Source organism: Chlorocebus sabaeus, chromosome 15 (assembly GCF_047675955.1).
Source record: "Chlorocebus sabaeus isolate Y175 chromosome 15, mChlSab1.0.hap1, whole genome shotgun sequence".
NCBI lineage: Eukaryota > Metazoa > Chordata > Mammalia > Primates > Cercopithecidae > Chlorocebus > Chlorocebus sabaeus.
The window spans coordinates 42,699,929-42,844,107 of record NC_132918.1 but is presented as its reverse complement, the minus strand read 5'-3'; the positions used below and the strand labels follow the sequence as shown (position 1 = coordinate 42,844,107).

Sequence of the window (144,179 nt, the reverse complement as noted above, 5' to 3'; positions counted from 1 at the left end):
AAATTCAACCTGAAGACAAAGGATGAGGAAAATTGGAACCATCAGTTCATTGGGAGATGTTCTGTTTACAGTTTTTGCTAATTCTATGCTGGGCAACGGTCCCTCTCAGTGGTCCTCAAACTTCAGGAGCAGTCTATGTGTATTAAAATATTGGATCTAGCTTTACAATATCTGATATCCATTGATTGTTTCCATGATTTACATGATTTTGTTAGTAGTGAAAAGCTATTTTTTGTGCCTGCCTATCCTCCAGTCTTTTTTTTTCTCCAAGAGCTGTGCAAACTTGAATATATTACATGAGTCTTTAATGGATTAAATATACATAACAAGCAAAGAGGCACTGAAGACTACAGTTACTCTGAACCTCTTAACCTTCCCATTCCACTTCTTCAGAGGTTTATGAATGAATAATTTTAATTAATTAAATACTCAATCAGTGAGCCTCCGAACAATCAATTCTGACTAATTTTTCTTCTACTAAGTCAAAATTTTAAAAATCCCATCATCATTATAGGAAAGGGCTGCGTGAGGAAGTATTAAAGACCAAGGAAGGGGAAATGGGCTTCTTTCCTCTGAATTCCTTCTTGCCCTCTCTTAGTCTATACATGTATAATATCTCAAATAGGCCAAATTAAACCATTAATATTGAACGGCACACCTTCTGTCACAGATAGGAGTACTTTTACTTCATGTATCTTTGATTCTCTTTTTTAATATTTAATGGGCTTTTTGTTTCAGGCAACACAGAAAAAAAAGGAAAAAATGAAGAAAAATATTTAGAAAGAACACAGTGTAGTTAGAAATGTTTGTCTTGTAACAGGCATAACCTCAGTAACACAGAATAGGTCAGCCAAATATTTTTGGCCTAAGAGTTTTATGGCATTTCAAGATCCTTTCCAGGAGAGTTGTGGTTTGGACTGTTGAGCTACATTACAGCACCCTTCTTGTACTGTGGGTAAAACCCAGCAGTTGAGCAGTGCAGCATAAACAGTTGGTTATTTTTATATTCAAAATATGCTCCAAATAACTTTAATTCACAACTAGTCAATGACATTTCATAAAATCAAGTATATTTTGAAAATATTGCACATTAATATTGATTTCCAGCTGCACAATCTTCAAATACCAACAGTAAATAAAAGAAACAATAATTCTTCATAAAACAATCATCCGTACAATGAGAAATCCTTTTTTAACAATGAAATTCTTATTTAGATGCATAGAAAAGTAGCATGCCTTATGAAATATGATACTACATCCTCCCAAGCCAGGTCAGTTCATAAAACCCTTCTCTTCTTCTTTTTTTTTTTTTTTTTTTTTTTTTGAGACGGAATCTTGCTCTGTCACCCAGGCTGGAGTGCAATGGCGTGATTTCCGCTCGCTGCATTCTCCGCCTCCCAGGTTCAAACTATTTTCCTCCCTCAGCCTCCTGAGTAGCTGGGATTATAGGTGCGTGCCACCAAGCCTGGCTAATTTTTGTATTTTTAGTAGAGGGCTCACGCCTGTTATCCCAGAACTTTGGGAGGCCAAGGCAGGTGGATCAAGAGGTCAGGAGTTCAAGACCAGCCTGACCAACATAATGAAACCCCATCTCTACTAAAACCCCTCTCTTCTTATAGGCACTTCTGTTCAAATATATACACATTTCTGTGCCTTTATTCTACAAGGAAATTATTTTAAATCATGAATTATTGAACAATATACTTGCACTTTATGCAAACAGTTTTTACTAGAGAAACAATATTTATAGTTATACTATACAAAAATTATTTTTTTCCAATTCCCAGTCATGTTTTACCTTTTTGAATTTCATTACTTTAATATTTGTCATTTCTGTGGCCTAAAATGCCTAGAATCATTTAAGATTTAATGAAGAGCTATTTACTTCCTAAATCTTCTTCCCCTGAGTAATGAAATAATTACCCTCCCATATCATAGAAACATGAAACGTGAATCTCAAATTGAGCTACTGTGAGAAGGGTTAGTGATGCTGCATAGGTGATCACCATGGTAACATTTGGAAATGGCAGTAATGTCAAGCCAAGAATGTGGTATTTCTATTCCCACAAGAGCCCAACTAGGGACTGGAGATGAACTCTTGCATGGACTCAGAAAAATGACTGAAAGCTAACATTTACCAAGTCTCCCACTGGAGTGCACACATCAACATTTTATATCATTCTCAGAGGAAGATGATTTGAAAATACAACAACAACATATTCTCAATAGTTTTAATTAAAATTGCACTGTAACATTATATCACTATGATGTGTATGCATGTGTGTGTTTGTGTGTGTGTGTGTGAACTTGACGTACATTCAAATGAGGCTTATCCCTAAGGAAAAATGTGATAATACTAAGAAGAGAATCCACCAAAGCTTTATTCACATAACAAAGATAATTAAATAATTAGATATTCTCTAAAATACTAGAATGAGTTAATTCACTTTTAACATCATGGATTCAGGAAGGTGATTCTATAAACCCTAAGGAGAAAATGATTTACTTGGAATTGAAGAGGAATAATTAGTGTTAGTCTGTCCCTGGTATGTGTGTGTATGTGTGTGTGTGTGTGTGTGCATGTGTGTGTAGTGTGTATAAAATACATCCTATTTTAATTTCAGGATACATAAGAAACACCAGCTTGGATTGAATTTGGAAAATATAAGCTAATGTAAATTAAAAACTAATATAAAATATGTATGCAGAATTTAGCATTATAATATTCAAGTGCATATAGTAACTTAAATTAGAATTACTTAAAATGCTTCCAAGAGAAAGAGTTCATATAATAAGTACATAATTACTAATTGTAATTAGCATACTAAATGTTTGTATGCAACTAAGTAAGTGCTTGTAAAGTACTTGAAAACAGTTTGTCACATAAGTAAACAATGTCCTTGTAATCTTGCCTGTTTTATTTAAAAATATAAATTAACAAATATTTGAACAATATATAATAATTTATATTTTTATAATATAATAGCATACACAAATATTTAAAAATTGTTAACAAATATAATAAACATTTTCTACAGATATTGAAAGGTAAACTTCAGCCCATTTCACTAACTCATTATTCATTCAATCAGTTGGTCAATCAGCAAATAATTATTGAGTGCCTGTCAAGTGCCATGCTAGGCTTTGCAAATATAAAGAATGAAGTCCTCCTGGAGCCTACAGTCCACTGATGAAAGCAATAATCAAATATTCACACAAATAAATGTAAAACGCAAGTTCCTATCAAAAAGAAACAAATGGTGGTCCATAAACCACTACAATAGGAAAATATGGTCCTATGGGGAGATGACAGAACAGACTTCCCTAAGAAAGTGAAAACTGAACTGCCATTTGAATAGGCTTCAAATGGCAAAGGAAATATAGGAGTGTGATATTTTATATATTCCATGTTGTGGAGCTAAATTTCTGGCCCTTGTGATGATTTATGGGACTTTTTCTACTTGTGAGGCTGAACAGTTGCCTATATTTTTTAATGACTTGAACTTCATAAATTACTTTGTGATTTTTTTAAAAATATTCTCTTCCCATTTATTTACCTGAGCCAATATTCTTTTGTGAACTTAGTTGAAATGCATAGAGAACACTAGCAATATTCCATCCTGTTGGCTATTCCACAAGTATTTATTAATTGCCTACTGCTGTAGGTTAAATTATGTGTCCCCTGCAAAAGATGTCCTAATACCCAGTGTTCCACTCAGTAACACTCAGAAAGTGATCTTATTTAAAAGTAGGTCATTGCCAATATAATTAGTCAAGATGAGATCATACTGGGGTAGGTGGGCCTCTAATTAATATGACTGTTGTCCTTTACAGAAGACAGCTATGTGAAGAAAGAAAGATGCACAGGGAGAACATCATGTGACAACAGAGGCAAAGACTGGAAGTTATGCAGCTGCAAGCCAAGGAACACCAAAAATTGCTAGCAAACCACCAGAAGCTAGGAGGATGCAAGGTTCGAATTCCTCAAGTCCCAGAAGGAGCGTGGACCTGCCCACGCCTTGATTTTGGACATCTACCTTCCAGAAATGTCAGACAATAAAATGCAGTTGTTTCAAACCATCCAGTTTGTGATACTTTGTTACAGTAACCTCGGGGAAACGATTACATCTACTACACCGGGCACTATTCTAGTCTCTTGTTTGATTGACACTACAAAAAAAATGCAATGACATGAAAAGTATGGACCTGGTTCAAAGGAGCTTTCAATAGACAGGTCTATAAATTAACTTGAGAATAATGAATAACACATTACTTTTTGGTGAATATGTGGTAGAAATTACAAATAGTTATATAATTTCTTGATTTCTTAATTTTTCTTAAATTTCTTAACAAATTACAAAAACACTTTGGAAATACTTGAAGTTAAATGCATTATAAGGACACCATGGGGCATACATCTTAAAATGTATAAATCTAAATAAGCACGCAAATGATGTCCCAAATATATCTTAGTCTCCCTCATGAAAAATGAGTAGAATTAAAGCAGAATTTCTGACCACATCAACACTAAGAAAATATCACGTACAATTAAAGCAGTCTATACATCACACTACATGGATAGAGATTTAGTCAATTACAAATTCCCCTGCTTCTAGAGACTGAGGTCAAACACATTAGGTTATACGAATAATGGTGTAGTAATTTAATTGCTAATTCCATTTTAACATATTATATTAAAATAATAGACTATAATAGAAATGGTATGGGAGTAGACAAAATAAAGTGTGGTTATTTATAATGTAAATAAAGGCAGTGAGTGGCATACACAGTGGGCCAAATTCAGCTCTTAGATGAACACACAAGGGCCCTATTAACTTTAGAATTAGCCATGTTCATGCGTATGAATTAGATTATTCTCTAAAGTAGTCATTTTTTCTGAACGAACTGTATGATAGAGATTTATATACTTTTATATGAATCGTGTGAAATTTATATTCTGTATAAGTAAAATATATGGATGTGAGGGGGTGTGTTATCCTTCATCATTTTATACTGATTATGTCTAGAATTAGTGAGTTAGTTTATTTCCATGAAATTTGAACTTGACCATGTAATTTGCTCTGGTCAATGGAGGGTTAGGAGGCATGTGAATAGTGTCTGCTTGTTATCCTGTTTGCTTGTTAGATTGCTCTTTCCTGCTGCTAGGAATCTTTCCCCTATGGAGTCAACAAGCCCAGGCTAGCCCTCCAGAAGATGCAAGACCATCTGGAGAGAAAAACTCCAGCATGCTGGACATTCCAGTTGAGGTCTTAGATCATCTAGTCCCAATCAAGCCAGCTCAGACCCAAAGAAATTCCCAGCCAACACACAACAACGTAAGAAATAATATATTTTTATTGTTTTAGCAACTTAGTATTTAGGTAGTTGATTATGCAGCTGAAACTAATACGTACAGCTCCAAAAATCACTGGTTATGATACTAACTGAGTGTCTGGTATGTATGTGGCACTTTTTTCTAAAAACTTTGCGTACTATTTCTAAAGTTTCAACTAAAATATGGTTATTTTTACCTTCATTTTAGCAATAAGGAAATTTGCCTTGTTTCATAGTTAATAAGGTTTTAAGCTTAAGTCTGACATCTCTTCCTATTTTACCATGCTTTCTCTTTAAAAGAATCAACTTAGCCTCTCCATGATGCATTTACTAATATATTAATAGTTTTAAAGAGGTCCCGTAGGTGCTGTGCCAATAATTATCCACAATGATTACCTCATATTCACTTTTCTACTTGTGTCTACTGATTTAAAGAGCAAAAGACTTTCTTTAACCTTAGACAATTTATTTTTGGTCTCCTGGGAGCCCCATGTTTGTAAATAAGAACTTGATTTAAGAAATGAGGGTCTAAGCAAAAATGAGGTGTGTAAAAATGGAGCATTTTGTATAATTCAAAGAACTTTTAGGAGAGTTGGCTGTCTCTGATAATGTATGGTATAAGATAAAGTTAAGAGTTCTTGGTAACTGTTCATCATTAGAATCATAACTGGAATAAGATGACAGATTATTCTAAAGTGGCCAATAAAAATGCTAAACAATTATAGAACACTTATAATTTTGGTTAAGATATGGAATGTAGAAACTAGGTATTTACTTATCACGCAGAAAAAAACTCATTTGTTTTTTTTCTTTTAATTTAGGAGCCACTGTGTCAAAAAGAGCTAACATGTTTTACATATTTGCTATTTACCTAGCACAGTTCTAAGTGTTTTTCATATATCCTCTCATTAATTCTCAAAACAACTCTATGGGTAGGCACTGTGGATTTCTCTATTTTATAGATAAGGTAATAGAAGCAGAGAAAGTTAATTAAATTCACATATTAAAAGGTAGAAGCAGAATATTACTGTTCACCTTATTCAGTTAAATGTATCAAACATTCAAAAAGTTAATGACAAATTATTCTTGCTTTTCCCTTCACACTCATTTACTCCACATTTCTTTATCATACACTTGTTGAGCATCTCATGTATACCCAGCAAGTTTCCTGGTCTTGAAAATTCAGCAGTGAACACAAGATACAAAAGCTCTCTGTTCTCCAGTGGAGCTCACATTCTAGTGAGGTTTGGGGGTGGGGGGCAGAAAAATAAACATAGAGGTAAACATGTGAGGAAAATATCAGAGAGTGGTGAATATTGAGCAGAAAATGAAAACAGGATGATGATAGAAAGTAACTAGTGAGGCTGCTCTGGATTAGGTGGTGCTAAAAGGCCCGTCTGAGGACGGAACTCTCAGTCTAAGATTTGAAAAGAGGAAGGGACCAGCAATAGGAAGATTAAGTAAAAGCGCATTCTAAGCATAGGAGCAGCTAGTGCAAAAGCCCTAACTCAGAAATGATGAGTCTGCGGGAGCGGCTGTCACAAAGTACCACAAACTGGACGGTTTAACAAAACATATTTCTGACCATTCTGGAGGCTGCAAGTCCAAGATCAAGTTGTGCCATCATGGTGTATTCTGAGGGCTGTTAGAGAAAATCTCCTCCTGTCTCTCTTCCTGCTTCTGGTGGTTTGGTGGCAATCTTTAAAATTTCTTGGCTGAAAAAAATATCACTTCAATCTCTGCTTTCATCATTATATGATATTCTTCCTGCCTGCCTGTGTGCAAATTTCCTTTTTTTCTCTTTTTGAAATGGAGTTTCTTGTTGCCCAACCAGGAGTACAACGGCGCGATCTCAGCTCACTGCAACCTCTGCCTCCTGGGTTCAAGCAATTCTCTTGCCTCAGTCTCCCAAGTAGCTGGGACTTTAGGTGCGCGCCACCACACCCAGCTAATTTTTGTATTTTTAGTAGAGACGAGGTTTCACCATGTTGGCCAGGCTGGTCTCGAACTCCTGACCTCAGATGATCTGCCTGCCTTGGCCTGCTAACGTGCTGGGATTACAGGCTTTAGCCACCGCACCCAGCCTTCCTCTTTTTAATAAGGACACCAGTCATACTGGATTAGGGGGCCATCCTGATAACTTCATCTTAACTAACTATTTCTGCGATGATCCTATTTCCAAATAAGATGACATTCTAAGGTGTTGGGAATTAAGACTTCGACATTTGAACTGTGGAGAGCCACAATTCAACTCATAATGGTGTGTTTGAGGACTGGCAAGAAGGCCAGGGACACAAGAGTGGTGTGGGCGAGTCTTCTGCTTTGGCGACTTTATGCTTGCTTAACCAATTATATTTTCAACTACAAGTGCCATAAAATTCATCTCAAATTTTAGCAATAAGACAACTAATTAGCTTGTATGTCTCAAGTACAGAGTTAGAATTCATTTCTATTTAATTTCCTTGAGACCTTCAATGCTAATTTTTCCTCTGTGTATTAGCTTTATCCCCAGGCTGATGTAATAGACTAAGATGGCTTTAACAGAAAGATGGCCTTATATCCACCTATGACAATACGTAGGAGAGAGTGAAGCAATTCATTTTTGGAAGTCATACAGAATAATACAGAAAAATTGTCTCCTCCAATCTCAGTGGCCCCAAATGAGCCTCATGGTCATTTCTGAATCAATCATTGGCAAGAGAGATGTGATGCCATAACTATGCCCATCCAGGTCACATTTGGTAGTTTACTTTAAAAGTAAACAGACTTCCAAGTTAACCCACCTCGGGTTAACCCATCTTGTGATTCATGGTGACATCCTGTCCCTGAGTAAATAATCTTATGAGCTTTCAAGTTGTTGAAGTACTGATTAATGCATAACCTACTGACACTGAAAAGGATGCTAATCTATTTCTGAATCATAAAGTTTGACTGATTGTCTTATACATTGTCTTATATATAGACTGATTGTCTGTATTTTGCAATCTGTGTCCAGTGATTGTAACCTCTGCATTGTACCCACCAGTGTAAAAGTATAACTCCTCCCATAATGGCTAGGCATGTTGGCTCATGCCTGTAATCCCAGCACTTTGGAAGGTTGAGTCAGGAAGATAGCTTGGGGCCAGGAGTTCAAGACCAAGTTTGGCAACCCCCAGTGTAAGACCCCTATCTTTACAAATAATAATATAATAATAACATTAAATTAAATTTTAAAAAGACAAATTCCATGAGAATAGTCTTCCTCCCTTCTAAACTTTCCTGTAAATGCCATCCACCTTTAACAGACTCTGGAACACTCCTAATTTTATCAGTGTGTTTTCCCATGGTCAATCCTCACATTTGGCTTTCAATAAGCCTTTATCAAATAATTTCTGTCTCAATAACCTTAATTTTAGTCAATACCTATAGCCAGCAGTGCCAAGCATCAGGATGCACAGATAAGGAGTAAAGACCTAATTAGAGAGGAAGAAAGGTGTTAAAGGAAAATAAATCTTGGGCCCCCAAAATGACTAAGCTAAAGGGAAAAGTCAAGCTGGGAACTGCTTAGGCCAAACATGTCTCCCATTGTATTCAATGATATCCCTCTGCTCACTGAGATAAATGTATATTTGATTGCCTCCTTTGCAAAGGCTAATCAGAAACTCAAAAGGATGAAACCTTTGGTTCTCATCTATCTGTGACCTGGAAGCCCCCTCCCTGCTTTGAGTTGCCCTGCCTTTCTGGACAGAACCAATGTCTCATGTCTCCCTAAATATATGAAACCAAGCTATGCCTCAACCACTGTCGACAAAAAGAGTCCAACTCTGTAAAATATTTGAAGACATTTATTCTGAGTTAAATATGAGTGACCATGGCCCATGACACAATGCTTAGGAAGTCCTGAGAACATGTGCCCAAGGTGGTCGGGTGCAGCTTGGTTTTATACATTTTAGAGAGGCATGAGACATCAATCAAATACATTTAAGAAATTCATTGGTTTGGTTCAGAAAGGCAGAACAACTCAAAATGGGGTGGGGTGGGTGGGGTGGGGCGGGGGGCTTTCAGACTGTAGGTGAGTTTTAAACATTTTCTGGATGACAATTGGTTGAGTTCGTCTAAAGTCCTGGGATAGATAGAAAGAGAATGTTCAGGTTAAGATAAAGATTGTGGAGACCAAAGTTCTTTTGAAGTCTTATAGTAGCTGCCCTTAGAAATGACCAATGTTTCCTATTCAGATCTTAGTTAATCTCCTTAGGACTGGGGGCATCGGGATCTAGCTATATTAATAGAGATTCTTTATTTTTTATTTTTTTTTTATTTTTATTTTTTGGAACGGAGTCTTGCTCTGTCACCTAGGCTGGAGTGCGGTGGTGCAATCTTGGCTCACTGCAACCTCTGCCTCCCAGGTTCAAGCGATTCTCCTGCCTCAGCCTCCTGAGTAGCTGGGATTACAGGTGAATGCTGCCACACCCGGCTAATTTTTTTGTATTTTAGTAGACACAGGGTTTCACCGTGTTACCCAGGCTGGTCTCGAACTCCTGAGCTCAGGCAATCCATCCGCCTCAGCCCCCCAAAGTGCTGGGGTTATAGTCATGAGTCACAATAGAGATTCTTTACAGATACAAATTTTCCTCCACAAAGAACAGTTTTGCAGGGCCATTTCAAAATACGGCAAAGAAACATGTTTTTGGAGTAAAATATCTTGATTTTTCTTTTTTGTCTCGTAATGTTATGCCAGAGTCAGGTTGGAAAGTAAATCACGATATATAGTGTTAAATAAAACCCATTTGATGAGAATTTATGATTTGTAGGGCATGACTCCTTTGACTGCTTAGATAGGAATCTGGGCAAGATAAAAAAAAAAAAATCATAGTTTAGTCCTCACCACCTTGGGCACATGTCTTCGGGGCCTCCTAAGAATGTGTCACAGGAATGCATTCTCAACCATAGCAAAATAAACTTTCTAAATTAACTGAACCTGTCTCAGATATTTGGAGTTCACAAAAGGAAACCTGATGCTTGACAACCAGCCACATCTATTACATCTGCCAAGCAACATTTTGGTATTACAAGAACGAGAAACTGTATCTGGATGCTCATGCATCTCCCAAAGTTATGACATCTTGTGAGTAGTAACCTTACCCCAGGAATCCTTCATATTTAATATCTTCTTTACAAGATCAGTTGCATTTTTCAACTTAACAAATGTTTCCTGAGATCTACTATCGAAAAGACGGCATGATGGGTACTAGAGATACAAAAATGAATCAGACACAGACCGTGAACTTGAAGAATTCACAATCTAGTTTGGGAGGCTTGTTTACACACAAAATATATACAATGAATAGTACCTATGAAAGAAATGTGCACAGTTTAAATGAAAGTCTAAGAAATGGTCATTGACACAATTTGGGACTTAAGGGAAGTCTTCTTAGAGGAGATGACATCATAGTCATGTCTTAAAGGATAACTAAATGTTGAGTAGGCAAAGAAGGTGGGAATGGGACTGGAGAAAGGCACTTCAAACTGAAGAAGAGCAGGAGCTGTTCATTGGTGAATAGAATTAATGAAGAGCAAATTCAAGGAAAGTAAGAAGCTCAAGATGAGATAAGAGAAAAACACGGGCGGGACAGAGTTGTGTGTCCTGTATACCAAGTTAAGGGTGTGAGCTTTGCCCTCAGGTCATGAGGAGCTATTCAGGTATTAGATAGGAGCAACAATTTAAGATAAACTAATTTAAGATGAAGAATTTAGAGATCAGTTGATTGGAGAAAGTGAGTGGTAGGATCCTAGATACTTCCCACAGTGGAGATTTCTACATTCTTAACTTCTTCCCTTAGGGCCTGCAAAATTAAACTGACAAAAGGCAGATTAAAAGGAGAAAGGGCATTCAAATTTTATTTAAAATTGATGTGCACGGCAATAGACAAAAACCCACAAAGACAGTTAATCCTGGGGGTTTCCCTAGCATTTTAGCCAAGTGCAATAAATTGTAGAGAAGTGACTAAAAAAAGGGAAAGTGAGAAGGGTAAGCTCCAAGGGGTGGTAGATTGTGAGAAATGGGAAATGTATGGTAGATAAGAGATTAGTAAAGTTTTTTATGTAGCCTCATCTCAGTGTCATCTCACATTGTAAGAGTCATCTGCTGTGATTACCAGTAGAATTTCTATTACCAATAGAAACTTCTTTTACTACAGGGAAATTTATGCCCTGCTGTTTAGTCAGAAAGAGGGAGGGCAGAGAGCTCTTTCTGTGTCTGTGTTTTTCAACTGCATTCAGCTCAAACTAATTCTCATGCTAAATTGTTATATTTGGGGGCGGCATATTGTCATCCCCCTCACCAGGCTACTGCCAGTGTCCTTGGTAGATAATGCCATCACTAATGAAATAAGAGAATATATAAAGAGGGACCAAGTTTATGTGGAAAATGATGAATTTATTTTGGGCCATGTTGACCAAATATGCCTGTGGTATCTTCACTAGGTATTGATTGAGAAGAGAAAAATAACTCTGAGCTCAAGGGAGAGATCTAAAGTAGAGGCATCGATTACGAAAAACAAGTTTTTGTTGTTGTTGTTGTTTTGTAGGTAGTGGCTGAAATTATGATATAGTTAAAATCACAAAGGGAGTTTTATTTCCAGTGGCATAAAAAAAAAGCAATGAGGCTAATAAACAAACAAACAAATTGACCTAGAAATGATTTAAAGGGAGAAAAAATAAAACCATTGAAGAGGAAAAAAAAAAAAGAAAGAAAAGAAAAGCCCAGGAAAACCATAATAGCAATACAAATAGGCCAAAATGTGAATGCACTATGTGTCTCGTACTATTCTGAACACTTTGTAGATGTTAACCCATTTAACACTCACGACTTTATGAGGCTGTACTTGTTGTATTATTGGTATCATAATCATCCCCATTTTCTGATGAGGAAACAGAAGCTATACAGGTAGTAGGTAGAAGAGCTAAGACGCAATTCCAGGCAATTTTGCCTCACAGTTCATTCTCTTATTTTTTAAATAACAGCTAATCAGACAGTTAATAAAAAAGGAAATACAAATTTCTAATGAAATTCCCAGTGATTTACTCTCACTAGCAATCAAACAAGTGTACGTTGAAATGAAATAGACTTTTTCATTTTAATATTTGGCACAGCTAGTCTATAATAATATTGCCTAAAGTTTGAAAGACTTCAGTGAAAAATGAATCATTATACACTATTCTTGGGGAACTATCTCATGTAATAATTCACTTCTGAAAATATATGTAGTCTAGAAATATCTGAAATATAAAAATCCTTATTGCAATATTCAGAATAGAAAAAAATTGGAAACAGTCTAAATCTTCAACAGTGGGCAAATTAATAAGTACATGGAATATAATACAATTTTTAAAATGTTGAGTATGTAATACTTTTAGTAACATGGGGAAATATTTCTGAGATAATGATAGGTTAACAAAGTAGATTGCGAAGTTATATATTTATTAAGGTTTAAAAAACAAATTATGGCTGGGTCTGGTTGCTCATGCTTGTAATTCTAGCACTTTGAGAGGGAGAGGCAGGTGGATTGCTTGAGGCCAGGAGTTAGAGATCAGTCTGGGCAACATGGTGAAACCCTGCCTCTAAAAAAGATACAAAAATAAGTAAATAAATTTGGGGTGTGGTGGCACATGCCTATAGTCCCAGCTACCTGGAAGACTGAGGTGGGAGGATCACTTTAGTCCTGGAGCCAGAGGCCTTGTCTCAAAAATATATATCTCTATCTATCTATCTCTCTATCTATCTATCTATCTACACACATACACACACACACACACTGTAGGAGCTAAGATTGGAGATAATTTTCTAAATCCTTGATCCTATTTTATTGTTATTTATTCATAAATATGGAGATCTTTTTGTTTCCTGTCCAGTGTGAAGTACTAGAGTACTACAAAGTACTTGAAGTTTTCTATGTAATGGAGCAGAGTAGAGGAGACTAAGGAAGAGGATACAGTAGCTCCTTACTGACTTAGGGGCATTCCACTGTGACCTTGGGTGGGTAACCGTTAACTGAGCCCTAGACTGGATGGATCACTAAATTGCAAGCCCAGCACAGATCCCTCATCTATCTGCTACTTTGCTTCACAGATTGGGGACATAGAGATGTCTCAACCTCCTGGGTCTTGGGTCACAGGCGTTGCAGGCTCTGTCACAGGTAGAAGCAGTCCCTATTTTTCTATTTCCATTTCTTATATGATATGTTCTCAGAAATAAAATAATATATAAATAAATTAATTAATATTTCAAAAAGGAAGAAACCCAAAGGGATAAAAGATGTCAGAAAGTCATCTAGTCCCTATGAGTGCCCTTTAGGTTGAAGATTGTAAAGTTTGAGAGAACTGAGAATCATACATTTTTTTGTCTAGGAATGGGGTTCTCTGCTGATATAGTCAGGGTTGAACTCATGTGATTTTATTCCACCTTAACCCTAAAACCATCTGACCCATTTTATCAGTCATTAATCCATTAATGGATCAATCCACTAATCTATTTCAAGACCCTTTGGAATTCCTCTCCTATTTACAGAAGGACTTTCCCCTCTAACATACAGACCTGGTCACTTCCCAGGTAATGCTCTCAACTAGTCAAATCCCACAACTCTATAACCTCAAGGAACATTCAAATAGTCTCCTGAGGCTGATCTTCAAAAAAAGCACAGCAGGACTGCTCGGACTCATCACTGGAAGGCTCACAGCCAGCAACCCAACCAATATACACCTGGCACCTCCAGGCACTAAATAAATTCCAAGCCTAGCTCATTAGGGCCTTCTAGCCATCCTTGCTTTCACTGGACACTATAAGCCAGGGAGACTCGAGGCCTCTGGCCAGCCAGAGAATTCCTTAGTCTGGCATTTGAGGGCCAATCATTCTGGGCATGGAGGATGTAGAGCCAAGGAACCATTAGAATTGGTCAGAGGAAGAACTAGGGTATGCATCCAGTGTCTAAACCAGCTTAGGCAATCTCATTTGAACTCCCAAGAGAGGGGATGCCTGGAGGAAGGCTCTTGCTCTAATGTAAGGAGGTAGGAGATTGTTCGGGGTATGCTCACCCATGGGAGTCATCCAAGGCAGAGGTTGCTCACAGTCACATAACAAAAAACCCACATGTTTCTGGCCCTCAGGGACTCTGGCTCCTGTGGAGGGCTTAGACTCTCTGAAGAGAAGTCCCAGGCAAGCGATATTTCCACAATTGTGGCAACTATGCCTTCACCTCAGCACTGAGAGAGTAATGGAACAAACCAACAACACCTGCTGCCAACCTCATTCTGGCTTCTGTAGCCAATGCATTGAAGAGCCAGGTCATCCTTCTGTGCAGGGAGGAACCGTTGTCACTTTCCTTAGTTGCATCTCATTTTCGTAGTAATCTCCTAAAATATATAAGTATTAATTGTAAAATTAATCATTAGGATGCATTTCCTCAAAAGAATATAAGCTCCTGGATGGGCACAAGGGCTCACACCTGTAATCCCAGCACTTTGGGAGGCCAAAGGGAGTGGATCTCTTGAGCCCAGAAGTTCAAGACCAGCCTGGACAACATAGCCAAATCCAGACTCTACAAAAAGTACAAAAATTAGCTGGACATGGTGGTGTGTGCCTGTAGTCTCAGCTATTAGGGAGGCTGAGATGGGGGAATCACCTGAGGCCAGGCAATTTGAGGTTACAGTGAGTTGTGATCATACCACTGCACTCCAGGCTGGGCAATGGAGGCAGAACTTGAGAAAGAAGAAAAGAAGGAAGGAAGGAAGGAAGGAAGGAAGGAAGGAAGGAAGGAAGGAAGGAAGGAAGGAAGGAAGGAAGGGAGGGAGGGAGGGAGGGAGGGAGGGAAGGCAGGCAGGAAGGAAAGAAAGAAGGAAGGAAAGATAAAGAGAGAAAGAGAAGAGAGATGAAAAGAAAGAAAGAGAAAGAAACAGAGAGAGAAAGAGAAGAAAGAAAGAAAGAGAAAGAGAAGAAAGAAAGATGAAAAGAGAAAGAAAGAAAGAAAGAAAGAAAGAAAGAAAGAAAGAAAGAAAGAAAGAAAGAAAGAGAAAGAAAGAAAGAAAGAAAGAAAGAAAGAAAGAAAGAAAGAAAGAAAGAAAGAGGAAGGAAGGAAGGAAAAGAAAAAGAGAGAGAGGTAGGGAGGGACGGAGGGAGGGACGGAGTGAGGGAAGGGAGAGAAGGGAGGGAGGGAGGGCAGGAAAGAAGGGAGGAAGGAAGGGAGGGAGGCAGGGAGGGAGGGAGGGAGGGAGGGAGGGAGGGAAAGAAAAGTATAAGCTCCTTTGGTGGAATGCAATCTCTCTTGCTTTAATTTCAAATATATAAGGACAGAGACAAGGCAAGTCTTTTCTATTTTATTTATTGTTGTATATTAAATACCTAGAACAGTATCTGACATATAAGAATACACAATAAATATTTATAGAATGAATGATTAAAATAAACTATTTTTCAAAAAGGAGTTACTTGGAACGATATCAACAGGTAGGTCCCACATTTACTTTAAAAATATATACAGATGTAAAAATTTAGTCCAATTACGGGAGTACATTTCTAGAGAAAAATGCAGTAACCCTCTGTAATTAATCAAATATCCATCAAAACATGAAGAGGTTAGCTCCTAAGTAAAATAACCAATAGGCTTAAGCAACATTTTTAATATATTCACAAAAGGTTGATGTAATGGGCAGATGAATCATAAGAAATTTGCAGACTAGCGTGAGATTAGGGGATTTTATTAGGTCTAGCAACTTCTATGATTACGGAGGGAAAAGTGTTTCTTATCCCTGTGGGTCTACTGACTCGGCAAGGTTTGGTGGAGTCCTTCAGATGAGTGTCTTTTCAGTCACCATGCTGTCTCCTCTTAGTTCTCACTGTTTTGCTGCAGGCAAACTTCACATGGGGCCTGCATCCCCACTACACTTGTCAGAAATACCTTGTGGCATCATAAACTATCATATGGTAGAACATCTGGTGCTGATTGCAGCCTAGAGAAACATACAGATGTGGTGACCAGCAACTCACATGGCAATTGCTTCAATTATTTAACCACATATGGGTAGAGTGCCTTTTGAGGTTTCCAAAATGCGTTACTTGAACACCTATGTGCATGTAAAGAGGGTAGCCTCATGCATGCTGTGATAACCACTGAAGCATATCACTCTTAGTCACAGAGGAAAAGATATTATCATGTGATATACTCATCTGATTAGTAGTACATGTCAATTACATTGGTGTTTTGCCTGAAAGTCAGGATGAAATTTTATGCTTGCTGTGGAGTGGCAGACATATTTTCCCCTGGGTTACCACAGGAAAAGTGCCAAGAAGTGCATTTTGATTGGTATGCTGTGTTCATTCATGGGCTTGCTTTGCAAAGCTTTTATTTCTTTTAAGTAAACTGATACGTGAAAAATTTTGTAAAAACCAAGACTTTTTAGAAAGTTCATTTGCTGATTTCATGACAGGGTAATAGTAGGTGTTAGAATCAATGCAATCACACTCGGATTTTGCATAAGAACATCTTAGGTGAGTATATTTTTATGCTGCTGTATTATTATGCTTGTCAATGTTTATCTTCAATGACTGCATTTTCAGTTTAACCTTTAATTTAGGAAAAAGATGAGGATGTTAAATCTAAAGAGATTGACAGAGGAGAAAAGAATTGAAGACCGTTAATGACATACAAACTAATGATTGCAACGTTATACGAAACAATGGCAAATTAGCTTGTCAAAAATGAACTTTCTTTAGTTCTCTCCAAAATTACAGTGACCCAGTTCCTAAGATATAGGTTGCAACTTGTCCATTCATTCAGCAAACACTTATTAAACGGTCATTATATGCAAGATACTGGACTCAAAGATGAAGAAAATATACTCTCAAAGAGCATGCAATTGTGTGGAAGTAAGGAGCAAACACATTTACCCAAGAAACTTCAGAAGAATCTCAGTTATTTCACAAAAATTTAGTTTTGTGGTTACTTGGTTACTTGAAAGTTCAGTTAAATAAATCTTACATACGTTAATTCAAATAAAAAGTTCCAAATAAACTTTTATTTACCAATGTTTTATGTACAACAAAGGCCTTTCCTCTGAGTATAAATTTTGTGATCACACTAACATTTTCTTTAAAAGGCTTTCAAGATTAATACTTGAAAATACTTACAAAGAAATCTTAGTACAGAATCATTTTAGATTTTTAATCACCACAGTTTCCTCCACAAAATAATATTGTTAATATACTTTATTAGAAAGCAAAATTTTTAGCATTTCATCTTCACAAAAGCTTTTCAGGTCATTCTAAATAGTTTTCATTTAAAAAAAAAAAAAAGCGTTTTGGGCCGGGCGCGGTGGCTCACGCCTGTAATACCAGAACTTTGGGAGACCCAGACGGGCGGATCACGCGGTCAGGAGATCGAGACCATTCTGGCTAACACGGTGAAACCCTGTCTCTACTAAAAATACAAAAAAATATTAGCCAGGCGTGGTGGCGGGCGCCTGTAGTCCCAGCTACTCGGGAGGCTGAGGCAGGAGAATGGCGTGAACCCAGGAGGCGGAGCTTACAGTGAGCTGAGATCAGGCCACTGCACTCCAGCCTGGGCGACTGAGCGAGACTTTGTCTCAAAAACAAATAAACAAACAAAAAAAAACAAAGAGTTTTGATATATATATTTCCCTTCATGTAATGTTTCATTACATTTTATAATAATCATAAAAGCACAACAGATATACGTAGGTTTGGAAACATACCAACGACTCACACAATTAGTAGAAGCAGCAATACAGGCGAATTATTGGACATAGTCTATTAAAATGCAGAGGCATTGGCTAACATATTTTATGGAGGGAATAGAGAGCATTGAGCCAGACTGCAAATTTTCTAGAATATTCCCCTATAAAATTAAGCACAAGATAGAGTAGAATAAGATTTTTTTTGGAATAATTCTTATATTGGTAGAAGCTAGGGATAACTTCAAAATATCTCCAGTCTTTCTAGAAAGGCTCTGGAATCAAAATCAATACTGAAACAAAAGTGTATCAAGCCATAATGCTAATGGATTTGTCAAATAGCTACAAGATATAATGTTGTACCTTCAACATTTTCAGAGACAGCGTCCATCTAAAAGCAGCACATACATAAATTAGAAGGTAATTTCACACTGCTAGAATGATGTTTTTAAGAAAATGAAATATAACATATCTATTATGGCACTTAAGTCGTGTAATTGGAGAATATTACAATCACAAAAAATAAATTTGTGACTAACTGAATCATGCAATGTGTCTTTACTATGACTGTGTTCCCTAAGACTGTGAGTCTTTCATTGTTCTGGAGGCTTAAGAATCAGGATTCTGTTTCCTTCCTCTGCCTATTTCCACCATATAGAACAATGCCTTATACATGGCAGACTATCAGATAAAATGTCAGGACGAACATACTAGAGACCATTTTCCTGGTGTTAGAGCAAAGTTGTTTCTCAGACATGCAATAAGCCGTAACCTTATCCTGATTTTAATAAAGGTCACAAGAGTCATCATTGGACAGCCACAAACCGCTTACTGCCTTGACCAAATGCCTAAGAAGAAATTAAAGAGTGTGATTCAACAGCAGAGTTCTGTTTAAGACATCAGTAATGTTCAGTGGTTCTCTGACTGAGGTAGTTTTTTTACATTTAAGGAGTCATCTAGGGAAGTCTCATTGATAAGTTGCTGTTCTCTATCTTTTGAAACAAATAAGACACAGATATTTGGTTCATCTATAAAGTACAATCTTTTTTTATTCAGTATTACAGTGGTGTGTTTCTCAAATATTTTCTAAGCTTTCCTCACTTGTGATGACTTTCTTTTAGAAAAAGAAGAGATAAGAAATAGATGAGATGAGATGGTCAATGTGTTTTGTTCAAGAATGCTGGTGCTTCTGCGGTGGCTCATGTGGTTCTGGAAGTGGCTGATCAGTGCTTCATTCAGTTTAAGCTCTCTTGGGTTGTAGGAAGTAGAATGGAGTCTTGGCATTATTTCATCTTTGAGAAAATAGTTCGGTAGTAGAGAGATTCCAGATACCTTTCCTGGCTTTGTGTAACAGTGGAATTGAAGGGGAGATCCCTAAATCTACCTTCTCATTTAGGTTGTCTGAGTTGGGGCCAATTTGTTTCATCTACTATTTCAATATTCTTAAACATTTTCATTTTCAACTCAGCTAGCTACGTTCTCTCTATGGACTCATCATGACCCGAGAAACAGACCTGTTTGATGTGAAAGAGGTTTTAATTAATATGCCTTGTTTTATCACTCGAGGACAGGTCAGGCAAACAAACACCACTCTGTGTCTTAGATAGAAGGATTACTTTAACATGAGGGGCAGTTAACATAAGCTGAAAAGCAACCAGAAACTAGGAACAACAAAAAGTCACTGTAACCTCTAGGGATAGAGGCCAATGGGAAGAAATGTGTTACTAGATCCCCAAAGTGGACTATTTGAATGACTGTTGAAGCTTGAAACAGGGGGCCTCTTTGCCAAGAGGTAAGAGCTGTTCAATAGTACAGAGGTTCAGAGAAGACTTAGTCATTGCAGGGACACCAAAGGAAATAGAAAGAGGGAGATAAATATCTTGACTTCTCTCCAACTACCACTTTTCCATAATCAAGACTATCTTGTAAGTCTTGGAGTCTTGAAAGGAGTGAGGGGCCTCAGAAATGTTTTGTAATGTGATAAAGAAGAGAAGGAAAGGGCAGGTAATGAATTTGAGTATAAATGAACTGATGACTAGCACACTTGCATTTTAGCAGTTTCCAAATAAGATGCAGGACCAAAGAGTATCAAAGGTAATCCACTGGGTTGCAGGAAGAAAATGTGAGACCACCTTTTTTATTTTTATTTTTTTAAAGAGATAGAGTCTCGTCCAGGTGCGGTGGCTCACGCCTGTAATCCCAGCACTCTGAGAGGCTGAGGCGGACAGATCATGAGGTCAACAGATCGAGACCATCTTGGCCAACATGGTGAAACCCCATCTCTACTAAAAATACAAAAAATTAGCTAGGCGTGGTGGTGGGCGCCTGTAATCCCAGCTACTCGGGAGGCTGAGGCAGAAGAATTGCTTGAACCTGAGAGGTGGATGTTGTAGTGAGCAGAGATGGCACTACTGCACTCCAGCTTTGCAACAGGGTGAGACTCTGTCTCAAAAAGAAAAAAAAGAGAGAGAGAGAAACAGAGCCTGCTGCCCAATTGAAGTCCACTGCTGCAATCACAGTGCAGTACAACCTGGAACTCCTGGTTTCAAATGATTCTCCTGTGTAGCTAGGACTATAGGGGTGCACCAGCATGTTTGGCTAATTAAAATTTTTTCTTTTTTTCTTTTTTCTTTTTTTTTTTTTTGTGTGTGTGTGTGTGGAGATGGAGTTTTGATATGTGAGGGCTGAAAACTTCTTTATTATTCATTTTTATCTAATATAAGATAGAAAATTTTATCATTATTTAATATTTATAGTGACCCTGACACTGTCACTGTGTCTGTGTCAGATGGACATATATCCTTTATATAATGTGATAAATGAGCATGAGGAAAATTGAACACCCATGGTAGATTGACGTGGACTGGGAGAGCTTACTTCTTTGTCTCCTTTCAGCATACTGCACCACTCTGCAGTGTGTTTTACCTCCATACATGGATATGAGTTGCAGAAGCTAATGTTGACTCTACTAACCCGCACAAAGTGAATGCTGAATTAAAAAGATTGACAATTATATTAATAACTCAAGCACAGGTAAGCAATACGAAAATGGCAGAACTGTCTCTAGTAACACATCAGGTCTTCGAAAGGTATACATTTGGGATTTAATCAGAATGGCCAAGAAATTGGCTAAAAAATTGAAAATTATAAAAAAGACTATTTGAAATACGGATTTATTTCGATTATTCATAAAAATGAACTTTGCCCTACATGCATATGGTACTTTGAGCATTAACAAATTATGGTATTGTAAATACAGACGATCATAACTCGTACATATTTATTTTATAAAAATTGTAATCCTTACAAAGCATTTTTTTCTTTGTTAAAATTTTGTTTCTGATATTTATATATGCTTTGGCTAATAATTCCTGGTTGAAGAGAGATTGTGAACTGACGTTTACTAGTACTTGTGAAAAGTGGATTTTTTAATCTTATGATAAAGGTTATTTACTCAGAAATTTCATTTTTAAGCAGTACTAAAATTGTAAAGTTTATATGATGAAACTAAAGGCTGAGAATTTACATTAAGATACTTAATTTAAAATAAATCCACACTCATTGTTTTTGAGTAGGGACTCAAGTTTTCAGATTATACCCACATCATGTCTTATATCTTACCAGTTGTCTTTCTATGTTCATTTAAATGTCTTGGAATTATTTATAAGAATTTTATGTATACACTTGGACTCCAAAGTTTAAAGTTATTTCCTGTAGACTGTAACTATCAATCTTAAAGCCTAATGAATTTGCAATGCAAACTTTATTTGTCTTTTTGTCGATGTGAAAAACCTCAGAGTCTAAGGTTTTACCCTGCTTTCAGGCTAAAAAAGTAGCTTGCCATGGTTTTATAGAGACTGGCAGAAGACAAAGAGACTTTTGGTTCACAGAAAAAAGTGTTTAGTAATTATGGCACAGGAGGCAGCACGAAGTTCATGTTCGCATCAGTTCCCACTCACTCCCCAGGTTCCACAGGGGCTATCCAGAGCAGTCCAGGGAGTGGCTGCATCATCAGTGCATTTGTATCACAGATGAACAGCCCCAAGTTGGGAAACATCCATCTTTTATAATGAGCTATAAGCAAAACTGCCTGACCTTTGCTCTAGAGATAGACATTATTTTACCGGACAGCAAACAATCCCTCCCTATGCTCCAGAAAGAAATATATTTCTATCTTCCAAGATAATGCACTCTGCAAACATTCTTGAAAAGAACCCAAAACCAAACTTTGTCCTAATTGGGTGTGAGGGCAAAGGGTATGAGATTAAGTCCGTGTTTCTCCTTTTGTTGAAATAATTCCTACCAGTCACATTGTTGAAATTCAGTATTTAATATTCATCATATACTAATGATAGTAAGGAATATACATAATTTTAAAATAAATATACAAATACATATTCAGGATGCATTACCCCACAGAAAATGTGTTAATAGAAGTGTAAGATCAACAAAATTTGGAGATAGCTGTTATTATAACCAAGTAGGAGGCTGAAAAATGATTCAGAAGAAATGGCTAAAGTACTTATCAATGAGAAGGGCGGTAAGACAGGAAACCTAGACTTTGGAATTAAGTAGGTCTAGATCTCACTTTCAGTCTTCCTGTGTAATAAGACTGGTAAATGAATGTCTCTATGGCCCAGCTACCTTAACTTTAAAAGAAAAACAAATTATTTCTTAAAAAGAAAAACTTGATTTCTTTTTTGCAAAAATTATCTGCAATTACTCTTAAAACATAGAAAAAATTAGTATTTTGAATAACATAAAAATTGTGATTCTAAGCAAAGAGCAAAGGTATTAGAAAAAAATTAATAGTGATTTTAATCTTGATATTAAGTAAATACTCATTTAATTAAAGGAAAGAAAGAATAGAGATCATATATGGTTATGTTTGTGATTTCTAAAAGTAGTGAAAGGGAAATTCTAAAAGTAGCAAAAGAAAAATATAATCACAGAAAACCAAACACCGCATGTTCTCACTCATAGGTGGGAACTGAACAATGAGATCACTTGGACTCAGGAAGGGGAACATTACACACCGGGGCCTATCATGGGGAGGGGGGAGGGGGGAGGGATTGCACTGGGAGTTATACCTGATGTAAATGACGAGTTGATGGGTGCAGCACACCAACATGGCACAAGTATACATATGTAACAAACCTGCACATTATGCACATGTACCCTACAACTTAAAGTATAATAATAATAAATAAATAAATAAATAATTTTTTTAAAAAAAGAAAAATATAATCTTAATAAAATGTGAAGATTTAAGATATTTAAACATAAAAGAAGAAAGATATTTTAGTTAAAATAGTTCATGGCTGGTCAGGCGTGGTGGCTCACACCTGTAATCCCAGCACTTTGGGAGGCTGAGGTGGGCAGATCACAAGGTCAGGAGTTCGAGATCACTCTAGCCAATATGGTGAAACCCCATCTCTACTAAAAATACACAAAAATTAGCCAGGTGTTGTGGTGCATGTCTGTAGTCCCAGCTACTTGGGAGGCTGAGGCAAGAGAATGGCTTGAACCCGGGAGGCAGAGGTTGTGGTGAGCAGAGATCGCGCTGCTGACTCCAGCCTGGGCAACAGAGCGAGACTCCATCTCAAAAATAAACCAATGAACAAACAAAAAAATCCAAAAAACAGTTCATGGCTAAATGGGTGAGTTTGGTACAAAATGTTTAATAAGTATTTTAATGAACTTCTAAGTTATCAAAAATGCAATTTGTAAAAGACTGAGTAGAGAACATTGCTTCCACTTTTATTGTAGGATACCTTCTTTGAGAAAAAATGATGAATTGCTTCCTTTTGCCTTATCTTTCCCACTCTCCTCCCCCAACATTTGAATTTACATGGCACTCTTTTTTTCATCCTTAATTTGTAGTTTCTGATTGTCAATTTCGTATGACCTATGCTTGTGACATCACAAATCTCTTCCCATGGAGAGAGCGACTTGTGATGTCTTAATTAAATGCACTGTGAGGTTTGAACATTTCTAGAATAAATAATCATCCTGGGATCCCATGTAAATACAAGTGAAAATAAAATATACTGTGCATAAGTGAATAAATTATAGGCAAAACCAAGAGATAACATGTAAAGAACAGATAATACCATCACTTTTCTGACAATTAGTGCAACCACATTTATTCAACATTTCATATGAACAAGAATAAATACATTAAATATTGCTGTGTCATATGTGTCCCCAGTGAACATTTACTCCAGTTATAAATTCCTAATTCACTGATGTTCCCAGGACTTATTTCCTGAATCATCAGTTATTTAGATTCGCTTTAAAAAAGAATATATATGTTGGAGTACATTTCTATAACGGTAAGATATAAAATAAGTATTACATAAAATTTTTGTCAATTAATTTGGTGAATTTCATCTTACCTGTTTGACAACTCATTTTTCAGTTTTACATCTTTAAGGTAAATATACTAGCTATAGGCAGAAAGACAGACAGTGGTTCCCTCCAGCTAAGTCATGATTAAAACCAATACATGAGCCAACCTGTCTGATGAAGAGATATTTTTATAAATCACTGAAATTTTGCAAAACATTAATTTGCATTAATTTAATTATTACAACATTCCCATTTAATAATTGTAAATAAAATGAGCATCTTCGAAATGACATTGGCTAGAGTGCCTATTTTTCAAACTTGGGATTCCAGGAAGTTCCAAAGATTAAAATGTAGTCATTCATTTTGCTGCTTTTGTATTCAGCCTCAGCTCTATGTATCTATTTACAGTCTGAAAAACTCCAGATCTAAAGATAATCAAGATCACCTGACTGAAGAATGGGCCAACTGTAGGCAAATAAAGATTCCATCAGTGGAAAGCTAATGCCCTCCTTGTTGGAAGCTATACTCATTTTGAAGTATCTTCCTTTTTTTTTTTTTTTTTTAGGAGAATGTCAAAAAAGCAGAGTCTAATTTTATGTGCCTGGGAGTAGCTATCTAAGCTTCAGGCAATACAAACGCTGCTATTACTGGGGAGTAAAAGCTCTGCATAATTAACAAACATCATCAGCCTTACAGTTCCTGTAGAATGCGGTAAGTTCCTTGCCTGAAGGCTGCTCTCATCCTAGTAAGTCTGTTTACCCTGTCCAAGATTAGATTAGTTTAATTATTATGAAAAAGACTGCTAAGATCTTACAGCCTAATTATGCAAATGTTTCTAAATGTTCACAAAAGTAATTTATTTATTTGGAGATAAATGAATCTGTTTTGTCATAAAACAGATTGCAGTCCTGGCAATGTACAAGCAGGGTTATGTAGCCTTGGGCAAATCTTTCACCACAAATATCAGTGGGATCCCTAGATTACAACATTTAAAAATACATAAATGTTTTTAGCAGGTTTTTATTGTTTTTGTAAATTATAGTAATCCCAGAAAGAACTATCACAGGTTTAATACTCACCAACCTTGTTATGAAAACATGGTTTCTCAGCAGAAGCATTTAAAAGATGCTAACAGCTAAAACATTCCTGGTAGACCTATTAAGGTACACCTGTTTTATTATGCTTCAGAGCAGATATATTCACAATACTGTTGTTTGTTCCCCTCTTCCTTGTAGTATCATAGTTTAAGTAACTCATAAAAGAAAATGCTGGAAACAGATAGAAGAATATATGTATAGGTCATATTATCTATATTAATCTTACCTGTAAAAAGCTGTATTACATTGGAATAAGTTAAACCAATACCTCTATCTGAAAATGACTTCTAAAGAAAAATACATTGATATACAATTTAGCTGAAGCTTGCAAACTAGGAAACACACACTTTAATCCTACCAAGTCTTTTTTTAACCAATATCAATAACATCTTTAAATAGTCATGTCTAATTAACCCAACTGAGGTTAGTTTTCCAGAGCTTCAAACTTTGATTTTAGAAAACTTTTGCAAATTTGCAAATTTTAAGAATCTTTAGCAGACCGGGTGCAGTGGCTCACGCTTGTAATCCCAGCACCTTGGGAGGCTGAGGTGTGCAGATCACAAGGTCAGGAGATCGAGACCATCCTGGCCAACTTGGTGACACCTCGTCTCTACTAAAATATAAAAGATTAGCTAGGTGTGGTGGCATGTGCCTGTAGTCCCAGCTACTCGGGAGACTGAAACAGGGGAATCGCTTGAACTCGGGAGGCGGAGGTTGCAGTGAGCCGAGATTCCGCCACCCCACTCCAGTCTGGCAACAGAGCCAGACTCCATCTCAAAAAAAAAGAATCTTTAGCAAAAACAAATAATCAATGGGCCAAGTAGTTGATTAGGGAGATGTAGTGATATGTGTTGTTCTTGCTTGCCTGACATTTGTCATTTCTGCTTTTAGAAATAGATTACTCCCATTTAGCCTGGGGGTAATCCATTCTCTAGGTTTGATTGAGTAGGAATAGGCTTTAATTCCCTTCCCTCCTACCATAAGATGATCACATGACCTAGGTCAAACCAATTCTAGGACTTGCCTGGCACAAACTATCAAGAAATGATGATAATAATGATGTTGATGACGACGATGATGATGATGACAACAGAATAACAAGAGCTGCAATATAAAGAGCCATCATTTATTGGGAACTTTCTATATGTTGGACACTGTGATCAGCTCTTGTGTGCATTAATCTCATTTAATCCTCAACTCCATTTACGCTGAGACTGAAAAGCTATTAGGAGGTGGGACCTGAGCTATCAATAGCTGGATAGTGACCATATAGGGAGAATCTGTCAAAAAGATGGAGCTCTGAGGACATTACTTAAGGACAAAGACAACCTACTTCTGAACTAGATTTGTCATTTGCAATTAGGAATCATAATGTCATGAACATTGTGTGCAAGTAATAATCCCTAAAATAGAGTTGTTAGCCATGTTTGGCCATGCTATGAGGAGCCATGTCCTGACTAGAAGACATGGGATGCACATAAACTAGAGAACTCCTAAACTTAAAAACAAGTCCAGAATTCAAACAGCACATCAGCTAAGGGGGAGCTCATATTTCAGAGTCTATATGATGAAGTTGCTGTATATTATACATCTAAAAGTATATATGTGGCTGGGCATGGTGGCACATGCCTGTAATGCCAGCAATTTGGGAGGCTCAGGCAGGTTCACTTGAGGCCAGACTCACCTCGAGATCACAGATGGTGAAATCATGTCTACTAAAAACACGAAAACTAGCCTGGCGTGGTGGTGTGCACCTGTAGTCCCAGCTACTCGAGAGGTTTAGGAGGGAGGATTACTTGAGCCCAGGAGGTGGAAGCTGCAGTAAGCGGAGATTGCAGCACTGCCCTCCAGCCTGAGTGACAAAGTGAGGCCCCGTTTCAAAACTAAATTAAAATGAAATAAAGTATGTATGTAAGAAAGAAGAAGGGGGTACATATATATGGGAAAATCCACCATGAAATGCAAAGGAATATGTTAAGGATCCCAGAATCTCTTTCCACTTCTTTTCGTAAACAAAATGCTGCTTTTATGTGGGGTACTGATTCCATGTTTCATTGCAGAAAAGATAGCCCTGTTTCCTTGCACCCCTGCCTAGAGGCAGGCGTACAACCTAATTTAGACAACTCAGATTCTTCATCAGAAATTCTCTGCCCAATCAATCAAGTGGGGAAGACATCATTTTTCAGCTGAAATTAAGCTGACTTCATGTGGATCCTTAGAATGAGAGGCACTATATGTTGTGACTCTCTCATTCCATTGCAAAAAGCTTGTCTGGAAGACAAGCAGTTGTCAGAGGAAAGTCTTGAGCACCTGGGTCTAGCCATGGCTGAAATCAGTTTAACCCTGGACTTTTCAGATATTTGAGGCAATAAATTCCCTTTTCTGCTTAGGCCAGTTGGGGTTTGATTCCTCTTACTTATAACCAGAGTCCTGATGAGAAGAAAAAGTTCAAAATTCAAATGAAATGACCTAGACACCCACATCCATTTTTCTGCTCTATATATGTTTGTAACCACTGGTGTTAAATGTAGTTTGTTTTTAGAAGTGTGGGTTGTGTTCATTTCAACTAAGGGTCCTCAACACAGCAAATCAAAATTTTGTCAACTTTGCTTAAAATCCACTAGTTTCTATTCCTTTTGGGCTCCGGGGAACATGGTGGCAGCTACCTCTTAGGGCCTTGGTCAAAAAGTTGTGCTGCCAGTCTTCTGCATTTCCTGTGCCTTTGACAATAGTGGGGGATACATTTCAACAGCAAAAGTATGGGGCCTATATAAATATACAGGCATGTTTCTCCAGACAGGGGTTCTGTTACTGGAGAATATAGTTTATTAGAAAGAGGTGTGTTAGAAATAATGCAGTTTTGACTTGGGTGTGTGTTTAAATTAACTGCTATTTAAATAAGCAGGACAATGGGTCCACAGAGAGATTCCATCTGAAGTTCTCTTGTGTATTAAATGAATGGCATGAACGATGAGTTTAACAAGCTTCTCTGATATCACCATTATCTTGGTTATTGAAGCCATTAGAAGCTGTTTTCTTTCATTTAAATGATCATATTTCCAGTGCACCTGCTTTATAATTATTCATTTGGAGCAAGATCATTAACATATTCCTTAAGTCATTTACAGGCAATTTGACTTGACATTAACATTTTTTTGCTCTTTATAACAAATTAATGAGATATATAAATATATAGTTGCACAGAAATTCTATACAATTCAAATAGGCTACAAAAGACCTACAATTTGTGTGACTTACTTATTTTTGTATGAGTAATGATTGAGACTCATCGGTTATGACATTTAAGAAGTTTCTAAAATAATGTAAAAACAATTGCAATGGGCCAATTAATGTAGACTTCTCTTTCAGTTTGAAGCAACAGCAAAATATTACAGCTCTTAACACATTCCCTGGCACATAGTAAGCACTCAGTTAATGATTGTTATTTTAATAATAATATGCTCAGTTATATGGGGATGGAGAAATATAAAATGTATTTTTCCCTCAAAGAATGTATAAGCTAGTATAGAAAGCATACCGAAAACTTTCAATAATGTAATTTTTGTAAGTAATGCCAATGCTTATCTACTTTGCAGTTGTTTCTTATTATATGCCAGGCATTGTCCTAAGTGTTTCACTTAGGTGTATTAATTAATTTAATCTTCATAATACAGCTACATAATTGGTGCTATTAATATCTCCAGTTCATATGCAAAGAAAATGAGACACAGAGAAGTTAAGTAACTTAGTTAAAGTCACACAGCTAGAAAGCAACAAAGCTAAGATTCGATTTGAGGCACTTGACTCAAGCACAGTTAACTTCACCACTGCCTCTTCAGGTATGGAGGCCAACTGCCTAGGATAGTGGTTCTAAACTTTACATGAGCATCAGAATCACCTGGAAGGCTTGCTAAAACACAGATGGAAGAGCTGAATATCCCAGAGTTTCTGATCAGCAGGTCTGAGTTGAGGCTGAAAAATCTGTATTTTCTAACTATATGGTGCTCGTATCTATTTAGCTGAGTGTTGCCGGAGGAAAGCATAACATCATTAACCATCTCACATTAAATTCTTGACCACAAAACTTGAAGTGGGACCTTTAGGGCCACTGAATAGACAATCCTGCTTGATATTTCCTTGGACATTTCATTTCCCATTTCCCCTTAGGCAATGATTTCACATCTCTTCCTTTCATTTCAAATCTCTGATGCCTCCTCCTTCTCCACAGTATCAGACAATGACTTATTTTTTGTTTCACTGACAAAATTGAAGCAATCAGAATAACTTTCCAATTGTTGTCAGTATAAGAACTTTGTTTGTCCCAGGTGATGTAGATGATGCTGGTCCTGAAACAAGGCTTTGAGAGTCACTGGCCTATGGTAATGTAGCAGAAGAGGAAACAGAAGTTCATCATCATGGAATTTTGAATTTCCTTAAACACATTTAACCTGTTGATACCTGGACTAATGAGACCTTCATTCGTACTGGGGAGTCTTCAAAATGGAAAAGTCAATCTCCCCTGCCTCCTAGACACTACTGCTTTGACTTCTCAGACTTTAATGCCTGTTCTAAGAGTTACAGCCAAATCAAAATCATGGCTTTTATGAGATGACTTATTTGTAAAGGGGTAGCTTTTATAATTATGATAAAGGAGCACACTCATACAAGAATGGGTTTGTGTGTTTATAGAAAGGAGGAAACAGGTAATCAGTAGGTTAGGTTATGGAAAATGTGAAAGCCTCTCTATGAGATCATTTCCAAGAAAGAACTCTATATTTATTCATTCATTCAACATATATGTATTGATACCTATTATGTAGTGGGCTTATGATATTAACAAAATATAGTTCTTACTCCCATGAAATGTACATTCTAGAAGGGAGAAACTGGTAATACATGAACATAAATTTATAGTATGTTGGTGGTAATAAGTGCTATAAAGAAAAATAAATCAGGGCAAGGAGTGAGAGAGTCTATTAAATGGGAAATCAGAGAATGCTTCTCTTGTAAAGTAACATTTGAGAGAGACCCAAATGAAGTGAGGAAGTGAGCCATACAGAAAGCTAGGAATAGAAGTTTTCTAACTTGCTAGGAATAAGAGCTTTCTAGTAAGAACATCCCTAAGGCAGGATAATTGCCTCTTAGAGAATAAGAAAGAAGACTAAGGTAGAATGGAGGAGATAAAATTGGGAAATTAGCCAGAATAAGAGGATCATATCTTGTAGACCAAGGTAAGGACTTCAAATTTTATTCTGAGTGAAACAGCAAACGATTCAAATGTTTTTGATGGATCAGGATCACTCTGCCCTTGCTATAGGGAATAAATTAGAAAAGCAAGGAAAAAAGCAGAGAGACTAGATAGGGAAAACTTACAAATATCCGGCAAGAAATGACCTGAATCAGGATGGTACCAAAAACGGAGAGAAATATTTGAATCCTGAAAATATTTTTATGTTAGAACCAACAGAATTTATTGATGGATTGCATGTTGGGTGTTAGTTAAAATTATGTGAGACTTGGCAAATAAGGCAAGAGGTGGATGTCATATCCTTTCAATGTCTTATGAGAACGAAGGCCCATTTAAATGTTACCTCAGTGTAAGAACTTTGTTTGGATTAAAGGTGTCACATTTAGTAAAGTTGCAGGACAATTTGGAGATGTCTGTCCAATAGATGTTCAAATAATCATTGTCTAGTGAAAAAGATAACCCCCAAATTATACTTTATTACTCTATGGGATACTAACCAATTTTACATCTATCATAGCAATCTTTTTCTAATATTTATTTCTTAGTTAGCAAGTTTATAAATATTCCCTCTTTAATGTGTCTTTAACATATGTTTATATTTTATTTTATTGCATGACAGCTATGCTTTCTTCTTTGGAAAATTATACTTTAATGTGAGTGAGAGAAAGAAAAGAGTCAAGAATGACACCATGGTTATTGTCTGAGCATTCAAAAGAAGATAGTTGGAAAGAATGCTTATGGAGCAGGATGGGGTAGAGGATGAGAATGGAGAGCTTGATTTTTTTTTTTTTTTTTTTTTTTTTTGGACAGAGTCTTGCTCTGATACCCAGGCTGAAGTGCAGTGGCATGATCTTGGCTCACTGCAACCTCCGCCTCCCGGGTTCAAGCAATTCTTCTGCCTCAGCCTCCCTAGTAGCTGGGATTATAGGCATGCGCCACCACGCCCAACTAATTTTGTATTTTTAGTAGAGACGGGGTTTCACCATGTTCGTCAGGCTGGTCTGGAACTCCTGACCTCAAGTGATCTGCCCACCTCAGCCTCCCAAAGTACTGGGATTACAGGCATGAGCCACTGCGCCTAGCCCAGCCATTTACATTTTTATACTGGAGTCATTCAATAGGCAAGTCAAGTTATCAGGCTAGAGGTTACTTTACAAGAAAAGCATTCTCTGATTTTCTGTTTAATAAACTCCCACCCCACCCTGATTTAGGAAAACAGAGCAATGGCTGGAAAAAGATGTGAGTTCAGTGGGAGACAGTGCCACATGTTTGCGAACCAGAGACAATGATCACATAGAGAGGGAAAACAGTGCAGGATGAACTTCTTGAGTAGGTTAGAGGAAAACTCAAGTGGAGTTGGCTTCAGATAAAAGGACTAGTAGTTAATATACATAACTAGAGGGAAGGTAAAACACAAGGGTCTAGGTCATTTGGCAAATTAAATAATAGCAACAATTGGAAAGTTCTTCTGATTGCTTCTGTTTTGTCAGTGAAACAAAAAATAAGTCATTGTCTGATACTGTGGAGAATGAGGAGGCATCAGAGATTTGAAATGAAAGGAAGAGGTGTGAAATCATTGTCTAAGGGGAAACGGGAAATGAAAAGTCCACGGAAATATCAAGCAGGATTGTATATTCGGTAGCCCTAAAGGTCCCACTTCGAGTTTCGTGGTCAAGAATTTAATGTGAGATGGTTAATGATGTTGTACTTTCCTCTGGCAACACTCAGCTAAATACATACGAGCACCATGTAGTTTAAGAATTGGATGTAACTAGAGTTGGGATTGCATTGGGAAGATATTATTTGGTAAGAAACTAGCAAAGGAATTCCTTCAGAGAGGTGTTGCTGAAGGTAGACTATAGAATCCAAGGTTGGTAAAAAGATAGTGACAGTAAAAAGGTCATAGAGATAATGGACTAGAGGTCCTGGTGGTGTGAAAGAATAAAAACCTTATCAAGCAAAAAGAAAATATGGCTACAATATTAAGTCAATATTTGTAGTCAGATACTGACTTAGGACTGTAAAAAAATAGAGTACAGCTTTGTGTGCTTTTTTTTCATTTTGGCAAAACTTTTTCCATTTATCTCTTCTCTTTTTTTGAGACAGGGTCTTTCTCTGTCATCCAGGCTGGAGTGCAGTGGTGCCATCTCAGCTCACTGCAGCCTCCGGCTTCCGGGTTCAAGGAATTCTCCTGTCTCAGTTTCCCGAGTAGCTGGGATTACAGGTGCCCACCACCAGCCCTGGATAATTTTTGTATTTTAAGTAGAGACAGGTTTCACCATGTTGGCCAGGCTCATCTCAAACTCCTAACCTCAAGTGATCTGCCCGCCTCAGCCTCCCAAAGTGTAGGGATTACAGACGTGAGCCACCGTGCCCAGCCCATTCATCTCTTCCTAAAGCAGAGCTAACTGAATAGGAAAGGAAATATGTGCGGAAGTGTAGAGACGGGTGCATGAAGGAAAAAAAAAAAAAAAAAAAAGAAACTAAAGAAAGGGAAGAAAATCTCCAATTTAAAGGAGTTCCTGAGACCCTACGGGCTCAGAATAAAACAGATCATCCATTGGGGCATAAGAAGAGCGATTTACCTCAAGCAGCATTTAAGTCATGACCATTGCCCCTTCTGGGTGGGCAGTGAGACTGTCTTTCCTGTGACTCCCCACAGCACCTAGTACAGTGCTCATTATCTTTAATAGATTATTAACCAACAAGGGCAGAATACAATGGGAAAAACGTTTGCCAAGGTCATTTTCTTTTTTAAAAAATTGTACTCCTGCTCCAGTTTGTTAAAGTAAGGGCCAGAAATAGGGTGTAGAATTTCCAATTACAGGGCAAGATCCATCTTCTAAATTCTGCATTCTCACATAATTTCTTTAGAAAGTGATATTTTAGAGATAAGAAAATGAGGTGCATATATTTACATTATTAAATTAAATAATGTGAGACCTAGGTACAGTAGTTCCACAGAATTTTTTCAACATTGCTATACACAAAATTACCTGCTGGCTAATGTTTTAAACCTGATAATTTAAAAAACCCATAATATCACCATTAGAAGTTTACTAGAGTATCAGTCAATAAAAATATTTACAAAATCAAAGGCAGAATTAGCCTACACAGGGTTGTATGTAAAGATGAATTTTTAAGAGACAAGTTTATTTTTCTTTTCTTTTTTTTTTAAGCATCACTAATGTAGTTTTGAAAGTTTATCTTTAAGTTAAAAAATGTGGAGGGAAACAAAAATTCCACATCTGATGTTCTGAATTTTAGCTTGCCTTTATTATTTCTACAGAGCAGTATTGTCTAACTAGGAATAGTGTATTAATATTAGAACAAACAAGCTAGTGCAGTGGCCCAGTTCTTTCCCAGGTGGATTCATATGACATGGAGTGATGATGTCACACAGTGTGCTCAGTCCCATACGCCTCCCTATCCTTTCTCTGAGTTACATGGAAAGTCTCACTTTTGGAGACTCTCTAGGTTCAAATTTTGCCTCAGAGATGTAGGTCAAGGTGAATTGCATAGATGGCAATTTTTCAAGGGCCCTTTCTCACAAACCATTGCAAGATATGATCCCCCCGCTCTGCTGAGTTCCTCTAGAGGACAAGCTCTGTGAGATGAGAGCCAAGTCTCTGAAAATGCAAAAAGACTAAAGGCCAAATGCTGAAGACCATGTCATGAGCCCTGAATGCTTGAGCAAACAAGAAAGCAAGGATCTGAGGCTGAGCTATAACCGCATTTACATGAAGCCTAGACTAGGGCTCACCAAAGGGTCTTGACAAACTTTAGGTTAGCAATATTCAGCATATGGAAAAAGAAACACATTCTAAAATGTGAAAATTAGTAAAAAGTATACTTATAATAATGTACTCCTGAAAATATTCAGAACTGCATTTTATTCTTCTTAGAAAAATAATGTTTTTTGAAGTAAAATTAGAAATGGCAAACAGAAGGAAAAATAATTTAATACCCTGCCAGGAGATACATACATATTTTCCTAAAATACCGGAGTTATTTAATAACAATGCTTGATCTTGGTTTTGTCACTTAATATATCTAGAATCCCATTTTAAAGTATTATTCATCCTTTAACATATTATGCATTACCTTAATGCTGAATAAATCAAAGTATTCAGTCTATTTCATTAACACTCTATTGTTAAATGTTTGGGTGATTTCATTGTTTCATATGCATCTGCAATAGTTTCTGACACAAACTCCCTGGAGAGGTCAAATTTCACTGGTTAAGGACACAGGTCTTCACAAGACTGCCCTTACTCAGACACCACGAGCCACAAATTTGGGGGCCTCCAGATCACTTTCCTTTTAACCAGCTGGCTACAATTTGGAAGTTCTCACTCTCCCCTCAGGTTCCACAATTCTCTAGAATGATTCACAGAACTCAGGAAAGCATTATACTTCGTATTATAGTTTTATTATAGCAAAAGAACACAAATTGGTACCAACCAAAGAGAGGCATAAGGCAAAGTCCAGTAGGATTCCAAACACAAAGCTTTCATTGTCCCCAGGAATGCATTACCCTCCCTGCATATCAACGTGGAATAATACAGAGTGCTGCTGATCACCTAAGCTCACCTAAGCTTCAGTGTCAGAGTTTATTGAGGTTTCATTACTAGGTATAATTGCTTGAATAATTGACCATACAGTTAAACTCAATTTCTAGTCCCCACTTCCATCACAGGATGTCAGGCTGATACCATGTGGCTCAAAATCTCAATCCTTTAATTTCATGGTTTGTCTTTCTGATGTAGTCAGCCCCATCCCGAGTCATTTCACAATCTGATAGGTGCAAAATGATATTTCACCATGATTGTTCTTTGTATATTTTGATTACTAGTGAGTGGAAACATCTCTTCATACCTTGTTAACCATTTAGTTTCCTCCTTTGAATTGCAGGTTTATATCCTTGCCCATTTTTTGACTATTCTGGATTATCGGATGTTCTTTTGTATATTTTAAGTATTTATCTCTTGTTTTTAGACATTACTAATACTTTTGCTTTAACCACTTTTGTTTTTTTTAAAGTGTCTTTCAATGAACAGAGATCTTTAATCTGATATAGTTAAATGAATTCTTTCTCCGTAAGATTTGCACTTTTGCAGCTGTCTGTAGGAAGTCTTTTCTTTCTTCAAGATTGCAAGGGTATTCTATATTTTCTTCTACTAATTTTATAATTTTCTTTTTTCACCCTTAGGTCTTCAATCCATATGGAGTGAACCTTTGAATATGTTGTAAGAAAGAGATTCAAACTTTCCCAATCACATTGTATACCAGTTTTTCCAATACTAACATCCAAATGATTTATTCTTTCTCCATCAGTTTGTGTTACTACCCTTACATGCCAATTCTCATTTTAAGTCTTCTATTTCTGATGTGGTTTGGCTGTGTCTCCACCCAAAATTTCATCTTGAATTGTAATCCAAATTGTAATCCCAACATGTTGGAGGCAGGACCTTGTGGGAGGTGATTAGACCATGGGGGCATTTCCTCCCATGCTGTTTTCATGATAGTGAGTGAGTTCTCATGAGATCTGATGATTTTATAGGAGGCTTTTCCCCTCTTCACTCTGCACTTCCCTGTCCTGTCACCATATGAAGAAGGTTGTGTTTGCTTCCCCTTGTGCCATGATTGCAAGTTTCCTGAGTCCTCCCCAGCCCTGTGGAACTGAGTCAATTAAAACCTCTTTTCTTTATAAATCACCCAGTCTTGGGCAGTTATTTATAGCAGAGTAAGAATGAACTAATACAGTAAATTGGTACTGAGGTAGTGGGATGTTGCTATAAGGATACTCGAAAATGTGGAAGTGGCTTTGGAACTGGTTAACAGGCAGAGGCTGGAAAAGTTTGTAGGACTCAGAAGAAGACAGGAAAATGTGGGAAAGTTTGGAACTTCCTAGAGACTTGTTGAATGGCTTTGACAAAAATGTTGATAGTGATATGGACAATGAAGTCCAGGCTGAAGTGGTCTCAGATGGAGATGAAGAACTTGTTGGGAACTGGAGTAAAGGTCACTCTTGCTATGCTTTAACAAAGAGACTAGCAGCATTTTGCCCTGCTCTAGAGATCTGTGGAATGTTAAACTTGAGAGAGATTATTTAGGCTATCTGGTGGAAGAAATTTCTAGGTGGCAAAGCTTTCAAGAGGAAGCAGGGCATAAAAGTTTGGAAAATTTGCAGCCTGACGATGTGATAGAAAAGAAAATTCCATTTTCTGGGGAGAAATTCAACCCTCTGCATAAATTTGTATAACTAACAAGGAGCCAAATGTTAATCACCAAGACAATGGGGAAGTGTCTCCAGGGCATGTCAGAGACCTTCACAGCAGCCCCTCCCATCATAGGCCTGGAGGTCTAGGAGGGAAACATGGTTTCCTGGGCTGGGCCCAGGGTCCCCCTTCTTTGTGCAGCCTTGGGACATAGTGCTCTGAATCCCAGGGCTTCAACTCCAGCTGTGGGTAAAAGGGACAAAAGAAAGCTCAGACTATTGCTTCAGAGGGTGCAGGACCCAAGTCTTGGTGCCTTTCACATGGTGTTGAGCCTGTGAGTTTACAGAAGTCAAGAATTGACGTTTGGAAACCTCTGCCTAGATTCCAGGGGTTGTATGGAAATGCCTGGATGTCCAGGCAAACGTTTGGGGCAGGGATAAAGCCCTCATGGAGAACATCTGCTAGGGCAATGTGAGAGGGAAATCTGGGGTCAGAGCCCCCAAACAGAGTCCTCACTGGGACACTGCCTAGTAGAGCTGTGAGAAGATGGCCACCATCCTCCAGGCCCCAGAACAGTAGATTCAGCAACAGCTTGTACCACACACTTCGAAAAGCCACAGAAGCTCAATGCCAGCCCATGAAAGCAGCCTGGAGTGGGGCTGGGGCCTCAAAAGCCACAAGGGCAGAGCTGCCCAAGGCTGTAGGAGCCCTCCTCTTGCATCAGCGTGAGCTGGATGTGAGACATGGAGCCAGAGGAGATCATTTCGGAACTTTAAGTCTTAATGACTGCCCTGATGGATTTTGGTCTTGTATGGGGCCTGCCTGTAGCCCCTTCATTTTGACCAATTTCTCCCATTTGGAACAGGTGCTACCCAATGCCTGTACCCCCATTGTACCTAGAAAGTAAATAACATGCTTTTGATTTTACAGGCTCATAGGTGGAAGGGCCGTGCCTTGTCTCAGATGAGACTTTGGACTTGGACTTTTGAGATAATGCTGGAATGAGTTAAGAATTTGGGGGACTGTTAGAAAGACATGATTGTGTTTTGAAATCTGAGGATATAAAATTTGGGAGGGGGCAGGGGCAGAATGATATAGTTTGGCAGTGTTTCCACCCAAAATCTCAACTTGAATTGTAATCCCTATTGTAATCTCCACGTGTTGGGGGCAGGACCTTGTGGGAGGTGATTAGATCATAAGGTTGGTTCCCCCATGCTGTTCTCATGATAGTGATTGAGTTCTCATGAGGTCTGATGGTTTTATAAGGGGCTTTTCCCCATTTCACTCTTCACTTCTCTCTCCTGTCGCCATGTGAAGAATGTGTTCGCTTCCCCTTCCACAGTGACTGTAACTTTCCTGAGACCTCCCCAGCCCTGTAGAACTGTGAGTTAAACCTCTTAAATTAAACCTCCTTTCTTTATAAATTACCCAGTCTTGGGCAGTTCTTTATAGCAGCATGAGAACAGACTAATACGATTTCATCTTTTGGTCTATTCTGGTCAGTATTGTGCCTATACTATAATTTTAGTATGTTTTATTATCTGAAAGTCAGTCATGATATATTTATATTTCTTCAACTCATTCTCCCATGAAGACTGATTTATTATTTTGTGGTACATTAGATTGCTATTGCAAATGATGTGTTGTTTACTATATTTTCTAGCTAGTTATCGTCATTGTTATTGCCATAGAAGAAAGCTATTAATTTTTGTTAGTTGAGCTTCTATTCAGCAAACTTGGTCAATTTTCTCATTAACACTAATAGCTTACCTGTTGACCTCTTGGGTTATCTACATAGTTGATCAAATCACCAGTAATGACAGTCTTATCTCTTCCCTTTTAATTCTTATGTCTTTCTTTTATCCTTTCCAGTGTTACATTACTGACATTGCTGTAATAAGCACCCTGAAGGCTAAATTTTTGAGCATAATCCACATTATTTTTATAGAACACACTCATAGAAGGCGGTTTTTGGGTCAGAGAGTATTCTATTTTAAGACTTTTCAAATATATTGTTAAAATGTATACCATAATGTTTTCCCAACAAGAGTGTATCAAAATGTGATTTTTGGGGATTTCTACCAATATCTAAGCTTATCTATTTTTAATTTTTATAATTTGATACTATTAAAGGTATCTCCTTTTAAGCTGCTTTTTTATTATTAAAAAATTGAATTTATTTTTAGGTATCAGTTATAAAATGAGTGTAATGTATAAAGTAAATCAGAAAATATATTAACTTTTTATTTGTCAGAATTTTATTATGATATTAAATAAGGCAGTTAACATGTTTAAATGCTCTATTGCTTACACCCAATTTCCATTCTCTAAATGCACAAAGGATTTTTAACTTGTATTTTCAATGTATTAAGTTTCTGCTTTGTGTAAGTCATGATACTAGGTATAGTCAGGGATCAAAACTCTAAGAATCATGATCCTTGGTCTTAAGAAACTTCTAACAGGAAAAATTAGAGATAGACATAAGTAGTTATAACAGATGGTAGAAACTGATATTTGCCATAGGAGTCTCATTAGTAAATTCTATAGAGTGTTAAAAGAGGTAAATACAGTCATATACCATATAAGAATACTTCTGTCAGCTTTGGATGTATGTATGATGGTGATCCCATAAGACTATAATACCACATTTTTACTGTAACTTTTCTATGTTTAGATACACAAATACCACTGTGTTACAATTACCTATAGCATTCACTACAGGAACATGCTATAGAGTTATATTGCCTAGGAGCAATAGGCTATACCATATATCCTGGGTGTTCTGTAGGCTAAACCATCTAGGTTTGTGTAAGTACACTCTATGATGTTTGCAAAATGTCAGAATCGCCAAGCAATGCATTTTTCAGGATGTATTGCACATTACCAAGCACACAAGACTGTAACATAAAGTGAAAGAGTTTTAAAGAATTCAATAAGAAGTGAAGGACAGCTGAAAAATTCTGAGCAGGGAAACAAAATTATTCGAATCACATTTAAATGATCTTGATCAGTCAGTGTATTTAGAATGGATTGAGAAAGGCCAAGAAAGTAGCCTCAAGACAGATCAAGTGGTTAATGGAATATTTAGGCCAGGTAAAGAAGCAGTGATGGGTTGAATCAGTGAATTAACAACAGAGATTAAAAGGTGGGAGATGAGATGCAGGTAAACTTGTCAGGATTTAGCATTGGTCAGATTTAGTAGCCTAAAGAACAGGGAATGGCCCCTACATTTTTAGCTTGAGCTATTGACAAGACAGTGGAGCCATTAATACAAATGGGTTAGAAATCCAGGGCAAGAGTAGTCCAATCTGAAGAGCTGAAAAATAAAATGTTTTACATGTAGTCAGAAACTGGAAGTGTGGTTTTTTTTCCTTTGTGTGTGTGTGTGTGTGTGTGTGTGTATGTGTCTGTCTGTCTGTCTTTCTAGCTCAGAGTAGAAGTAAAGACATGAATTTGGGCTGGGTGCGGTGTCTCATGCCTGTAATCCCAGCAGTTTGGGAGGCCGAGGCAGGCAGATTACTTGAGGCCAGGAGTTTGAGACCAGCCTGGCCAAAATGGCAAACCCTGTCTCTGCTAAAAATACAAAAATGAGCTGGACATATTGACGTGTGCCTGTAGTCCCAGCCACTCGGGTGGCTGAAGCAAGAGAATCACTTGAACCCAGTAGGTAGAGGTTTCAGTGAGCTGAGATGGTGCCACTGAACTCCAGCCTGGGTGACACAGTCAGACTCTTTTTCAAAAATAAATAAATACATGAATTTGGGAATCATTTGCATAGAGCCAAAGGTAAGGCTCCCATGGGAACAATCATTCAGAAAGAGAAGATAAAGCAAGTAAATGAAAGAGAGTTAAGATAGCAACTTCTTACAGGTTTACAGGTAAAGAAACTGCAGAGAAAAAGACAGTGAAAAGGAAGGTAACCAATAAGAGTGAGAGGAAGAGAACTCAATGGTGTGGGAACATGAAACCCAAGGGAGATGGAGATGAGAAGCACAATTTGGTCAAAAGGATCAAATGCCATGACCAACTGACAAGTTGGAGAACAGTATTGAATCCAGTGCATAAGGGGCATCAGTGACCCTGAGACAAAATCTAGTGTAGTTACAGGTCCTGAAGCCATAAAGTATTCATCAGCCACAAAAAAAAAAAAAAAAAAGCAGGCAATGACAGCCAAGCATTCTAACTGTAGATATGGTCATGAAAATACCAGTAGATGTTAAGACAGTACCTCAACAGAGTTGGGAAGAAGCTTCTTTAGAGAAAAGGAAATCTGACATTCTTATAGGTACAGTAAATGGGGCCTGCGAAGAGAGAAAAGTTAAAGATACAAAGGAAAACTCTAATGAATAAAACAAAGCCTTTAAGGGTATAGAGGGTATAGGAGAAAATGTACAGATGAAGAAATAATCCAAAAGTAGGAAGGGTGCATTTTATTCAGGGAACAGAGAACTGTTTTTTTGAAAAAGTAACCTTCACAAATAGAGCTAACATTATTTTTAATGTGTGGAAAAGATCAACTGAACTACAACCTGTGGAATTTAAGACTGAGACTATAATTGGTCAATCATCTTCTCAGATATGTCAGTAAGTAAACAGTTGTTTTGAAAAGTCTTAGTGGTAAAAGGTACCTTCCAGATAAGAGAATGGTGATTTTTCCTTTCTGTTGGTACTATTTGCATTTGTAATAATATTAATTTTGCTAGGTATCTGAGCCAAGGGCTAGTGAATAACTCAGTATATCTCCTTCTACAATTCCAGGGTATAAACCAATCCAAATGGCTTTACGGCAGGCTCTGAAAAAAACTTTCACCAGTGACTAATAGAGTCCTATGGCTTCCTACATTGTAAATTGCCTCTGATTACAAAACAAGCCACCATATCCTGCTGCCCCCTGAGGCTCTTTCTTTCGTGGTAGTCCATCCATCCTTTGTTGTAACCTGTAATCCTAAAGGATCAATATTTGACCTCTTACTCTGTATCAGTTAATGATCTACCTTGTTATGAAACCAAAGATGGGAATAGCTACGTGACCACACTATGCTATTGCTCTCCTCTAGTATACACAAAATACTACACTTTGTGGAAGTGAAGGGAAATGCCAGGTAACTATTTCAACTCAAATAAATATTGCACCCCCATTCAGTGGGAAGAGTTAGTTCACTTGCCGAGATGACTAAAGGAGTGAATGAAGGCAAGTGCAACACTAACAAGGAAGGCAGATTCCTCTCTGGGGCATTCTAGGGATTTGGAGTTGACAAACAAGATGATGCCCTGTGTAAAACACAGAACATGATAGAACCTAATAAATATAAAGAAAGAGCTAGAGGACTATAATAGAGAAAATAAACTTCTGATTAAAAAACCATCTATTTAAATACTTGCGTAGGAGTTCATCATAAGGTCTATCATAATAGTTGGAGACTATTATCAGTTTTCATAAGAGATGTGCTTTCACCTGCATAAGTTGATAAACTCTAGGTCTAGGTATTTTGAAAGAAAATAATTGACTAAGAAAGTAACAATTTACTAGACCTGTGGTTTGTAAATTTAAAAGTACTTAGTAATAAAATAATATGCTTCCATTCCTTATCTCTTTAAAATGTTAGGAGATTGTGTGCTCTTTTTTAACATAAGTTTTATACGAACTCAGACATTTCATAGTCACAAGATAAAGCTTCTTGTTTCTTACCTGTACACATCTGGAATAGGAGCAGATGGTAGCATACCATCAACTGCTTTTAAACTCTTGCTTGATTTATAACATGAAACTTGTCTTGGCATTAAATGCTTCTACTTCTTCTGCCCATCCTTCTGCTTCTTTAGTTTCTATTTCTTACTACCCTGCACTGCTTAGTGAATATTAAAGCTTTAATGACACAATTGCAAACTGTAGAAGTTATAGAAATCTTGGAAGGATTATAACAAAATGTTAAAAGAAATTGTTACTATGTAGTAAGATTATTGGTGACTTTCTTTTTTATACTTCTATATATTCACCTTCCTCACGCTTCTTTAATATTCCCTAAAATATTCACAAAATAATATATTATTTTATAATAAGATCATACTATTTACACTTGAAAAAATAATTGATTGTAAACCATTTGTATTTGAATCATTTTTTTTCATAGTTCTATGAAAGCAGTTTTGTATAAAGCTAGGATCATTTGAAACTTGTAATTCCCATGTTTCAGGTTTATAAAACATTGCCTTTCTTTTATAATTTATTTAAATTCAGGTATATGTGTGATTATACAAACATGTATTTCTACATTTTCTGATTCTTAATGGAATTGGAAGTGAAGTGAAGAAAACCAAATTTAGTCAACTCCTGAGATTTAAGATAATCAATTTTGCTTACCAAAACCAAATTGAATTTCAAACCATTCGTTTCCACCCACATTAATCTCAATGTAACACAACCAGTTAATCTTATTTGATTTTATTTTTCTAGAGTGGAAAATATTGTGGTCAGCATTCTGACTTCATGAAAAAAAAAAAAAATGACATTCAGCCAGAGCAATATCGCTCTTATTTTCATTTAAATCACTGATGATTTTCTTACTGCAAAAATTCACTTTAATTTTTAAAACGTGTTCAAAAAATAATATAACAAACCCATTTGGTAAAGGATCAAAGATATTGAGTCCTTCTCCCCCTTCAATTTCTAAATTCAATGGGACCATAATAGCTAGTAGCCAGTTAGAAGGTATTAATTTAGAAAATTCCCTACATGGAAACATATCCCACTTCTTGCAAATCTACACAATTGAGATATTTTCTGTTCTTGTGCTATTCAATTCTTCCTAGAGAACTAGCTTACAGAGGTTTCTTTTTTAAATATATATTATACTTCAAGAGCAATGTATATATCAATGTTACTGCCCACTGAGAAGTAACCTAAGGGGGAAACTGTCCCAATAGGATGAATGTTCATCTTCGGGAAAGTCTGTATCTTTTAGGGAAAATAATGGCTCAAAGGAGTCAAGTTGACAAAGAAAGAGAGTAGATGATGATAAATCAATTATATATTATCCCCTGGAAAATAGTGACTTCACGGGATTATTGTGAAGATAAAATGAGAATTTAGGTAAAAGCATTTTGTAAATTTTAAAGTGCTATGCAAATATTCTTCTTCTTCCCAAATAATTTGCGTTAGTACAGTTTCTGGCACAGCATAAAAATAGTCAAGTTTCCTGGCAACCCAAGTTAAATGTTTACTTTCGCTGATTAAATTGGTCACAATTAGAAATACACTGATTTGTATATTTTTCTCATTATTTTAAAATGAGAACTCAAGCAATGTGTTACAAATAAGATGATAAAGAGGCATTACCTGAATTTTCTATAATGAAATTGTGTAGCTTAGAGGGAAAAATCATGTAGTAATGTGACAAATTTCTAGTATTCTTTGATCATACTATGCCTAGTTGTTCCAGTCCACCACTGAACTTACTGGGTTTCTTTTGTTTGTTTCTCTTCTACTGTATGTATTTCATATTTGTTATTCAGATTGCATTTTTGATCATCATACTGCATTCACAGTTGACAGACTTGTTAATATGATAGTTTTCCATTATTTTATTTTAAGAAAATTTTAGCATTATAGTAATTGTGCTTAAATTGAAAGTAACAAATGCAGTTTTCCAGGTACAAGATTTTATGGATGCAGAACTGTTCACAACTTCAATGGACAACAGCAGTGCTGATTACAGATCATTCAAACAAATGTTCTTTGATTTGGCTATTATAACCACGTCTGTCTCTGCTAAGGGGGGAAAATAAAGCTGGTGATATAATTCCCTGTGTGTTGAAACCTTTTAGCTGGGAACAGCTTTTTAATGGCTTTTCTTGCAGTCAGCAAGAAATGTACATTTATTCAACTGAAAGCAACAATGATGATAAGGAGAAAAAAAATGTTTCCAACTCTTGTTTCACTACATGATTTTGAAGATGGTTTTGTGAAGTTTCATTTACAGTCTCTAACAAAGCAAATCAAGAGATACATATATTATCTGTGTATAGAACACAATAAAAGTCTGAAGAGAAATAAAATGACTGCATCAGATGATATAGCAGTGTGTCTGCCCAGACAGGGCCTATTTTATTCCTAATCATAAAGAATTGACTGGCAAATGTTACATATTTATTCACCTTTGAAAAAAATTTCCTAGTTCAATTCAATATAATAAGTCACCTAATGATCATAGCCTTTGTAACAAAAGAACTACGGATGTTGCAAATGTTAGTGCAGATCAGGGGAAACATTACCATGCTCATCTGCAAGATGGCTTCTGTCTAATTAGATGACTGCAAGGATCTCAGTTGAGGTCACATCTCCGTCACCAACATTGAGACATGTCAGAATACAGTATGCTGATTGTCAGATGTAGGCATATCCAGAGACTGTATTGATACTGGCCGTAATAGGATTTAACCTCTTTTCTTGAGTGGGTGCTCTGTGAAAGATTTGAAATTAAATCTCGACAACACATTTATGGTGGAGTTCAATTTAAACAGGAATTGGGTTCTAAAATCGGCAAGTCAAACAAAAAATTTAGTAGACTCAAAATCACCATTGAAAAGCTGTTGTGCTGTCCCTAAACCTCCAGGATTTAGCTCCCTGTATAGTCAAAATCCGGGAGTCATCTCCTTTTTTCCTTTGCATTTTAGTTGTGACCTCCTCTGGGATAGCAGAGGTCAGGATCTAATTCGAACCAGACACTATCCTTGAATCAATCAGTCTTTCTCTTTCTCTCTCTCTCTCTTTGCTTTTCTGTTTTTGCAAAGCCCGCAAAATTGAATTCATAGAATTTAAAAGAGTATAATGCTATTGCAGTATCCTGAAACTGACTATGCTATTCTGAATATTTAACTACATTATTTTTCTTTATCTTTATGACAATATTTGTGATAGGCATTAACACTTTCATTTTTAGAGGAGGAAACAGGCTAAGAGAACTTATGAAACTTGCAGATAAGTGACAAAGCTTGAATTCAAACCAACTCTACTCCAAAGCCTGTGTCCTTTATATTATACTACCCTGAACACCTAGAAATGTTGGGATGTATTTAAAGTATTACTACAATCATAAAATAAATAATAGAGTGGGATCTGACTAGATTATTTGATAATTTTTAGCATGCTACTTTAAATATCTCCATTAAATAAAAAGCGGTTATCTAGGTCATGTTATCTAACCCTCTTCATCACTCTTCTCAGCCACTTTCTTAAAAACTCCTTATCCTTACTGATTGTTTATTTTATTTTATGTTAATGCCTCCCTCTTTTAAGCCAACATGCAAAATATTTTATAAGAGTCTTCCTCAAACAGTTTTTCACCACATTATCACCCCCCTTAAAAATTTTCAATTGCTGCCAATGATAGTTAATTTTTTATGTTCACTTGGTTGGGCCATGGTATCCAGATATTTGGTCAAACATTATTCTGGACATTTCAATGAAGATGGCTTTTCGATGATATTAGCATTTAAATTAGTAGACTTTGAGTAGAGCATATTGCCCTCCATAATGTGGGTGGATCTCCAATCAGTTAAAAGCATTAATAGAATAGAGACTGATTTCCTCCCCAACAAGAAGGAATCCCACCAGCAAACTTCCTTGAATTGCAACTGCAGCTCTTCCCTGAGTCTCCAGTCTGCCGGCATACCTCATCAGATTCTTTCTGTCCCTCTGTCTGTCTGTCTGTTTCTCTCTCTCTCTCTCTCTGTGTGTGTGTGTGTGTGTGAGTGTGTGTGTATACACATCCTGTTGGTTCTTTTACTCTATTAATTCCCTATTTTCTATTTTATTAAGCTAAGCTCTTGACTTTGGTTTTCAGAGACTTCTGTGATTAGAAAGCATCTATTTATTGAAATTCATTTCCTGTCAACTTCTCATACACTTCTTCCATTATAGTCAAAATTTATTCGTTTTTTATTTTTCCATATTTTTGCCTACAAAATGTTAATAACTACTGAAAATATTTAACGTGTTTGTCTTTTTCATGCCTCTACCTCTGCATCAACTTTCACTATCCAGAATAGTACAAGTTTAAAAGTAACTTTATATCAATATGGTAAGAAATTAGCTATATTTTGCAAAATACCTGTTTTGCAATTTCGCCTGTGGTGTTTTAAATTTCTGTCTCTCTTACATATCGATTCACTGTTCTTTTTGCTCTTTACACTCTCTAGTTATTCAAAATCTCATTCACCATTACAGACGTATTCAACATTGAAGTTTCATTGTCTTAGTCCATTCGGGCTGCTATAGCAAAATATCATGTCTTATAAACAATGGATATTTATTTCTCACAGTTTGGGAGAGAAGGAAGTTCAAGATAAGGCAAATCCAATGGCTGATGAGGGCTTTACTTTCTGGCTCATAGATGGGGTATTCCTGCTATGTTTACCCTGGCAGGAATTGCATGCTGGTGGCTCTATCAGTCTGGGGTCACAGGGGCAATGCCACTCCCACAGCTTCTCTAGACATTGCCCTCATGTAGGCTCACCACAGTGGTGACATGCTCACTGGGGCTTTTGCACTCTGAGCTTGTAATGGAGGTGGTACCTCTGAGTATTTCTGAATTGCCTTCAGAATTACTCTTCTGTAGTTTTGGACAATAGGTCCTGGCTTCCTTTCAGATGGCTGACTAGTATCAAATAGTCATTTGGCCACACTCTTGATGTTCTCGTCTGAATACCCTTTCTCATTCTTTGTAAAACAGATAGGTTGAAAATTTTCCAAATATTTATGTTCTGCTTTTTCTGTTTTCAAATTAATAGTTCCATTTTTAAATTATTTCTCTTGTCCCACATTTTACTAGAGCAAGTCAAAAGAAGCACTTTCAATATTTTGCTTAAAAATTTACGCAGCCAAATAGTCAATTTCGTTCCTCACAAGTTCTACCTTCCACAAAACACAATGACATGAACACAATTCAGCCAACATTGTCCCATGACATGTTCTTCATTTCCTTCTGAGACTTCATCAGTAGAACCATTACCCTCCATATTTCTACCACCATTCTGTGCATGATCACTATTCTCTAAGAAGCGTGAGGCTGTCTCTATAGCCATCCTCCTCTCCTTCTGGGTCCTCACCAGAATTGCCCTTTATAGTCTGTTCATGGCAATATAGAATTTTGGTAGCATGCACCTCAAAAATCTCTAGCTTCAACCCATTCCCCAGTTCCAAATCTCTTTCTGCATTTTTAGGTATTTATTATAGCAGCACTCTCACTTCTCAGTATTCTTTTCAGTCTTAGTTCATTCACATTGCTAGAATATAATACCATAAGCTAGGTAACTTATAGAAAACAGAAATTTATTTCTCATAGTTCTGGAGGCTGGGAATTCTGAGATAAAAGCATATTCGGTGTGTGGTGAAGGTCCATTTTCTGGCTCATAGACAGTGCCTTTTTGCTATGTTCTCACATGGTAGATGAGGCAAGAGAGTTTATTTCAAGCCTTTTATGATGGCACCAATTCCATTTATGAGGGTTCTTATTAATAAAGGTGTAAGCACAAACTTGCATGTCAGCCTATATTGGTTATGTATTTCTTTGTAAAAAACCAACCTAAAGCTTAGTGGTATAAAACAACAACCATTTTCTTGTTCTCTCTATTTTGTGATTTAGGAATTTAGGCAGAGTACAGTGGGGATGGCTCTTCTTTAGTCCACAATGACTAGGCTCATAGCCATAGAAGCTTGAACAGCTTGGATCATGTGGCAGGGACCATGACAAAGGACTTTTGCTCTTGCTGTTCACTGGGGTCCTTTGTACTTCTTCATGTTACATCTGCTGGGAATGGATCCAAGATGGCTTACGTCTGGTGCTAGGATAGCTAGAATAGTTATGGCTGGGCCACCATTTCCTTTCCACGTGGTTTTCTTGGATTCCTCACAGTATGGCAGTCTCAAGGAGGCAGTAACATTTATTCAATGGTGACTGACTCACTCCAGGGGAAGCCTTCCATGAGCTGCTGGTGAAAGTTGCAAGGCTTCTTATGACTTGGTCTGGAAAGTTTCCGAATGTCTCTTCCACCACATTCTGTTGCTCAATGAATTCATCCAGATAGGTCCAGATTCAAGGTGAAGGGAAAACAGACTCTTCTTCTAAAGAAGGAATGCCATGAACATACATGAAGAGAAAAATTTGGTGGTGGCCATCTATGAGATAAGTTCCTACGTTCTTCATAAAGTTATTTTGACTATTGAAAAGGTAGATTTATATAATGAGTACTTCACTCAGTATATGGGTGAATGCTATTGTTTGAATACCCCTTCCCCTGCAAAACTCATGTTGAAATTTAATTGTCATTGTGATGATGTTAAAAGGTGCAAGCTTTAAGAGGTGATTAGGTCATGGCATCACCACCCTCAAGAATGGATTAACATCATTATCATGAGAGTGAGTTAGTTATTATGGAAGTGGGTTAGTTATAGAAAGAATAAGTCCTACCCTGATTTTCTCATTGTCTTTCACGCTCCCTTGCCTTCCACCATGAGAAAACATACAAAAGGGCCGTTGTCAGATGCAGCCCCTCAATTTCAGACTTCCTAACTTCCAGAACTGTGAGTCAGATCACTTTTTTTCTTTAAAAGTTTCCCAGCTTCTGGTATTCTGTTATAGCAGCAGCAAATGGACTAACATGGTGACTGTATTACTGTATAAAAAGTATTTTTAAGGAATGTGCTACTCGTAAGATGGCAATATCCTTATCTGTGGGAAAAGGAAACACAATTTTTATCCTTTATTTAAATTAATCAATACATAATTTTCATTTTAAAATTTTGCTCCATGCACATTGTGATTATTTCCACATCTTAGAACCAAAAGAAACAGTGATCATTGCAGATTGCCTCCTTATATGAGAAGTCTGAGATCTAGAGAGAGTTTCCCAAGTCCAAGTCACTGGCAAATTGTGATAATAAATGATGTTGTAGCATGACTTATATGTGTTTACTATGTTTAATTTAAAACCTATTTATATTATATAGAATTAAATTTACATAGAAAGAATAAATTCTCTGGTTTTGAAACTTTATTTAAAGACCTCAAGTAGTGCTTCTCACATAGTGGGCAGTCAATAGCTATTTGTGAAATATTTATAGAATGAATGAATGAATGATGTCAATAGACCTCCTTCTTTTTTTACTTTTATTTTAAGTTCAGGGGTATGAGTGCAGGTTTGTTACATAGGTAAACTTGTGTCATGGGGGATTGTTATACAGATTATTTTGTCACTCAGCAATGAGGCCTAGTACCTATTAATTATTTTTCCTGATCCTCTCCCTCCTCCTGCTCTCCACCCAGTATAGATTAGAACAGTTTGAATTGTTCCCTGGTGAGAATTAAGTAAAAAATAAGATTTTCAAGTAAAGAAAACTGTTCATTTATGTATATTGAACAGGATCTGTGTGGCCTATGCCCATATTTGGTTAATCAACTTAAAGAGTACCCTTGCAAGAGGGACACTAAGCACCATAATCTCCTCCCATGGGCTCTTCTGGTCTCTTCACATCGACAACACTGTATTAACTTGTAGATCCTAAAACAGGCCAGTTTCCTGCCCTACACTTATAATTTCCCCCACCTGGAATCTATTCCTTCAGATGTCTGCATGGGTTGCTTCTTCAGGGATGCAGTTTTCTGCTCAATTATCTCCTTTCCAGAGAGGCCCCTACACCTACCTAATATGCAATAATTCAGTCTCTTTCTTTGCTTAATGTTTCTCAACAACCCTTGGCAATTTTTGACATTATTTTGTTACCGAAAAGGAGTTCCATTTTAGACCCCAAGAGAGTGTTCTTTGACCTCACACAAGAAAGAATTCAGGGAGAGTCTGTAGAGTAAAGTGAAAACAAATTTATTAGGAAAGTAAAGGAATAAATAATATCTACTCCACAGGCAGAGCAGCCCTGAGTGCTGCTGGTTACCCATTTTTATGGTTATTTCTTGATGCTATCCTAAAGAAGAGGTGGATTATTTATGCCTCCCCTTTTTAGACCATAGAGGGTAACTTCCTGATGTTGCCATGGCATTTGTAAACTGTCATGGTGCTTGCAGGAGTGTATTTGTGAAGATGACCAGAGGTCACTCCTTGCCATCTTGGTTTTGGTGGGTTTTACCTGGCTTCTTTGTTACAACCTGTTTTATCAGCAAGGTCTTTATGACCTGTATCTTGTGCTGACCTCCTATTGCATCCTGTGACTTAGAATGCCCTAGCCATCTAGGAATCTAGCCCAGTAGGTCTCAGCTTCATTTTGCCCAGCCCCTATTCAAAATGGAGTTGCTCTGGTTCAAATACCTCTGACAATTTGACACACTTATTTGTTTGTCTATTTATTGTCTGTCTCCCCTACTGGAATTAAATCTTGTAAAGACATAGACATTATTGCTATTTCTCTTACTGACTGCTGTATGGCTCAGCTTGTAGAACAGTTTGTAGCAGTTTGTAGCATAAAGGAGTGCTCTTTACTGTTTGTTAAAAATTTGTTAAATGACTAAATGCATTACATGAGGAAGGAGCTGGAAGGGGTTGGGCAGCAAGGCAAATCAACTTTTCTGACAAAAACCTGCAATTAATTCTTATCTACTGAATCTCTTCTATTTGTGCAAAAATGATGATAACTCTGCTTATTCAGAATTACTACAGAGAATTTACATCTTACCCTTCAACAGAGAGGACTTACCTTGGCATTCATTTAAAATAGAAGTTCCATCCTCTATACAAATTTCATTGTTTTATTTGCATCCTTCACAAAACAATCAAGTGCCAAATAGGCCATTTTGAATAAAATAAACTAAATCAAATAGAAATTAAATGCAAACATCAATATATTGTTAAATTTAAAATACTGTTAAAACTTAAAAGGATGAAAATCATTTAAAATTAGCATGAAAATTAAGCAAAAACATCTAAACTGAATTGTTAAATAGGCTCATTAAGGAGACAAAGTACCACTTAGGCTATTTTCTAACCAAATAACAATTTGTTAATATAAGCACATTGGCTGCAAATTAATTCCTTATAATGTAAAATGGGCCCTGGTTTCATTTTCTTCACTGATACAAACATCTACCCTCTAAATGCTAGTGTAAAAGAAAATAGGGTAAGGAGAAATGCATTTTTGTTGTGTGAATCCTTGGTCGAGACTTACCATTACAAATAATTATGCTTTTGTTTTTGTTGTTTTGTAAAATCAAGTGGATCTTATCATAGAGGGAGAAAACACATCCAGGGTCACACAGTTTGCTCCTTTACATTACTGTGGGTTTGACCTTGTCCTTGCAGCCATAAATAGTAATATGTATTTCATCTAATCTACTCTTGAGTATTCCTAGTGATAGCACCTTAGTGACCTTTTCACAGCAAATTATTCCAAAACCTAATCAACCCTACATTTGGAAATACTTTTCTAATGTCTAACCTAATGGTCTAGTTTCAGGCTGTTATACCTCGTTATACTACCTTTAACAACTTTAGCAAATTCTTCTTCCTGTTGGGTGTTATCACCTCCCAAGTGTCTATGCTCTATCATGGCCACTTGTACAGCCTATTCTCTAAACAGAATTGGGTAAATAAATAATGTTCCCTTAACCTCACTGAAAAGACCATGCTCTGCAAATCCCCTGTTATCCTTATTACTACAATCTAGATTCTAGCCCTCTGAAGAACTAGAATGACTTTGCATTTTAAAATGCCCAAGTAGTGATATAGTGTTTCCTTTCTGGCATTGTGGAAAGCTACACCCTAAGTTTAGTCATCTCAAAATGAAAATGAATCTACTAATGTGATATTATTAATGGTGATCACAATGACCTTAACATTTCCCTTAGTTTGACTAATTAACAGATTTCTTCAAGGCAGTAGGCCCCTGATTTCCCTTTTCGTAGAGCACTAGCTTTAGAAAAACTTGCAATTATAATTTATTTATTGGCCCCTTTGAGTTGCAAATCTTCAACCTAGGACTACCTTTCACAAGGACCTGGGAGCCATCCCTTTGGAAATGTAATCAGGAGAGAGAGGGCCCCCATTTTTCAGAGTTTATTGGGGGTCAGGAGTCTAACTTCAACAAGTGCCTATTGGAAAACATAGACGGCCTAATTACATTGACTAGTCTCCCCTCAACATTCTCCTTTATTTTTTCACTAGTAGACTCCAATGCTTAAAAAAAATCTCCTACCTTTTGTTTTAGTGAGGTTAAGTTCAATCTCTCTCCCCTATTGAAATAGTCTTGAATAAAGTCTTCCTTGCCAGTTTAACTGGTCTGGTGAAAGTTTCATTTCACATACAAAAAATAGAGACAGCCTTAGCCTCTATAAAACACTAAGTCATTGGTTTAGACAAAAGAGGCTATTTCAGCACAAGTAATGTTACATATAAACAGGTATGTCAACTTTGTGAGACTTTATTGAGCCATACATTTACATTTGTTCACTTTTCTTTATGTATGTTAAGCTTCAATTAATAAGCTTACTTAAAAATATAGCTTGGATGCTAGCTCTGTCATTTACAATGTTAGGACATTAGGGCTGGTTACTTAAATTCTCTGAACCTCAGTTACTTTATAGATTAAATGAAGAGAATAATATATACCTCACTGGGTGGCTTTGAGGTTTAAATCAATCAAATGTTACAAAGTTTCTCCTGGTAAAGTATCCAGCCTCTAGCAGTCAGTAAGTGATAGCTGTTACTGCTGCTCACTGTTAGTTTTTAAACAATCTTTTGTAAAAAATAGTGGAAAATCGCTGAAATAAATTTGTCTTTTAGCAGCCCTCCAATGCGTCAAAATTAGAAAACAGAAAGAATTAGTGAACTTGAAGACAGGCTATTTGAAAACACACAGTCAGAGGAAGCACACAAAAAAAGAATAAAAAAGAATGACACACACCTACAAGATCTAGAAAATAGCCTCAAAAGGGCAAATCTAAGTTTTTAGCCTTAAAGAAGAGATAAAGAGAGATTGGTGTAAAATGTTTAATCAAAGGGATAACAGAGAACTTCCCAAACTTTGAGAAAGATATCAATATTCAAATATAAGACTGATATAGAACCCTAAGCATATTTAACCCCAAGAAGACTACATCAAGGCATGTAATAATCAAATTCCCCAAGGCCAAAGATAGAGAAAGAATCCTAAAAGTGGCAAGAGAAAAGAAACAAATAGCATGCAATGGGTCTTCAATATGTCCGGCAGTAGGCTTTTCAGTGGAAACTTTACAGACCAAGAGAGCATGGCATAACATTGTTAAAGTGCTGAAAGAAAAATCTTTTACTCTAGAATAGTATAGCTGATAAACAAGCAAGCAAACAAAAAAGAGCAGGAGTAGCTATACTGATGATAGAGAAAATACATTTCAAGACAAAAAATATAAAATGAGGTAAAGAAAGTCATTGTATAATGATAAAGGGGTCAATTTAGCTAGAGGATATAATAGTTATACATATATATGCACCCAACACTGGAACACCCAGATATATCAAGCAAATATTATTTGAGCTAAAAGGAAAGATAGACCTCAATACAAGAATAACTGAAGACTTCAACAACCTACTTTCAGCATTAGACATATCATCCAGACAGAAAATCAACAAATAAATGTCAGACTTAATCTGTACTATAGACCAAATGAACCTAGTACATAGTTACAAAACATTTCATCCAACCGCTACAGAACACACATTGTCCTCAGCACTTGGATTCTTCTCAAGGATAGACCATATGTTAGGCCACAAAACAAGTATTGAAACATCCAAACACACTGATATCATATCAAGTGTATTATTTTACTACAATGGAATAAAACTAGAAATAAATAATGAAAGGAATTTTAGAAACTATAAAAACACATGGAAAATAACAATGTGCTCCTGAATGAACAGTAAGTAAATAAGGAAATTAAGAAGAAAATTGAAAAATTTCTTGAAACAAATGAAAATGAAAACACAATATACTGAAATCCATGGGATACAGCAAAAGCACTCCTAAGAGGAAAGCACTACTTACAGGTGTAGGTGCCTCTACCAAAAAGTAGAAAAATTACAAATGAACAACCTAAAGATGCATCTTAACAAATAAGAAAAGCAAGAATAAGATAAAAACCAACCCCAAAGTTAGTAGAAGGAAACAAATAATAAAGAACAGAGCAGAAATAAGTGAAATTGAAATGAAGAAAACATAAAAGATCAATGAAACAATAAGTTGGTCTTTTGAAAAGATGAGCAAAACTGACAACCTTTAGCCAGACTAACTAAGAAAAAAAAGAGAGAAGACCCAAATAAATAAAATCAGAGATGAAAAATCAGACACTACATGTTTCACAGTTAGGAGAGAGAGGAATCACTAATAGTAGAATGAAAAATTGCATAAACAAAGACGATGAAAAATTGTCATACCTCCCATTTGTTTCCATAAAAGGCCATTTATTTTTCCCTTATTAAGCTTATTTGTTCTTCCCATAGAAGCCTTTTCTACTTTCTTCCTTTTTTCTTATTAAGTTGGGATAGAAACAAACCCCTATTTCTAGCTATTCAGTGAGCCACTTCTTTTGTACATTACCACATGCATATGAGTAAGCTTTGTCTTTTCTCCTATTAATCTGTCCATTGTTAGTTCATTCACAGGTCCCCAACCACGCTAGCCTTAGATGGTAGAGGGAAAGTTTTTCTCTCAACAGTAGTGAAAACAGATCAAATGCCACTATAAAGAAAGTAGTTTCAAAATGAAATACAGAAGCTAGTTGGGCATAAGAAACAAGACTATAAACTATGTGAAGACTAAGAGACATGCTGGCAGGAGAGCCCTACTTGATAGAAAATATGAAAGAAATACGAACTCTATCTTGTTCCCAAAAGAGTTAAAACCAGGATATTCTAACTTACTGGCATTTTAAAGGCCACAGATTAGCTTTATTCTTCACCACCTTTCCTCCGCCTCTTCAGCTGTTGTTCCTAGAGTGAACACCCACGCTGCCCCCATTTATCCACACTGCAACTCACAATTCTCCTTTAGGTTGTCCAACTCACTTGCAAGTTCCTCCCTGACTTGCAATCCTTCTACGGCACGCATATTATTAATATCAACAGAAAGCATTACTTTTACAAAATGCCCAAGTATAATTGATTACACTTGGCTTGTTTCCATTACAAAAAAGACAAGGCAAATGACTCACTTTTCTTCCAACTACATTCTTGCATAAATAAAGCTTTTCTTGGTAGCCCTCAGTATGAAGCAGAGCATGGTGCATATTTTCTATGGTTAGCCAACTCTTTGTTACAATTGCTTCCAAGGCAAATACACTTGGCTTCAACATCTGCAAAGTTAAGCAATTAATACAAGTGTCAGATAAATGATATCAAAATCAAGCCTCAGTTGAATACAAATGGACAAACACACAGAGTGTATTTAATATTTAATAGAATTAATCTCAAAAATCACAATATGATGAGTTCCATTATTAGCAATGATTAACTCTGACATTGCAATTAACTTTTGTTTTACATATATGTCACGGAAATATCTTCATATTCGAGCATTTTTACAGTTGTGTTAGGTAGATTTTCTCTCTCACTGTCTTCCTCTTCCTCCTCCTTCTATTTTTCTTCCTCATCTCCTCCCTCTCTCTCTTGTTCTGTGAATTTCATCAAAAAGTTCTTACTTCTAATTTGCAGGGTCCAACACAAAATGAAAATGAGAGGTCCCTTGTTCAAAAAGCAGGAAAAATATGCCATTACATATATTTAAATATAAAGATTTTTCCCTTTAAAATATCCATACTAATGTAAAAGGATAATGATAATATATGAATACCACCATAAACTGAAATTGCTAAAGCTCTCACACTCTACTTCATAATATTGTTTCTATTAATATAAATATAAATGTTTATCAAATAAAATGACCTTAAGCAGAAGAGATTGTGGGAAAACAACACCTCAACACAGAAAATACAGACACAAACTGTTCTTGCACACAAGGAAGAGTGCAGCAGGGACTCTGCCCATGCATCCTTCCTTCCATCCCTTTCCCCTAGTCTAGAGAACTAGGGCTAAGGGTTCACTGTAATGCCATCCAGGAGGACTGGCTGTCTTAATGGGAGAAGAGAGGGCTGAGTCCCTGTAACTCTCTTGGGGATGACGACGAGGCTGCCCAATTTCAGCTACTCTCTCCCTTCCTGAGCCCATAGCATTCTGCTTACAAACTTGGACCTCAGGTCTATATTCTCTATAAGAGGGGACAGAAGAGAGTAAGGTAAATGCCAGGAGGGTGGGAAGAAAGAAACTTGCCTTGATGCAACCCAGGAAGACAGCTTTTCTGCTGTAGGCAGCTAGGCAGTACTCAAGTAGTAGAGAGAGAGAGAGAGAGAGAGAGACAGAGAGAGAGAGAGAGAGATGGCATGAAGAGTTTCTGTGTGACAATAGGAGTGTTCATGGTTTTGGGCCCACACACCTGCAGTAACTGAATTTCTCAGGGTCAGCTAGAGCATATGGGGGTATGTAGAAGTGGCATATTTTCAGAAGAACAGTGGCAGGGTTACCTGGGTTAAGTCACAGCATGGCCTAAGTGAAAAAGTACTATATTGCTATGAGAAGAAATGAATTATTCACCAAAAGATCTGTAAGAATTGACTAATTTGTTATAAAAGCTAACAAGAGAAAAAAGTCTAGGAGTAGATATTGAGGATGCAGAAGCAAGGAGGGAAGATTATTAAACTTGTAGATATTGATTTGAGTTTATTGATATGAAGACACTCTATTATGCCTCGGGATTTAATATCCTGGCAAAAACCAGGAGAACAAATGACTTATATCAGATACCAGCCAGATTTAGCACTTGGATACTCCAATGCTCATTCAAGGGACTCAGGAATAGAGTAGCAATAATGACAGGAAAGGAAGCTATGCACCAGCTCCATATCCTTCCCTTCCTTCACTGTGGCTCATGTAGCTGCTGCTGTTGCTGAATATCTGATCTTCAAACAACAGTTACCAACACTAAGCATGGAGCCCACCTCCCAACCACCACCCCCAATATAGGGATATCCCATGAAGAGACCAACCAACAGTACAAATGTGGTCTTATTAGTCCAACTAGTGTTTCAACCTTACTAGGACAGATGTGTGTTTGGCTATAGGTTTGCCTTCTCTGTCTTTTTAACACCATATCTGAGTAAAAGGCATAAAAGGCATTAGATTCCCAATGAGATAGCCTTGGATTAAGAGTGGAGAAATGAGCAAGTAACCACAGGATGTACTAATTCAACCATATACCACATCATGGTAGCCTCTTAAAGTCTCAGCTTGGGCAACTGCAAGGTTGGGGCACCATCTTTCAAAATGTGAGGTAAAATTCCAACTACTGGCCATTATATGATGCTGTGTCCCAGGTAATTAGAATGCAATGATCTGAAAACCAAAGGGTGTCGAATTCTGCAGATCGTATAGGGCAGAAAAAAAAGAAAAAAAGAAAGAAAGAAAACCAAAGAGTTAACATAGTAGTGGTCCCTCTTACTATCACTCCTTGTGACCATTTTGGGTAAGGTGAGCTCTCTGTTCCTAAAATTTTAGATACTACTACATTAGAAGATCTAGTTCCCAGAATAGGAATGTTTCTTTCAGGAGATGCAGTCTGGATTTTAGTAAATATAAAGCTCAGGATATCACCTGGCCATTTTAGTTTCCGATGCTAGTAGACCAGCAGACAAACATTGTACTGTACAGGCAATGTAATTGATCCTGATTATCATGAAAAATATGGATTGATACCTCATAAAGGAGTCAAGAAGGTATATGTTTGGGCTGGGCGTGGTGGCTCATGGCTGGTGGGAGGCCACAGCGGGCAGATCACGAAGTCAGGAGTTCGAGACCAGCCTGGCTAACATGGTGAAACCCCGTCTCTACTAAAATTACAAAAATTAGCTGGGCATAGTGGCAGGAGCCTGTAATCCCAGCTACATGGGAGGCTGAGGCAGGATAATCATTTGAATCCAGGAGGCGGAGGTTGCAGGAAGCTGAGAGATCACATCATTGCACTCCACTGGGCAACAAGGCAAGACTCCGCCATCTCAAAAAAATAAATAAATAAAACAACAAAAAAGTAAAGGTATATGTTTAGAGGCTTAGACTCCTAAGGGATGAAGACCTGGTTTACCCATTGGTCAAGCAACCTAGACTAGTAGAAGTGCTATCTGAGGGTGAGAGAAATAAAGATTGGGTTGTAAAGGAGTGAGATAATTAACAGAGTTTACAAATTCTGGCCTAGGGGCTGACTGAAGATGTAGGCAAAACCACAACTTCACTTTTATGTTTGTTTCCTATTATTTTTAAGAATTTTTAATTTTTGAAACAACAAGTATCCAGACCTGTGAGAGAATTTAAAAACAAGAGTGAGAGAGGAAGAAAAAGAAATAACTGGACATTCATCTTGAAGAGTCAATGACCAAACATAGTGAAATTAAAGTGGAGCATAAGTGAATCAAAAGGACACAAAGGATGGACCACGGTAGACCCTGTCATGGTACTGCCAGTTTCCCCTTGGCACTTACGCTCTCAGTCAACTTCTTAAGGCAACACTCCAAAGCCATTAACAGTTTTGAGGAACATACTCAGCCACAATATGGGAAACGCTGGGGTGCTGGAGAATCAATTCTCTCAAGAACATTCCTCAACCAATGATGGATCAGAGTTGAAGGATAAATGTCCCAGCTTTCTAGTCCCTCTGCTGGGGCAACTCTCAGGGATGAATTACAGTCTTTCAGAGGCCCCCATCAGGATTGAACTTTAGTAGACAAAAGCAGTTATCTGCTCACTAATGCACATTCATTTTTTTTCTTCCCCTTGCTGACTCACTTTCCTACTCTCCTACCAATGTTTTCTTGAATAATATGTCAAACAAAATAATTTTACTCAAATCCTTGTCTTGGGATCTGTTTCTGGGGAAGCCAACTGGAGAAAGTCTTGAGGAAGCATTAGGAGGACTATCAATCCACATAAAAGGTAATTGAAAGATATGGATCAGAAAAGGTTTTGTTTTTCTTAGAGAAATTAAAAAATATTTTTCTATTAATTGGACTATTAAGTATAATGAATGAATCAAAATGAATCAAAATGTTATATTAATTATATGAGTTAATTTTCAGTATTTAAAGAAATTTAAAGACATATTAAGAGAAGAGGTTAACATATTCTTTATTGAAAGGATCTAAACAAAGAGAAATATTAAATGTGTTCATAATAGGAGAGTTATTTTATGGAAGAAAATGCATGTTATAGTTAGATATCTGCTTTGCATCTTATTCTTTTGTCAAATCAGGAAAATTAATGATTTGGATAATTGTTGATAAAGTAGAAATTATTGGCATTAATCATTGACATAATATGCTTCTAAAATTCCTTATAAAGCATTTTTCTGTGTTACTAGCAACCAATATGTTGGACATAAAACAATACTGTGAATTAGACCCTATGAGATAGTGCCTGGATAGAAAACTCACTATTAATCACTCCTCATTCATGATATTTTTTGGGGACCTATACACGCAAAGTGTTTCTTTCTGGAGACTAATGTTCTTCTAGTCTATAAAGCTGGTTTGTAGCATTTGTAGCATCTGCTCTAGGCTCAGGTTCTAAAAAGTAGTCCTCATACCCTAACCTCAAATACAGATCTTACCATCACCCTGAAGCTAAGTCGGAAAGGATGCACCTGTTGAAGTACACATGTAAGATGAAACAAACAAACAAACAAAAAGGATCTGTAAGGATAAAAAAGGGTGACATTAGCAAATATTTGAGATAACATTACTGGAAGCAGACAAAGGTGATCACTTGTAGATGTAATCTTTTAAAATACTTTCACCTTTTATTTTAGATTCAGGGGGTACATGTACAGGTTTGTTATGTGGGTATAATGTGTGATGCTGAGGTTTGGGGTACGAATGATTCCATTCTTCAGGTGGTAAGCACAGTACTTGATAGTTTTATAGTCCTTGCCCCCCTCCCTCCACCCTTGCTGTAGTAGTCCCCAGTGTCTATTGTTGCCATCTTTATGTCTATGAGTACCCAAGGTTTAGCATCTCCTTGTCAGTGAGAACATATGATATTTGCTTTTCTGTTTCTGCATTAATTCACTTAGGATAATGGCCTCCAGCTGCATCCATGTTGCTGCAAAGGACATAATTTCATTCTTTTTTTAGGGCTGCATATTATTTTTACATTGGAGAAAGGACAAAAATATTTCAAGATAACATAGAAGGCAATTTTTCTGAAAATAATAATAATTACATTTGTCTATTTTAAAAAAAAAGTAGATCTCAGAAAAATTTGATATAGAAGTATTAACACCAAGACATACCCTGAAATCAAAAGTCATGAAACGGTTGTGCAGGATCTGGATTTTGTCCAAAAAAAAAAAAAAAAAAAAAAAAAAAAGTCATGGGAAAGACTGTGTATTAGTTTGCTAGGGTTGCAATAGCAAAATACCACAGACTATGTGACTTAACTAACAGAAATGTGTCTCATAGTATGGAGGCTGGAAGTCTAAGATCAAAGTGTCAGCAGGTTTGGTTTCTCCTGATACCTCTCTCCTCGGCTTGCTGATGGCCATCTTCTCTCTGTGTCTTCCTGAGGGCTGTATTCTGTGAGTATGCATCCTTGGTGTTTTCTTCTTATAAGGACACCGCCTTATTGAATTAAGGGCTCCACCTATATGACCTCATTTAACCTTCATTTCCTCCTTAACAATGACATTGTGGGTTAGAGCTTTAACATATGAATTTTGAAGTGGACATAATTCAGTTCACAAAAGGCAGTCAGGAAAGGTATCCAATTTTCTATGAGAAGGTGACAGTAGGTTTGCTTCACATTGCTGCAGTAACACTCAATGAGGCATTTGAGTAAAGCAAAACAAAAAAATAAGAAGGATGTTATCAATATTTTAGAAGTAGGCAAGTTGTTTTCAAAGAACTTTTAAGACCTTTTTAACTTGTGTAAACTGAGGTAAATATTTTTCCTGAGTCCTCTTAAAAACAAAATTTAAGAATGAATTCCACCTGAGAAACCAATGGAAAATCATAGTTAAAATCCACAGACATGTAAAGACATACATAGTCACATAGGTAAAGAACTACATTTAAATAACTGTTAGGATTATAACTACAAACTAGAATGTATAAGAAGCTCCAAAGTGGTTAAATAATTGTTTACCATATATTTAAGGCTTAGAAAGGAATTCAGTGACAAATTCTCCTTCAAATTAAATTAGTTCCCCCAAATTTACTCATGTACAATAATTCTTATAATAGCACTAACCATGTATCCGTAACTAAAAAGTATCCAAATGCCTCTTAATGGCAATAACCAAATAAGTTTAATGTATTCAAACAATGGAATACAACATAGCAATGAGAATAGGTTACTGTAAGTAACAATATAGGTAAATCTCACAAATAATAAGAGAAAAGCCATTCACAAAAGGTTGCATAGTATCTTATTTGATTTATATAAAATTTAAAAATAGGTAAAATTAATGTATGTGTTAGAGATCAATATAGGATGTTGTATTTTAAAAAGTAGACACAGTGTGGGGTTTCTGGGGTACTGGTTCTTTTTTTTTTTTCTAGATGCTGGTTACATGTGTGCACTCTTTCTGCAAAGTCATTGATCTATACACTCTAGATCTGTGTACTTTTATATATCTATGCTACACTTCAGAAAAGTTCAAAGAAATTATATTACTAAAGGCAACCTTAAGACACCTGTTCAGTGCATAGCAAACAAATTTTTTAGCAGCCAAAAACCAGGCAAGGGTCGCTAAAACTTAGTTACATAAGACTGGTAGTAATCATGTTAAACCCCGTTTTTGAGTCTGAAGGAGATATCGGGTTAAGGGATATACTCCATAATAGTTGCTTTTGGAGACCAGACATTGGCCTTAAAACACCTGTTCAGTGCATAGCAAATAAAATTTTTAACAGCCAAAAACCAGGCAAGGATCGGTAAAACTTAGTTACATAAGATTGGTAGTAATCATGTTAAACTCCATTTTGAGTCTGAAAGAGATATTGGGTTAAGGGATATACTCCATAATAGTTGCTTTTGGAGACCAGACATTGATTAAAACAAGAGATATTACAGTCTATTTTTTGTTAATATGTAAAGACAAGACATAAGGCTAAAGCTATTGAGGACAGAGGATATGGGAGAAAGGAGCCACAACAGAGGAAACCTGAGTCCTTGAAAGATTAAAACATCTTTGGAAAGCAGTGATTTGGAGGACCTCTTGCAGACTGATAATCAAAAAGAGGCCATTGGGGGAATTTAAGAGGGAAAATTTCAGCTAAAGAATTAACTTCTTGACACACTCGTGACTTAAATGTTTTGCTCACATTCCAGGTCCAATCAAGCACTAAAATCTGTTTTGTTTTGTTTTTTTTTTTTAATATTTTTAAAACCTTTGTAATCTGCTGCTGCTTTATGACCATAGTGTCTTTACCTTGATACAGAGTAACTGCACTTGAATTACTGCACACTTTCTTCTTTGGCCTCATGCCCTTTCAAAATCTTTTCCGTGGTAAATCAAAATGTTTCTGAAACATGACCATGTTAAAGTTTACCTGAGCCCTGTGCTCCTAGAAAATAGAAACAATTAAGGAGCCCTCCCACGCTTTTGTATTCCAGAATTTAGTTTACTGCAAAGAATTACCCTTTCCCATGTAACTTAGGCACAACTCACAGCTGCTCCATTTGTTTACCTATGACAATAGGACACACAGATATTTAGTCTTCAAATTCCCATTCTTTTCCTCATATGTGATTAGTTGAAATTTTTGTACTTACTAATCTGAACAAAATGCTTCCTAACATCTCTAGTTAAGCTTCTCTCCTTCCTGCAGGTCCATAAGTTTTGACCCTTCATTAGCATAAGCCAGCACAGAAACTGTCCGTAATCGTCCCTCCCAGTAGTAGACTGACCTCAGGGTAAAACATTCTCTCGTCTGCTATCCAATCATGCCCTTTCCATCCATTCATCTCATTTTCGGACACCTGTTTTTTTTCTAGCCTTGTTCACTACCCTGTATAAAAGAAAAGTGTTTTTTGCTGGGCACGGTGGCTCATTCCTGTAATCCCAGCACTTTGGGAGGCCAAGGAGGGCAGATCATGAGGTCAGGAGATCAAGACCATCCTGGTTAACATGGTGAAACCCTGACTCTACTAAAAATACCAAAAAAACAAACAAACAAAAACACACACACACACACACAAAATTATCCAGGCATGGTGGCGGGCACCTGCAGTCCCAGCTACTTGGGAGGCTTAGGCAGGAGAATGGCGTGAACCGGTGCACTCCAGCCTGGGTGACAGAGTGACACTCTGTCTCAAAAAAAAAAAAAAAAAAAAAAAAAAAAAAAAAAAAAAAGAAAGAAAAAAAGAAAAGTGTTTTTTTCTGCCTGAACTTTGAAACATTTGCAGATGTCATTGTTGGAGCATCTTTCTTATTGCAATAATCTCTCTGCTCTTATTGAAATAGTCTGCCTTCTCTTATTATAATAATCTTTTTGAATAAGGTATCTGATTACCTTAATCTGGATTAGACACATCAAAACCTGATCATTCCATCTCCCTACTTAAAACCTGATTGTCTTTTTACTGTTTTTAAGATAAAGTCCAAATTCCTTTGTTTCCCAGGCCCTTCATGGACTAGTTTATCCCATGCCTGTTTACCTTTAATCCTGTCTCTTCCCACTCCTAAACCACCTCCTTTGCTATTTCCCTTTATCAAGCCCTTCTGTATGTCTTCTCAGTTACTTAATTTATGTTTTCTTTGGAATGTAGACTTTTCAACTCTGTCTCCTTGCCTTGCCTCAGCCTTTCTGGTTTTACTTATCTCTCAGGCCTCAGGTTTGATGCTCCCTCATCCAGGAGACTTTTTGTGACCCAGCATTTAAGGGCTTGATGTTCTTTTAAGTTCTTTTAAAAACTTTTTGTATTTTTCCTCTCATTGTAACTGCTTCTTTAATAATCTTCTCTATTATGAGACTCTCTACTTTAAGAAGACAGAGACTATGTGCTTTTTATTGTTGCATCAATAGTATCTATCACATAGAAGACACTCAATATCAATTGTATCTGTACAACTGTATTAATGGAATGAAAGAATGAGTTGATTGCTTAGACACAGGAGAAGCAGAGATCAAAATATTGAATCTGCCATCAGCAAAGAACAGTTTATTAGTATTAGTTTGGTTACAAGTATCGAAAACTGAACTGAACTACTTTAGGCAGTAAAAGGTGATGGCTACTGATCTCATAAGAAAATTAAGGTAAGGGACATGTGAATTACTTAAGGCTCTCTCAAATTCAGGAAACTCAACTTTAGCTAAAACTTTCTGGGCTAGATTTAGCTTTAGGTGAAACTTAAATGAAGAGTCCAAGTGCTGATTCATAATCTGGTCTCTCATTATCTCCAGTTTTTCACTGTTCTCTTCTGTGTGAAAGTCTCAATCTCAAGCCCCATTGGGTGGTAAGATGAGGGGAATGGAGCTTCCCCTCCTCCCAACTTCTCCCAGATCAACTTGCAGAGCAGACTTTGTTGTTATTGTTTTCTAGTGGTGTATATAAAAGTTCTGAAACCCACTATGAGGTAACTGAACTAAGTCACGTGTGCTCTCCAAACCAATCACTGTGACGTGCAGAATGTAATTCCCTTTTTGGCCTAAACTTATGTTACATACTCATTCCTGCATATGGAGGTGAAGCCATGATCAAACTGCAAAATCAAGAGTGGGAGAAAGCTAAATCTCCATCCTAACATTGATGCTTCTGCTAGATTAGCACCAAAAGCAGCAGAGGCAAAGGACAAATGATCCCTACAGGAGATGATAGAAATGAACTAGGGACAAATAATCCAAGAGCTCGAATGCCCTCAGGACCTGCTCTCCCCATCTATGCCACACTCTGCACTGTTACTTTCACCACAGAGCTAAGCGATGGCCCATAGTTCACTTTCCTTCTTTCTACTTCAACAAATGTGATTACACATTAATATTTTAACACTTGAAAATGTATTTAACATTCATTTTCTTTTCGACACTAAATAGCAAATATTTTATTGCATTTCTAAATGGACAATGTAAAAAATATGTTGCTATAGTAGTTACAGGATAACCATAGGACACAAATACCCAAATCCAATTAGTGTGCCACTAAACACTTGGCACACATGGCAACAATACTAATCAAACTTATTATCCTAGAGAAAATATAAAAACTAAAAGGTAATTAAAATGTCCCAATACATGGTAGGGAAAATCTACCACATTAAATTCTCCATAATGCCAAATATATGACCCTGAAAAAGTCAGAAAGAGTAATACAATTCTTCAAATAATACATGGTGCTTTGGGTACAATTTTTCAAAGTTGCTGTGTTTTCTGTTCAAATCATATTTAATCCTTCGTTTATGGAACTTTTTTCCCTATCTTTCTTTATCTGTCCAAGTGCATGAAAGTATTCTCTGTAAATAGATTTTAACTGCAACTAACAGCAAATTAATCCTTCCCTCTAGATAATCCACATTGCCTCATCAAACCAGAAAACAATTCAAACCTGGCCTGCTTCTAACTGAAAGCCACATTTTAAGAACTTATTGTGAAGAACTGGAAAGCCTCCAATAGGTGAGTGTAACTAAGGTAATTTGAATATGGGTGAATACAGGAACAAATTCCCAGGCTTTGTTGAAACCCATTCTTTTGGAAAATCATTTTCTTTAGCCATTGGACAACAAAATGCATTGTCAAGAAATTTTATAGCAATAATTATAAAAGATGTCCATTTGAACCCATTGAGGTCTCACTGATTTTATAACACCCAGCAGACCTCCCTGCAGGAGAACACTATATTTATGTGAGCAATATATGCGAGAATTGAGATCGTAAAATTAAATGACCACATAGAACTGTCATTTATATGATGAGCGCCTACATATGTGAAGGCTGGTTTATTTTGCAGTGTCGGGTTGCGTTAAATGGTCCACTCTCAGTGAATGTTTTTAATCACGCATTTCTTCACTCTTTCTGCAATATTACACTTGAAGGACTGGTAAGCAGTTTGCTATGAAATGCTAAATGGTTACTGGCACTGCTATTCTGACAGAAGAGCTCACTAAAATAGAAGTACAGTACATATTGTATGCAATTGTTTTATGAGAGACATTATGGTTACTAGAATAACATTTCACCATTACCAACTGCTGAGAGAAAAGTCATTAAGATATTTGGCAAGCCAGTGCAATTTTTCAACAGAACTACAGTGTAAGACCTTAGAACAGCTTCCATAGAGAAAGGCTGCCTGTCTCACAAGTAAAAAAAAAAAAAGAAATCAAGTCTCAAGTCTTCTATGTTGTTTTATCTACAGTTGTTTATTTTCAGAGTCCATTGAAAAAGTTACAAGATATGTCAGGCATGTCAGGAGAAAAATAGCAAATGCTTGTGTGCAATATATGTATATTTCACATACAAGTATTTTCTGTATATGTGCATGTTTAGTGTGTGTGTGTAAAAGATGAATAACTCTTGTGATAAATCTTACAACTTCAGTGTGTTAAAACTTACCTTTTCCCAGGGAATTGCCTTTGTTCAGAAATTATTGTGTACACTTTTAACAGTTAATTTCTTGTTGTTGTTTCTTTTTTTTAATAAGAAGACATTCATGGATGGGGTGGGAGTGAGAATATGGATTAGTCTGAAGGCATTTCATCCAAATAAAGGAAAACAAAATAAGCAGCTTGCTGTGAACATTTAGCATTTCCTACCATGTATTGGTGGTAAAAAAAAAAAAAAAAGTCAAGATAACAGTTTTAAAAATGTTTTGAAAATACATATGCCCAAAAATATATACACAAGTTTGTGTATATGTATTTGTGTACATATTATGTATATGTATAAAATATCTGCACAGTAGATAACTTTTTGATTGCTAAACCATCAAAGCTTGCCACTTGCTCCTGCCAATGCTACTTTCTTATGCTACTTCTTTATACGTCATTTCATCGGGAAAAAATACCAGCATTCACCAAAAGCAAATATACTTTGGACTGTCTCTAAAACAACAAACATATAACCAAATTGGAATTATTTAGTCAGATACATGAATATATATGAATAATCGTGAAGGCATCACTAAGTTACCTTTCTCATCACTGCTGTGGCCCCTTCAGTAAATGGCACACAATCTTAAATGGAACTCCTAGTTAGTAACTATTAGTTAGATGAATATTCAGAAAAAAGATGCCGGAGATGTAATAAATAGAAGTGTTTAATAGATATTTTAAACTACACAGAAAACAGAATTCTATTTCTGTATATTCAAGACTTTTGACTCCACGTAGGAAGGCCCTGAGTTTCTCACAGAAGTTATAAAAGAAAAAAACTATGTAGTCAGCTCAGTTAAAAAAAATCAATCCAGTTGAATTAAGCAAATTTCTTATTACTTGATGTTTTGTGCATATAGAAAAATCCAAAGTAGGAGCTAAAAGATGAAAACTCATGAACACAAGGGAACAATAGACACTGGGGCCTCCTTGAGGGTGGAGAGTAGGAGGAGGGAAAGGAGCAGAAAAAATAACTATGGGGTACCAGGCTTAGTACCTGGGTGATGAAATAATCTGTGCAGCAACTCCCCTGTATAACAAACCTACACATGTATCCCTGAACCTAACATAAAAGTTTTAAAAAAGAAACACCCAAATTATTTATATAACTTGTAGAATTATGATGTTTAAATTGCTCAGCATAGCTAGATCTTATTTCTATCAATGTCTCTATGACTCATTTTTCAAAAGCCAGTTTTTATCACTCCAGTTATTGATAATAAAATTCATCAGTATCATTAAAATAAATGTAGATATCACCTTTTTTTAACACAATTTTGGACGTCACCAAGGTGACAAGGAAGATATTGTTCTTGGTGGAAGTGATTTTTCCTAACAAGGAAATGAAGTAAACCCTTAACTGCTGACCTTTCAATAATCTCCTTTTCATCCATGCACTTGGTTTCAAATAAATTATTATAGTTTCTTATACAGATGGTATAATTATGACCTATATTATTTAAAATTAGCAAGTTTCTTTTTTTACCTACTCTGCTGTATCCCATCATAGCTACATTTCTTCCCAGTGAAAACAAAAATGGCCTGAGACAGTCACTGACTTTCTATACCTAGAATTTTGGATGTGGTGAAAAGAAGGGGGAAGAGATTGGAAGAGTTGAAGCACGGTGTCCTTTGGCTCCACTTCTCCCTTTGTACTCATATCAAACCCAGATCCAATCACAAATCAGCCTTTAAAAATTCTAAAACCTGTTCACACTGTAAAGCCCATTCCACCATGCCATGTGGAAGCAGAAAGGAGTTAACTCCATTCTACGGTGAAAGCTCTAGCACCATTTTGCTTTTTGTTTTTTGCTTTTTGTGTTCTTTTTTTAATCTGCTCTTTCTTTCTTTCTTTCTTTCTTTCTTTCTTTCTTTCTTTCTTTCTTTCTTCTTTCTTTCTTTCCTTTTCCTTTCTTTATTTCCTTTTAATCCTTTCTTTCTTTGTCTCTTTCTTTCTGTCTGTCTTTCACTAGCATCTCCTAGCATTATAAGTGGTATGTGGCAGGTTGTATTTGAATGAATGAATGAATGAATATACAGATGAATAAATTAAACAATAATAGAGTAAACAAATGAGTGAATAAATAGTTCGAATACTGTCCCATAATACATTTCCTATATTAAGCACATAAACTTAATTACCTTGCAATGGAAAATATTTATAAGAATATTATATATATTTCTATATATAGGTATTGAAGATGTTATTAAATATTTGATAAGATAAAAATAGCATAGCACAGAAAACTTTTAAAAATTCAGTGCAAAAGGCATTGCCTTTGGCAAACTATTAAGGATTTTTTTTTCTAGTGGAGTGACTGACACCTTAAAAATGCTGAACAGCAGCCCTTGTAAAACAATTTTAACAAAATAGATACTTCAGTTTAAAGAGAACTGTGAAAAACCTGACTGGTAAACAAAAGTCTTATCTTTTTAAGTTTTTCAAGGCTGTGACCCTGGGGAAAGCTTAATTAAACTCAATGAAGAAAAAAAATTAAATCATAAAAGTTGAATAAGTCAAAATATAAAATATTCAATTATTATTTCCTGTGGGGTTTATTTTGTAAATATTTTATCCACAGTCTATATTCAGCTTCTTCTCCTTCCCATCTTTTAAGGAGTATCTGGGGAATAAACCCACATTTTCCCACTCAGTTGTTTGACTTCCTTTAAGTCTTCTTATAATTTATTAAATGATGTTTTTAAAAACATAAGTACTTCAAGTTTTCCTTCTTGCTGCTTTGTGTGTTGTTCCTTTCACCCACAAAACTGCTGCAATTAGTGATATAAAAAAGGACCCATTAGGGCATCAGCCCATCCTTTGGGATTTTAACTATAATTGTTTCTTTCATGGAAGTGCCTCCAGTCCTGCCTCAAATACATTGTATTGAATGTCCCAATATGACATAACTCTCTTAAGATAGAGGAGATTTTATTTCATTCAATGTTCAGAAACCCCCAGAAGCGGTTCTCATTCATGTTACAATTTTTAAAATAATAATGTAGGCATCAAAGTTTATCTCATTACTTTTCTACTATGTACCTGTTCATGAAATATGAGCCCAGGGTGAATACTGAATAAAGTTTAAAATGCTTTAAATATGAATAATCCTATAAGAATTGAGTTTATGTTGAAATAAATGGCCTAAAGTTCAGATATGTAATAAAACTATATCACTATTTTTAAGTCAGCATTATTGGTAGCCATTCACCATATTATCATGATTTTTCAGACCACATGGTTTTTCTAGTAAATCCAAGTTATCAGAAAGTGTTAGTCTCTGATACATCCTTTTATTTTAAACATAAGCATATTTCTTTTACTATAGAGGCTAACTTAAAATTATGGGAATTTTTTAATTAACTAAGCCATGCTTTACAGGTTGACAATAACATGTTATCTAAGTTACAACTTGCTTTCAAATTTATGTTTTGGATAACTTATGATTATCACATATTTAATTCATTTAAGTAAGAGGAAAAATAATTATAGTTACATACTTTATTCTACCGTATACCTTTATGTAAACTGATCATATTCATACCTGCCATTCATATTTTGAATAGTCTTTCTAGATGTGGGAAAATTCTCACATTGAGTGCCTTCTCCCCAGTATAGAAAGCAGAGCCGAAATTCTCTGATTCTCCAGCAATTACTGCCCAGAAATATGACCCCAGCTACACCAGTCAGAATAACCCAAAGACTATTTTTGATGTTATCAACATGATGCCAGACACAACACAGACTTTCTATTTTATTGGTGTAGTTGGAACAAAAGTGTCCTGCAAAGTAGCGTTCCTAGAAAAGAAGTGACATCCATGCTGTGGTAGTCATAGTTTCAGAAGAATCACATACCTGGCCTTTGCTTCTCTGTGGTGGCTATGGCACCAGGGAGGTTCCTTCATCAGGCCATGACAGCCTGGCTATGAGCATTGCTCCTGGCAATTAGTTTTAAATCTTCATCTTTCTAGCCATTCTGAAGCAACCTAATATTTTTTAATAAACTATTGGTTTTTGTTTAAATCTGCCAGTGTAGATTCTGGTGCTTGCAACTAAGAGGTCTAACTGATATACAAGGTTCTCATTATGTTCATAAGACCATCAAGGTTGGGACATGTTTTAATGCTCTGTGATTATAAGATTGGAAGAAAAATGAAGTAATATTCAATAAGTAAATCCAATATTCTGAAAGTGTTTGAAACTTAAGTTATGATCTAATTTAATAAGCTATAGAATGGTCTGGTAAATCAGTAAAAGCCGTAGAAAATACTTAAGAAATAATTCAAAATTAATGACATAATTCGAGATAGACACATGATTTAAAAAACTGTATTAAACTTCAAATTGCATTTACTCAGGAGTGCATTGGAAAATTTGTTTATCCTCACCATCTAAACTACAATTACTAGAATCCCTTGCCCAGCAATAATGAGTAAATGTAAAGTGGGAAAAAAAAGAAGAAATAATTTTAAAATATCAACAAGTTGGACGTCTTGAAAAGGCAAATAACACATAAAAATGACCTCAGGGGGTATGCTATAGGAAAAAAAAAAAAAAAAAAAATTAGGCCAGGCGCGGTGGCTCAAGCCTGTAATCCCAGCACTTTGGGAGGCCGAGATGGGCGGATCACGAGGTCAGGAGATAGAGACCATCCTGGCTCACACGGTGAAACCCCGTCTCTACTAAAAAATAGGCTAATAAAAACATACCTGAGACTGGGTAATTTATAAAAGAAAGACATTTAATTGGATCACAGTTCAGCATGGGTGGGGAGGCCCCAGAAGACTTACAATCATGGTGGAAGGGAAAACAAACACATCTTTCTTCACATGGCAGCAGGAAAGAGAAGAATTAGTGCCCAGAGAAGGAGGAAGCCCCTTTTAAAAGTATCAGATCTTGTGAGAACTCACTCACTATCACCAGAAAAGGATAGGAGAAACCATCCCATGATTCAATTATCTCCATGATTCAATTATCGCCCCGTCTCTACTAGGAAAAAAAAAAAAAAAAAAAAAAAAAAACCTAGCCGGGCAAGGTGGCGGGCGCCTGTTGTCCCAGCTACTCAGGAGGCTGAGGCAAGAGAATGGTGGGAACCCGGGAGGCGGAGCTTGCAGTGAGCTGAGATCCGGCCACTGCACTCCAGCCTGAGCGACAGAGCGAGAGACTCCCTCTCAAAAAAAAAAAAAATCTATATTTAGTACTCATTTAAAGGAATAAAAGTGAGAAACAAGAATGACAAGGAAAAGTGTTCTGAAGAGTGACTCTGAATTATAAAATAGTATTTCATATGACAGGGTAGTAAAAGTAGAATACTAATTTGGTGCAACCAGTTCATCCATTTTTAATTTACACTCTGCACTGTGCCATTCATTCACTAATGCTTGAAATATATAGACGCCTGAGATAGGTCTTGTTCATCAGGGCAACTCTTGACACTAAAACAGTAATGTAATTATCCCCAAAGCAATAGACTATTACCAAATTGATTTATGTGCCATCTCTAGGATGCTTTTAAATTCATAGCCTATCACATGAGTATCATACAAAATTCAACCGAGAACTCAAAATTTAGCTGAGAAAGGACATCTCAATTACAAACATCATTGCAAGTTAACATTTGAAAAATAGGAAAATGTTTAACAGAGAAAACCACAGTTAATTGAATATTTACCCTACCCCAAATATAATGTTACTAAATTGCTGCAAGGGATATCACAAGAAAATAAGTAAATAAATAAATAAATAAATAAATAGCTGTGCTCTGACTTTGGGCACTCACATGAGCTAATATACAACTCAAATTAAATAAACTAAGATGGGACTATTTTTCTAAAATTTGTTAGTTGATTTTGCCATTATTAAATTAAAGATTTTGTTCTTCAAATACTCCAAGATGGAAAATTCACAGATGTAGTTTGAATACAAGGCTCTTAAAAATGACAATCTGGAAAAAAAAAAAAAAAAAACTGTATTTATCTGTTCAATAAACTAGTAAGGATATCCTATATAATATGAGATATTACTCTCTATATGGTCCATTATATTTAGTGCTAATATACATTTGTGGGGAGTGATATGGTTTGGCTCTGTCTTCACCCAAATCTCATCTTGAATCGTAGTTTCCTTAATCTGCACGTGTCGAGGAAGGGACCAGGTGGAGATAATTGAATCATGGGATGGTTTCTCCTATCCTTTTCTGGTGATAGTGAGTGAGTTCTCACAAGATCTGATACTTTTAAAAGGGGCTTCCTCCTTCTCTGGGCACTAATTCTTCTCTTTCCTGCTGCCATGTGAAGAAAGACGTGTTTGTTTTCCCTTCCACCATGATTGTAAGTCTTCTGGGGCCTCCCCACCCATGCTGAACTGTGATCCAATTAAATGTCTTTCTTTTATAAATTACCCAGTCTCAGGTATGTCTTTATTAGCCTGAGACTGGACTAATGCAGGGAGACACTATGTTGAGATATTAACTGATATGCTTTCCCCATTCTATACTCACAGACTCTTTTTTGTTTATTCTAAAAGAATCTTTTACCCTCCACTATCATCCATAGCAGTTATACTTGAAGGATACAGCATAGTTAAGCCATATTATTGAAAGAAGTATGGATAAATGGTTAAAAATGCACTCTTGAGCCAGACACTTTGAGTTCAAACGCCAGCTTTGTACATTGATGATCAAATAATTTGAGCAAGTTATTTAATCTTTCCATGCCTCAGTTTCCTCAAAGATAAAATAAGATTGTTGTATGGCTTATGTGAGTTTATATGCATACATTGCTTAGAATAGTGCCTGCTACACAGTAAGCATTAAATGTCCTTCATTGTTATCAGTTGTTACTATGCTCAAAATTCATTGATGCAACTATCTAAACAGATTGAACTACTTATAGTTTTAACCATTCCCAATGACTAGATCAAAAGATGCCAGGCACAGAAGAACAAGTGTAGAGTTGGTAATCATGCAAGGAGCATGGGAATATGAAAGTGCCAGAGCAAGCACCTCCCACCGTGTGTCCCTGAGAGAAAGATACAAGCCAGGGCAGTCTGAAATCCAAAGTCAGCTCATTTCTGGGAATGACCCAATTTGGCCAAATGCTTACCTGTTCTTTGAGATTCCATCTAGGTCCCTGGTCTACACCCCAACCCCAATATTGACAAACACACGCACCAAACTAGGACTTTTGTATAATCCTCCTAAGAGAATGATGAAAACTTGGAGTGAGAAGGTAGTGCCACACAAGGAAAGCCTTGCCTGCACCAGGATAATTCTGAAGGAACATATTTATTGCCAAATATTTATTGAATCTCTATTAGATTTCTATTAGATATTTTCACAAACATTATATTTTTGTACTACATATAGTTTCTGCTAAGTTTCTACTAGATTTTCCCACATGCATTATTTTACTAGCATCCTCTGAAACTCAGGAGTACCATAATACTTCAATTCTTCTTTTCTTAATGTAATGGCGAAGTCTACCAAAGATATATATATTTAAAATGAGTATAAAATGCTAGACTTTCTGTAATAAAATAGGGCATTCAAGCATATAAAAGGAGCCCTGCAATTAGAATCAGAAGACCTACATTTGAATGGGCCCTGCTACCTACTGGCTAGATGATCTTGTCAAGTCACGTAGCCATTTGAGACTTCAATCTCCTCATCTGTAAAATGAGAAACACTGCATTTGTGACCTTACAGAATTATTTTAAGAACCCAATGACATAACAAATATGAAAGCATTTAAAAAACTGTACAGTGCCCTGTAATTATCAGGCATAAATCTGCAATAATATGTCAGCTGCTTCCTTCTAAATGTCCCACACCAACCTCAATATAAACTCATTCTCCCCTGAGAAATGCACACTTCTATGCAGGAAGATAGTTTTAACTTTGGCAGTAATAATAGGTAATTGTTTTTCTTGGAATTCATGATTACTTTCTATAGAAAAACTTGTTTATAATGTTTAATGATTAAAATGACTCATTCCAAAATTTCTTAATGAAATAATTGGTAAAGGTAATGAAAAATAGTTGATGTGACTTACTTTGCTGTGTTTTTTTAGTTCAAGACAGAAAAAGATAATGTTAAAAATAAGAAGGTAGTTTTCTAGGATCCTAAAGAAAAGAGGCCAAACACATACCTAACCCTTGTTTTGTGTGGAAAACCACAGTTATATTGCCCTGAGTCCCCAATAAGGGGGCAATAAGTACCCAAATTAAAATCATAGAAATGGATGCCAATATATATTTGTTGTGTTGAAAAGCTGAAAGGTAGGAAAATAATAGCTGTGTTCCTGTCCTATGTCCTGATAATGACAGCAGTAGTGATCCTGGGTACTCAAAAAGGTAAAATCAATTCAAAAGAGCAATCCTAGAGGAGTTTTGCATGTTTAACTTAATTTCATTATGTGATTGATATTTATTAGAGTCAAATCCTGATTAGTCAAGAATTGATTATCTAGTTTGTAAATTATCTGGGGATTTTTTAGGATCTCTCTTACTCCCTCCATCTCCTAAGTTTTGGTCATTTCACTGTCAATTATCCTCCCTGCTGAATGGTGAATAGATAAAGTAAAAAAGAAACACAAAACGTGCTATATCATGACTTAGCAATCCCGACAAAGGTTCGTGAGAGATAATTTGGAAGAATTCAGCATGGGTTATTTGTAGATTTCTATATTTAATTATATTTGTGTTCTTCCTTATCTCATTTAATTAATAATATTTGATTTCCCTTACTGACAAATAGTAACTCTAAAAGGCCAACTCAAATATATTTCAAATTCTATGAAGACATTTATCTAAAAGCAAATTAATGATACTTTAAAACATCTTATTTTGCATGGTATTTTTTATTTTGTAATAACAATACATTTTAAAATTATGGACCACATCGAAGGATTTAAAATGCATATAAGTGGTGTATAATTCTTCACATTCTATAATTCACTCTTTTACTTGATTTTTGAAAACATTTATCCATGTTAACACACACACTTTATTTATTTTGAAATCCAAGTATTAGTCTGTTAGATGAATGTACAATATTTATCTGTTTTCTATTTGATGTACATTTTACCTGCTACATTTTCTATGATTTTAAATTATACTACAACTCTCCTTACTAATTTATATGAATTTTTTTTCATGGGGAACATCCAGGGGTAAAATTTCTGTGTCCTGAGATACATCAGCTTTACTATATACCAAACTAATCTCCAGAGAATCTGAACTATTTAACACTCCTGGCAGGAGTATCTGAGAGTTTCCGTTTCTCTAACACTCATTATTGTCAGATCATTTTTCAGTTTTGCCAACGACAGGTATAAAAGTTCTTTTTTGGTTTTAATTTGCTTCCCTTGATTACTAATATAGTTGATCATGTTTTTGCTCATTTATTGGCCATTTTTAGTTTTTTCTCCTGTGAATTACCTATTCGTAGCCTTTCGACATTTTCATTGGCAGTTGATACTTCTGTTTGTCACTCACACGGGCTGCAAATGTCTTCTCTCTGTATATGACTAGTTTTTCACTTTGTCTATAGTTTATTTTGTGCAAAAAGTTTAACTTATTGTGTTGCAAATATATCACAATTTTCTTTTTTGTTTTTATTATTTTATTTTATTTTACTTTATTTTTGAGATGGAGTCTTGCTCTGTCCCCCAGGCTGAAGTGTAGTGGCGTGATCTGGGCTCACTGCAAGCTCCACCGCATGGGTTCACGCCATTCTTCTGCCTCAGCCTCCCAAGTGGCTGGGACTACAGGCACCTGTCACCACATCCGGCTATTTTTTGTATTTTTAGTAGAGATAGGGTTTCACTGTGTCAGTCAGGGTGGTCTCCATCTCCTGACTTTGTGATCCACCCGCCTCGGCCTCCCAAAGTGCTGGGTTTTCTTTTATAATTTGTGTTCTTTTTGTGTCTGAAGTAATTAAATCCTTTCTTCCCTGAAGGTCATAAAAATGTTACTCTTTGTTTTACTCAAAAAGTTTTAAAGGACTTAATTTAACTTTTTCCATATGGATAAACAATTATCCCAACACCATTTATCTAACAGGTCATCTTTTTTCCTCGTTTATTTGTAATACTATGTCTGTCATACATTATTGTCATATATGAATGAATCACTTTCTAGGCTTGTTATATTCTGTTGGTCTATTTATTCATCCTGTACTAATATCTGTATTATTCATTTATTAAAATTTTTGTTATATGTGAGGTCGAGTTTATTATCACAGTTGTTCAAATCGTCATAGTGGTTTTTGGCCATGTGATTTTGCATTTGTAGTTTTCGAGTTCCATGAAAACCCCCCCAAAATTTCTTTATTTAAATTATATTAGATTTTGAGATTAATCTGTGGTACATCATCAAAGTTTTCCCGAGAAACAATCATATGAACATAACTTTCCATTTATTCAGGCTTTTAAAAATCATCTCCAATAATTTTTCACCTACAGTCTAAGATTCTGTATAACTTTTTATGTTTTATAGAACATATTTTTATTGATTGATTTTTGTTAATTGTTGGTGTATTCATTATTAGGAATGATACTGATTTTTGTATGCTGGTGAGTTTTAATAATCTGTCCACAGAATCCCCTAAATTTCCAACGTAGGTAATCACATAATTAACGAATAAGGAGAGTTTTCTCTCTTCCTTTGTGATTATTATTATTTCCCAGATTTATTTCTTTTTCTTTCTTACCATAATCATTTTTGAACATTGTGTTGACCATTACCTATTAGAAACCGTGAGATTAGGCATCTTTTTCTTATTGTAGACTATGTTAGTCCGTTCTCACACTGCTATTAAAAAACTGCCTGAGACTGGGTGATTTATAAAAGAAAAAGATTTAACTGACTCACAGTTCTGCATGGCTGAGGAGATCTCAGGAAACTTACAATTGTGACAGAAGACGAAGGAGAGTTAAGGCACCTTCATCACAAGGCGGCAGAAAGAAGTGCCAAGTGAAAGGGGAAGAGCCTCTTCTAAAAACAATCAGATCTTGTGAGAACTCACTCACTATCATGAGAACAGCATAGAAACTGCCCCCATGATTCAATTACCTCTACCTGGTCTCTCCCTTGACATATGGAGAATATGGGGATTACAATTCAAGATGAGATTTGGGTGGGGACATAAAGCCTAACCACATCACTGACTTAATGGAAATGCCCATCGTTTTCTTTTAGCTTTTTGACAGGTACTTCAATAAAACTAGGAAAATGATTTTTCATTGATAGTTTTCTTGCAAATTTTTTTTAGAAAAATATCATGAGTGAATTTGATAATTTGCTAAAGGAGTTTTCCACATTTATCTTCACATGGTGTATTTTCTTTGACTTATTAATATGATATTTTGGAGTAATAGATTTTCTGAAGTTAAACTATTTTGTGTTCCAATATTATAATTAGTTATGGTGTGTTGATTAATTGATAGATAAATTTGATTTGATAGTAGTTTAGTAAGATAGTATCTTCAGATTTTTTGTATGCATTTGTATCAATATGTCTATTTTTAAAATATTCTCCTAATTACTATAGTATATCTAAACATTAGTCTGGTAGTGTCTGTGCTTTTACTGTTCTCCAAAATGGTAGGTTAAAATAAGCATGTTTGGCTCCCTTGAAAGCTTGGTAAAACTTATCTTCTCAGTTTAGTTTCTTTTGGGGTTGTTTTGTTCACCTTCTAGTCATAAGGTTGTGACTATGCCTATTCTGTATCTCAGCGGGAGCTATAAGCCACTCTAGAACTTCAAGTAGCAAACCTCACTTTGGTCCCCTTTCTTGAGGGTATATTTTAGATCCTGGAAACTTCTGCCTACTGAGAACTGAAAGTTAGGAAGTTAGGAAGGCCATATCATCATCTGCTCACAACTTTTCATTTCTTTTCTGTTACCGGCCAAAAAAACGTTTTGCCTTTGCATTTGAGAAAGGCCATGTCCTTCTGATTTCCTTATTTTATATTTTACCCATCTTTGGTAAGTGTTTGGAACAAAGGGTGTTATCAAAGTATGAAATTTTGTCATAGTTTTAATTAAGCCCCTGTAAAACTTAGTTTTCTTTTTCAAATATTTGATAGCTAGACGTATTCATTTCCTAGAACTGCTACAATAAAGTACAAACTGAACAGTTTAAAATGACAAAAACGTATTATCTCACAATTATGAAGTCTCGAAGTCCAAAATCAGATTGTCCGAATGATCATGCTCCCTCTGAAGCTTTCAGAAAAGAATGCTTCTTTGCCCTTTTCTAGCTTTTGGTAATTTGCGGGTAATCTTTAGTGTTCCTTGGCATTCATTGGTTTGCATCTGCAGCACTTCAATCTCTGCCTGTTGTCACGTGATGTTCTCTCTGTGTCTCTCTCCTCTTATGAGGATGTCAATCATATTGGATTATGGGTCCACCTACTGACTTCATTTTAAATTATTATTATTATTATTATTATTAAAGTTCTGGGGTATATGTGCAGAATGTGCAGGTTTGTCACATAGGTATACACGTGCCATGGTGGTTTGCTGCACCCATCAACCCGTCATCTACATTAGGCATTAGGTACTTCTCCTAATGCCATCCCTCCCCTAGCCGCCCACCCTCCAACAGGCCCTGGTGTTTGATGTTTCCCTCCCTGTGTCCATGTGTTCTCATTGTTCAACTCCCACTTATGAGTGAGAACATGTGGTGTTTGATTTTCTGTTCTTATGTTAGTTTGCTGAGAATGATGGTTTCCAGCTTCATCCATGTCCCTGCAAAGGGAATGAACTCATCCTTTTTATGACTGCATAGCATTCCATGGTGTATATGTGCCACATTTTCTTTATCCAGTCTATCATTAATGGGCATTTGAGTTGGTTCCAAGTCTTTGCTATTGTGAATACTGCCACAATAAACATACATGTGCCTGTTTCTTTATAGTAGAATGATTTATAATCCTCTGGGTATATACCAGTAATGGGATTTCTGGGTCAAATTGTATTTCTAGTTCTAGATCCTTGAGGAATCACCACAGTGTCTTCCACAATGGTTGAACTAATTTACACTCCCACCCTGCAAAGGCATTATTTCCACATAAGTTCACAAATACTAAAGGTTAGGACTTTAACATATCTTTTTGTGAGACATACAGTAATTCAACCCACAACTTTAGGCATATGCTGCCATCAATTATATATTGAATTCAATATTGAATGTTATATATAATCATGTTTTTTTCAACTTATGTGTGTCTTTATATATCAAAACATACCCACAAACACACACAGAGAGATATGGTTATATGCATATTTGTAATTTTATCTTCCCACCATATCAAACTTTGACAACCATTTGTTGAACTCTGACTTACTTCCCTTAATTCTATTATATATAACATTGCTCCCTTTGTTTGAATTGAAGCTACTGTAATTCTGACTGATTAACCTAGTGAAAGGCAGTTAGCAGAAAGGCCCCAATTTTCTTATTCTAATAGTAACAAAAAAGTGCCTTAACAATAACAATCTGTCAGTACAACTTCTAAATTATAATAAACAAAAATAGTATGGAACTCTTTTAGATTAGTAAAATCTACCTCCTCATAATTTGTGGCAATTTCTAGTTTAAAAAAAAATCAGGTGTTTGGTATTAATTAAAGAGGGAACAAAGCATAAAATCTAACCTGCAGTAACATGTCAAAATTTTGCAGTAAACTAACAATTCAGGGAGCCACTGTAGTACACCCAAAAGAAATGTGAAACAACTGGGAAGCAGGACTACTGCAAAGCATGGCTAAATGACCTAAAATACATTTTGGAGTAGAGCATATGTGTGTATAGTATAAGATAACAAATTAGTTATTTATAAATTAAAGATTCTGCATCATCCACAAACATTTATGGAGCACAGATCATTTACAAGTTCCACATACTAAGTTCTTATGTAAAACATTATACTAATTTTTAAAGTATATAACCTGCGTTAAGAACTTGTATATGTAGAAAGGGGGAGATATAAAGTAATATGTGCACATTACTTCAGTGATCAGCAAATTTGTACATTATTTCTATGTTTTCATGTGTGTCTCAAATATTGCTTTATTGATGTGAACAATAACTTAGTTTCACTAGTGATGTATAAAACATCAAAATCAAGAAGTACCAAACTATGCTAGGGTTTCTTATTTGCTTCTAATGCTATTTTGTGGGTGTTCAATATATCTTTGTGTGGTAAGAGTACAAGTCCTCTCAGAGGACAATACACTCAGTCATTATCCTATGAAAATCTGAGTCAACATAGGAGCAGTGTCCTATTTCAAATTATGATTGGTAGATATTAGTCAATTTGCATTCACTTTTACCGTAACAAAAGTGCTATTTCTCTGCCTCACCCACTGGACCATGCCAGCTGGTTGGGAACCAAATCTCTAAAAGTACCAATTAAAATAAAAATAGTTCAATCTGGAATAAGTAATAAAGTACAGCTTTGGAACACTGTGAAAATATATAAGTGATCATTAGCAACACCTGCAGCCTACTTCCCTTTGCTTATAATGACTCATTGACAATAGTCTAGTGATAACACAAAAGGCTGAAAAGTGGAAACAGAAAAACTTCAACTTTCTTAGTGATAATTAAACTCAATTTATTCTAATTTCTTTTTATGCTAACTCATTTAATTTATATTTATGTCAAACAGCATCAACATATCTATCCTCAAATTTTTCCATTATTCAACTAAAATACTCTATGTGTGATAAAAGAGGTATTTTTAAAAATCAATAAGTTACTTATTAAATCAATGTCCTCATCTGTAAAATGAGGAAATATGTCTAGCCGAGGACTGCACAGAGAGTGCCACACTTTAATCCCACACCCAAGGTGGACATTGATGATGAAAGTTTTTCTGGTATGGATAATTCACAGCTTTTTCTATAAGGCTCTGATGTAGATTTTCTTGTTTCTTAAACCTATGGTCTGAAAGAATAGTTATCTTCTGGTCTTTTCGGATATTGAATATACTATGCTATAACGGGGATAAGATCATTGCAATGAGGATTATCATTTAGAAAAAGAAACAATGGAAGAAACAGAGCAGTAAGTGGTATGTGGCAATGCAGAAATTCTCCAGAACCAGGCATTGTGAAGATTCACTTTCTTAGGGATGAGAATTTACAAGATTAGATCTGAGTCTGCTCTCAGGGTCCTTGACCAATATCCATTATGGCCCTTGTCTTGCCTCCTGTGATAGTCTCCATTTTCTGTTATCTTCGTTGGATGTATTCGTAATGGATGTTGGAAAATATACCTTATTTACAGTCCATTTTATGATAACACAAGAGTGGCAAATATAGTTGTAAGTCCCAAAAAGTTAAAATAATTTGAGTAGAGGCTTATAATTTCTTCAACAATACAATTATTTCAAAAACTTAGTTCTATTTACTTTCAGTCAGACTTGTAGCTGGTACAAACACTCATTTTTATCGTAATCATGTCTTTGAATGTGATTATTATTTCACAATCTTGATGAATATTTTCACTGTGTATAAAATTCTAGAATGGTAGTTCTTTCCTTTCAGCAAATTAAAACCATAGTCTGCTGATACCTGCCTTCCATTGTGAACATTGAGCAGTCAGCTGTCAATGTAACAATTCAAAGTAATCTATAAACCACAGTTCTTGCTTTCACAATGTTTTCTTAAGATTTTTCTCACCTCTTTTATTCCATTTTTTAAGAGATTTTGCAGTTTTACTAAATTGTAAAGTCAAGCATTCACACTGATTTTCTTATTTAAACTGTACTTTACAGTAATCAAATAGTCAATAGGAAAAGTGTCTCCTTATAAAAAGATTCCAATTAATGCATAGGAAATAATAATAGAATATATCCATTTTGTAACTTCTAATCTGTGAATAGATTTAAACACTGACTAGTTCCTGTTAATATTGTTATTTAACAGTTGATCCCAGTCCTTGGTAGATTTAAACAATCTTTTATTTTGCTCACAATTTTGTGTTGGAAATTCAGGAAGAACTTGACTGGGTATTTCTCTCTTGGGGTCTCTCAGGCAATTGCAAGTAAAGGTCAGCCAAGGCTACAGTGATCTGAAGACTTAACTGGACTGAATATCCAGGATGGTTGGTTCTCATGGCTGAAAGTTGATGCTGGCTCTCAACTGAGAGCTCTAATGGGATTGACTGGAATATCTACAAGTGGATTATCCAGCATAGCAGTCTCAGAGTAATTAGACTTGTCATATCGCAGTTGGCTTCCCTTAGACCAGGGTTCTCAACCCTGGAACTATTGACGTCTTGTAGGGAGTGTGTCCTGTGCCTTGCAGGATGTTTAACAGTATCCCTGCCTCTACCCACTAGATGGCAGTAGCACCACCCTTCCCATTGTGTCCAGACTTGACTAAATGTCCCCGAAATGGGAGGGAGGATTAAATCGCCCCAGAAAGGAAATAATTGCCCTAGTGAGCATCCAAAAAGAGCCAGGGGACCTGCATAATTTTTCTCTGATCTAGCTTCAAAAGTCTTACAGCATTATTTCCACTGTATTCTACTGGTTACAAGAAAATTACTAGAGTAAATTGAGATTTGAGGAGAATCTCTTAGTAGTGGAGTGTCAAAAAAGGTTGAACATGTTTTAAAATACCTGCAAATGGCCAATGACATCAAAAAATGAAGAAAATACATGTGAATGTGATAAAACCTCTAGTTCTAACCAGAAATTTATAGAGAATACAGAGATTATACTAAATAATACACAGGGGTTAATGAGCAAAATCCAATTGATCCAGGTGTTGGGAAAATCTAAAAGTTCAAAGACCAAGTTTATCCAACAAATAAAATTCAAGTCGAAAAAGATTCAGGAAAAGCCTCAATATTTTAAAGATTAAAGCAGACTGAAGATACATGTCAACCATTACAATGCATATATTTTACCTGAATTATGATTTAAACATTGCAAGGAAAAATTATGAGACAACTAGAGAATTTGAGAACCGAGTGAATATTTGATAATATTAAGAAATATTGTTAAATTTTTTCTATGATAATATTATTGAGATTTTTTTTTTAAGAAAAAGATTTATTTTACTTTGGAAACATATTCTGAAATAATTGAGGCTGAAATATTATGATGTCTGGAATTTGTTTCAAAATAATACAGGGCTTGAGGAACGGGATCAGGCATTTCTAATTTTTAAAATTCATATTTGGAAGATTGTCACAACTTTGTTCACTTTTAATCACCTTTACCAAATGGATATATATATATATGTATGTATATAGAAATATATGTAAAATTTTATTCAAGTTATAAATAACTTTTTTGACAAAAGAGTACTCTTTTAGGGAAAAATGGCAATAACTTAAAACATAGAGAAAACCAACATTAAATTTTTCTATGCTTCCTTTTGGTCATGTTTCTATTCATAGACATAATGGAAACATAGTTCAGATCACATTGTATTTACCAGTTTCTCAGTCAAAATTATATCGTGTTCATTTTTCTATATTATTTAAATTTCTCCAATATTTCTCTGACAATAAAATTTTAATTGTGGATACATAAGTCCTGCACAAACAGGTTAAATCCAAAGTCTTTTTCTGAATATTTAAAACGTATATTGTAAATGAAAACTTATTTTCCCACTGTGTCTACTCATAGGTTATGAATAGAATAGATTTAAAAATACTTTTTAAATCTCAAGTCATTTATTTTAGAAGTTTTTAATTGTTTTTCTTGGATTTTCTATGTATAATTTGTATTTTTTTCCCATTTTCCCAATGGTGTCTCTTACTTCTACTTCTTTTCTTTTTATGCTGGCAACATTTTCAACACATCATTAAATAATAATGATCCTGACAATTGTATTTTAAAAAAATATGTTCTCCAAAATTTAAAAAATCAATATCAGATAATATGAGTGCTTCCAAATCCAGGATGTCATTTCAGTTTTGTTCAGTCCTCAGAAGATACAGATTCACAGAATTCTCTGGTGCAAAATAGCACCAAGAATTCTGGCATAACAATGAGTCATCTCTGTTCATAGGATCAGATTTCATTCAGTCACAATATTCGGGTCAATTCTAGGAGAACTGGAGATTGATCCAAAAGGCTTTAGGTTCAGAAAGTTTTGGGGGGTTTAATCTAATGACTACTATTACTGATGTAAAGATGGAGAGCTGAGATGAATTCAGAGACTGAGCTCAAAGCTTTTCAGGATATTGAAAACTATCAAAACCCACAACACAACTCCAAGATTTGTAAATGATGGACATTTGAAAACAGTTTCTTATCCTGAGGTCAGATGGCAAAGAGAAAAATAATTACGGGCTGGGCGTGGTGGCTCACTCCTGTAATCCCGGCACTTTAGGAGGCCTCACTTGAGGTCAGGAGTTCAAGATCAGCCTGGCCAACATGTTGAAACCCCATCTCTACTAAAAATTAAAAAATTAGCTGGGCATGGTGGCACACCCCTGTAGTCCCAGCTTACTTGGGAGGCTGAGACAGGAGGATCACTTTAGGAGTGATCCTAAACCCAGGAGGCAGAGGTCGCAGTGAGCCAAGATCGTGCTACTGTGCTCCAGCCTGGACAACAGAGCAAGACTCCATCTCAAAAAAAAAAAAAATTGTAAAAAAATTATAAACTGAAGAAGCACAACTATGGCTCACAAATTAGTGATTCTGAACGTTGAGGTAAATAGCCAGCAACGGGCACATATTATAGAGACAGATGACACTTTTGCACAACATTAAAGGAAAAAGGACAGTTGTCACATATTTTTTCATTAGTTAAAGAAATGCTTTCGTATTAGTAAAGAACAAAACAACAAAAAAGTTCTGATTAGCCATTTTTGACTGCCAAATATCTGATAAATTGAATACTAAACAAAGTACCATTTTTAAATTTATTTTATACAGAACAGAAGCTAAAAGCAGAAATTATAAAAGCTGTTACAGCTACTCAGCTCTATTACATGTTGGAAAAACTGAACAAGAGAAACAATAACATACACTATCTCTTCTGGAAAAGCTGGAATGGGTTTTGGTCTGTATCAACAAGTGAGTTCTCAGTCTTCCCACCTTTTTTCTTTTTTTCTTTTTTATCATGTCCTATGACATAATGCCCGAAGGAAAAAATAAATTTAGCCTGATTATGAAAGCTTGTATAATTAGTAAACTCTCAGTAACTGAACGTATATGAATAGGGTATGGATGATGATGACTGGCAACTTTGTTTAGAGGGGATTCAAACATCAGAAGGCTGATTGGGTTTTATGACCTGTAGTGTGATATCCAATGCTGAGTTTATTTTATTCTTTAAAATCATAAAGTAAATTTTCCTTATGTCTTACCATGTTCCAGTTATCAATAAAGAGTAACAAATGACACCAAAACGTATTGATGTAAAACAATAATTTTATTATACTTGCGAATTCTGTGGGCAAGGTAATTTAAACATGGCATAGAGAACATGGCTTTTATCTTCTGTTCCACAATTTCAGGTCTTGATAACATAAAAACAAGATTAATAATATTCTCTGATCACAATGCAAGGAAATAGAAACTAAAACAAAATACTCAAATCCTCACCCAAAAACTCTACAATTTAAAAACTCTCTGTGAGACAGCACCTAGAGAAAAAGAGAAAAGAGCCATGAAGTTACAGAATTTTTAGAACATACTTTTTATGAAAATACTACATATCAAAATATATAATATAAAGGAATGATTTAAAGAAAATATACAGCCTTACATAATTATTTTTATTAAAATGATGATATTTTCTAACACAAAAGTTTGAAAATGAACTTTAAGCAAAAGAAAGGACAAAGCAAAATTATACGATAAAAGCAGAAATTAATCAGGTAGGAATTAGTAAAACAATAAAAATAGTGATGGCTCATAAAAATATCCAGCAAAGTAAACAACTAGCTAACTTAATTTGGAAAAAAAAAAAAAAAAAAAAAAATGAGAGAGAGAGCAAGCACAAATATACAAAATAAGAGATAATGAGTGGGAAATGATCATTGAAACACATGCATCATCACTAATACACATGTATTGTACGTAAGTATGAGTATTTTTAAAATTCAAAATCTGAAACACTTCTGGTCTCAAACATTTTAGGTAAGGGATACTCAAGTTGTAGACAATTCATTGTTGACTGAAACATTGTTAAGTGATGCATGCCTGTACTCAACTTTGCTGTAGCAGTGCTGTGTTAGTCCATTTGGGCTGTCTATCATAACAAAATACCATAAACTGGGTACATTATAAACAAACAAATTTATTTCTCACTGGAGAAATAAATTTCCCAATGACTACAGAATTTGTAAATTAATTTGAGCTCAAGATAAACTATTAAAAATAGTAGAAACTGGATTCTGGAGACCGGAAAGTCCAAGGTCAAGGTAGGGTTGGTGTACAGGAAAGGCTTGCTTTCTGGTTCCTGGATGACACCTTCTCCTTGTATTCTTACAAGTGGAAATAACAAAGGTCTCACTCGGATCTGTTTCATAAGGCCACTAATTTTATCTGTAAGGCCTCCACCCTCATGTCCTAATCACCTTCTAAAGGCCCTATCTCCTAATACCATCGTTTTGGGGTTTGGAATTTTAACATGCTAATTGGAGGGGGGCACAAACATTTAGACTATGGCAAGTTCAAAAGCAGTCATTGAAAATATATAAAGGATAAACATGGCTGAGTCCAATAAAAATTTAAAAATAAAGTGCTTTTTAAGTATAGGCACTAAAAATTTAATTTCTTAATAAAGCTTTTTATATGTCCCAAAATATTTTTATTATTATTTTGATTTTTTCCAACCATTTAAAAATGAAAAAATCTTTTCTTGTGTTATCGAAAAATAGACAGTGAGCCATAGTTTGCCAACCTCTGGCTTAACCATTTGGTGATTATTATTGCTGAATGGTAGACATCTATTTCCTGTTAGATGAAAGATGAGAGAATCTAGTTTTTAGTCTTTTTGATCATTTATTATGAACTCAAATTAATTTACAAATTCTGTAGCCATTGGGAAGAACAACTTTTTGATGCTTGTAAAATCTGTTATAATGTTTGTATTCGCTTTGACCTGCCTGTGACTGAAATTGTAGAACTGAAGCTATATGTTCTCTCTGCATCTGTTTGTCTCTCTGTGTATCATTGTCTATACTCAAGCAATGCTTTAACTCTCATGGTGTTCCTACCTCTGAAAGCTTTTAATAAACTATATTGTTTTATGTTTTACATTAAAGAACACTGATTGGATTGCTTTATGGAGAAAAATAAGCACTTAGATAAATAAATATTTTTTTAAATTCCCAGAAAAAAAGAAAATTCTACTATTTTAAATGAATTAAACGTTTAAAATAATCTCTCTTCCAGAGATTTCTAGCACGGAAACATTTTGGAAAGTGAGACTAGTTTAAATTTTTTAATTTAAAAGTAAACACCTAGAAGGAGGCAGAGCAAGAACCCTTCAGTGATTATCTCCCCCTGAAAGAACACCACATTGAACAACTATCCACACAAGAAAGCACTTTCATAAGAACCAAAAATCAGGTGGATGATGATCATAATACCTGGTTTTAACATCATATCAGGGAAGGGGGCACTGAAGAGGGTAGGAAAAAATAGTCTTGAATTGTCGACACCATCCCTCCCCAGTTTCCTGCAGCAGCCACATGGTGCAGAGAGAGAATCTGTGTTTGGGGAAGGGAGAGTGCAGTGATTGTGGACCTTGCATTGAAACTCAGTGCTGCCTGTCACAGTGGAAAGCAACACAAGTTAGAATTCAGCTGGCACCCATGGAGGGAGCATTTAGACCAGCCCTAACCAGATGGAAATCATCCATCCCAGTAGTCAGAACCTGAATTCCAGGAAGCCTTTCCACCACGGGCTAAAGTGCTCTGGGGTTCCAAATCAACTAGAAAAGCAGTCTAAACCACAAGAACTGCAATCATGGGCAAGTCCTGGTGCTATGCTGGGCTCAGAGCCAGTGGATTTGGGGTACATGTGACCTAGTGAAACATCAGATGTGGTGGCCGAATGAGTGTTTGCATCACCCCTTCACTAACCCCAGGCAATACAGCTCGCAGTTCTGGAAGAGACTCCCTCACTTAGCTTGAGGAAAGGAGAGAGAAGAGTAAAGAGGACTTTGTCTTGCAATCTGAATACCAGCCTATCCACAGTGGTGTAAGGCACCAAGCCTGATGCCCCCATTCCAGGCCCTAGCCTCCCAAACAACATTTCTAGACACACAGTTGGCCAGAAGAGAATCCACTGACGTGAAGGGAAGGATCCAGTTTTGGCAAGATTCATTACCTGTTGACTAAAGAGACCCTGAGTCTTGAATAAAAATCAGCAATAGCCAGGCAGTACTACCATGGGCCTTGGGTGAGACCCAGTTCTGTGCTGGCTTCAGGTGTGACCCAACACATTCCCAGCTGTGGTGGCCACAGAAAGAGAGTCCTTCTGCTTGTGAATGGGAGAGGGAAAGGGAAAGGAGACTTTAGTCTTGCAGCTTGGGTAAGAGCTTGGCCCCAGTAAGGTAGAGAACCAAGAAGACTCCTGGGGTTTCCAGTTCCATGCCTTGGCTCCTAGATGGTCACTTTCTGGACCCACCAAGAGGTGGAGGCTAGAGGGGAGCTCACTGCCCTGAAAGGAGAGAGCCAGGTCGAGCAGCATTTATCAAAAGCTGACTGAAAAGCCCTTGGGTCTTGAGTGAACCACAATCGTTATATGTTTATTATCTACAGATAACAGATAACATGTTGTAGATGATTTTTTATATATTCTAATGTGTGCCTGAAGGCTCTCCTGTAAATTACAGACCCGAGTTTTTGTCTTCACACAGGGCAGTCTGAGAGCCTCATAGAATGGACTGTACAAGATACAGTAAGCCCCCCATCTGCAGTTTCACTTTCCATGGTTTTGGTTACCTATGGTCCATCATAATCCAAAAATATTAAATGGAAAATCTCAGAAGTAAACAATTTGTAAGTTTTAAATTGTGTACCATTCTGAGTAATGTGATGAAATGTCATACCATCCACCTCTGTCCAGGCCTGGACATGAATCACCCACTTGCTCATGCTCAATGTGTCTATGCTGTAGATACTACCAACCAGTTAGTCACTTAGTAGCAATCTTTGTTTATCAGATTAACTGTTGTGCTAAAGCAGTGCTTCTGTTCAAATAACCCCTATTTTACTTAGTAATGAATCCAAAGTGCAAGAGTAGTGATGCTGGCAATTTGGATACGCAAAAGGAAAGCAGTAAATTGCTTCCTTTCAGTGAAAAAGTGACAGTTCTCCACTAAATTAGGAAAAAAAACATAGTGTGTATAAGGTTTGATATTTTTCACGGTTCTAGGCATCAACTGGATGTCTTGGAATGGCCCTTGAGGATAAGGGAGGACTATTGTACTCCAAGTGATACTTCAAAGAATAGACTGTTGGGTGCAAACTCTTGAACTGACATTGCTTAGATAACTTTCAGACCATACCATTGACTGAGTCAGGATTTCCAGAACTCTTTTTAGTATAGAAGTAAAAGACTTCATGAAATCAGACCACTGAACCAAATTTAGCAAACAAGAATTAATTAAATAGCACAGCTGTCCCCAAGCTTTGTGGCACCAGGGACCAGTTTTGTGGAAGTCAATTTTTCGATGGATTAGGCGAAAGGTGGAGGGATGGTTTGGGGCTGAAACTGTTTCACTTCAGATCATCAGGAATTAGATTCTCATAAGCAGTGCAACCTAGATCCCTCACATGTGCAGTTCACAATAGTGTTTGTGCTCCTATGAGAATCTAATGTTGCCGCTGATCTAACAGGAGGCAGAGTTCAGGTGGTAATGCTTGCTTGCCTGCTGCTCATCGTTCTGCTGTGTGGCCTGGTTCATAGCTGGTCACAAGGTGGCCTAGGGTTAGGGACACCTGAAATGGCACTCATCGAACTGATTAGAAAAAAAAAAAATTTCTAGTTATTTGTTTGAAATATCGTTGGTGCCATTTTAATGCTCTATTTTTTGTGGCTATATAAGGGAATCCTATCTCTTCTTGAATGACCTCTAATGTTTAAATTAATAGATTGCTTTCTAAATAGAAATGAAACATTTTAAACTTATGTGTGCTTCTGAGCAAAACCCAGAATTCAGAAACTTTTGCTAGATACCCTTTGTTCTTCATGGCAATAGTGTCATTTATATGGATTTTGTGAACAGAAGTTCTCTACATCTGAATTTGAGGGAAAGAGACTTTGTGACAGTGAAGAGTTTGCAAAGTGGGGAGATATAGCCTTCAGTATAAAATGAAGATGCATTCCAGAGAACAAACAGAAGGTTTGTTTTTTGTTTTTGTTTTAATTTTGTTTTTTTTTAAATTCCTTTTTGTAGAGCAATTTACAAAAAAATTGTTTGGGTGTCTCACTATGTTGTCCCAGCTGGCCTCAGACTCCTGGCCTCAACCCATCTTCCTGCCTCAACATCCCAAACTGGTGGGATTACAGGCACAAGTCACTGTTCCTGGCCAGGGTTTAGATTTTATAGCAAAAACTCTCATTCAGGTTCCCAGTCAGGTTCATTTATGCAAATAAAGGATTCAAGTTTACTTAGTTGTAATTGTCAATCTAGCTGAGTTCTGATTGCGCAATTCATCCCAGCTCTAACTGATTGATACAGCGAAGCTCTGAAAACTCCCAGATTTAAAAGGGTGCAGGTTTAGGGAGAAGTCAGAGTGTGTGTGTGTCCTGTAGTCAGCAAATGGCTGCTTGGCTCTATTTTAAATTTAGGCCCAGTTAGCTACTTGGAATCCATCTTGAGAGATTTGCTCTTTCAAACTCATTTTCATTAACAGATTCAAGTAGAATCTTCCCTCCTTTTTATCCAGAATATAATTGCGCAAATTTCTTATGTAACCAAGACCTTACTTTTGGTGGCATATTTGAGACAAATTCTTATTCAATCAGTCATGATGAAACAATATTAAAGAACAAAGTTGACTTTATACACAAATGGATGGCTTAAAAAGACCTCCTATGAAAACTGACATGATGCCTGACTAATGCATTCCCAGTCTTATACATAGTAAGGAAGGTTAGCTCTTACCAGGCTGGCAGATTTAGCAAATCTTGGGAACCTCACAGGATGGAAATTCCTCTAAATGGTAGAGGTTACAGGTTAAGTTCGATGGAGAAAGTTTTTGGGGGTTTGATTTACTAGCCTTAAAAATAGAGACATTTAAAAGTCCTATCTGAAATTTCTTATGGAAACTTTCGAACAAATGTTAATTCTGTAGCTTTAGTGGTTGCTTGATACTGTATGCCTCTATTTTTGCAGAGCAACTCAAAGAGGCCTTATATGTTTAGTTATTATTCTTGCTTCACTTATGTGAACCATTATCACAAACCTGAATGGAACAAGCCTTTTTGTGAATAAGAATAACCTTGAGAAAGAGAGAGATTATCTATGATCATAAGGGGAGTAGGGTGACTGCCAGGAAGAATTGTGGATAAGTTTTTAAATGTCACAAAAGAAATGACTAAATGTCCTTTCATTGGGATGCTGGACATTGCATAACCAGTCCTCTGGGAATTATGTAATTCCATGATTTGTGCATGTTTGGTTATCTTTAGATGGGTGTCACTTGTTTCCTGCTCATAGTAATGCAAATGGTTCATTTGCATGGAAAAGTAAATGAATTTTGACAAGTAAAAATATCTATATATAGATATATTTAACATGTAATAAATTTAACATATTATACAAATTTAACATACATATTAAATTTACTATATTAGATGTATGACATATATTAAGATATCTATAACATATAGATATCCTATATATTAAGATACATATCTTAATATGTAATAATCAATGTAGATTAACATATATCTTAATATATTATACATCTACTATAGATATATATTTTATATAATATATAAATAAATATTTAATAGGTAATATTTTATCTATCAGAAGTCTTTCTTCAAAAGACACAACAGAAAAAATGTTACAGTTATAATTTTGGAACATATTAGTTCAACACATGTGACTGATGATGGTTGCATGCAGAATATAATATATAAAGAACCACTATGAAGCCCTAAGAAAACAGCAGCCTCAAAGGTCATTTTATTTTTTAGGTATTTGATGTATAACAACATTACTCCCAAACTGAGCAACTATAAAACAGTAAATATTCATTATCTCACAGATTCTATGGATCAGAAATTCAGGTGGGTCCCTCTGACCCAGGGTCTCTCACAAAGCTGCCATCAAGGTGTCAGGAGATGTAGTCTCCTTTGCAGGCTCTGCTAAGGGAGGATCCACTGTCTTGCTATCTCATATGGTGGTTGACAGAATTTAGTTCTTGCCAGCCTATTGAACTGATAGCCTCAATTCCTTGCAGCTATTGGCCAGAGACTTCCCTCAGTTTCTTATCTTGTGGGCCTCTCCATATGGTAGCTCACAACCTGAGCCCTGGATTCTCACAATTTGAGTCCATGAAAGGGTGAGAGAGAGGAAACTGAAGCCACAGTCTCCTGGTAACCTAATCTCAGAAATGATATCTCATCATTTTCTGCCATGCTCTTTCTTACATGCAAATCACTAGGTCTAAGTCCTCACTCAAAGGAAAGAGATTACACAAGGAGGCAAAGATCACTGGGGTCCATGTTAGAGGCTGCCTATCCCAGTCAAGAGAAATTTACAGAACAAGAAACACAGAGGACATAAACCTATTAAAAATGTTTAACCTTCTTAATAATAAAGAAAATGCAAACTAAGACCACAATTTCACAGTCAGTAGATTCATTTTTAAAAGTAAAAGTCTGACAATACTAAATGTTAGCAAGAATTTGCAGAAATGAGGAAGTGATGGGAATGTAAACTGATACTATCTTAGAAAGTAATTTCTCATCACTTAGTAAAATTCCACTGACTTATAATCTGACTCAGTAATTCTTCTCCTGCATATATAGTCTAGAGAAATTGCACGTGAACATCAGGTGTTCAAAATGTTCTTAAACACATTGTTCATAATAACAAAAAACAATTAGAAGCTTAAATAAATAAATGAGTGATGGCAGATTAATACAACAGAGTACAGTACTCAACAGTTGCATATATCAATAAATATTTGTGAGGAAAGCAAGTCACAGAAAAGAAATATAGTATGATCTAATATAAATGTTCAAAAAAGGAAAAGCTAAGTAATATCTACTTTAGGAATGAATTTTCAGTATATATGGCTACACTATAAAGAAAAACAAATGAATGCAATTATACAAAGTTCAGACTACTGGTTCCATGTGTGTGGGAGGGAGGGAGATGTTATGGAAATAGGTGTATAAGAGGCTTTAGCTTTTTCTTCAGCTGAATGATACCTACATGAGTATTCTTTTTTTTTTTTGTTATTACTTCTAAATCACACACTTACATCATATACATTTTCAATGACATGTTTTGCATTTTTAACTAAAATTGATGAATTTCTTTGACATTATGAAGAGTACTGTATATGTCACAGCATTCAGTAAGGATTAACCAAAGCAAGTCATGACTGCATTATACTAATGGAAAAGCATCTCTATAAGGACTTTCTTATAAGGACCCATCAAAGATTGATTCAATAACTATTCACATTTTCATGAATGCATTCCCTGAATATAATGGGAATATTCCTATATTATAGTCACCCTTATTGCTCTTCTTCAACTGTTTTTAATATGTTAAATATATCTTTTGTTAAGGAGCATATACTCTCCTTTTATGTTTCCCAAACTACTTTCTCTAAAGAAGAGAATAAGTAATCAAAGCAATATGATTATCTTAATTTAAGATCACACCAATGAACCCCACTTCAGTTCTCTCAGTAGTATCCAGTATTTTTAAATAATTAATTTACAAGAAACAAAAAAGGAATGACAGGATTCAAATTCATAAAAACTTAAATGAAACAAGGGAATTCTTCAAGACATGTTATACACATACTATTTATTCAAATAAATTAGTTTGTGTTAAAATCAAAATCTTGAAAATAATATGGTTTCAGAGCAAATATTATAAAGTCAGTTACATAAACAAGCACCATGTTTACCTTAGCAAAACATTAGGTCTAAATTATTTGCCTCCAGTGATCCCTGAAAAGGGCTTGTATTTGTGGCTTGAATACAAGAAACTTAGAAATGCTAATCATTCCATCTGGAAATTAAAATCATAAACTGCTAGATTACTGAGTGTTTTCAATGAACTCTAACATGCAGAATAGTAAAGACAGGAATTTGTTTTGATGAAAATGATTAGAATTTTTTAAAAACATTTTTAATACTGAGGTTGGATAAATCAAACATGATGCAGTATAATTTAGAAATACATCAATCTTCATTATAAAACAGAATGAAGCTAAATTAATTGAATGATGTTACTAAACATAGGAATTTAATTTTTTCACAAGTTTGTAAACTTAAAAATGAAGAAACTCCAATACAATGAACTTGTTTTCCTTTAAAAACACATTTCTAAATTTATAGCTTTCCTACTGCTTAAGATTGATAAGCAGTAAAACATGGGGTGCATTATGTAGAGACTTTTTACTTTTTTTAGTGAAATATTACATACTCCAAACTCTGGTATTAATCAACCAAATGATTGTTCAGGCTTCATGTAGAACTATGATCAACTTTCTAAATGAGTGCAGTGCAAAGCATTTGACTTTCAAAATTTTTTAAACATTTGATAACTACCTAAAATCTTAAATAGAATTATCTCCAATATCATGTATGTATTGGAGAACATGAAAAAGACATCTTATTCTTTTATATATAAGGTTGGGACTTGAGGGGTGAACAAGACTTAACTGATCCCTTCGCTTAAAGATCACAGTATATTAGGAAGAAAAAAAGACATATCAGACAATTACTTATAATTGTGGTTGCAACTGAGAAAGAATAAAGTTGTTCCATACTGTATAAAACTATAATTGATGATGCCCAACTTAATCTGGGGAATCCCAGGAGGAAGCTCAGAGTAAATAAGCAGAGAAAATAAAAGAAAAGGGGAAGTCATGGAGAGCGGGAATGTCTCAGGTGGGAAGTATCATGGCTTTTCAGGAACTTGGAAGATAGCCCTATGTTTGGGACACCGAAATAAGGAAGAGGGGAATTAAAGGAGGAGTTGGGGAAAGGTAAAAGAGTTTACCTTTCTCCATTTTCAATCTCTATCCTGGTGAGATGCAGGTTACCTTTCCCTTAAGTGCTGTACCCACCTCCTCCAAAATATTCTGCTTAAATTCAAACTGCACACTGCTCCCAAAGTATGTTTTTCTTAGGCTCATTGCTATTGTGATAAATTAGAGTGAATTTATAGTGAAATATTATATATGGTAACATACTTAATAATGCACATTGGGAGAATATATAAAAGGGCTTATATTTGTGGCTTGAATATAAGAAACTTAGAAATGCTAATCATTCCATCTGGAAATTAAAATCATAAACTGCTGGATTGCTGAGTGTTTTCAATGAACTCTAACATGCAGAATAGTAATGCTTGATCTTGCATTGGTGTCCCACCTCTCAAATCTCACTACCTTGAATGTAAGTGAGTTAAAAGGCCCATGTAAAAGACACAGAGTGGTAGGTTGCATAAAAAAGCAAGACTCTTTTTTTGTTGTGTCTCTGCCAGGCTTTGGTATCAGGAGGAATTTTAGACCAATATCCCTGATGAACATCAGTGCAAAAATCCTCTATAAAATACTGGCAAACTGAATCCAGCAGCACATCAAAAAGCTTATCCACCATGATCAAGTGGGCTTCATCCCTGGGATGCAAGGCCGGTTCAATATACACAAATCAATAAACATAATCCAGCATATAAACAGAACCAAAGACAAAAACCACATGATTATCTCAACAGATGCAGAAAAGGCCTTTGAGAAAATTCAACAGCCCTTCATGCTAAAAACTCTCAATAAATTCAGTATTGATGGAACATATCTCAAAATAATAAGAGCTATTTATGACAAACCCACAGCCAATATCATACTGAATGGACAAAAACTGGAGGCACTCCCCTTGAAAACTGGCACAAGACAGGGATGCCCTCTCTCACCACTCCTATTCAACATAGTGTTGGAAGTTCTGGCCAGGGCAATCAGGCAAGAGAAAGAAATAAAGGTATTCGATTAGGAAAAGAAGACGTCAAATTGTCCCTGTTTGCAGATGACATGATTGTATATTTAGAAAACCCCATCATCTCAGCCCAAAATCTCCTTAAGCTGATAAGCAACTTCAGCAAAGTCTCAGGATACAAAATCAATGTGCAAAAATCATAAGCATTCTTATACACCAGTAGCAGACAAACAGAGAGCCAAATCATGAATGAACTCCCATTCACAACTGCTTCAAAGAGAACAAAATACCGAGGAATCCAACTTACAAGGGATGTGAAGGACCTCTTCAGGGAGAACTACAAACCACTGCTCAATGAAATAAAAGAGGGCACAAACAAATGGAAGAACACTCCATGCTCATGGATAGGAGAATCAATATTGTGAAAATGACCATATTGCCCAAGGTAATTTATAGATTCAATGCCATCCCCATTAAGCTACCAATGACTTTCTTCACAGAATTTGAAACAACTACTTTAAAGTTCATATGGAATGAAAAAAAGAGTCCGCATTGCCAAGACAATCTTAAGCCAAAAGAGCAAAGCCGAGGCATCACACTACCTGACATCAAACTATACTAGAAGGCTACAGTAACCAAAACATCATGGTACTGGTACCAAAACAGAGATATAGACCAATGGAACAGAACAGAGACCTCAGAAATAGTATCACACATCTACAACCAACTGATCTTTGACAAACCTGACAAAAACAAGAAATGAGAAAAGGATTCCCTATTTAATGAGTGTGCGGGGAAAACTGGTTAGCCATAAGTAGAAAGCTGAAACTGGATCCCTTCCTTACACCTTATACAAAAATTAATTCAAGATGGATTAGAGACTTAAATGTTAGACCTAAAACCGTAAATACCCTGGAAGAAAACCTAGGCAATACCATTCAGGACATAGGCATGGGCAAGGACCTCATGTCTAAAACTCCAAAAGCAACAGCAACAAAAGTCAAAATTGACAAATGAGTTCTAATTAAACTAAAGAGCTTCTGCACAGCAAAAGAAACTACCATCAGAGTGAACAGGCAACCTACAGAATGGGAGAACATTTTTGCAATCTACTCATCTGACAAAGGGTTAATATCCAGAACCTACAAAGAACTCAAACAAATTTACAAGAAAAAAAAAAAAAGAAAGAAACCCATCAAAAAGTGGGCAAAGGATATGAATAGACACTTCTCAAAAGAAGATATTTATGCAGCCAACAGACACATGAAAAAATGCTCATCATCAATAGCCATCAGAGAAATGCAAATCAAAACCACAATAAGATACCATCTCACACCAGTTAGAATGGTGATCATTAAAAAGTCAGGAAACAACAGGTGCTGGAGAGGATGTGGAGAAATAGGAACACTTCTACACTGTTGGTGGGACTGTAAACTAGTTCAACCATTTTGGAAGACAGTGTGATGATTCCTCAAGGATCTAGAACTAGAAATACCATTTGATCCAGCCATCCCATTACTGGGTATATACCTAACAGATTATAAATCATGCTACTATAAAGACATATGCACACGTATATTTATTGTGGCACTATTCACAATAGCAAAGACTTGGAATCAACCCAAATGTCCATCAGTGACAGACTGGATTAAGAAAATGTGACACATATACATCATAGAATACTATGCAGCCATAAAAAAGGATGAATTCATGTCCTTTGTAGGGACATGAATGCAGCTGAAAACCATCATTCTCAGCAAACTATTGCAAGAACAGAAAACCAAACACCACATGTTCTCACTCACAGGTGGGAACTGAACAATGAGAACACTTGGACACCGGGGCCCGTTGTGGGGTGGGGGGTGGGGGGAGGAATAGTATTAGGAGATATACCTAATGTAAACAACAAGTTAATGGGTGCAGCACACCAACATGGCACATGTATACATATGTAACACACCTGCATGTTGTACACATGTACCCTAGAACACAAAATATAATTTTAAAAAAATTAAAAAAAAAAAAAGCAAGACTCTGCCAGGCGTAGTGGCTCACACCTGTAATCCCAGCACTTTGGGAGGCCGAGGCAGGCAGATCACGAGGTCAGGAGATCGAGACTATCCTGACTAACATGGTGAAACCCTGTCTGTACTAAAAATACAAAAAATTAGCCAGGCATGGTGGCAGGTGCCTGTAGTCCCAGTTACTTGGGAGACTGAGGCAGGAGAATGGCATGAACCTGGGAGGTGAAGTTTTCAGTGAGTCAAGATCATGCCACTGCACTCCAGCCTGGGCGACAGAGCGAGACTTTGTCTCCAAACAAAACAAAGCAAAACAAAAAAACAAACAGACAAACAAACAAAAAACAAGACTCAGCCATATACTGTCTTCAAGACACTCATCTCACATGCAATGAAACCCATAGGCTAAAAGTAGAGTAATGGAGAAAGATCTGTCAAGAAAATGGAAAACAAAAAAGAGAAGAGGTTGCTATTCTTTCAGACAAAACAGACTTTAAATCAATAATGATGAAGAAGGAGAGAGAAGGGCATTCATAATGATAAAGGGTTCAATTCAACAAGAAGACTTAACTATCCTAAAGATATATGCACCCAACACTGGAGCACCCAGATTTAAAAAAAGTTCTTAGAGACCTATGAAGAGATTTAGATAACCATACAATAATAGTGGGAGGCTTCAACATCCCTCTTACAGTGTTAGAAAGATCATTGAGGCAGAAAACTAACAAAAATATTCAGAATCTAAGCTTGACACTTGACCAAATGGATGTAACACACATCTACAGAACACTCCACTCAACAACAGAATATACATTCTCATCTGCACAAGGCACATACGTTAAGATTGCCCACACACTCGACCCTAAAGCAATTCTCAGAAAAAATTTTAAAAACTGAAATTGCATTCATTGATTTGTGGATGTTGAACCAACTTTCCATCTGAGGAATGAAGCCTACTTGATGGTGATGGATTAACTTTTTGATGGGCTGATGGATTTGGTTTGTAAGTATTTTGTTGAGAATTTTTACATAAATGTTCGTCAAGGAAATTGGCCTGAGGTTTTATTTTTTTATTGTGTCTCTGGCAGGTTTTGGTATCGGTATGATACTAGCCTCACAGAATGAGTTGGGGAGGAGTATGTCCTTCTCCATTTTTTTGAATAGTTTTAGTGGGAAAGATGCCAGCTCTTCTTTGTAAATCTGGTGGAATTTGGCTGTGAATCCATCGGGTTGGGCTTTTTATGATCGGTAGGCTACTTATTACTGATTCAGTTTTGGAGCTCATTATTGGTCTGTTTACGAATCAATTTCTTCCTATCTCAGCCTTGGGAGGGTGTGCGTGTCCAGGAATTCATCCATCTCTTCTAGAGTTTCTAGTTTATGTGCATCGAGTAGTCTCTGATGGTTCTTTGTATTTCTGTGGGGTCAGTGATAACATCCCCTTCATAATTTCTAATTGTGTTCATTGAAGTATTCTTTCTTTTCTTTATTAGTCTAGCCAGCATCCTGTTTATCATTAATTGTTTTTTTAGCCAACTCCTGGATTCATTAATCTTTGGAATTGCTTTTTGTGCCTTGATCTCCTTCAGTTCAGCTCTGATTTTTATTATTTCTTTTATTCTGCTAGATTTGGAGTTGATTTGTTCTTGCTTCTCTAGTTCTTTTAGTTGTAATGTTAAGTTGTTAATTTGAAATCTTTCTAACATTTTGGTGTGGGTGTTTAGTGCGATAGATTTCCCTCTTAACATGGCCTTAGCTGTGTCCCAGAGATTCTTGTATGTTCTAAGTTTGTTTGTTTTTTTTCTTTGGTGTCAAAGAACTCCTTGATTTCTGCCTAGGAATACAGCCAACCAGGGAGGTGAAAGATCTCTTTAATGGGAATTACAAAACACTGCTCAAAGAAATCAAAGATGACACAAAGAAATGGAAAAACATTCCAAGCTTATGGTTGAGAAGAATCAATATTATTAAAAATGGCCATACTACCCAAAGGAATTTACAGATTCAATGCTACTGCTATCAAACTACCAATGACATTCTTCACAAAACTTGAGAAAAAAAAAAAAAAAAAACTATCCTGAAATTTATATGGAATCAAAAAAGGGCACAAAGAGCCAAAGCAATCTGAAGCAAAAAGAACAAAGCTGAAGGCACTACATTGCCCAACTTCAAACTCCTACAGGGCTGCAGTAAACAAAACATCAGGGTACAAAAGCAGACATATAGAGGCCATTATCCTAAGAGAATTAACACAGGAGCAGAAAACCAAATACAGCATGTTCTCACTTACAAATGGGAACTAAACTTTGAGAACACACGGAAACAAAGAGGAGAACAGCAGACACAGGAGTTTACTTGAGGTTGTAGGGTAGCAGAAGGGTAAGGATCAAAAAACTACCTACCAGGTATTATGTTCAGTACCCGGGTGATGAAAAAATTGTACACAAAATCCCAGTGACATGCAATTTACCCATGTGACAAACCTGTACATGTATCCCCTGCACCTAAAATAAAAGTTGAAAGACAAAATTTAAAATAAAAATCAAATAGAAAAAAAATATGATGTGAGAACAACTTAACCATCCATTGAAGAATGAATTGGAAAACAAAATGTGGTATATGCACACAATTAAATATTAATTAGACTTAAAATAGAAGGAAATTCTGACACATGCTAGAACATGGATTAACCTTGAAGACACACTTACTAAAGTAAGCCAGTCACAAAAAGAAAAATATTGTATGATTTTACTAACACGAGGTTTCTAGAGTTGTCAAGCATGTAGAGACAGTAAGTAGAATGGTAGTTACCAGGGACTAGTGAGGGAGAAATATTGGAGAGTTAAGCATTTGATTGGTACAGAATTTCAATTGAGGAAGATGAAAAAGTTCTGGATAGATGGTGGTGATGGTTTCAACATTATGCATATATTTAATGTCACAGAAACATATACTTAAATTGTTTGAAATGTTAACTTTTGTGTTATGTCTATTTTATCACAATAAAAAAATGTATTTCATTCTGAATATATTTGGAAAGTAGAATCCCAATCTGAAGGATTTTATGTAAGTATGAAAAAGAGATTTTATGTGAGTATGAAAAAGGGTTAGAGCAATTAAAATTAATAGAGAAGTCAGCAAGAATTGGAGATTTGAGGTGAAAAATCAGATGTTGTGTTGTGAGATTTTGTTAATATTGAAGTGAAATGAACAACTGGATTGTTGTAATTGATTGCTAACTGCTTTTCCGGCTTCTGCTCTGGCCTAAGGTCTAATCTCAAAACAGCAAAAGAGCCAACCTTATAAATTTAAGTCAGAGTGTTTACATCAACACTGAAAATCTCCGCTAGACCCCCACCTCATCCACAGTAAAATGCCAAGCTTTAAAGCAGGTCTGCAAGGCTCTGCATGACCGGTCTCCATGTGCCCTGTAACTCTTCACATCACTCACTGCTCTCCATCACACCTGACCTCCTCTAGTTTTTCTTGATCACCCCACATATGGTCTCACCTGAGGACTCTTACACTGGCTGTCTCCTCTGCCTGGAATATTCCCACCATCCCAAAACTCCTCCAGCTATTGACTTATCCATGCATCCTTCAGATCTTTCTATTTAGCTGCCTTATTAGTGAGGTCTCACCTGACAGAATACACAATGAAAAGCCTCCCCTTCCTTGCGCCCAGACCTGCTTTATTTCTTGATCTACTACTTATTACCACATGATGTATCATTTATTTACATGTTTGTTTACTATCTTTTCCCTTATAGAGTTTAAGCTCCATAAAGGAAGAGATCTTCTATTTAGTTCACTGACTTATCTCCAATGCATAAAAGAGTATCATATGTGACATCTGATAGCTTCTTTATACATTTGTTAAATAAGTAAATGAATGAGCTTTTTCTGACCACTCTAGAGATGTTTTCAGGACTGATTGTGTCCTGCTCTTAATTTGTAGTAAAGTAAGAACTGGGACTGCTTGCCTCTCTACAGTTTTCTTTAATTATTTACTATATAGTCCTAAATATATTGTATTACTGATTTTACACCTAAGATATGAAACAAGCAGTAGTTATTTACATTTTCAATTGTCCCAGAAATGTAACTTTTTGCAGTTTTGTTTGAATCAGGATCTAAATAAGGCCCTCACATTGACATTGCTTAATAGGAGTTTTAAATATTCCTCTGGATTTTTTTCCTTTTTTTTGGTGGCGGGGGGTGTTGACCAGGGGGCTTACAATATTTGTTGTTGTTGTTGTTGAAGAAACTAGGTCATTTGCTTATTGAATTTTCCACAGTTTGAATTTCGCTGATTTCAGCCTCATTGTGATGTTTAAAATGTTCCTCTGTCCCCTGCACTTCCTATAAATGCGTTTAAAAGGCCACAAGTGGTGGCTTATGCCTGTAATCCTAGCATTTGGGAGGCCGAGGTGGGTGCATCACCTGAGGTCAGGAGTTTGCGACTAGCCTGGACAACGTGGTGAAACCCCATCTCTACTAAAAATACAAACATTAGTCAGGTGTGGTGGGGGGATGCCTGTGATCTCAGTTACTTGAGAGGCTGAGGCAAGAGAATTGCTTGAATCCAGGAAGTGGAGGTTGCAGTGAGCCAAAATCGTGCCACTGCACTCCAGTCTGGGTGACAAGAGAAAAACTCCATCTCAAAAAGCAAGCAAACAAATAAATAAATAAATGTGTTTAAATGTGTTATTGAGTTGAGACTCAAGGTTTAGACTCAGAGTCTAATTATTATTATTGTTATTTTTGGCAACACCACTTCAGTGATGGTTAAGTGTTCTATCAGCCAGCACTCAATATTTGGTAGTCTCACTTTCCAAAATAGGTATTTTTGTTAGGGAAATAAATCATTACAGATTCAGTTCATGTGTTCTTTTTTTCCCTCCTTTATTCTTGGCTATGTTTCCTTTGTTGGGAATATATTCTTCCTATCCAGGTTTTCATGCTTTAATAAATATAGTTATGCATGCATAAATAACCTCTTTTATAACAAATGGTATCATATTTTATATTGGATATTAAAACTTACTTTTTCCGCTAAAAGTTTTTCTCTCATTTATTCAAGTTAAAACATTTTTCTATTTTATCTATTTTAATAAGCATTCAGTATTCCATAATATGAATATGTTGTGATATATTTGTTTCCCATTTAATTAATGCTACAATATTTTTGTGGGTACATGTGTATAGATATAGAATTACTCAGTCCTATAGGAGACATATTTTAAACTTTACTATATCCTGCCAAATTGTTTCCCAGATCCCTGATAATATTTCAAACACCTATCAGCATCGTTTCCCCAAATGTACAGCAACACTTGGCATTGTTAGATTTTAAATTTTTGCCCATCTGATATTTGTCAAATCCTTATCATTTTTGTTTTCTTTTGTATTTCCCTACTAATGAGTTGGAGCATCTTGATATGTTTTTCGGGTTCAGGGTTCTTTTACTGTAAGTCACCTGTTCATACAGTTTAGCTGTTTTTATCTCAGTTAATTTTTTACATTAATTTACAGGAGTGCTTCATTTATTCTGAAAAACAATCCTCTCAGCTATTGCATTGAAATATCTTTTCCTAGACTTTATCTTGTTCTTTCACTGTGTTTATATTGTCCGCTGTCAAAATAACATATTATTTATCCCTCAAAATTTGTATTTTCATAGCTAGTTTTAAAAATGCTTACCTTCCTTAAATTCATAAAAAAGTCATCTATATTTTCATAAACATTTTAAGTTTTTTATTCAAAGTTTAATTGTTTTTTTCTATGATGTGGCATATAAATCTTTTAATTTTTTTCCATATAAATAACCAAAATGTCCTCAAACCAAAAATCAAATTTTTTTCTTTCCCCATTGATGTGTAAAGCCACTTCTGTGGTTTACCAATTTCCCATATAATGTTGAGTCATGTCTGGGATCTCTACTGCATTCATCTAATTGTCTGTCCATATATACAGGTGCTATTTATAATTTCAGATAAAGAGATCATAATTTTTAAAAATCTAACAAAAGGCTCTGCTAAACATTAATGGTTCTCTTATAGTCGATTTTCTCTATTTCCAACTATCTACCAATAAACTACTCCAGTTTTAACAGATTACTTCATCTATTTGTGTATCCTAGTGTAAATCCTAGCCGACATGCTGGAATTGCTGCAAGCAAACACATTTTATATTCCCTTTCTCTTAGACAAATTCCCCACCTGATATCCTCTTCCCTCCCTCTCCTCCTGGCCTAGCTGGGCCCCACTTACATATTCATGGCTCACATGAGTCCAACGCATGTCACAGTTCACCAACTTTCCTGGGTTATTCACTTGGTTTTCTTCCCTCATGAACATTTTTTTTTTCCTGTTGCCTTGTGAACTCTGAAGTACGTGTCACGACTGAAGAAACGATGAACATAATATCACAAATCTGGAAGTACCTATTAAAGGACATATCTGATAAATATTGATCCTTCTGATTCAACATTATACAATAGTCAAAAAGAGTGAAGCCAAATTTATCTGTGTAATTTAAATGCAAAAAGTTTAGCAGAAATGAAAATTACTATAAATATTTCCTTTTTAACTGCTTTTAGATTTATCTGTTGGACTTCCTTTCTAGTCTCTGACAATTTTTTGGCCAACTCAGTGCTAATATGTCATCAGTCAAGCCAGCACAACAAGGAAATCCTATTGTTGAAAAAAAATTAAAGGCTTTAAAACATTGTTGATTGAAGAACATAGAAAACATCATTTAAAAGCCTTTTAAATTACCATTTCCTCCCTTGCTGCTAAATTTCCCTTTGTCTCATTTCACGCAGCTGGTCTGAATGATGACAGAGTGGTTTGCGATTATGTGGGTGACATTAGGCACTAGCTGAAATGGACACTAAAGGAAGAATCCAGCATCCTGAATTTATAATTCCTGCTACATTTGGCACTGCACCAACTTTACAAACATACAGCCCTCTTTTCCTCCCTCTCTCTCTCTCTCTTTTTCTGTAAATCCCATGGCCAATGAATGCTGCTATGGCAACGAAAGCTGGGGAAAGCCAGGGGAGCCTTGGCTATAAAAAGAGTTTTCAGAACATCATGGTAACTGGGAGCCCAGTGGCAGACTCTCAGGCAACCACATACTGTCACACATCGTGTCTAAAAGCAAACGCTTCTACCAAATTTATTTACCTGTGTTGTCGAATCACTTGCTACTGAATTCGAAGGACTCTCATTTCTATGATGGTTTTCATTTTCAATTATTGTATGGTTCATTCAAATCACACAGGTACATTTCTACAGTTATAAGACGCTTCCTAAAATAGACTCTTAGAAACTGAGCACAGCTGTCAAAATAATGTTATCGTCTTCAAGAATCTGTTTCAAAGATAGTTATTCCAAAGAAATTTAAAAGTTATATTCCTATATTAGCACACTAAGTAGTTCATGCCAGTTTAGTAAATCAAATATTCCATACTGCTAGCTTAATAAGATGGGGAGTCATGCATGAAATGACTGCCAGGTTAATGACATAGGGAGCCATGCATGGCATGTATTTGCATATAATAGCACAGAATGTTCTCCTAAATCCTTTAAATTACTCATCAATTCTTAAACAGGCATTTAACTAAATCCTCATTCAGAATCAGGAAGGTTTTTTTATTATTATTAAAAAAAAAAAGAATGAAAGAAAAAAAAAAAACCTACATATTTGAAGTGATTCGATGGGAGCTAAACAAACCTTAAAGGATTATTTTGGTTGGAAATTCTAGCCTTGGGGAAAGGTTTACAGAGCTGCATAAAGAAATAAACACATCTCCAGGGCCAGAGTAGAGGCGAGGGCCAGCAGCAAGCCCATTTCCCAGCACTGTCTTTATCATATGCACAGTGAGTGTAGACCAGAAGTTTAACTTTTAGCCTCAGGAAAAAAAGGATGTATCTCTAAAGCAGTGCAAAAAATATAGATTACATCTTGAAATGTTTCTTATTTCCAGTGTTTTGATGCACTCAATTGTGAATAAAATGAACAGGTTTTCTTTCACTTGGCCATCTATACATTCAGGGTATTAAGGAAATGTGTAACTGTTTATACAAACTAAGCAGACTGCATACAATCAGTACAGTTATAAACCCCACTGTTACTCAGAGGAAATCAGAAAGTACCCGTGTCACACAATGGCTATTTTCTCTATCTGAAGATGATGGTTTCCAAATAGCTTCATTAATCTCATAAATACTCATTGCAAAATAGGATGTACGTACACCTCTAGAAGCAAAGCATGTCCAAAGAACAAAAGAAAAGATAAAAAATGCAGATTTAGGTAACTGGTCTTCTCTTCCTCTCACATCTAGTAATAATGGCAACTAATCATTGAGCACGTTCTCTACCTCAGTGTGCCAAGTGCATTTTCTGTAACCCTAACATTGATCTTCAGTATAGGTATTATCTTCATTTTACAGATAGGGAAAGTGAGATTCATAAAGATTAAATAACTAATTCAAGTGACAGTCTGAAACCAGGAAACCAGGATTTGAACTCTGTCGCAATTTCAATCCCATTTCCTTTCCACTAGCTACATTTTTTTTCTCAAGGCAGAAATAATTAACAGCAAATAAACTATTTCTACAGTGAATAAAGAAAAATAAGCTCAAGGATTTCTCTGAAAAGAGTGGTCTAGATTTTCTAGGATTCTTATATTGCCATCATGTGCTAATACAGAATAGAGGAATCTCAACACCAGTCACTTCTTATGTCATGGTTACCCTCTCTGGGAATTTTGGTTGTTGTTAGCTGATTAAGATTATAAGATAAATTGACAGTGGGATGCATTTTATGTTAATTAGTATCTTAAAGCAATTCTAAAGCATAGTTCCAGAAATATAAAGCAAAAACCTACTCATTGACAAGAGAGGCAGAAAGTGTCTATGTTAATATTTACATATGGTCAATGGGTTGACATAACTCTATGAAGCAATGTTTTCTTTCAAGCATAGCCTTTCCTTAAGTGTTCATTATGTCTGATTGGAAAATGAGCTCCTTTCTAGTGAGATGGGTAGCCTTGCTGTCAGATAAAATAGTAGCCATAGCTATGACACGTGTGTCTCTGATTAAGGTGGGGTTGACAGTCGACTGTTGAAACATAAATGATTTGCAGAACTTAATGTTCACCCGATAAACACAACTATAAATATTTTTTAAGTTGTAAAGTGTAGTAACACAAAATTATAAGAAATAGGGTGTTTTCTTTTACTTAAAGTTGCATAGAAAGAAATTCACTTATAAATTAAGAAAGCATAGGCATGGTATGGAGTTAGATTAAGGAAATACAAAAATAAATGAAGCATAGATTTTTGCCCTCCAGGAGCTCACGTTGAATGGAAAAAAAAAAAAAAAAAAAAAAAAAGCACCGACAGACATTTGGTCTTCTAGATTCTGCAATAAATACAGACATTGGAGCACACAGAGATAAATTTAGCCCAGGCAGTAGTAGGTGGTAGGGAGAACAAGGAAGGTTTCCCAGGTGACACCCAAGTTGAAAATGACAGGATACAAAGAACTTAGGCAAGTGTGGAGGAAAGGAGCGTAATGTGTCAATAAAAGAGTTTAGAATAAAATCCAGCCAGGAAATCAGGGGAATTACATGTAGCTCAGGGATGCCTGGTAGGATGATGGTTGTGTCATGACCAGGACACTGTTCACCTCTAGAAAACTCTGTAGCGGCATAAATGTTGAAACTCAGTGCTTAGTTTTTTTTAAATGTAGTTACAATAGGCATGATTTTCTGATCCAAAAAATTAGGATAAATTAGGAGGAGATATTGTGTAGAGCGGGATAAACCATTGAGATCTGATGTTTTCAAAAAAATTTGCATGGCCTAATTGTAAAAAGAAAGTAAATTTAGGCTGAGTTAGATAACAAATTACATATAATTTCTATTTTTGTAAAATCTAGAGATACTTGTTTCTTGTTGGTTTAACTTTAATGTTTTTCCTTAGACTGCAAATAAACAACATTGGGTTACTCATGATTATTAATTAATTAATTAATTTATTTATTTATTTATTTATTTATATACTACTTTCATTTTAGGTTCACGGGTACGTGTGAAGGTTTGTTACATAGGTAAACATGTTTCATGGAGGTTTTTTGTACAGATTATTTTGTCACCCAGGTATTAATCCCAGTACCCAATAGTTATCTCTTCTGCTCCTCTCCCTGCTCCCACCCTCCCTCCTCAAGTAGATCCCAGTGCCTGTTGTTTCCTTCTTTGTGTTCATAAGATTTTTTTTTTTTTTACTTTAAGTTCCAGGATACATGTGGAGAATGTTCAGGTTTGTTACTAGGAATATGTGTGCCACGGTGGTTTGCTGCACCTATTGACCCATCCTCGGAATACCCTCCCCTTACCCCCCAACACCAACAGGCCCTGGTTTATGTTGTTCCCCTTCCTGTGTCCATGTGTCCTCATCCCTCATTTCCTACTTATGAGTGAGAACATGTGGTGTTTGGTTTTTTGTTCCTGTGTTAGTTTGCTGAGGATGTTGGCTTTCAGCTTCATCCTTGTCCCTGCAAAGCACATGATCTCATTCCTTTTTATGGCTGCATAGTATTCCATGGTGTATATGTGCCACATTTTCTTTATCCAGTCTATCACTGATGGGCATTTTGGTTGGTTCAATGGCATTGCTATTGTAAATAGTGCTGTAATAAACATATGTGTGCATGTATCTTTATAGAAGAATGATTTATAATCCTTTGGGTATATAACCAGTAATGGAATTTCTGTGTCAAATGGTATTTCTGGTTCTAGATCCTTGAGGAATCACTATACTCTCTTCCAAAATGGTTGAACTAATTTACATTCCCATAAAACAGTGTAAAAGTTTTCATATTTCTCCACAGCCTTGCCAGCATCTATTGTTTCTTAACTTTTTAATAATCACCATTCTGACTGGCATGAGATGGTATCTCTTTCTGGTTTTGATTTGCATTTCTCTAATGATCAGTGATGCTGGGCTTTTTTTAAATGTGTTTGTTGGCCACGTAAATGTCTTCTTTTGAGAAGTGTCTGTTCATATCCTCTGTCCACTTTTCAATGGGGTTGTTTGCTTTTTTCTTGTAAATTTGTTTAAGTTCCTTGTAAATTCTGGATATTAGACCTTTGCCAGATGAGTAGATTGCAAAATGGTTCTTCCATTCTGTAGGTTGCCTGTTCACTCTGATGATAGTTTCTTTTGCTGTGCAGAAGCTCTTAAGTTTAATTGGATCCTATTTGTCAATTTTGGCTTTTGTTGCAATTGCTTTTGGTGTTTTCATCCTGAAGTCTTTGCCTATTCTTGTGTTCTGAATGGTATTGTCTAGGTTTTCTTCCAGGGTTTTCACGGTTTGGGTTTTACATTTAAGTCTGTAATCCATCTTGAGTTAATTTTTGTATAAGGTGTAAGGAAGGGTCCAGTTTATGTAAGTCCTGTTTGCTTTTTTCCACTCATTTATTAATTTTGGTTACATGATAACCACCTGGAAAACCTCAATCCCCAAACAGAATCTGTGGCCTAGATAATCTACATCTAATTTTACAGTACTCTTCACCAACCTACTATCCTAAATCAGGCAGTGATTATCCTCTTTTCATCATTCCTCAACTTTCCTGTTTAGATAGTACTGTTGCTTCTAAAGTTTATATATATAAACTTTATTTTTGTGTGTATGTACTCATATATATATTTACTATTTTATATGTTTTTACTGTTTATATATTTATTGTAAATAGAGTAATTTTAAATTATTTTTATCTTGATAAAAGGAAAATAAACATCATGTAATTTTTTGAGAATTAACTTTTCATTTAATTATTGTATTATCATACTGCTAAGATTAATTCATGTTGTGGGAAGTCAGGGACCCCGAATGGAGGGACTGGCTGAAGCTGTGGCAGAAGAACATAAATTGTGAAGATTTCATGGACATTTATTAGTTCCCCAAATTAATACTTTTATAATTTCTTATGCCTGTCTTTTCTGCAATCTCTGAACATAAATTGTGAAGATTTCATGGACACTTATCACTTCCCCAATCAATACCCTTGTGATTTCCTATGCCTGTCTTTACTTTAGTCTCTTAATCCCATCATCTTCTTCGTAAACTGAAGAGGATATATGTCACCTTAGGACCCTGTGATGATTGCATTAACTGCACAAATTTTTTGTAGAGCATGTGTGTTTGAACAATATGAAATCTGGGCACCTTGAAAAAGGAACAGGATAACAGCAATGTTCAGGGAACAAGGGAGATGGCCTTGGACTCTGACTGCTGGTGAGTCAGGTGGAAGAGAACTATATTTCTCTTCTTTCAAAAGCAAATAGGAGAAATATTGCTGAATTGTTTTTCTCAGCAAGGAACATCCCTGAGAAAGAGAATGCGTCCCTGAGGGTAGGCCTATGAACAGCCCCCATGGGGGTGGCCATCTTTTACAGTCGAAACCAGAGGGATGAAATAAGCCCCAGTCTCCTGTAGCACTCCCAGGCTTATTAGGATGAGGAAATTCCCGCCTAATAAATTTTGGTCAGACAGGTTGTCTGCTCTCAAACCCTGTCTCCTGATAAGATGTTATCAATGACAATGCGTGCCCGAAACTTCATTAGCAATTTTAATTTTGCCCTGTCCTGTGGTCCTGTGATCTCACCCTGCTTCTATTTGCTTTGTGATACTTTATTACCTTGTGAAGCATGTGATCTCTGTGACCCACACCCTATTCGTACACTCCCTCCCCTTTTGAAAATCACTAATAAAAACTTGCTGGTTTTACAGATCAGGGAGCATCATGGAACCTGCCGACATGTGATGTCTCCCCTGGACACCCAGCTTTAAAATTTCTCTCTCTTGTATTCCTTCCCTTTATTTCTCAGAACAGCCAATGCTTGGGGAAATAGAAAAAAACCCACGTTAAATATCAGGAGTGGGGTTTTCCCCGATATCTGGCAGCACACCTGGTGTTTTTTTCTTTTTTCCTAAGTGCATGTGGGAACTCGATTCCCTTTGGTAGGTGCAGAGAAATGTCATTGATTTGGTCCACAGATATGCGTGTTCGACTCCCTGATGACTGGTGAATAGTCTGTGTATGGTCCGGGTTAACTATAGGTCACACAGAGTATAAAAATTATACTTATCTCTTCTATATTAAACTCCAGTTAAAACAGGGAATTGTTCAAGTGCCCTTGGAAAATATGGTCACTCTGTTCAGGGCAGTGGTAAAATTCTATCCTTGGTCTCCTGAAAAAGGAACCTTATATGTAGAACTGTTAAAACAGGGAAGTGTCTGAGTAACCATGGAAAATATGGTCACTCTATTCAGGGCGGTGGAAAAATACCATCCTTGGTTTCCTGAAAGAAGAACTATATATGTAAAAGTGTTGGATCTTGTTGCAGCATTCCAGTAACTGGTCTCTACAGGGAATTATGTTCCCGTTACAGTTTGGGGTGATTGGGCCTTGGTGCATGACATCCTAATACCTCCTCAACTTTCCTTTCCCACACGGCTTTTGTTATCTGATCAGCCTCTCCCTTCAACTACTCCTCTCCCGCCTAAGGTGCTGAAAATTCAATGTCTAACTCTGGTGACTTTGGCCTAACATTACCCCTAATGATCTCACTCACTTCTTTTCATGAAGAGCTGGTACTTGAAGTTCCTGCAGCCTGGACTCACACAGCCCGGGACCATAGATAGGCTAATTCTGCCCTCTTCCAATCTTTGTAGCATTTGCCTCCGAGTGTTACCTAATGGCTCCAGAACCAAACTACAATTTACCTGTAATTATTCAGGCCTTCCCCCATCCACTTTAGCCCCTCACTCTCCTGTCAGTGTCGTTTCAGTTCCTCAGCTGGTCACATTGCCATCCACTCAGCCTACTTCTCAGTACCCTTCTTCACACATGGACGCCCGTAATCACCAGTATACTTCTGCTTCTTCTACTTCTTCAATTCCCCATTCTCACACTCTCATTCCAGTCTGCATCAATATTCACTACTCAATCTTACCTTTTTAAGAGAATTTAAGGATGCTTATACTCGGTGTGGTCCTACTTCTCCTTATGTTAGAATGGTATTACAAGCTTTTTGTATGGAGCTCACCTTACTTCCTTTAGACTTGGACCTTTTGGCAAAAAGCTGTTCTTACCTCATCTCAGTCTGGTGGTGAGAAGAGGCCTGTTTGCAGGCTCAGCTATATCAGGCTAATGGCATTCTAATTGCTCAGGCTCAGTTCACAGATTCCGATAGTTTCTTTGATACTTATGCCCAATTAAACTTTGATGCTCTTACCATGAAACAAGTAACAAATGTGTGTATGAGAGCTTGGGATAAATTACGCGCTCCAGGCCAAGCTCCTGTTTCTTTTACCACGGTTAAACACTCTGTGGGTTAAACATTCCCACACTCTGAATTATACCCTGATTTTTTGGCTAAATTACAAGATGCTGTTGAAAAATCTGTCTCTGATGAGTGCACTCAAGGTATTCTCCTTCATATGTTAGCTTTTGAAAATGTGAACTATGAGTGTAAAATGGCCATGCGTTCTGTCCAACGACAAAATTTATGTGATCACGGGATGTTGCCTGCATATATTAGAACTTGTGAAGGCACTGGATCAGATACCTACAAAGCTATTCTGTGGGCACGGGCCATGAAGGACACCAATGAAACTAGTTCCACTAATTCTTTTCTTGGAGTCTGCTATAATTGCGGCCAACTTGGTCATACTCGAAAATATTGCACTGTTAAAAACTTAAAAGCAGCCAAGTCTACTCAACAAACACAGCCAAATGCTGCTGCTACTGTTGGCCCACGTTGTTGCAAGGGTAAACACTGGGCAAGTAATTGCTTCTCTAAGTATGATATAGATGAAAATCCCCTGCCACAACACCAGGGAAACAGGGAGTGGGGCCAGTCCCAGGCCCCAACGTCAAATGGGACCCTTCAGACTCGGACTAATGTTGCGTTTCCACTTCAGGCAGTCCCAACGCAACCCCCAGCACAAACAAACTTACCTATAGCCAACCCAAATGGGGCCCAGTCTCTCCTTCTGTCTCAGTACAATGCTTGTCCACCTCCATGGTAGGGGGCGGGGCGGTTGATCTCCGTAGTACTATTCCTCTGAATTTATTACCTAACTCTTTGCCTTTAATTGTCCCCACTGGGGTCACTGGCCCTTTACCTCAAAGTTCGGTGGGTCTGGTGTTAGGTAGGGCATCCACCTCGGCTAAAGGTATCATCATTCATACTGGTCTCATTAATTCTGATTCCGTTGATGAGATTAAATTAATCGTGTCTGCCAAGATTCCTGTTTCCATTCTGGCTGGTGAGTCAATTGCTCGATTGCTTTTACTACCTAATATTGTTTTAAACGAAGGAAATAAGACACGTGGCCCTGGGATAGGCTCTGGCGGGGAAAAGGCTGCTTATTGAATTAATGTAATTTCTAAACAATGCCCACCTGCACCATACACATTCAAGGAAGAAAGTTTGAGGGCATAGTAGATACTGGTGCTGATGTTTCTGTTATTTCCTCTAGTTTATGGCCTTCCTCCTGGCTTAAACATCCCGCTAATGTGGGACTAGTAGGTGTTGGAAAAGCCGAGGAAGTGTATGAAAGCACATTTATCTTGCCTTGCACTGGCCCTGATGGTGAAAAGGGTACAATTCAGCCCTATATCATGCCAATTCCCATTAATCTTTGGAGTAGAGATTTACTGGCACAATGAGGAGCTGAAATTAATATTCCACATAACTCTTAGAGTATTCCCAGTCAGCATATGATGGAAAACATGGGGTTTGTTCCTGGGCTCGGTCTTGGTCCAAAGCATGAAGGAATTACTAAACCCCTCCCAGTTACTATAAAACAAAACAGGGCGGTTTTAGGTTATCCTTTTTAGTGTTGGCAGCTGCCACCCCTCCTGATCCTATCCCTTTACAATGGAAATCTGACACACCCGTTTGGATTCAGCAGTGGCCACTTTCTAAAGAAAAACTGGAGACTTTAACTCAATTGGTTTCTGAACTGTGACAACTTGGAAATGTGGAACCCTCTCTTTCCCCCTGTGTTTCTAGTAAAAAAGAAATCTGGCAAGTGTCGGATCGGTTCGAAGTTCAAGCCGCCTTTCAACATTCCGTACTGTGGCAAATTCACTTGTCTCATTTCATTGGCGTTATTCACAATCATTATCCAAAGAACAAATTGTTTGATTTTATAAAAATGACGTCTTGGATGGTCCCTCAATTAACCAACGATCAAAGATCAGCCCATTCCTGAGACCATTACAGTGTTCACTGATGGCTCCAGTAATGGCAATGCTGGTTATATAGGTCCTACAGTCAAGCTTATTTCTTCTACCTCTTATACTTCTGCTTAAAAGGCAGAGTTAATTGCTGTGATTACTGCCTTACAGGATTTCCTCAAACCTTTAAATACTGTCTCTGATTCTACTTAATGTGGGAAAGAGAATATGCTTGTGTTTCTCCAGGAGATCATCAAAAGAAAACCACAGGGAAAAGATGTCTGTGTCAGAGACTGCCCTCAGATGTGGTGAGATCTATGCCAACTCCTCAGAAGCAGGCACACCAAATCACAATGAGTCAAATTCAATCCTCTCTGATGGCAATAGAGACCCATCTAACTAATCCCCCTTCTAATTATCTTTCTTGTTCTCCTTACAAACCTAAAAATCTCACCATTTCTATTAGCCTGAAAATAACATCCCTCTGTTTTTCTCCTCCTCCTTCAGCACTCAATATCGCTTACAATAGGTAATGATTCTCCTCTTTATACTTTATACTTTCTGTCTCACCAATTTCCTCTCACACTGATTTACCTGCTACACATAATTATTCTTATTGGGCTTATGTGCCTTTTCCTCCACTTATTCGACCTCTCACCTGGATGAATGCTTCTGCGGAAATCTATACTAATGATAGTATGTGGATGCCTGGAGCTACAGATGACTGTTGCCCAATTCAACCAAGAGAAGGAGGCACTGAATTTAATGTTCCTATGGGTTATAAATACCCCACTCTGTGCCTCGGACATGCACCTGCTTGTACCCATCTAGAAACTCAAGTCTGGGCTGCTTATCTTCCGGATAAATCAGCTACAGAGGAACCGGGATATTTGGTCTCTGGCCTCTCCCTTTCTCCTTTAAAACAAATGAAAGAGGGAGTAATGGGAGATACCCCATACTTTCATTATAAGCCTGCAGGAAAACCATGCCCTAAAAATTTTGAGGGCCCATCAAAAACTTTAATTTGGGAAGACCGTGTTAACTCACATGCAGTAATATTAAAAAATGACTCATATGGTTTAGTAATAGACTGGGCACCAAAGGGCTATTTAAAAAACAATTGCTCCTCTGGCGGAAAGGAATGCCTGGAGGTTACTTATTTTATTTATCGGGAGAACAAGAATCATCATTCTACTTCGCATAGGAAGTTCAGCTCATTCTTTCCCTTAAAATGGGAAGATAAAAGCATTACCCGTATGAGGCCTGATATGATACTCCCCATTCTGAGCCCAGAACACCCAGAACGTTGGAAATTGGCTATTGCCATGTCTGGACTGCGAGTATGGGAAGGGTAAACTATTCTGTCTGTTGTCCCCACCACCATCCCTGTCTCTCTTTATCAACATAGATCCAGACATTCTGCTTTACTTACCTCCAAGATAACTGTTCCCATACAGAGTTGTGTTAAGCCTCCTTACATGCTGTTACTGGGAAATATCAAAATTTGGACGAACAATCAAACTGTCCAATGCATTAATTGTCATTTATACAGTTGTATTAACTCCCATTTTGACTCCAGGAAAAGTGTAACGTTGGTTCGAACTCGAGAAGGAATCTGGATTCTGGTAACTTTGCCCAGACCTTGGGAATCCTCCCCCTCAATACATTTAATTAATGAAGTGTTACATCAAATTCTAAAAAGATCTAAGAGATTTGTTTTCACTGTAATCGCTGTGATCATGGACCTAATTACAATCACTGCAATGGCCACCACTGCCGGAATGGCGTTACATCAATCTATTCAAAAGGCTCATTTTGTTAATGATTGGCAAGCCAATTCCACCCAAATATGGAATTCTCAACAAGGCATTGATCAAAAATTGGCTAATCAAATTAATGATTTAAAGCCATCTGTTATTTGGCTTGGAGATCAGGTAGTGAGTCTCAAACATCACATGCAAATGCAGTGCGACTGGAATACCTCTGATTTCTGTATCACTCCGTATTCCTATAACGAGACTGACCATTCATGGGAAATGGTCAAAGGACACCTTCTGGGTAGGGAAGATAATTTATCATTGGACATAACTAAATTAAAGAAACAAATTTTTGAAGCCTCTCAAAGTCATTTATCCATTGTGCCTGGAGCTGAGGCGTTAGATCAGGTGGCAGAAAATCTGTATAGATTAAACCCCATGACTTGGATTAAGTCTATTGGGGGCTCCACTGTAGTATATTTTGGAATTATGTTTCTCTGTTTAATCAGTTTGTTTTTAGTGTGCCGGACCAGTCAAAGAATCCTGCATCAAAATCGAGAGCACAAACAAGCCTTCATCACCGTGGCACATTTATATAAAAAGAAAGGGAGAAATTCATAGTTTTTTGTCACTGTATTTCATTCATTTTGACCACTATATGTTATTCTATTGGATGTGAATATATGAATATATCACATTTACCCTGTTTATGTGCTTTTCTGTTTTTCCAGTTTTTGCTATTGTGAACAGTGCCATTATGAATATTTTACATGTCTTTGGTGAAACATGTGCAAAAGTACTAGATTTACTTTGTTTATTTACCTAAGATATAGAATTACTGAGTCATGGGGTAGGCAAATGTTCTGCTGTGGTAATGCCAAACTGTTTTCTAAATCACTGCATCAAATTATCCTTCAAAAAGTAGTGTATAATAGGTACTGTGAATCTACAACTCTTCCAACACTTGGTATTGTCCGAGTTTATAATTTTTGCTAATTAAATGGGTATAAAAATGTATCCTATTGCGTTCTTCCTATATGTCTGGACGAGGGGAGATGACAAAGATGACTAAGATGGCGCATTTCTGGGTTCTTCATCACCAACTTGCCCACGCCCGGGAAAATGCAGCCCAGGCCGGGGAAAAATACAGACCAACTGCGCAGGTGCAACATGGCGTCCGATCAAGGAAACAGAAACTTACCTGGTGGCACCTACTGAACGCCCCGGACACGCAGGTGTCCCGCCTATTGCCCTCCCACTCCCAAGCCTTAGACAGAAAAGCTGCTCCAGGCAGGCGCCCCACGCAAACTTCCTAGGCCCATCCTCATATGTGGACCTAGAACGCGGGAGCGACTTCCTCGGCCTCCACCGCTGGAAACCGGTGAACCTCGCCCTTTCTTCCTTCACATTGGCTATCTAATAAAGTTTCTTTTTACCTTGCCTACTTGCCTTTTCTCTGGCGCCTGCTCTGGTGGTCGCATAAAACAAATCACTATATATTTCCCTGATCATCAGGGATTGTTACTTTGTGTTTCATTGAACACCTAGGTTTTCTCACACATATGTTTGGTGAAATATCTTGCCCACATTTTCTTGGATTTTTTTGAGTTCTTATTGGCATAAGAATAATTCATGCCTTTTTGATACCAATTCTTTAACAATAGTAAATATTGTAAATACGTTTTCCTAGTTTGAAATGTCTTTTCATTTTCTTCAAGCTTTGCTTTTATAACCAAAAATTTTTACTTGGAAAAGTTGCAGTTATTAATTCTTCCTTTTATGGTCAATTTTTCTCTGTTTGATTTTATAAGTATTTCCCTATCTTAAAGTTTAGGAGAAATCACTTATATTTTTCTATCAAGGATTTAAAGCATGAAATTGATTTTTGTATATCATGAGAGGTAGGAATTCAAATTTACATGAGTATACTATTTTCCCAGCTTTATTTATTGAATTTCTTCCTTACCCACTTTTCAGACACAATACACCTCTCGTGTATGAGTTCCACGCATGTGTGGGTCAACCTCTGAGCTCTATGTTATTCTGTTAGTCTAATTGTCTGTTTCTGCAATAGTATCACATGATCTTAATTACCATAGCTTTATAAAAAGTCCTGTTATCTAAATAATAAGTCCGTCCTTCATGCATATGCTCTCAAAATTCTTCTAGCAATTTTTCCCTGTAATCTTCTATATAAATATTATAAATGGATTATCAAGTTTCTTTCTTTCTAGATTTTAACATGATTTGCCTTAAATCTATGCATCAATTTGAGAAAAACTAACATTTTTAAGATATAAAGATATTGTTATGGTATATCTCCCCATTTATTTAAGTCTTTCATACTTTTTAATACAGTTTCATAATTTTACTGTGGAAGTCTTAACATCATTTGTTAAATTTATTTCTATGTATGTATTACTGTTCCTTGGTTTTATCTTCATCTTTGCCCTTGATGTTCTTTGGTGAACCAAAAAGCCTTAATTTGACATAATCAAGGTAGTTAATTTTTCACATTTATCCTTTTGGGTTTTTGTTAAAGTGTTTCATGACTCTAGATTGCACAGATATTTTTCTACATTATATTCCATTCTCTTCATAGTTTTATGTTTCTTATCAGTCTTTAATCTAGTTGTAGTACACTTTTTTATATATTGTTAACTAGAAATTCAGTTTTGTTTTTCTCCACATAATGATCTAGTAGAAATAATTCACATTTCCTGCATGGATTTGTGATGACACTTTAATCATATATTAAATTTCTGTTTGTAGAACAAAATAGTGACATTGATTTATTTAATTTTTCTTTCTTAAGTTTTTATATCTACTTTATTATTGACTGCAAGATGAAAATGATTGCAAGATGAAAAGAATCAAAGTATACATTTTAAAAATGTTCAAGTGACATAGAATTGTACTATATATTGTTTTCAACATGATGTTCTGAAGTACATACATATTGTAAAATAGTTAAATCTAGCTAATTAACAAATATATTGTCTCAATTATCATTTTTGTGGTAAGAACACTTAACCTCCAATTTTTACATTTTCAAGAATTCGATGTATTGTAATTAACTGTAGCCACCATGCTATACAATAGATCTCATGAGCTTATTCCTATCTAACTATAATTATATGTCCTTTAACCAACATCTCCCTGTCCTGCTTTTCCCCTGACTACCCCAGCCTCTGGAAACCACCATTCTACTCCCTGCTTCTATGAGATTAGCTTTGTTCAACTCCACATATGAGTGAGATCATGTAGTATTTGTCTTTCTGTGCCAGTCCTACTTCACTTAACATAATGCTTTCTAGGTTCGTCCATGCTGATTTTATTTTTTTATGACTGAATAGTATTCCACTGTATATACAGGTGAAATTTTCTTCATCCATTCATCTGTTGATGAATACTTAAGTTGATTCCATATTTTGATTATTGGAAATAGTGCTGCAGTAAACATGGGAGTGCACATCTCTTTGGCATACTGATTTCCTTTCCTTCAGATATATACCCAGTTCTAAAATTGCTGGATCATATGGAAGTTTTAATTTTTTGAGGAAATTCCAGACTATTTTCCATAATGGCTGTACTAATTTACATTCTCAAAAACAGCGTGTAGGGTTCCCTTTTCCCCACCTCTATTCCAACATTTGTTATCTCTTGACTTTTGACAATAGCCATTCTAACAGAAGTGAGGTAATATCTCACTGTGGTTTCGACTTACATTTCTCTGATGGTTAGTGATGTTGGGCATTTATTCACGTACTTGTTGGCAATTCACATGCCTTCTTTTCAGAAGCGTCTATTCAGATTTTTTGTCCATTTTTCAGTCAGGTCATTAATTTTCGTGCTGTTGAACTGTTTAAGTTTCTTATATATTTTGGATATTAACCTCTTATTGTATGGTGTGCAAGTCCTGTTCTGTGGATTTTCTCTTCACTCTGCTGGTTGTTTTCTTTGCTGTGTGAAAGCGTTTCAGTTTAATTGTTCCATTTTTCTATTTTTGCTTTTGTTGCTTGTTCTTTTGTGGTCACATCCAGAAAATCATTGCCCAGACCAATGGCATGGAACTTCTCCTTTAGATTTTCTTCTAGTAGGTTTCATAGTTTCAGGTATTACATTTAAGTATTTAATCCAATTGAGTTGTTTGCTGTATATGATGAGAAATAAGTGTCTGATTTCATTCTTATGTATGTGGATATTCAGCTTTCCCAATAACTTATTGAAAAAACTGTTCTTTCCCCATTATGTGTTCTTGGCACCTTTGATAAAAATCAGTTGGCAATACAATTTCTCAGCTCTTTATTCTATTCCATTGCTCTATGTGTCTATTTTTATGCCAGTGTCATGCTGTTTTGGTTATTATAGTTTTGTAATATATTTTTATATCAGATAGTGCTATGGTAGTGTGATGCCTCCAGCTTTGTTATTTTTGCTAAAGATTGCTTTTGCTATTTAGGATCTTTTTTGGTTCCATAAGAAGTTTAGGATTTTTTTTTCTATTTTTGTGAAAAATGTCACTGGTATTTTGATAGGGACTGCATTGAATCTGCAGATAACATTGTGTAGTATGAACATTTTACAATATTTATTCTTCTGATTCATGAACACAAGATATCTTTCCATATATTTGTTTCTTCAGTTTTTTTTCCATCAATATTTCTTAGTCTTCAGTGGAGATTTTTCACCTCCCTCATTAAACTTATTTCTTTTTTTTTTTTAATTTATTTATTATTATTAAACTTCAAGTTGTAGGGTACATGTGCACAACGTGCAGGTTTGCTACATATGTATACTTGTGCCATGTTGGTGTGCTGCACCCGTCAACTCGTCATTTACATCAGGTATAACTCCCAATGCAATCCCTCCCCCCTCCCCCCTCCCCATGATAGGCCCCGGTGTGTGATGTTCCCCTTTCCGAGTCCAAGTGATCTCATTGTTCAGTTCCCACCTATGAGTGAGAACATGCGGTGTTTGGTTTTCTGTTCTTGTGATAGTTTGCTGAGAATGATGGTTTCCAGCTGCATCCATGTCCCTACAAAGGACACAAACTCATCCTTTTTTATGGCTGCATAGTATTCCATGGTGTATATGTGCCACATTTTCTTAATCCAATCTGTCACTGATGGACATTTGGGTTGATTCCAAGTCTTTGCTATTGTGAATAGTGCTGCAATACACATACGTGTGCATGTGTCTTTATAGCAGCATAATTTATAATCCTTTGGGTATATACCCAGTAATGGGATGGCTGGGTCATATGGTACATCTAGTTCTAGATCCTTGAGGAATCGCCATACTGTTTTCCATAATGGTTGAACTAGTTTACACTCCCACCAACAGTGTAAAAGTGTTCCTATTTCTCCACATCCTCTCCAGCACCTGTTGTTTCCTGACTTTTGAATGATCGCCATTCTAACTGGTGTGAGATGGTATCTCATTGTGGTTTTGATTTGCATTTCTCTGATGGCCAGTGATGATGAGCATTTTTTCATGTGTCTGTTGGCTGTATGAATGTCTTCTTTTGAGAAATGTCTGTTCATATCCTTTGCCCACTTTTTGATGGGGTTGTTTGTTTTTTTCTTGTAAATTTGTTTGAGTTCTTTGTAGGTTCTGGATATTAGCCCTTTGTCAGATGAGTAGATTGCAAAAATTTTCTCCCATTCTGTAGGTTGCCTGTTCACTCTGATGGTAGTTTCTTTTGCTGTGCAGAAGCTCTTTAGTTTAATGAGATCCCATTTGTCAATTTTGGCTTTTGCTGCCGTTGCTTTTGGTGTTTTAGACATGAAGTCTCTCCAAGACAATCCTAAGTCAAAAGAACAAAGCTGGAGGCATCACGCTACCTGACTTCAAACTATACTACAAGGCTACAGTAACCAAAACAGCATGGTACTGGTACCAAAACAGAGATATATACCAATGGAACAGAACAGAGTCCTCAGAAATAATACCACACATCTACAGCCATCTGATCTTTGACAAACCTGAGAGAAACAAGAAATGGGGAAAGGATTCCCTATTTAATAAATGGTGCTGGGAAAATTGGCTAGCCATAAGTAGAAAGCTGAAACTGGATCCTTTCCTTACTCCTTATACGAAAATTAATTCAAGATGGATTAGAGACTTAAATGTTAGACCTAATACCATAAAAATCCTAGAGGAAAACCTAGGTAGTACCATTCAGGACATAGGCATGGGCAAATAAACTTATTTCTAAATATTTTATCTTTTGTAGCTATTGTAAATGAGATCGATTTCTTCATTTCTTTTTCAGATAGTTTGCTATTAGTGTACAGGGACATTACTGATTTTTTGTGTGTTGATTTTGTGTACTGCAATTTTGCTTAATTTATATACTAGATTTAACAGGTTTTTGACGGAGTCAGAATACACATTTTAATGAAACCCATTATAATGAATTATCTATAAAAAGAGTTATCATATGTTTTCATTTATAAATGCCATCTCAGATTAATTAATAATGTTGCCTCAACTTGTTCTCAAGAGTGTCATTTTAAAAAATTAGGGGTGGTGAAAATTAAGTATTTATGAATATAATCACATCTTTGACCACTGAGCACTTTTGACCACTTTCACCATTTGGGACACCTGAGACCAATGGAAGCCAAATCTGACACTACGGTTTTGAACGGTTACCCATTCAAAATGATGGGAGCTCCTAAGCTTAACAAACTCCATATTAAGCAAGTTAAAAATATCCACACATTAAAGTGAAATCTCAGAAAATCAAGGGAAAAGAAGAAAAACATTACATAGAAAGGAGAAACCGTTTACCAGATTCCTTAAAATCAGCAATGAACAATTGAAGGTATTGGTGCAATATTTTTTAAAGTGTTGAGAGAGAATTAACTTTGTAGCTAAATCTCTATACTTTCCAAAACTCATTATTCAAAAGTAAGTATGAATGATCGGCCTGATGACTCACGCCTATAATCCCAGAACTTTGGGAGGCTGAGGCAGTCAGACTGCTTGAGCCTATTTAGTTCAAGACCAGCTTAGACAACATAGTGAAACCCAGTCTCTACCAAAAAAATTCAAAAAATGAGCCAGGCATGGTGGTGTGCACCTGTAGTCCCAGCTATTTGGGAGGCTAGGAAGCTCCCTTGAGTCTGGGAGGTGGAGGTTGCAGCTGACATCCTGCTACTGCATCCAGCCTCGGTGACAGAATAAGACTCTGCCAAAAAAAAAAAAAAAAAAAAAAGAGTAAGTATGATAAGTATGAAATAAAGACTTATCAGCCATACAGACTCAGATGTTTCACAGGATTGGGTATTATTGGAAGGGATGGGGATGAGGATGGGGATGGAACCTAAGCTAGACTGAAAAGAAAATAATCAACCAAGATAACAAATAAGTGAACCCAAGAAGTAGGCTGTGAGAAAAGAAGGCTAAAGAAATCATTGCATAAAATAAAACAAATAACAGTAAATATTTATTTATAATTTACCATATCCAATTGTGTAATCACTTTAAATGATTTGATTCATTTAATCTTTCTACCACCCTAAGAGGCAGGTATTATTATTCTCATTTATCAAATGTGAAAACTGAAGTGCAGAGAGGTCAAGCAACTTATTCAAAGTCACACAGCTAGTAGATGATGAAGAATAGACATGAGCCAAGGCAGTTTAGCTCTATAGCCTTTGCCCTTAATCAACCTACTCTATTACATCTCAGTAAGTATAAAGCATAGGAGAACAATAATACATAATTATGATAAGATTTCTTACAGCAATTTCAAGTACAGCTTCAGAAAATAAAAACATAGTAACCCAGTGGGCAAGAGAAAAGATGGGAAAAAGAGAGAAGGGAAATTTAAAAAAAAATTTTTATCTTGAGTAGTAATATACAGATATGGATTAAATTTGACTATATTTTTTAAACTATAATGTTGGTTATATTTTAATATTCAATAATAAAGTTAGTTATAGTTGTCTGTTTTGTGGAAAACCAATGAAAATATAATAGAATACCTGATTACTGTGTTTCTTTTTTCTGTTTCTTTCTTTTGTTCATTTTTCTTTCTTCTTTTCTTTTTTCCTTTTTTGTTTCTTTTTTCTTTACCTTCTTTATTATTGCTGTTGGCTATCCAGTAACTTAACTCTTTTTCTATGTATGAGGGATTCTTAGCTATATGTGTTTTGTAGAAGTGGAGCTCTCCTTCTACCATAGGAGCTAAAATGATCTGATTGCTGCTTTATGCCCCTCAGCAGCTGGTGAAAAGGAACTGGGTATAGGCCTGCCAAACACATGATCCCATTTAGGTCCTTGAATCTATAACCGTCTCCACAAAGAAGCAGAAATGGCAAGAACAAGATCCAATTCCCAGGACAGCAATGGCAGTGAAGTGAGTAGCAGCATTCAGAATTGAAACCTATTGACTATAAAGATGTAAACTGTAGCATCAGTGCGCAACTAAATGGTGGTGATGGTGTGCTAAAGAGAATGCATCTGAGACATTATTTAGATTTTGTCCTGCCTCTTTTTCTATCTTAGCACTCTATCCTTCTCAACAATTTTGGGAGCTTATCAATGCTTTTTTCATTAATGCTTTTTCTGCTCAGATTATTAGAGTTTGTTTCTGATGTTTGCAAATAACGACCCTGATTAGTGCAATTTCTAAAACTGTAGAGAAAAAAAAAACGAGAAAAAATAAAAATTAAAAAAAAAATCCAAAAGAAGGTGAAAAACGAAACAAAGATGGAGAATCAAAAAACACAAGATAATATAGCAGAAATATGTCCAAATACATCAGTAACAATAAATGTGACTGGGTTAAACCTAGCCTTTCCTTAAAAGTCTAAGACTTTTTTTTTTAAAGGCCAAGACTCAAAGAATCTTTCAAAAGTTAACTTTATGCTATTTTTATTTACAAGAGTTTGACCAAAAAAAAAAATATGCAATTTAATGTAAAGAAATGAAAACATATATTCCAGAAAAATTATAATTTAGAGTTCAGCATTCTTAGTTGCTTTCTAAAAGCAATAAACTTATTTTTCATTCCTTTTCACCTCTACCTACATTTTTGCATACAACATTGAATCATTATTCCAATTATTTATATCTGATAATGAGGCTCCTTGCTTTCTTATCTGGAATGGGAACATTTTTATCCCTAAACTTTCCTGACACCTCAATTAAGTTAAAATGTTAATCCCTATGTTGAACAAAACATATCATGTTAAGCAAAGAAAATCCTAAAAATGTGAGACTTAGTTGAACTCAGAATCCTCTCATCTTAGACCTTCTGTTGTGGAGTTCAGGCGAAAGAGAGTTGACATTATGTCAACAGAGCATAGGAAGTACAATATGGACCCAAAAACTAGAGAGACCTGGGTTTAAATCCAAGCTTTGCCACTGACTAGGTATGTGACATTGAATAAATCTTTTGATTTTGCTGAGTCTAAGTTTCCTATGCACAAAGTAGATATGAACATCTCTATTTGTAGGGACTTTATAAAGATTTAATTAGATAATTAATCAAAACAGTTGTTCTCAACATAATTGGAATCACCTTGGGAACTTTAGCAAGTAATGTTGGCTGGGTCCCTTCCCTAGAGTTTCTGGATGTAATTGATCTGGAATATAACCTGGGCTTTCAGTTTTTCAAAAGCTACCCATGTTATTGTAATGTACAGCTAAAGTTGAGAAACACTGATCTAAACATATAGTCTAGTTTATTAAATAGTATATAGAAAGCATGACAAAATTATTACTAGGAAGATGATGAGGAGGATAATGATGATGATGATAATGATGATGAAAAAGATGATAAATTTCAGCTATACATTTCTGATATTGAAGTTGGCCTAGTGTGATTATTCTTCTACAGAACTCAAGAGAAAAAGAAGTGATATGGTTTGAATCTGTGTCCCCACCCAAATCTCAAGTTCAATTGTAATCCCTAGTATTGGAATTAGGCCTGGTGAGAGGCGATTGGATCATGGAGGTGGATCCTTCATGAATGGTTGAGCACCATCCCTTTGGTCAATGAAATGTGAGTAGAATAGATATCAATTCTAGATGGTAGCCTTTAAAAGCCTTAGACCTTTGGTGTTACTATAACAATATACCATAGACTGGTTAGTTTGTAAAGAACAGAAATTATTTCATTATGTCCTGATAGAGTTCTCATGAGATCTGGTTGTTTAAATGTGTAGCACCTTCCTCTTCTCTCTCTTCCTACTGTTCCAGCCACGTGAAGATGCCTGCTCTGACTTTGCCTTCTGCCATGATTCAAAACTCCCTGAGGCCTCCCCAAAAGCAGATGCTGCTATGCTTCCCATACAGCCTGTGGAATCATGAATCAATTAAACCTCTTTACTTGTAGACTACCCAGTCTCATGTATTTTTATATAACAATGTGAGAATGAACTAACATAAGAAGTCACTTAGTATGGAGATTGCCAGAAACTTCATAGTAATACATGTATACTATTTTCATAGCTTTTAATTTCCAATCCTATACAAACTATGAAATAAATATTACAATGTTTTTTGGAGTGAAAAACACTCATAGAGTTTAATTGTTTTACAAATGATAGGTTAGGGAGCTAAACCAGAATGCAAATTTTAACCTATTTATCCCAACTTCAGTACTATTTCTATTATGTCACAGTTGTCCACAGTGGACAAAAGTAAACAGTTCAGCTTCTTCATAAACTGAATTTAGAAAAAAATTTCTAAGTCTGGAAAATACTCCAGAAATCACATGATGACTAGAGCAAAGGGTAAAATTGCTTCAGCCACTAAAGATCTCATTAGCATATGAGTAGTTTGAAGCTAAAGACTATTTTTTGTTTGTCATTATATCCCTAGTGACTTGCATAGTACTTGGCACTTAATAGGAGCTCAATAAATATCTGTTGGATGGATACTCAAAGGCTCTAAAATGAATCATTTTAAGCAATGTAATGAAAGTTTTTTTAAAAAGGTATTAATATCTGAAAATAAAAACTTCAAATTCTTACTTTCAGTGAAAAGTAATGACCATAAGGATTTATTCCATGTCTATCAATCCAAGAAAGTATTTGGAGCAGAAAACAGAAGTTACCATGCACCCTCTGTCTGTACATATATACACATACATATGCATATATATGTATAAACTAATTCAAAGATATTATTTAATATATACAGACATTGCCTATATACTGATTTTTAAATTACTTTACAAATTTTTTACTTTATCAGCAGAATAAGTCTATGATGCTTTCCCTCGGTTTCAACTAAGATTGAAACTGGTTATGTAAGTATTTTTTAACTTCAAATACCATAAGATTACCTAAGATTTTGCCTACAAATAGAAAGTAAAAATCATTATTACTGCTAACAAAGATGAAGTATAAAAATGTGAAATGGCTAAGATTAGAAAAAACTTTTAATGAAAGTGTAAGTAAGAAACAAACATTATTATGCAGAAAATAGTTTTCTATCTAAAATAAATTATTAATAATGGTTCTGTGGCATATTATTGAGTCACCATAATATTAAATGTATAGTAGAAGAGTTTACTGTGTAAATATTAAAATGTATAACATATAGAACAATAATTATATGTCATTAAGCTAGTGTCATTCTTTTATTTATCTTTTAGCTAGTGTTACTGATACAAAGCATTTAGGTGATGGCCATGTATGTTACTTTAAGATAGAAGAATGTGCACATCATTTCCTGGTGAATAGTAATATAAGAATTCAGATAGTTTTGAAATCATATTTCAGAATGTAGTAATACTGTTTTCTGAGGGGCAAGGGGCAGGGCAGGGGGAATCATGTTCTGTCCTCCACTTAGAGACAGGCATTTAGTAGTAACATGGAAAGTTCACATGATATCCCACAATTTAAGAGGTCACATGATTTCAAAGTCTCTGGCCCTTAGGGAACTCAGGTAAGGGTTGGTGTAAAAGCAGGATTAAGCTTGACTTGAAGGCAGTAAATAATTGGATTGGGAAAGGAAAATGGGTTGGAAATTCCAAGCAGTAGAAAAACATGCTCAAAAGTAACTCTAAGTTATGGAGAGAAACATCAAAGAGGTCTAGTAAAGAGTGGAAGACAGACTTGGAAGTATTAGAACCAGAAAGAGGATTTTGAACAGAAACTTCCAGAGTCAATTTTATCCCAATTGCTAATTAGCAAACTGTATCACAGGGGATAGACTACGTTATGAAGAGGTTTAAAACAAAAATGTTAGTTCCTTAAAATAAAACTTTTTTTGCGGGTTCTTGCTACATGTTCATCTCAGGTTGGTGAGGGGTCTGCTTCATGTTGTCCTCAATCAGGGATGCAGCCTGAACCATCAGAAACGTTTCCACCATCTAAAATGTCACAGTGGAAGGGGGACAGGGAAGAGATATGCATACACAGGCTCCGCTATGGTTTGAATGTTTTTGTTTCTCCCTAAATTTATGTTGAAACTTAATCCTCAATATGACGGCATTAAGAGGTGAGGCCTTTTGGGAGGTGATTAGGCCATGGCAGCTCCATGTTCATGAAGGGATCAGGGTTTGCAGGTGCTAGTCCATTCCCCTATTTTGCCATTCTGCCTTGCCCCATGTGTGGACACAAGGTTCACCCTTCTACCACGTGAAGATACAGCAAGAAGTTCCTCCTCAGATATCAGACTTGCTGGTGCCTTGATCTTGGACTTTCCAGCCTCCAGAACTGCTTGAAAATAATTTCTGTTCTTTATAAACTAACCAGTCTATGGTATATTGTTATAGTAACACCAAAGGTCTAAGGCTTTTAAAGGCTACCATCTACAAGTGATATCTACTCTACTCACATTTCATTGACCAAAGCAAATTACACTATCATATCCAATTTCATAGAAGTAGGGAAAAGTAACCATATCATGTGCCTAGAGGAAGGAGAACTGGAAATACTGATGGAGAGCCCTAATGACCACTTACAATGTCTGATGCTTTTACTATATTATGTAATTAAAAATTTGTTCTGGAAAAACACTTGGTTGTAGAATGCAAAATACAAGAAAGGGATACATCTGGAGATAGGGAAGCCTATTATTACAACTGTCTAGGTGTAGCAATAAAAATCCAAACTGGGGAAAAGAAAGGAAGCACCACAGTGAGAGATATTATGGAGGAATAAATGTGAAAAATCTGTTAATTGACAGGCATAAGGGAAAATAAAATTGTGAAGATGATTAAGAGATTTCTAGCCTTGATAAAAGATGTTTCTTTTTAAAATAAAGTTCAAGATTGGGCTCCTGGAGAATTTGAGGTGCAATGTGTTCTCATTGGAAGTGTCAGCTGATCCTGTGTGAAGTTATGAATACCAGATGACTCTTCAGAGTGGTCCTGCTTTAGAGTGAGAAGACTGGCCCTTTAAACCTGTGAGGGGGATGCCCATGGTCAAAGTGGCTCTCCTGGCTGAGACAATTCCTGAAGAGGGCTAACTGTCTGTGCACATCACGGCATCTGCTGCAATTACAGATGCCTACATTTAACATATGTGAAGACGAGAGAAAACTTCAGAAAAAAGATGTTCAGAATACCTAAAGGAAATATAAATATTTTGTGAGGTAAACTATTTTCTTAGGATTGGTATTCCCATAGGTTAACCTTTCACTTATCTGAGCTGACCCTATGTATAATTCACAAGCATGATATTCCTTGGGGAAAAATCATAAACCATGGCCTCCATGTCAAGCAGCTTGAAAAGTACACTGGGATTCAAGCTATCAGAACTCTTGTTATCTTAATAGCTCATTCAGGTTTCACCTCTGAGATTTTAATCAAGCACCTGTGCTATGTGGAGAATAGCAAACTGGTCATAGCAAAATCTGGAGTAGACAGTTTCATTTCTTGAGTGATTTAATTAGTACCTGGCATTTCACATTAATTGGAAGTTCAGACAATGAGGCATTGTTTAAAGCAGTTAGAAATCTTTGGCATAATTATTCAAATATTAGGTGTGCTTATCATTGCACAAAGGTGCAGATCAAAAACACAGAGCAAGATTTGTTTAAAGATTAAGGGAGAAGAAGTACAGCCTGGTGGCTATATTTCATAATAATGTATTGCATATTAAAGTTTGCTAAGAGAGTAGATCTTAAGTATTTTCACCACACACACAAAAAGATAACTCTGTGAAATGATAGATTTATTAATTAGCTTGATTGGGCTAACAGTTTCTCAATGCATATGTATATCAAAACACCACATTATATACATTAAATATATTGTTTATTTTTATACCTCAATAAAGTTGGAAAATACAATAAAGAGAGAAGGATGTGTTAGGTAATTGCCATATTAAGAGACATAAATCTAAACAAAAAAGAAGAAAAATGTTATTCTAAAAAATATCAAACCAGCTTGTATTATTTGTCTCTGTTTCTATAAAATTTTGTTTACATGTATGTATCAAAGTAGGAAAAACATATATGAATATCTCCTGGTATATAGGGTATCTATGATGTATGAAGTGAAGAAAAGCAAAAGCAAGCTGAAAGGAAATGTATGTATTATTTTATTCTACTATTTGAAAATAAAATAACCAACCAACCAACCAAAAACTCCATTTTTTTTTACTTATATGCCTTGTATTCATTTGTGTGAGCATAGAAGAGTAAACTTGGTAATCTTATGAAAATGGGGGTGAAAAGGATGTGATAATTGGCATTTTAATCACATTGTTGTTGCATATTATTTCATCAGTTACAACACAGAAGTATACATTTTCTAATTTGAAAAACATCATATAAAGAAATTCATGCAAATTTTAAAAAGATAGAATGATGCCTGAAGCCTATTCTGAAAGCTGAATTTTAGAACAACTTTCTAAAAGCAAACCGGACAGCCATTGAGAAGAACTAAACACCTTGCAGGAGTTTGACATCCAGAAAGAAACACGCATATACGGTACAGGAATAAATAAGGGTTCTTTTGTCTACAGCAATCAAGTCAGTCTTGGTCTAAGGTAGCAATCTGAGCTAATCAGCCTGTCCTATCCATATAGGGCCATTCAGAATAGATAGATTTGTTTTACCCAAAGTGGTGAAATGAAAAGAGGAAATAAAGATTGATTTTATGAATTGCCAGGGTTAGTTTTGGTAGAATTTGTTTTAGATGTTGTCTTATCAAGTTATTTGGTTCAGTAAGTGTTGCTCCATAAGAGTTGCTTAAACATTTTTGAAACAGTGTAAGGTTATTACAAAAATATAAAGCAGAAGCTTTTTCAGATTGGGAGCTATGACAGCAGAGGAAAATCATAATTGGAAGCAGATTAAGGAAAGATACTGGATTAACTGATGATTTACAGTAAACTAAAAGATCCTAGAAGTCACTATTAAAATTCCACAAGTGGATCCCATTCTGAAAGTGGAAAAACTGAGCATTATAAAAGTGTCTGAATTATGAATTATAGCAAAATTATAAATTAGAATAAATTAAAATCAAATAGAATACATACATAAAGATGACACTAAATTTCTCTCAGTGTTCAGAAAATTTAAACTTTGTAATAATATTTTAAAATGTCTCCCAATGTTAGCTTTTATAGCTTACAGATTAATTGAAAGTTTTCTTTCAAAAATGAATTGTGTGTAATCATGTCCCTAGGAGCTTTCTGCATCAAAAATATCTACTAAATTCAGCACTATCTTATTTATCTGGCTCCTACATAGCCAGGTCTCCAGTTTTTCTGGATGGATTTAGTGTACAAGTAAACCTATTTTCTTAAAAATGAGGCCAATACATAAGAAGAAAATTCTATTAGGGAAAAGCACCTATAATCTTAGCTGAATGATCTAAAAAAAATTACATCCACTTTTCATGAAATGAAAACCACAGGACTTCATAAATTCTTTCTTTGTAGAGGACAACTTGGTGTATCTGAAAGCATGTTCTGTCTGTACAATATATAAAAACAACTCAGAACAGCCTGGGCAACTCAGTTAAGGCGAGAAGAGATCCCACTGTGCAAACTTAAGTCCTGTGCAGACAATTCCGAGATTATTTATTGCACATTGGTGTTACAGGGAATGAAAGCGACTAATTGTGCATAATCATTTTTCAAATGTCTTCCACATCAAATATATCCACTAAATTCAGCACTACATGATTTTTTCTTGCTACCAACCTACCCAAGTGTCTAGATTATGTGGATTGATTGTAGGTGCAACCCTCTGAGTTCTGCACTGTGCCAATCACTATGCTAGGCACCTTCACACACATCATAATACAGTAGATAGCACAGTCCTCCCCTACAGGCTTCATTCTCCCCATTTTATAGATGAGTAAGCTGAAGGCAACAAATATTAAGCAACTTTTCCAAGGTCATAGAACTGTTGAGTGACTAGATTAGGTTTTGAGCCTTAGTAAGTGTGCTTCCAATGCCCAGATTATTTCTACTGTATTATGCTGTCTCTAGGAGGTTATAATTCAAGGTGCCTCTTCTTTTTTGCATTAAAAAGATCAAAATGATTAGGCTAAACTCTTTAGCTTTCTTTTATTTCTACTCAGGAGAAGGATGGCCTAATGAGCTAGAGTGACCAGTTAATGAAACCACTGGTGATTTAATGAAGACACCGCTGAGACATTTTACAGAATGACCAAATTCACTATATTTCATTACATTTAAAAAACTCTATAAATATGCATGTATACATAATTTTACATAATTATATAAATGGAATCCCCCTTCTCATCAGCCACTACCAGACACTCATCTTCACCTAGAAACTTCCTCCATGTTCACTCTACATTGGGACGTTTGTTGTTGGTTTCCGAGGTACAACATTTTTTTTTTATATTCCTCTGTTTTCCTTCTCATCTTCTCCCCAGGGAACAATGCCCATGTAAATAATCTACTACATATCTATTTATAGTTTTTCATATTCATATCATTATATGAAACATACATATATGAATATTCATATCCAACATTACTTATAATAACTATAAATATAAGAAGTTATGTTCTTCTTTTGTAAATATTAGTTCATATCATGCCTACTTTTCTTCATTCTACATTTTTTAATCAATAATACCTAAGATATGATTGGGCATGGTGGCTGATGCCTGTAATCTCAGCACTTTGGGAAGATTAGGTGGGAGGATGGCTTGAGGGCAGAAGTTTGAGACCAGCCTAAGCAACATAGCATGACTGTTTCTATGAAAAAATAAAAATTAGACAGGCCTGGTGGCACCCGCACGTATTCAGGAGGCTGAGATGGGGGTACCACTTGAGTCCAGAAGACTGAGGCTGCAGTAAGCATGATTGCACCACTGCACTCCAAACTGATGACAGAGAGAGATCCTGTCTCCAAACAAAACAAAATAATAATAAAAAATTAATAATAATAGTTAGGGCGAAGCCCTCTACATCAACTAGTATATTCTCTGAGTCATTATTTTTAGTGTTTTTATTATACTTACCAATGCAGCAATAAATATTCATGTATGCATATTTTTATTTGCTGATGTTTTTATTTCTATGAAAGAGATTCCCAGGAGTTACATACCTGGAATATAGTATATGTAGTCTTGATTTTAACCAGTGTTATCAAATATTTTACAGGAAGGATGCAATTATTCACATTGCCAGGTAACAGTTGTGAAGAATATCCTTTTCTCTAAATATTCCTGGCAGCGCTAGTTGAGTTTTGATGGGAATAAAATGATACAGCACTGTTACTTTAATTTAAATATCCCTTGCTACTATAACATTTGGACATTTTTGACAGCTTTTATTCACATGGATTTAGTTTTTGCTTATTTTCCATGAAATTGTTTATTTTCTTATTTTGTAAGTTTTTAAATATGGTTTGGAACCCTTTGTTCAATAAGATACATGGAACTGTTTTGTTTTTGTTTTATTACAAAAGCCTATCATTTATTTATTATTTGGGGTCTCTGGCCGAAGTTTTAAATTAATTTTAGTCAAGTAAGTCTATCTTTCCTTTTAAAAGTGTTTGGATCTTCTGCCTTGGTTAAAAGTTTCTCCTGATCCTATATTGTCAATATTATCACTTGCATGTCCTCTAAGAGTACTGTTGCCTTATAGTTTTCTATTTAGATACTTAATTTAACCTAGCATTTCAGAATTATATAGAATTTTTTCTAGATAGAAACAATTTGCTGCTATCATTTATTAAATTCATCATCCTTTCCTGCTTAACTGAAATGTTAACCTTTGTTGTACGTTAAATTCATAAACATTCTGGTGATGAGGATGCAGGAAAACACTACCCACCCCCCGAAATATGATACCTCGGAAATTGAGAAAACAGCAGAAGTAGGAATGCTGCTCTCATCTTCCCCTCACCTTTCACCCCTGAAGCAAGCCAGAAAACTTAGAAGGTCACTTTCTGATCTTTTCCCTCCTTTCTCTCCAAAGACTCTCTTATGACAAGTGTCCTTCCTGACACCTGGATAAGAGAAATGTCATACAGAGACGCCAAGAATCTGGACAGACTTTTGTTACTCCCAGTGTATTACCATTAGATCACACTCCCCTTTGTCCACACGTCTACACAACTGCCTGCTCTTCATCAAATCTGAGCATAAAAATATACCTTTTCTCTGTTTCTTTGGGTCTTCATTTCTGATGTCTCCTATGTCACATAAAACTTACATTAAATAAATTTGTATGCTTTTCATATCTGTCCTTTATAATAGGGGTCTCAGCCATGAACCTCGCGATGGGTGAGGAAAGAAATGTTTTCTCTCCTACACTGGCATTCCTTCCTGGAAACTTTACATCTTATAATTTAGAATTCCATATTATCCAAGAAGCACAGTGGCACCAATTTTTAAAAAAACTTTATTGCTTATCAAATGTAAATTGAGTATAAGATGGAATAAGAACTTTGAAAATAAAAGAGCATGGTAATTCCTATCCCAAAGGGACTTATCAGTTATTAGAAAGTAATAGGACGATATGGGATGTACACAAAAAGTGTTAATTAACATTACCATGTCAGATCTATGAGGTCTATTATGAGAAGACAAAACTATGGGAGAAGCAGTTGATGATGTGTGGTTTCATATTAGAAGGAATGAAAACAGTGTAGCCTGCAATGTGCAGAATAAACTTTGGTGGAAGGGAGCAGACATAGCCCTTAAAATGAAATTAGATCATTAACACCAGAATTTAGAAGCTCTGAATATTTCAGCATCCAAACAGAATTTCCAAAGTTTGTTTATATAGAAAAAACAGAAAATATTTTGTCAACGACACCACACACAATAACTGATATCAACTACCAATGAAAAATGCACAATGTAAAAATAATATGAAACAGTGATTGCTTAATATTTCACATTTTGATCTTAAATATATTTTTCATACTTTTTTGAATTATGATATTGCCTTAAAATTCTATTTTATAACATTTAAAAACAATCATCTAAGGTAAGTGTAGACATCTCTTTGAATAGTGAGATCCAGCTAGTTTCTATCCATTAATTCATGTAAAATTCCTGTAATATATGAAAATAGGAGAAGACAGGACCCAAGTTTTGTTTTTGTTTTTGTTTCTCTTCGCTTGTGATGTGTGAAGACTGCTGCCAATTGGTAGTAGGGGTACTCCATCATTATATCATTAATAGATCTCACCAGAACAAGGTTTCATTACTGTGGATATTGGATAAGGCTCTGCCAGAAGGCTTTCAATACCCTAAGGATAAGATGTGCTAAGTCCCCAAATTAGGTGCAACCGTCTTTGGGCAAGAATTTGAGGTTTGCAGGGATGTTTATGCTGGGGTTTGAGAAGCCTCTCTCAAGATATTTCCCTAGGGTGACAAATCCATAATTGCACTTATCAGCTTTAGGCTGCCTTGATTAATGCAACCTTCTGTGATTTATCACCCAGAATATTTTTAAACAGGTGCTCTCTCTTCATTGTAATAGACTAGAGTTTTTCAGAAGTGACAACAGAGGCTTCTTTTATTTATTTGTTTTGTGAAATTCAATGAGAACATATTGCAAGCAAAAATACCCAGTCATTTTGTAGAGACCTGAGGTTAGTGTAGTTAGTTTTGTAGAGGCCTGGGGTTAGAGAGTTAGTTGATGTCAGCCTGCGATGATTTCTATCTGACTTTCTTGACCCTTTAAAAAGAAGTTGCTGCTTTTTAAAATGTTACTCCCTACCTCCAGACACCTAACATTCATAGCATACTGTCTTGGATCCCAGATCTTCTTATCCTTGGAGAATCTCGAAACTAGCTGCCTACTGTATAAGAATCAAATATAGCATACCAAAGAGCCTTGACAGAAAAATCACACACTACACACACACACACACACACACACACACACACACACACGCAACATTGGCCATACTTTATGAGAACTTTTAAACTATGGAAAAATATGTTAGAAATCTAAAGTTAACTTGTGCAAGTGGTATACAGCTATGCACACCAATCTTACCATTTTAGTGTTTAGAGTAGTCTGGACCCAGCTGGAGTAACAAATTCTTTTCACTACTTTAAAGTTGTGCCAAACATATTTCTATAGGGAAGCAGTACATCACAGTGGATCAGAATGTAGTCCCTCAGTGTCAACATCTTGAAATGTAAACCTGGCCTCACCACTTACTAGCTGTATGACCTTGGAAAAATTAATTAACCTCTCTGACCAAATTTTCTCATTTGTGGAGTTGAAAACTACCTACTTCACAGGACTATTCTGAGGATTGAATCACATAAAATATGTGGAAAGATCTGTTATTTTAATTAAAAAAAAAAACAACAAAGCACTATTTAACTTATCAAGGGACTACAGATTGTCTTAAGTCAAGAGCACCTTCTATTTTCCTAAAATCAATTAAAGATCAGCTTACTTAGGTTCTTATCTATTTATGAAAACACATGAGATGGACAACACTTACCAGTACTTTGAGGAACCCACAAACTGGGAGTAAATAAAATTTTATTTTCAAACATCTGGTCTGTTTAACCTAGGCTGCTGTCTCATTAGATATACTGGTTTCTCACTATGAAAGAGTAAGTTTAGAATGAGCTGGAAATTCACTATTTGAAAATCTATATACCTCATCTTGTGTTTCCTTCCAGAGAAACAGCAAAAGAGAGAGAGAGAGAGAGAGAGAGAGAGAGAGAGAGAGAGAGAGAGAGAGAGTGTAAAGATAATGGGTGAGTAATGCATGAAGCAAAATCTAAGACTTCCGGAAAGCCCTGTGAGCTAAGCAAAGATGAAAGTATTTTCTGGTTGTGAGGGAAGAATGTGAGTGCTTAATGGCTCAAGTTGCCCACAGATTCCTGGGATAGTGTGGGATATCAATCTGCTTTGTTTGATTCTGTAGAACTGTTATTCCCAAACCTAGCAGCATGTCAGAATCTTTTTGAAGAGTGTCTTTAAAACGTACAGATTCTTGAACCCTGTCCAGGCCAACAGAATCAGTATCTCCAAGGATATAGCTCTGAAATATATGTTTTAAAAAAGTTTTTATAGTAGTTCTTATACACAACTATATTCGATAATGAAGAACCAGAGATTTTTTAAATAAACTTTTGTTTTTACATTGGAATCAGTTTGGATGACACTACTGAGTTCTCATATACCTTGACTCATTTGCCCCTAATGTTAACGTTTTATATAATAATCATGGCACACATATCAAAACCAGAAAATTAACACTGGCAAATTACTAATGTATTTTTTATATTTCTGAGTCCATTACAGGATTCTATAACACTTTTAATCGTCATGCCTCCTTAGTCTCCTCTGGCCTGTGGCAGTTTCTCAGTTTTTCAAAACTTTGAGAACTTTGAAGCATGTCCTCAGTGTAGAATTTCCTCTTTTTTAGACTGAGGTTAAGGGTTTTGGAAACAAGTGCCACCGAGGCAAAGTGCCCCTTTCTCATATCTTATTAGAGAGTACATGATACCAACATAACATCACTGGTGGTATTAACCTCCATCATTTGATTAAGGCAGTGTCCACCAGATCACTCCTCTGTTAGGTTACTATTTTTCCATTCTCATACTCTGTTCATTAGAAATAAGTCTTTAAATCTAGTCAAGGGTTGGCTGTGTGCGTGTTGAAGGGGTGGTGTGGAGAGATGAATCAAGCTCCACTTCCTGGAGGAAGGAGTGTAAGTGAAGGTTTATGATCAAAGTAGTACTTCCAGAAAACTGGGTTAATTAGGTACATTGGGGGAAGGAGACTATTGGTTGGGAAACCAGTGGCAAAACTCAAACCAGAGGAAATGAGGACCTGAACAAAAGCAAAGGCATTGGTGAAAAGGAACATATATCTTAAAAATATTGTGGAAGTGAAAGAAACCATGGTTACTGATTAGACATGTGTGAAAGAGAGACAAATATATATCTGCCAGATATATTCAGGTTTTGATCCTGAGTAACTTAGAAGAGGGTAATGCAGTGAAGAACAGAGAAAGAGGATACGTTTGGTTGGGACATACAGAATTCAAAGGCTTGTGGACATCAAGGTAGATATATTGAACAAGCAGTTAGAAATTGAATCACAAAACAATTTACCTCCTTGTGAATTATGCTATCTTCCAGGGCCCATTATACAGCACAAGGCTGCCTCTCCTGCTCTCCAGTCATACTTCCAAGAAAACTGCTCACTCTCAGAACCAAGGTTCAATTTATACTTTGTGGTTTGGGTAGAAGTAAGAGGAAACACCCTCAAATAGACTTGGATCATTCCAGATGTCCTATAAATGAAGTTTGACATTTGCTCAATTATCACCATGTCACTGTAAAAGCAGTGAATCTACCTTCATTGTGAGGATTTGGGGACTAGAATTAATGAGTACAGTAACCTTATGGATAGAACCTTCAGAGTTTTTCATTATCTATGTGAAGAGATAATTCTAAGATATTTGAGATCTAGTATCTGTCAGCTTGGGAACTCGTGTGTAGTCCCAAGACTAGACAAGGAAACCCTTATTAGTATTTTTATTTTCCATTTCAAATAAAAAGGGTATGTGTTTAAAAAAAAATGAGCTGGTTCAAGCTGTAAAGCATGTCTTAATTATATGTTTGGTAATGCCTGAAAACCAGAAGATTCCCAGAGAAAAAGAAAAAAAGTGTTGATTAAGTATCTTCCCCTTTTGAGGGTAGATAGAAAGAATAAAAGGAATTTCAAAGTCTCAGGTTGTTAGGAAGCTGCAAAGGTGATTTCTTTTTCTGCATTCCTTCACCTTAGCAAGGTGATAAGGCAGATGAGGGGAAGTAGAAGGCACAGGACCATGAAAATGGACCCAAGGTGATGGGACTCTGTTCTCTTATAAATGGCCATCTTTCCAGGACATCCTTTCTCGCAGGCTGCTTCAGCATCTACTGACTGATCTCTGAAATTCGTTTCTCTCATTTCACCTTCATAGCTCAGAGTTTGTAATTCATCCATTTTGTGGTGTTAATGATAAACCACTTGTAAAGATCAGTTTAATTTCTAATATAAATAATACAAAATAAGAGATGAAAATATTAGGTACACAGACTTTAAGAAATTAAAAAAAAAATTTCCCTCTCATTTTTTTTGTTGTTTAAAACCAACCTTTTTCACTTCTTCCTCTCTTTTCCTCATTTATCATCTTATTTCTTATCTACAGTTTTACTTGTTTGTGATAGTGGCAGGATGATATTAATTTCAAAATCTTTAGAAACATAATTTGTTGAATCTAAAAGTTAAAGGTGGCTTTGTGCTTAGCTTTTTCCTAGAAAGATCTAATATTAAAATGTGACTTGCTATTACAAACCTTTTAGTGTAAATTATGAGCTTTAAAAAGAAATGAGAAAGCCTTCCTGAGAAAAAGGTCTTTATCATGCTATATCCTACGAGCATCCTGTGGCCACTGAACACTCACATTCTCTTTTACCAACCTATCTCTGTTTCCCTTTCATTATCATGCTCTCACCTTCACTCTGCTGGATATTGCTTTCTTGTCCAGTCACCAACAAACACTTATCTTTGCCTGGAAACCTCTTCCACATTTGTTTTTCAACACTCAGAACTTCACATTTTATGTTTTTCTCATACCTCTCATTTTTATTTTCACTTACATTTTGCCTTTTCCCTCCCCCTTTCTGGGATGATTATTAAAGCATGGCTCTGCCCTTACTCAGCTGTTGAGCATAACCTACCACCCACTTTTCCCAAAACATTTAGTAGTGATTTAAAAAGAATAAAACAATAGGAAAAGAGATTGAGGATACATAGTTCTTTCAATCTAGACCTGTGATTATCAACCATTTTGCAGTCATGGGCTGCTTTGAGAATCTGCTTAAAACTAGGAACATTTCGCCAGAAAGATTCACACAGTTGCATAACACTTACTGCTGTAGTCTGTTTTGTGTTGCTGTAAAAGAATACCACAGACTGCATAATTTATAAACAATAGAGTTTATTTAGTTCACAGCTCTAGAGACTGGAAAGTCCAAGAGCAGGGTGCTGCATCTGTTGAGAGCCTTCATGCTGTGTCATCCCTCCGGGCCTAATCACCTCGTAACAGTCCTATCTCTCAATATCATCACAATGGCAATTACATTTCAACACTAGTTTTGGAGGGGACATTCAAACCATGGCACATATCAGTCTAGGTACACAGATTCCCTGAAACAAGGTGAGTCACTGCTTTTCCAAGTAAGCTAAATTATATCTTACATGAAAATGGTCAATTAGAAATCACTGTCTTTGAACAGCATTATTTGGGTGATTCTAGAACTATTCCTAAGGAACTGTTCCCTAATGTTAAGCCCACAAAGCATAATGGGATATACTTCAAGAAGCACATCCAAGAAATTCATTATTTTATTAAAGGAAGATACATTGTTCAGCAGTTTGTTCACTGATTCACATCACACTAAGCTTCAGAAATCCCTGTGTTTTACTACCAGGAAGCCTGTGCCAGGCACATTCCCACTTCTAGATTCTCCTACCTGACCTTGTCTTCTTTAGAGATGTGCAGGGTTGACACTCACCTCCTCGAGGTGTTTCCTCAACTACAACCCCATAGTTTCTAATATTCCTGTAAAGGTGCTCATCCAAAGGCTCCCCTTCTTTCTCATGTGACTCTGTGATGTGTGTTTCTAAAACATCTCTACGAAAGTGCCTATACTTGTAGAGATAGTGAGTGTATGATGCAGCGGAGGAAAAATTTTTCTTCTACCTTGTTAGGGTTTCTGGCTGGGCCTAAAAATTAAACTGGTCTCAACAGATGAAGAGAAGAAAAGCATACACATTTTATTCAGGAAAATTGTATATGTACATGTGGGTTCTAAGGATATATTAAAGACTGAAAGAAACAGAGCCAAACACTTACATACAGAGTTGAACAAAGAGTAGTAAATTATGAAAATGTAACAAGACAAAGGAATGTGGTCTAAGACAGGTAATAGTGAAGAAGTAACTAGTAACTAGAAAGATAAAGGTTAATTTAACAAGGTTTGTTTGTATAGATTTCTCTTGGTCTCCACTCCCCATCTCTGGAGATGAACATGTCTCAGTTTCTCCAAATGCAGGGAAGACATCATTCACTTGGAAGTTTTATTTCCTGCTTTTGAGAAGAAAAGAAGTAAGATCAGAGTGCCCTTTTGCATCTACTGTTTTTCAAATTCTTTTAATTCAAAATAATCAATATGCCAGAGTGGCACGTTTTGGGGTGGCATGTTCTGAGGTTTTTCAATGTCAACAGGGCTTTTAAAACTTCTGTTTTCATGCAAAAATACACATGAAGTTGGTTTTCTACTCCATTTGATATAAAGATATTATTTTTAAATTCCTTGCCATTGAGGGAAATGGATTGTCCGTGAACATACACTATGTAGATCTAGGACTTGCAATATTGGCTGAGTTTTGAGCACTAGAGAAGAAGCCTAGGGTATATGAATTCTGCGGAGACTGAGAAGCTCAGCAATAGAACATTCACTGCTTAGTCTAACTCTTGTTTTGTAAGGTATCTCTACTATTTGAACATTTTTTTGAAAAATTTTTTTGCCTGAAAATATGCTTCTAGGTCCAGCACCAATTTTGCCTCTTCCATGATCATGATCCATTCTCTAATTCTCATAACCAGGAATTAACTGCAACTTCTCCGGAAAATAAGTCAGCTATATTCACTGAGATCATAAAATGTAAAAGAACTGATTGAGAAATGCAAAGCAAAGGGATAGACATTTTTAAATCCCTATAACGTGTCAGTATGTCCATAAATCATTTTATTTAATGTTGTATTAATTCCGTGAGATTTCTACTGTGATTCTCAAATGAAGACACATAAGCCAGATGTTGAATAACCTGCCCTAACACACTGCTAGAAAGTGGCAAAGATAGTTAGAAATTGTTGTTTGTTTAGTTTTAAAATCCGTAAAATTTATTGCATCTAGTTTAGTT

At 36.1% G+C, this 144,179-nt stretch overlaps 1 long non-coding RNA gene across 1 annotated transcript; it reads left to right on the top strand.

Annotated features, from left to right (window-relative positions):
- Positions 1-58,490: 58,490 nt before the first annotated feature.
- LOC119625773 (uncharacterized) lies at positions 58,491-140,455 on the top strand. The gene is made up of 4 exons (XR_005241884.2): positions 58,491-58,518; positions 66,544-66,652; positions 86,539-86,679; positions 140,345-140,455. It is a non-coding gene; the product is annotated as an uncharacterized lncRNA (long non-coding RNA).
- The last annotated feature ends 3,724 nt before the right edge of the window (positions 140,456-144,179 follow it).